The 119717-nt window shown below is 45.3% G+C and overlaps 1 protein-coding gene and 1 non-coding gene across 17 annotated transcripts; both read right to left on the reverse strand.

Annotated features, from left to right (window-relative positions):
- Positions 1-5949: 5949 nt before the first annotated feature.
- TRRAP (transformation/transcription domain associated protein) lies at positions 5950-117128 on the reverse strand. Of its 16 annotated transcripts, none has more exons than XM_049699245.1 (73): positions 116990-117128; positions 114697-114857; positions 114234-114283; positions 109966-110076; positions 108815-108919; positions 107762-107845; positions 106143-106199; positions 104675-104800; positions 103336-103413; positions 103046-103134; positions 102125-102221; positions 99789-99927; positions 97398-97476; positions 95636-95870; positions 94635-95001; positions 94449-94546; positions 93768-93962; positions 92772-92963; positions 90298-90463; positions 88440-88696; positions 86207-86407; positions 83446-83597; positions 79667-79866; positions 78162-78379; positions 77847-78044; positions 77020-77280; positions 76320-76481; positions 74060-74156; positions 72371-72492; positions 71875-72045; positions 68490-68558; positions 66066-66119; positions 65916-65936; positions 64140-64259; positions 63781-63900; positions 63231-63395; positions 62953-63134; positions 62527-62725; positions 61966-62094; positions 59956-60222; positions 58353-58559; positions 57153-57311; positions 56923-57057; positions 56449-56559; positions 55421-55567; positions 53539-53752; positions 52642-52767; positions 52059-52205; positions 51154-51353; positions 50476-50597; positions 49941-50154; positions 47843-48022; positions 45533-45679; positions 44211-44330; positions 43728-44015; positions 43442-43579; positions 42655-42767; positions 42088-42223; positions 38862-39053; positions 33399-33627; positions 32524-32789; positions 31850-31950; positions 30420-30621; positions 29022-29186; positions 27519-27609; positions 25446-25645; positions 24374-24635; positions 21600-21825; positions 20539-20756; positions 19045-19229; positions 9003-9206; positions 8723-8917; positions 5950-6966 (listed from the first exon to the last, which is right to left on the reverse strand). In XM_049699245.1, the coding sequence occupies exons 2-73, from the start codon at positions 114794-114796 to the stop codon at positions 6682-6684; spliced, it is 11658 nt and encodes a 3885-aa protein (XP_049555202.1). In that variant the 5' UTR covers positions 114797-114857; positions 116990-117128; the 3' UTR covers positions 5950-6681. The 16 variants fall into 16 exon arrangements, with proteins under 16 accessions (XP_049555202.1, XP_049555203.1, XP_049555204.1 ...); XM_049699246.1 differs by lacking the exon at positions 116990-117128 and adding an exon at positions 116482-116967; XM_049699247.1 differs by lacking the exon at positions 116990-117128 and adding an exon at positions 115709-116967 and having other exon boundaries at positions 94449-94543.
- Positions 114369-114568, reverse strand: LOC125961557 (small nucleolar RNA ZL1). The gene has a single exon (XR_007472433.1). It is a non-coding gene; the product is annotated as a small nucleolar RNA ZL1 (small nucleolar RNA).
- Positions 117129-119717: the final 2589 nt, after the last annotated feature.

Genomic DNA, 119717 nt, shown 5'->3' on the forward strand with positions numbered 1-119717 from the left:
CAAACTTTTGTGCCACAACTGCCGAGCCTGTGCCCCACAACTACTGAAGCCCTCATGCCTAGAGCCCATGCTCCGCAACAAGAGAAGCCACCGCAATGAGACGCCCGCGCACTGCAACGAAGAGGAGACCCCACTCGCCACAACTAGAGAAAGCCTGCACACAGCAACGAAGACCCAATGCAGCCAAAAATAAAATTAAAAAATAAAAAAGAATGCATAGTCTAGTGCAAAAGTAATAATGATGTATTGTGGAGTTAATATCATATGTAGAAATAAAACATGTAACAACAGCACCAAGGATGAGGGGTAGAAATGGAAGTCTACAGTTGTAAGATTCTTACATTATAGGTGAAATAGAATATTTGAAGGTAGACAGGTAGGTTCAAGATGAATATAGTAACTAGATAATTCACTAAAAAGAATACATGTTATGCAAAAATATAAAAAAGAATAACATAACTAGGTTGTGTTGCACACAACTGTTTTATCATATTACAATTATGAGGCATAGGGGTAAAAACAGTCCTGAATTTTATTTGGTGGTGTTTTATTTAAGCTTTTTTATCTATACATATACATGATATAGGCCCACACTTTTTTTGGGGGGGACTCTTCATTAGATTTTGGAATTAAATATAAGCTACAGGTGAAAAATATCTTACACTATTTTAGTGATAAGGAATCTCTTATAGCCATGAGATGTTTAGACTAGTATTTCCCAAACTTTTCTGTTTTATAGACCAGTAAAATATACTTACCAGATAAAAATCATCTGTATCACCAACATTTCATTTTAAAAGGACATTTAACATCAAAACTTTTCACAATGAAAGACTATTGTTTTGGTCGTCTTTTATGAAGACCTCACTTTGGTGCACTGATTTTTCTAATGATGGGTGAAAACTTCAGCACCAGCTCACAGTGGCTCATAATCCAGTGTTCGTTACCCGTGGTTCTGACCTTCTCCTCTCCCCTCCATCCCAGTTAGCTGGTTCATTAGCCAGAGGTGGCCCAGGTGCCCATCGAAATACTCCCTGGTCCCTCCTGAAGTATCCACCACCTGTGCAGACTGTCTCCTGGTTCGCTCCTGTCTTTTTCCATGTTTCTCAAGTCCCACCTTTTCCTCAAGACCCAACTTATGTCTTTTATTCTGTCCCCCCCGTCATGATCCTCTTTTTAAGTGAAGCATTTCAGGGAGCTCTTACTTGGTTCTTATCATTCCTTCAAGAAACTAGACCGGGGCTTCCCTGGTGGCGCAGGGTTGAGAGTCTGCCTGCCGATGCAGGGGTTCGTGCCCCGGTCCGGGAAGATCCCACATGCCACGGAGCGGCTAGGCCCGTGAGCCATGGCCGCTGAGCCTGCGTGTCCGGAGCCTGTGCTCCGCAACGGGCGAGGCCACAACAGTGAGAGGCCCGCGTACCGCAAAAAAAAAAAAAAAAAAGAAACTAGACTGAAGCTTATCTTTTCATACTTTTTACCACGTTCATCCAACAACTAAAATGGTTTTTTTCCAAAGAAAATTTTTGCCAACACTATTTTAAAATAAATGGTTTTCTTCCTGATTAAAAACAAACCAAAAAACTGCTAACACTAAAAAATGAATTTAGCAAAGTTGCAAGATAGAAAATCAACAAACAAAAACCAACTGTTTCTGTAATGCTAACAATGAACAATCTGAAAAAGAAATTAAGAAAACAATTCCATTTATAGTAGCATCAAAAAGAATAAAATAGGAATAAACTTAACCAAGGAAATAAAAGACTTGTACACTGAAACTATAAAACTATAGGGGCTTCCATGGTGGCGCAGTGGTTGAGAATCTGCCTGCTAATGCAGGGGACACGGGTTCGAGCCCTGGTGTGGGAGAATCCCACATGCTGCGAAGCAACTAGGCCCGTGAGCCACAACTACTGAGCCTGTGCGTCTGCAGCCTGTGCTCTGCAATAGGAGAGGCCGTGATAGTGAGAGGCCTGCGCACCATGATGAAGAGTGGACCCCGCTTGCCACAACTAGAGAAAACCCTCGCACAGAAACAAAGACCCAACACAGCAAAAATTAAATAAATAAATAATAATAAAAATTTTTTTTTTAAAAAAACCTATAAAGTGAAAGAAAGGAGACACAAATAAATGGAAAGACACTCTGGGATCATGAGTAAGAAGACTTACTAATGTTAAGACATCATTACCACCCAAAATGATCTACAGATTCAAACACAAACCTATATAAAAATCCCAACAACGCTTTTGCAGAAAGAGAAAAATCCACCCTAAAACTCACATGGAATGACAGCGGTCCCCAACTGGCCAAGACAATCTTAAAAAGAACAATTTGGTGGGTGGTCTCACACTTCCTGATTTCAAAATTTACTGCAAAGCTACAGTAATAAACATGGTATGACGCTGCCAAAAAGGCAGACATACAGACCAATGGAATAGAATAGATAACCCAGAAATAAACCCTCATATGTGGCCAAATGACTTTTGACAAGGGTGCCGAGATTACTCAATGGGAAAGGACAGTCTTTCAACAAATGTTGCCAGACATCCACATGCGAAAGAATGAAGCTTACCTCACACCATGTATAAAAATTAACTCAAAATGGATCAAAGACATAAATGTAAGAACTAAAACTATAAAACTCTTAGCAGAAACACTTTGTAAAGCTTCATGACATTGGATTTGGCAATGATTCCTTGGATATGAAAAGAGAAAGCACAGGCAACAAAAGAAAAACTAGATAAATTGAACTTAAGAAACATTTAAAACTTGGGCAAGAAAGGACCCTACCAACAGAATGAAAGGGCAACCCAAAGAGTGGGAGAAAATATCTGTTAAGTCATGTATCTGATAAGAGCTTAATATCCAGAATATATAAAGAACTCCTACAACTTAAAAAAAACAATGAACAATGGATATGAATTTCTCCAAATAAGATACAAATGGTCAACAAGCTCATGAAAATATGCTCAACACCACTAATAATGAGGGAAATGCAAACCAGTCCCACAATGAGACAGATACTGCTTCACACCCATTAGGATGGTTCTTATAAAAAAAAAAAAAGGGTTTTTTTTTTTTTTTTTTTAAATCAGAAAACAAGTGTTGGCAAGGATGTGGAGAAATTGGAACGCTTGTGCACTGCTGGTGGGGATGTAAAATGGTGCAGTCACTCTGGAAATCTATATGGAGGTTCTTCAAAAAATTAAAAATACAACTACCTTATGTAATCCAGAAATTCCACTTCTGTATATATTCCCCAAAGAATTGAAAGTTGGGAGCTGAACAGGTATTTCGACTCCCCCCAAAACAGCCACGTTCATTCCAGCATTATTCACAATAGCCGAACGATGAAAGCAATCCAAGTGCCCATCAATGGATGAATGGGTAAAGAAAACGTGATATATATACACAATGCAACATTATTCAGCCTTAAAGAGGAAGGAAATTCTGTCACATGCTACAACATTATGCCAAGTGAAATAAGCCTGTCACCAAAGAACAAATATCCTGTGATTCTTATGTAAGATTACCAGAGTAGTCAAATTCATAGAGACAGAAAGGAGAGGGGTGTTTGCCTGCGGCTGCGGGGAGGACGGGGAGACAGTGTTTAGTGGGAACAGAGTTTTTGTTTGGGATGATAAAAAACAGTTCTGGAGAGAGATGGAAGGTGGTGATGGTTGCACGATGATGTGAATGTACTCAATGCCACTGCACCGTACACATAAAAATGGTTACAATGGTAAATTCTGTTATGTAATATTTTACAGTTAAAAAGAAGTCTAATAATCGTACTAACTTGGAAACAGTGATTGGAGAATCAGAGGCACCCATGTGTGGTTCCCCACACCACCTCTTTCTCTGACCTTCCTTGGCTCCTGAGGACCCAGGTCCCAGCAGTGCCACATCTGGGGAAGAATGCAGAGGCTCCTGGTCACTGAAGCACTGGCTCAGGACTCCCAACTCCGACTTACAGGCAGCACTCAGGAGATGCTGGGTCTCCAGTGGGGAACTCTCTCCTGCCCTGGCTCTTCAGAGGCTGGTTTTCCTAGGAACCAGGGTCAGTGCCTGGGACAGTGTGGGCGAGCCTGGCATGGGACCCAGGCCCTTCTCACCAGGATACCGACTCCAGACTCCCAACTATCGAGGCTAAGAAACAAATGTTCCCTTCACCCAACTGCCATCCACACATCTACACAACCACCAGGCTCCACGCCAACTCTCCAAGCGCACAAGGGCAACTCAGTGGCTTGTTTCAAATGAGTCCTGACCCCGGCTTGCGAGACCCTGTTACACAGTGAGGACTGTCAGACAGATGGGCGTCTTCCCCGTCCAGCCTGACGGCACGATGACACCTGTCATTTTAGATACAGGCTCCTGTCATTCTGCAATCCAAGATGCTTTCTCACAAAAACAGCCAAGTATTTGTAAAATAACTCATAATTAGCTCCAAAGAAAGAATGGGAGAGGGACTTCCCTGGTGGCGCAGCGCTTAAGAATCCGCCTGCCAATGCAGGGGACACAGGTTCGAGCCCTGGTCTGGGAGGATCCCACATGCTGCGGAGCAACTAAGCCCGTGCGCCACAACTACTGAGCCTGCGCTCTAGAGCCTGCGAGCCACAACTACTGAGCCTGCGCTCTAGAGCCCGTGAGCCACAACTACTGAGCCTGTGTGCCGCAACTACTGAAGCCCGTGCACCTAGAGCCCGTGCTCCACAACAAGAGAAGCCACCGCAGTGAGAAGCCCGCGCACTGCAACAAAGAGTAGCCCCCACTCACTGCAACTAGAGAAAGCCCGCGCGCGGCAACAAAAACCCGACACAGACAAAAAAATAAATAAAGTTATGAAGAAAAAAAAAAAGAAAGAATGGGAGAGTCCAGTCAATTGGGCAAAACCCGGCCCCTCAGCCTCCATCCATGCTCTAGGGTGTAGCCTCGGGGGCCAGAGTCCAGCTGGATGAGGTTTAGGCCATTCCTCCACGACTGGCTCTGGGACTCTGGACCGTGGAGGAGCTGCTCACCCTGAGCTGCACCTCTCTGTGCAGTGGAGTGGCTGTGGGCCCACCTGTTTCCCAGGACTGGAGACCAGCACGGTGACCTCAAGTTGTAGCCATCGGTCCCACCCACCCCAAATGCGCTGGCACCCCAGTCCTAACCCAGCGCCACCACAGTCTCAAGCTTTCGCTGCTTCTAGCACGTTTGTTTACGCCCCCTGGACTGGACTTGTGGTGAGGTTTGGGTGAACTCAGCTGCAGGCTTCACCCTGTGCTAGCCTGGGACACTGGGGTACAGGGCAGGCCTCGGGGTCAAGGGCCCCGACCCCGAGGGGGCCTTGCTGTCTGGGCCCTGAGCTGTTCAGAGGCTGTCCTCCTCACTGCACATGTGGTACACTTCCCAAAGGGGCGAGTCCTTCTAAATTCAGAATCGTAATTTTAAAGTCACAACCCCTTCCTCCGTCCTGCCTCAGTTTCTCCTCCTGCTGACAGCACGGCCTGTGCTGGGGAACCGTCCCTCCAGTGTTTTCCAGGGCAGGGCTCTGCTGCTTGGTTCACTCCGTACCTGAGGTGCCGGTGGAGGGGCTGAAGGCCAACGAGCTGGTGGAGCTGAGGCGAGGGGTGGGGCTCCAGGCACCGGGAACAGCTCCGCCAGGGACGCAGGTCCAGGATGAGGCCTCTGGGCGTCTCCCCTTCGCACACAGGTTACACAGCAGCAGCCCTGAAACACGTGAACACAGCTGAAGGGACCAGATCCCTGGGCATCTCTGACGCCATCAGTCGGGACCAGCACTTCTGGTCAGCATCACAGCACACGCCGAGTGGTTCAGACCCAAGTCCCAGCCGAGACCCTGCCTGGACGCACGTGACCGTCACCGTGGAGCCACACTGGGGCACAGGCCGCGCTGGCCTGGGGCCCTGAGGGGCAGAGGGAACACCTCACGGAAACAACTCATCCTTTTATAAAATATTTATTCTAAAAAAAATCACACTGTACAAATTCATATAGAACATTCTCAAGGCTCATATTTATAAAAATGTGAACATAACAGACTGGAGTTAACGAACAAAACTTCGTTGCTTCTTTCTAAATTAAGAAGGAAAAAGTGTTCCTTTTTTCCAAGTACAGTGACAGCAATGTCTAGAAGACATCCAGAGAGCCAGCCTGTAGAGCAAGGTTCTCCGCCAGCCCTGCAGTGCTGTCTCCCCAGAGGAATCCGACTCTGAACGCAGGGGAAGTGGGCGGCCCTTGGGGCCCCGGGCCTCGTCCATCCAGTCGGCTGCTCAGTGAGGCTCCCGAGGCTGGTTACGTACAGCGTAAAAGTTTGTGCTCAGAGAAAATCCAACACAGTTCGTTCGTAATTTCCTGTTCTCCAACTAAGTGGGTTTTCTGTACACTTGTTACGAAGTTCTGTACAAAAGCACGAAGCTCCTGGGAGGTGTAACTTCTGAAAGTTAAAAATGACGACACAGAAGCGTTTTCTACAGTTCAATCTGTACATTCACACGGAGGGAGGAACTCAGTAAAAAAGAATTCATAAATTCTGCACGAGGGAACCCTGGCGTCTTTACTTGAAAAGCTGGGGGTAAGTCTCAGCTCCCCCCTCGAACGGCCTCACCTTCCTGATGCTCGTCCCCCTCCAACTGTCAGGCGAGCAACCGCCCTCCCGGCCAGCCGCGGCCGCGCTCACAGCCAGGGGTGCCAGGCGGGGTCCATACGGCACAGATTGTCCAGGCTGTTGGCGGCGGCCACCAGGGTGTTCACTTTGCTCTCCCCGCCCTCGAACTGGGCAAGGTTGTGCAGGCGGGTCATGATGGCCGTGACAGCCTTCTGGACGAGGGAAACCAGCTGCTGGCTGTCCATGTTCTCGGGCTGCCCGGCAGCTGACAGAGGAGATGACGTGTCCTCCTGCGTCTTTTTGTGCCAAGCGATGATCTCGTCCCGAAGCACGGTTTTCAGGATGCCGTCCACCTGGGTGGGGAGAGAACAGAACGGTCCGCGCTTAACCAACAACAGCCCCGAGGGCAGCTCCCCAAGTGAGGGGCTCAGCCATAGCGGCCGACGGGCCATCAGCCTCAGCAACCGGGGCCAGGTGCCACAGGCACGCTGGTGGGGCCACCGCAGCCAGACACGCGTGATGGCACCCCGTGGATTCTAAGCTGAAGAAAGAGGGAGGGAGGGGGAGGGAGGGAGGGGCCAGCGGCTGCCGCTTCCCCTGGGGTCAGGGAACTGTGGGAACTGGGTCCACAGGGTGGGGAGGTGGTGGCTGCAGCAGGAAGGTGAGAAGCACCCGGGGGAGGGGACTAGAGAAGGGCCGGGGACCCAGAGGCCAGCGGTGGCACTGACATCACCGACAAGATGGCGTTCCCACGACGGGCACACCGTGCACAGGTCCTCCTGAACCACAACATGGGACCTCAGCCCATTGTCACCATCAAAGGACGCGGGAGCTTCGTGAGGCACCAGGGCTGCTTTAAAGTAACTTCGACTGACATGCTGAGGGTTTTATTCTGTGTTACTTGGCCCCAACAGAATGTGTTTTTAAAGGAGCTTCCCACACAGCATGGTCTCTATATTAGCCTAACGTAAAGGCAGTCACTACGTTTGGGCCCAGAGTTTGGAGAAGGCCCAGTTCCCTCCCGTCTACACCAGCTCAGACTGTGCAGAGTAACTCCCAGTGTTTTTCCAAGTCGTAACAGGTCTTTAATATATGGAGGGCTTTCTTCACTCTTCCTAAAGTTTTCAATTAAATGCCACTCTAAGAATTACCTGATTGCATAGAAACAATTGTTCTGGAAACAAACGAGAAGCTCATATTTCAAGCCGTAAGCCAAAGTGGATAGAAGTGCACTGCTGTTCCCTGCATCAGAGCAGACTCCTTTCTCAAGAAGGAACCGTGGGCTCTTTGTTCTCACTCATGTTCATAACAGCTCATCACTATATCCCACAGCAGCACCCCACACTGATGGGCATGTGCAACCGAAGATTAAAAAGAGCACAAAGTTCTGGTTCACAGTTAAGAGATTATTCCATAATGTAAAACCTGTTCTATGTAAGGGTTCTGCAAAAGCAACTGGTGTCTGCAGCCTTCTCTAAACACAAACTGCTTATCTGGGAAAACAACAAACAAACCAATAGTAATACAGCTGGTCTCAGAAATTAAAAGAAAAAATAAATTGTGTTCCGTCCCCAACTGTGGAGAGACAGGATCAGGGTGAGAATGAACTGGATTTGAATCCCTGTCTGTCCTCCCCGAGCACAGTGCCAGGCGCAGAGTGTCACAGCCCTGGCGTGGCCAAGGGCATCTGCCACGTGGCATCTCATGGGGGTTCACTATTTGCCTCACAAGTCATGTCTGTTTAGGGCCCGTCACCGTAGCCCCAGTAAGACAGGAGCCATCCAACACGGACACACCTGCCCTCTTAAGCAGAAAGGTTTGCAAAATGAGAAACTGAAGGTAGCTATAAAATGGAGTAAACAAAACTGACACACAGAGGTAGTAGCTGGGGAAATTATCCAATAGAGGCTTCTAGATTGCTCTTTGTAAACTGGGTTCAGCATCCTAAACACTCATGGATAGCGAACATTTTAAACCCCTTTTCCCCAGTGAATGTGCTGTGAATGCTCTTCCCTCCTCCTGCCTTGTCTGCAGATCAGGGGCTCCTGTGAGCCCACCACGTGCAGAGTTACCCAGTCTGTGCTCCTCACAAGACGACCCCTTACCTACCTTGAAGTTGGGCTGGGCAAAGCACCGGGCGACGGCGATCATGGATGCGGTCAACGGGCCAGAGACACCGATGGTGGTCAGAAACTCAGATATGTTGGGTGTGAGGCGAAAAGGGACAGGACGGTTGGCATCTAAGTCTCCAGTTGCATCGTTTATATCAAATCGAAAGTAGGCCACGTTCAGTTTGCCGGTGTCCTAAAGTTCAGAAGGAGACGCTTCAGAAACTTAAAACAGTAGGACGCAGATTCTACAGGAGGGCTGGCCGCTCACATCAGGTTACCTGAGCGATCTGCAGCATCTCGGGGTTGAGTCTATTGAGATGCAAGACGAACTCCGCAAAGCCGATGAGTGCAAGCTGGATGGTGAACATCTTCCGGAAGGTCCAGTAGTCGGTGGCGTTGGGGAAGGTGTGCAGAGCCCACTCCTTAAGCATGCTGCGTGGCACCATGTTGCTCTGAACTTCCTTGAGGATGTCTCGAAGGACCTGAAATGACACATCACTCCATGACTCTTCCATCAAATTCACTTATTTTTTTCCTTCAAAAAGAAAACTCTGATATTGTAATTTCTTTCTTGCTTAGCACCACTTGAGTGAACTTTGCTGACAAATGCATACGCAGTGTCATTTGACCAATCATGAGGATGCACAAAATTGGTCAATTTCCCTCCAAGGTTCCACGTCTTATGCCCGAAGCAACAATGGAGCTCTGCGAATAAAAGCCTCAGCTGCATGGTGTGTAATGATCTGTTTCACCAAGAGTTTAGGTAATTAGCTGAATACTATAACTCACCAACCACAGAATATACCAGGCCGATGAACAGAAGATCAAAAGAATAGCTGGATACTTCGTAACCAAGAATATTAAAGACAAAAGTTTTATAAACTGAAGGAGCTAGTCTTAAAATGAGATTAGATGTTACACAACACTTTAAACTGAATTCTACACTGGAAGACTCACGATACTGTTTCAAACATCACATACTTAGAGATGGTCTCAAAAAAGAGCTTGTTGAGTTAAGCTGGCTCCCGTTAGACCAGCTGGTAAAGGATACAGGTCTCTTCTGGGCTAAGCCACACCCATGTGCTCTGGAAAACCACTAGTATGCAGGCCGTGAGCAACCAAGAACCACGCAGACTTCCAATCACGCGTTGTTTCTGTTCACTTCATCAGCAAAATGGAAAGAAGCCCTTCTGAGATAGCAGAGTGAGGACTTCCAAAATCTACTGCTCCGTAAATGCAATGAGAACACTGCCAAAACCCATCAAAACAAACTTTTCCACAACTCTGGAAATGAAAGGCTTGCGACAATCTGAGCAACTTTTATTCAAGAAAGAGAAGGCTGAATCTTGGTGAGAACAGTGAGCTTCGTGGCAGTTTAATTGTCCTATTCCCATCCCTTCCTCCCCAGCTCCACAGTGGCCCTGAAAACCAACAGCCTTGTATCCTCGGCAGCTGTAAAAACAAGCAGGCTAACAGCCACTGGAGTGGGCAGAATCGGTGTGGTGACCCCAGAAAGGCCTGATCCCCAGAGGACGGTCACTGGTGACCTGTCGGCAGCCTCTGCAAAAAAAACTCCCATTTACTGGGCTTGTCTGTTTGAACTCAGAGCACACAAGAGGGCGGCCAGACCAGGGACAAGCTGGGGAGTGAGACAACGTGGGGGCTTTGAAAAGCTCCACCACATTCCTGGGAACCCTGAAGGCCAGCCTCATGCTCATGAGAAACCTCAGAAGGCCCACGCTCTCACTTCTGGTTGACGGCGAGATTCTGCACAAGCAGGCGGTGAAGGCTACAGCGGGGTTGTGAGCTACCCCCCATACACACACACAGACACACACACACAGGGGCCCTCAAAAAAGGCCCAAAACTTATTGATTCAAGGCATTTAAGAAAATCTCTGTATGTGATTGGTTCAAGATGGCAGAGTAGAAGGACGTGCTCTCACTCCCTCTTGTGAGAGCACCAGAATCACAACTAACTGCTGAACGATCACCGACAGGAAGACACTGGAACTCACCAGAAAAGATACCCCACGTCCAAAGACAAAGGAGAAGCCACAATGAGACGGTAGGAGGGGTGCAATCACAGTAAAATCAAATCTCATAACTGCTGGGTGGGTGACTCACAGACTGGAGAACACTTATACCACAGAAGTCCACCCACTGGAGTGAAGGTTCTGAGCCCCACGGCAGGCTTCCCAACCTGGGGGTCTGACAACGGGAGGGAGAATTCCTAGCGAATCAGACTTTGAAGGCTAGCGGGATTTGATTGCAGGACTTCGACACGTCTGGGGGAAACAGAGACTCCACTCTTGGAGGGCACACACAAAGCAATGTGTGCACTGGGACCCAGGGAAGGAGCAGTGACCCCATAGGAGACTGAACCAGACCTACCTGCTAGTGTTGGAGGGTCTCCTGCAGAGGTGGGGGGGTGACTGTGTCTCACCTTGAGGACAAGGACACTGGCAGCAGAAGTTTTGGGAAGTACTCCTTGGCATGAGCCCTCCCAGAGTCTGTCATTAGCCCCACGAAAGAGTCCAGGTAGGCTCCAGTACTGGGTCGCCTCAGGCCAAACAACCAACAGGGAGGGAACACAGCCCCACCCATCAGCAGACAAGGGGATTAAAGTTTTATTGAGCTCTGCCCACCAGAGCAACAGCCAGCTCTACCCACCACCAGTCCCTCCCATCAGGAAACTTGCACAAGTCTCTTAGATAGCCTCATCCACCAGAGGTCAGACAGCAGAAGCAAGAACTACAGTCCTGCAGCCTGTGGAACAAAAACCACATTCACAGAAAGATAAAAAAGATGAAAAGGCAGAGGGCTATGTACCAGATGAAGGAACAAGATAAAACCCCAGAAAAACAACTAAATGAAGTGGAGATAGGCAGTCTTCCAGAAAAAGAATTCAGAATAACGATAGTGAAAATGATTCAGGACCTCGGAAAAAGAATGGAGGCAAAGATCGAGAAGATGCAAGAAATGTATAACAAAGACGTAGAAGAATTTAGAACAAACAAACAGAGATGAACAATACAGTAACTGAAATGAAAACTACACTAGAAGGAATCAATAGCAGAATAACTGAGGTAGAAGAACGGATAAGTGACCTGGAAGACAGAATGGTGGAATTCACTGCTGCGGAACAGAATAAAGAAAAAAGAATGAAGACAGCCTAAGAGACCTCTGGGACAACATTAAACCCAACAATATTCGCATTACAGGGGTCCCAGAAGGAGAAGAGAGAGATAAAGGACCCGAGAAAATATTTGAAGAGATTATAGTCGAAAACTTCCCTAGGATGGGAAAGGAAATAGCCACCCAAGTCCAGGAAGGGCAGAGATCCCATACAGGATAAACCCAAGGAGAAACACGCCAAGACACATAGTAATCAAATTGGCAAAAATTAAAGACAATGAATAACTATTGAAAGCAGCAAGGGAAAAACGACAAATAACATACAGGGGAACTCCCATAAGGTTAACAGCTGATTTCTCAGCAGAAACTCTACAAGCCAGAAGGGAGTGGTAAGACATATTTAAAGTGATGAAAGGGAAGAACCTACAACCAAGACTACTCTACCCGGCAAGGATCTCATTCAGATTCGATGGAGACATCAAAAGCTTTACAGACAAGCAAAAGCTAAGAGAATTCAGCACCACCAAACCAGCTCTACAACAAATGCTAAAGGAACTTCTCTAAGTGGGAAACACAAGAGAAGAAAAGGACCTACAAAAGTAACCCAAAACAATTAAGAAAATGGTAACAGGAACATACATATTGATAATTACCTTAAACGTGAATGGATTAAATGCTCCAACCAAAAGACACAGGCTTGCTGAAAGGATACAAAAACAAGACCCATATATGCTGTCTACAAGAGACCCACTTCAGACCTAGGGACACATTCAGACTGAAAGTGAGGGGATGGAAAAAGATATTCCATGCAAATGGAAATCAAAAGAAAGCTGGAGTAGCAATACTCATATCAGATAAAATAGACTTTAAAATAAAGAATGTGACAAGAGACAAGGAAGGACACTACATAATGATCAAGGGATCAATCCAAGAAGAAGATATAGCAATTATAAATATATATGCACCCAACATAGGAACACCTCAATACATAAGGCAACTGCTAACAGCTATAAAAGAGGAAATCGACAGTAACACAATAATAGTGGGGGACTTTAATACCTCACTTACACCAATGGACAGATCATCCAAACAGAAAATAAATAAGGAAACACAAGCTTCAAATGACACAATAAACCAGACAGATTTAATTGATATTTATAGGACATTCCATCCAAAAACAGATTACACTTTCTTCTCAAGTGCACATGGAACATTCTCCAGGATAGATCACATCTTAGGTCACAAATCAAGACTCAGTAAATTTAAGAAAACTGAAATCATATCAAGCATCTTTTCTGACCACAACACTATGAGATTAGAAATGAATTACAAGGAAAAAAACGTAAAAAACACAAACACATGGAGGCTAAACAATACGTTACTAAATAACCAAGAGATCACTGAAGAAATCAAAAAATACCTACAGACAAATGACAATGAAAACACGATGATCCAACACCTATGGGATGCAGCAAAAGCAGCTCTAAGAGCGAAGTTTATAGCTATACAAGCCTACCTCAAGTAACAAGAAAAATCCCAAATAAACAATCTAACCTTACACCTGAAGAACTAGAGAAAGAACAAACAAAACCCAAAGTTAGCAGAAGGAAAGAAATCATAAAGATCAGAGCAGAAATAAATGAAATAGAAACAAAGAAAACATTAGCAAAGATCAATAAAACTAAAAGCTGGTTCTTTGAGAAGATAAACAAAACAAAATTGATAAACCATTAGCCAGACTCATCAAGAAAAAGAGGGAGAGGACTCAAATCAATAAAATTAGAAATGAAAAGGAGAAGTTACAACAGACACCACAGAAATACAAAGCATCCTAAGAGACTACTACAAGCAACTCTATGCCAATAAAATGGACAACCTGGAAGAAATGGACAAATTCTTAGAAAGGTACAACCTTCCAAGACTGAACCAGGAAGAAACAGAAAATAGGAACAGACCAATCACAAGTAATGAAATTGAAACTGTGATTAAAAATCTTCCAACAAACAAAAGTCCAGGACCAGATGGCTTCACAGGTGAATTCTATCAAACATTTAGAGAAGAGCTAACACCCATCCTTCTGAAACTCTTCCAAAAAATTGCAGAGGAAGGAACACTCCCAAACTCAGTCTACGAGGCCACCATCCCCCTGATACCAAAACCAGACAAAGACACTACAAAAAAAGAAAATTGCAGACCAATATCACTGATGAATATAGATGCAAAAATCCTCAATAAAATACTAGCAAACAGAATCCAACAACACATTAAAAGGATCACACACCATGATCAAGTGGGATTTATCCCAGGGATGCAAGGATTCTTCAATTTACGCAAATCAATCAACGTGATACAAACCATATGATCATCTCAATAGATGCAGAAAAAGCTTTTGACAAAATTCAATACCCATTTATGATAAAAACTCTCTAGAAAGTGGGCATAGAGGGAACCTACCTCAACATAATAAAGGCCATATACAACAAACCCACAGCAAACATCATTCTCAATGGTGAAAAACGGAAAGCATTTCCGCTAAGATCAGGAACAAGACAAAGATGTCCACTCTCACCACTATTATTCAACATAGTTTTGGAGGTCCTAGCCACAGCAATCAGAGAAGAAAAAGAAATAAAAGGAATACAAATTGGAAAAGAAGTAAAACTGTCACCGTTTGCAGATGACATGATACTATACGTAGAGAATCCTAAAGATGCCACCAAAAAACTACTAGAGCTAATCAATGAAGTTGGTAAAGTTGCAGGATACAAAATTAATGCACAGAAATCTCTTGCATTCCTGTATACTAATGATGAAAAATCTGAAAGAGAAATTAAGGAAACACTCCCATTTACCATTGCAACAAAAAGAATAAAATACCCACGAATAAACCTACCTAGGGAGACAAAAGACCTATATGCAGAAAACTATAAGACACTGATGAAAGAAATTAAAGATGATACCAACAGATGGAGAGATATACCATGTTCTTGGATTGGAAGAATCAATATTACAAAAATGACTATACTACCCAAAGCAATCTACAGGTTCAAAGCACTCCCTATCAAATTACCAATGGCAGTTTTTACAGAACTAGGACAAAAAATCTTAAAATTTGTATGGAGACACAAAAGACCCTGAATAGCCAAAGCAGTCTTGAGGGAAAAAAGTGGAGCTGGAGGAATTAAGACTCCCTCACTTCAGACTATACTACAAAGCTACAGTAATCAAGACAATATGGAACTGGCACAAAAACAGAAATATAGATCAATGGAACAAGATAGAAAGCCCACGCACCTACGGTCAACTAATCTATGAGAAAGGAGGCAACGATATACAATGGAGAAAAGACAGCCTCTTCAATAAGTGGTGCTGGGAAAATTGGACAGCTACATGTAAAAGAATGAAATTAGAACACTCCCTAACGTCACACACAAAAATAAACTCAGAATGGATTACAGACCTAAATGTAATACTGGACACTATAAAACTCTTAGAGGAAAACATAGAACAAACACTCTTTGACATAAATCACAGCAAGATCTTTTTTGATCCACCTCCTAGAGTAATGGAAATAAAACCAAAAATAAACAAATGGGACCTAATGAAACTTAAAAGCTTTTGCACAGCAAAGGAAACCACAAACAAGACGAAAAGACAACCCTCAGAATGAGAGAGAATAGTTGCAAACAAATCAATGGACAAAGGATTAATCTCCAAAGTATATAAACAGCTCATGCAGCTCAATATTAGAAAAAACAAACAACCCAATCCAAAAATGGGCAGAAGACCTAAATAGACATTTCTCCAAAGAAGACATACAGATGGCCAAGAAGCACATGAAAAGCTGCTCAACATCACTAATTATTAGAGAAATGTAAATCAAAACTACAATAAGTTATCACCTCACACCAGTTAGAATGGGCATCATCAGAAAATCTACAAACAACAAATGTTGGAGAGGGTGTGGAGAAAAGGGAACCCTCTTGCACTGCTGGTGGGAATGTAAATTGATACAGCCACTACGGAGAACAGTATGGACGTTCCTTAAAAAACTAAACATAGAATTACCATATGACCCAGCAATCCCACTACTGGGCATATACCCAGAGAAAACCATAATTCAAAAAGACACATGCACCCCAATGTTCACTGCAGCACTATTTACAATAGCCAGGCCATGGAAGCAACCTAAATGACCATTGACAGATGAATGGATAAAGAAGATGTGGTACATACATACAATGGAATATTACTCAGCCATAAAAAGGAACGAAATTGGGTCATTTGTAGAGATGTGGATGAATCTAGAGACTGTCATCCAGAGTGAAGAAAGTCAGAAAGAGAAAAACAAATATCGTATATTAACACATATATGTGGAACCTAGAAAAATGGTACAGATGAACCGGTTTGCAGGGCAGAAACAGAGACACAGATGTAGAGAACAAATGTATGGACACCGAGGGTGGAAAATGGTGGGGGTGGGGGTGTGATGAATTGGGAGATTGGGATTGACATATATACACTAATATATATATATAATGGATAACTAATAAGAACCTGCTGTATAAAAAAATAAATAAAATTCAAAAATTCAAAAAAAAAAGAATATCTCTGTAAATCACTGGCTGGCCGCTGGGCTAACTGAGAAGACACCTCAGTGGCTGCACTTGTGTGAGGAGTGGTCACGTCCTCTAAGGAGAGTTGGTGAGTTTGGTTTTGGATATTCCTCAATGGCATCCTGGAGAGAATCAGCCCAGGAAAGTCACTAAAACAAACAGCAACAACAACGAACCTTGGGGGGAAGGATGTGATTTCTAGAGTTGCCACATTATATTATCCAAAACATCAGTTTTCAATAGAAAGTTATGAGGCATGAAAAGAAGCAGGACAACATGGCCGATACACAGCCAAGAAGGTGATGTCACCTGTACCAAGTCACTTACACCCAGAACATATGAAGAATTCTTAGAATCAACAATAAAAAGACAAATCACCCAATTTAAAAACAAGCAAAGGACCTGAACAGAGTTTTCTCCAAAGAAAATATGCAAACAGCCAATTAGCAAATGAAAAAATACTCAGCATCACTGGTTATCAAACCAAAATGAGCTAGCACTTCACACCCACTAGGATGGCTATAATCAAAAAGACAAAAAGACAATACTAAGCACTGTTAAGAATGTGGAGAAATTAGAACCCTCATATATTGCGGTCACTTTGGAAAACAGTTTGGCAGTTCATCAGAATGTTAAACATAAGAGTTACCATGTAACCCAGCAATTCTACTCCTAGGTATATATCCAAGAGAAATGAAAACACAGGCCCGCACAAAAACAGGTACACAAATGTTCACAGCAGCATTAATCATAACAGTATAAACAAGCTAAAGTCTATCAACTCATGAACAGATAAATTAAATGTGTTATATTTATACAAGGGAATAATCAGCAATAAAAGAAACTACTGACACATGCTACAACACAGATAACCTTGAGAACACGCTCAATGAAAGAAGCCAGACATTGAAGATCACATGTTGTATGATTCCGATCCCATGATGCACCCAGAATAAGCAAATTCACAGAGACAGAAAGATCTGTGGTCACCAGGGGTGGGGACAGAGAAGAATAGGGAGTGACTAGGAACAGGTATGAAGTTTTTTTCGGGTGATGAAATGTTTTAAAGATAGATAGTGGTGATGACTAACTCTGTGAATACTGAAAACATTAAATTGTACACCTTTTTTTTTTTTTTTTTTTGCGGTACGCCGGCCTCTCACTGTTGTGGCCTCTCCCGTTGCGGAGCACAGGCTCCAGACACGCAGGCCCAGCGGCCATGGCTCATGGGCCCAGCCGCTCCGCGGCATGTGGGATCTTCCTGGACCGGGGCACAAACCTGTGTCCCCTGCATCAGCAGGCAGACTCTCAACCACTGCGCCACCAGGGAAGCCCCTAAATCGTACATCTTAAAGGGGAAATTTTATGGCATGTGAATAATATCCCAATTATAATACCCAAAGGTGTTATAAAAAACTGCAAAGGATGAAGCAGCAGAGTTAATAACAAAACAAACTAGGGGACAAAGACTAAGAAGAGGGAACCAAGCTGGGATTATTTGTATTGTCAGCATCTCCAGCTGGCCCAGCAGGACCCTAGCACTGTTTCTACGCTGGACCAGTCATCAGCTCCATCTTTACAAAGCGATAGGGCATTCTGAGGTAGCCATGTATTTGCAGACAGGACTTGATGGCTTCCACACTGTGAAAAGGTACATGCAGCCTGAAGAATCCAATCCATTCATCTCCCACAAACACCCCAAAACTGCCCATGCTCCACAGAGGCCAACCAGAACAGAGGAATCCCACCTGCTTTACCGGCAAGAAGGTGGAGGCTTACACAAGACCCTGTGCCCTGAGCACTGCCGCAGTGGGTGAAACGAGCACCTGTGGGCTCCATCCTCCTAAACCAAGTCCTCTGGGACCCAGATTAATGTAGACCAGTCCCCGGGAGAACAGAGGCAAGTCACAGCTTCCAGCTCTAGGGTGTCTCTCCTAGAAACCATGAGGCCCTCTCGGGAAACACAGGAAGGACGCCAGAGGCATCCAGAGAATGGCCCGAAGAGATGCCTTTTGGTGACGCAGACAATTCTGGATAAAACTTTCTCATCCAGGGGCCACCCCTGTCCTGCTATCCATCAAGGGCAGGAACCTGCAGATGGAGAGGGACCTTCGTCCACCTGACGGGTGCAGCCGAGAGCCGTCCAGGACTCGGTGGGGGGCACTGTGCTGCCACCCTAGGCGACAAAAACAGCCGGCCCGACGTGTTTCAGGGTTCCCCACTTTCTGTATTTTAGAATGTACATGTGGTACAGAGACTGTGTGGCACCTTAAGGCCCTGCAGCAAACCAGACAAACGTGAACACTACATGGGGAGACAGCCTCCCATCACCTACACCTGGTTTGTTGGCCAAATGAACCTGCCATGAAGTTACTCTTAAAATTCTGACATCTGGGCCTCTCTGCAAGTGCAGGTAAAGGACTATGAGGCTCTGCAAGGTTGAAACGTACCTCTCTGTCCTGTTACAACAAATGGTCTGCGGCAAAGGCCCCTTCACCAAGGCCCACGGCCACTTCACCAGTCCAACTGGACCCCCTGCCCGGCCCCGGCCCCGGTGCCCCCGCACCTGGTGGCTGGCCTGCGTCCCGCGCGCCTGCACGGTGGCCAGGCGGTCATAGTAGCGGGAGATGGGGTTGTCGTGCTCGATGCCCTTCTTGGCACAGCGCTGCTTGTAGATCTCCACCAGGGAGAGTGAGGATGGGTTGTCCTCCACCAGGCGCATCTGCGGGGACACGGCCACCACGCGCGGGACTGAGGAGAGAGGGGAGAGACAGGCAGATGAGAGCGGGGCTCACAGCCCAGCGCTGGGGCAGAGGCGCGGGTGAAGCCGGGAGAGCGCGGTCACATGGCGCGGTGGCCTCAGCCCACGGCCTGAGGCTCCGTCTAGCAGGGCCGGAGCCCAAGCCGCCCGTGACCTGCGTTTAAGGCACAGGTGACCAGGAAGGCCTCACTAGGCAACCTCACGAGAAGAACAAGGAGGCTGTGCCGCCAAGTGCTCTGGAGCTGAGCGGCACAGCTCTGAGCCAAGTCTGCCAGCCTGCGGGGGGGTGTTGGGCACACGATGCCTCTGACTTCTAATTGAGAGTTGATTCAGTCTAACGCCAGTTAAAGCTTGGCTACTGGCCCGTTGCCATGGCTTCAACCCATGAAGAAATTCCTACAGGACTCCAGGGGACGTACACGGACCACCACCTGGAGCTAACCAGGAGCTTGTTTCTTTGGAAGCAGCAAAGAACAACCAACTAGCACAGCTGGGACCAACACGGTAGATCACGTTACATTCATGTGAAAATGCACACAGCTTTCTACAGACCTGTTTTTTTTTTTTAAATGTACTTCTTATTTTGGGGATGTTGAACTTAAGGGCAAGAGATTTTAGGTCAGAATAGGCTGGATCACAACTTAGCTGGCAGAAGAAAGTTCCGTACAGGACCAGATAATACGCGTTGCAATGGGCTCCTAAACTGGGGATTCATGCTGAAGTGTAACAACAGCTCCCGCCTCTGGGTGGGATTACAGGCAGCTCAGCTACACCTCTTACTACAGACTCACAATTCACCCACGACAACTTGGTTCTGGGAAGACCTCACTCAAGGTTGCTGGTTGCTGCCTGCCTGAGATTTCTGTGGCCTGCCCGGGGCTCCTTGACTCCCAGGCAGCACCTCAGGCGGTGCCCACACACTGCAGGCTGTGTCCCGGAGCAGATCTGAGACTGCACTTAAAAACTGCCACGTGCCGTGAGCACACGCCCAACAAGCCCTCTACTCGGCCGGGCATCGCCAGAGCCTGGGAAGATTCCTGGGGAAGTGAGGAGGGCCGTGTGCACGGGCCCAGGGCCTCCTTCTCCAGACAAGTCCTCATTGGGCGCCCGTCCTGCGGGGAGGAGCCTCAGGCCCCAGGGGTGGAGGTGTCCCCTCCCTCCAGGAGCAGGGCCCCTGCAGGCACCAGCCCTCAGCCTACCGCCTGCCCCCACCTGGCGGGGCTCAGAGACTCGCAGCTGCTGACACAGACGGCACAGGCTGCCGGGTGTCGCTGTGCAGCCCCTGGGCCGTGCTGGTACCTGTGAAGAATAAGTGCCTCTTGGTGGTTTCCTTCCTCTTTTCCAAGCAGGGGTTGAGCAGGCGGAGCAGCTGCAGCACGCGCTCCTCCCGCCGCGACTCCGTCAGGCAGGCGTCGTTCATGACCAGGTATGGGTAGATCTTTCCGTTGTGCCCGCGGATGTACAGCCTCCTGGCTGCCGTGTTGTGCTTCTGCACAATCTCCACCCGGGGCATAAACCTGCCGGGAGGAGTGGACAATCAGACACCAACGCCCCGAGCCGCAACTTCCAAGCCTTTCCTTGGAGAAGAAAATGGAGCTCTACAGAAGCGGCTGTCAGAACCGTCCTGGAAAACAGACCGTACGACAGCGGCGGTTTGTCATTTACACCCCACCTCACTGCGACAAGGCAGTCGTGCCACAGTATCGGAGGGAAAACGAGAGGAGGAAGAGAAGGCGAAGCTGGAAGTTTCAAACAGGCACGCCGAGGGTCCAGCCTCAGCAGCCAGAGACGGGCGCTAACCGGCCCAGAGGAGTCCAGCAGCCACGACGGCACGGGCCCCACTGGCTGGCGCTGGGGCAGAGGACCAGGTGCCCGAGGAGCGAGCGTGGGCCGTGGGCCTGAGCACGCTGACGGCAGGAGGGGGAGGGGGCGGCCAGGACGGGTCAGGTTTGGAGGAAACACCTGACCATTAAGGGTCGCCCCTTCACAGCTCACTTTACATTTTAAATGAGATGCAACTTGCTTCGCTCTGGTAAATTTGACCATTGTCTGATTCTTTTGAATCCTGTGCTTTGAGTTTACAGAAGACTGCGAAACTATACTTTGTCAAGTTCCATGGGGATTCAGAAAGGGTTCTTTTGAGAGCAAACAAAAGCTTGACTCAAACAAGACACTGAACCCAGTGGTTAGACCAGACCCTTTAAAGGTACTCATATCCTAGAGCAACACTGTGTCCTCTCCCGTTTTGGGGGAAGGAGTGCAGAGGGGAGGGAATTACAGTGTGACCCGCTGGCCAGCTCTGCCTGGGGGGTCTGCTGGGGAAGGTTTTGGTGATCCCGGGCCAGGTCGGGCTCACTCACCGGGCGATCTTGATGTAGTAATGTGTCGGCTTTGGCATCAGAAATTCCCCAGGAATTTCTACCTCAGCTGTCTGTGCTGAGAAATTGCTCAAAAACCGGCACTTTTCTTCTATGAGGAAGAATTTTGGAAGTTGCTTGGTTTTAGCCTCCAGAATTTTGATCCACTTTTTCAGTTTAGAAATAAGATTATGAAGCTTCATGGAACCTGGAACACTGAAGTCAAAATCTGTAAAATAAAATATGATTAGAAACATTTTTAGTCATTTGGGCTATTTCTAATTCACTACAAAAACCACAGCTCAAGCACCTCCCAGGCAGGAAACAGACACATCTCACGTCTAGTCTGCAGCAAAGCACTGTAAGTCACAGGACAGATATAAATAGCATGGACCCTCAAGGATTAAGTTAAACAAGGTAGCACGCATTAAGGCCCTCAGCACAGCACCCCGCTACTCCAGCAGTTCTAATCATCACGCCCACGCGTGACCTCAATTGTGTACAGGGTCATCAGTTTTATGAAAGTCAATGTACTTTTAAAAAAAATTACATTATTTATTTTTGGCTGCGTTGGGTCTTCGTTGCTGCATACAGGCTTTCTCTAGTTGCGGCAAGCGGGGGCTACTCTTCGTCGCAGTGCACGGGTTTCTCATAGTGGTGGCTTCTCTTGTGGTGGAGCATAGGCTCCAGACGCACGGGCTTCAGTACTTGTGGCACACAGGCTCAGTAGTTGTGGTGCACGGGCTTAGTTGCTCCGCAGCATGTGGGATCTTCTTGGACCAGGGCTCGAACCCGTGTCCCCTGCATTGGCAGGTGGATTCTTAACCACTGTGCCACCAGGGAAGCCCCTGAAAGTCAATGCACTTTTACTGTGTGGGGTTTTTTTCACAGCATTTCTCTGGTTTCCCTTTAACTCTAGCATGACTTCACACAAGCGGGTGGCTGGAGAGGTCCCCATGCACCAACACGAGGAGGCAGGTTTCCACCCAGGCTCCCCGGCAGAGCTACGGCAGAGGCCACCCAGCCAGGACGCAGGCAGCTGCACACAGGGGCTGCTCCTTCTCAGCTCTGGATCAGGAAGGTGTTACCAAGCTCAGGCCTGACATTCATGTAATGGATTTTTGTTCGTTACTTTTCGTTAACTTTTATTTTGAAATGAATATAGATTCACAGGAGTGCAAAGAAATGTACAGGGAGGGCCACACACCCCTTTCCGAAACCAAGGCTTTGGCATAACCCCCAGGGCTGATTCAAATACGTGTCCTGTGTGTGCGCGCGTGCACGTGTGTCTCCGTGAGATGCCATGTAGGGAGCGCCAAACCAGCACCGTGACCAAGATGCTCACCGTCCATCACCAAGGACGCCCAAAGCCTCTCAGAGCCACAGCCACCTCCCCCCCCGCATCCCTGACGCCTGGCTCCCACTACTCTGGCCTCCATCTTGATTATTACGCTATCTCACAAGTGTCTCATACTTAAGCAGCGTGCAGCAGGAATCCTTTTGAGGCTGGCTTTCTGCATCCAGCATAATTTCTTCGAAGTCCACCTAAGCTGCTGTTAACTCCTCTTTATTTGCTTTACATGAGTATGGAAATACCACACGTTGTGTATCCATTCTCCTTAGAGGGGCATTTGGGTGGACTTCAGTTTGGAGCTATTACAAATAAAGCGGCTATCAACACTTGGGTATAAGTTTTTGCTTGTAAATAAGTCTTCTCTGAGATAAATTTAATGTACTGTTTTGAACTCCCTTCTACCTCCTTAAAGACTTGGAGCTAGTACCCAATGCATGCAATGTTGCTGGAGATGAAGGAACAACTCTCCTCCACTTTCTAGACCAGAACACAGTGCTAAAACCCAGAGACGGTCCTCCCTGGGGGCACATGACAAGAGGCGTTGGACAGCTCTTGATTTAAGTATCTGAAACTCGCTACACGTTGTGGTTGGTCAGAGCCTCATAGCTGTCCTTCTTTCAAGTTTCAGTGTTTGTCATTTTTTTCACATCAGAATCCGGATGATTTGTTCCACTTCTAATTCTCTATTTCAGACCACATTTGATTTAATGATCTGGACATTTTAAAATAAAGATACACTAAATATCACTTCTTTTAAGTAATATATGATGGTTTCCATGAAACTTTCATCTCAGACTCTTCCTTTTTCAGAGGATGACAGACCACACAAGCACAAGCTCCAGGGGATGCAGCTGTGCCTGTGTGTACACTGGGGGGACGAGGGTCCCTACGACAGATGAGGGTTTGGGCTGAGGGAGACTGGACCGTTCACCTCAGATCATGCAGAAAGAGGTGGGGTTCCTGTGGGTCTAGGGAAATGCATGAACCTGAACTGGGGACAGGATCAGAAACACAACTTCCTTATCATCTTGCCACCAGAATCCACTACAGGTCTGAACCTTACCTGTCACCTCGGGCCCTGCACCGTTGGGTCTTACTGCCTCACCTTACCCTGTTGCGTTTTCCCATGAAAACCAAGCAGAAGGAGAGACGGGGGAGCAGAAGCAGGTCTGTCCTAAAACCCTGTGTCTAACCTGACAGGGAGCCCGGTGCTCTGGCCCTGAAACCTTGACCTTTCACAGGAGGGAAGGACGTGCAGTCCCAGGCGGGGAATGTCAGTTTCCTTGTGATCCAGTCTGTATTTTAAACACAGTCTAACCAGCTCGCCCGGTACTGTGCTCATGAAAACGAACGGATGTGGTTAACTTAGATGCTAAGACGGAGGAAAAACGTTGAGTGGGAGCTCCCTTGGATCAGGACTCACCGGTTGTGAACTGGCCCTTCAGCTTCTGGAAGACAGGGTCCTGTGCGGTGGCCTGTGCGCGCCGGGCCAAGGACTCGGAGGCCGCGCTGGAGAACATGGTCGAGACGTTGGACACGTTCTCCAGACCCACCCCGAACGTGCTCACCAGCTTCTTGACGAAGTTGAGAGTATGGGGCGTAATCTTGGCATCTGACACTGCTCCGCTTTTCTCAAATGCGACAGAGTAGCACTTCGCCAGGCCCTGCTGGAGCTGCCTGAGAACCTGGGGGAAAGAGACCCGAGGCAGCTTGCACAACAGAGCTCTCCATTCAAGCAACCCACCCACCAACCAAAAAGGACCTGCCCCGCCCACCCGGCCCCACCACTGACAAAGCTCTTCTCGGCACCTGGCGCACAGCAGGCGTCAGCACCAGACTGTGCAGAACCAGGGGGCCGCCCGGACACTCATGCCATGAGCTGTGTTCTTAACAATGAGAAGCAACTGTCCTGAACATTTTAAGAAAAAAAAAAAAAAGACCCAAGACCCCACTTTTTGCATCATACACATACCTTTCTGTTGAGCAACCAAGGAAAAAAACCTATTTTCAGATCACTTCAGTGTACTCTGCACACACACAAAATAACACAGTACTAACGAGGGGGCTTGTGGCCAACCAGACAAATATCTGGGCAACAAAGCCTGATTATTCTATCACCGCCACTAAGGTTGTGGCCTGAGAACCAGCTCCCAGCTCCTGGAGACGAGCGGCCAGTGAGTGAGCCCTGCCCACACCATCGCTGCTCCCTGGTCAGTGGTGGCATTTCAGTGATTAAGCTCATACACGCGAACAAAGTAAGCATTTTAAGGCCAGAAATGGCTTTCTCAATCTCATCTCCTTTTGAAGTCTTCTGCTTCCAATATTAAGGCAGCGCTAGCGTGCAGACCTGAAGTATTTGCTGTTCCACCGTTCAATCCAACAACAAACATACACGCAACCAGGCAGGTAGTCTCAAGAGAACACGGCCATGAAAGCATTCCAAACGATCCATCCCCTCCGCAGGATGCCAGCACCCCCGAGACCACATCACATACCTCCTCGTGCCAGTTTTCCCGGAACCAGACCATCTGATCGACGATGCCTTCCAGGGAAGACAGCAGGGTCGGGTGCAGCTCCCGCTGCATGTGCATGATTCGGCTGCAGCGCCACATGGGGGCCGTGGCTCTTATGGGCCCTGGATCTGATGCAGAATGGGACTGGTTACCCACTGAACTTGGCTGCTGCTGTCCAGAATCTGAGAGCAACACACACAACGCCAATGTCAGCGCCAAAATGACCGATGGGAGAGTCGGTGCTCTAAGGACCCACCGGCCAAAGGAACGCTGGTTCCTGCCGGCGTGGGACACATCCCGGGGCGCTTCCCAGGGGCTGTGTGGGAGGCGCCCTGGCTCTAAGGAGAGGGCGCTGCGGAGAGCGCAGCCCCTACAACTGGGCTTCCAGTGGTTCCAGAAGGCGTATGTGTTGAGAGAGAAAGCAGGTATGGCAGCACGTAACTGGTGGGTCTGGGTGAGGGTGTGCAGGCTTCACTGGACTCTCTAACTTCAGTGGAAGTTTGAATATTTTTTTAAATGTCTGGCAGAACATTTCAAAATTCATTCCTTGTATTAGAGCTCAGAGAATCTAGAAGTAGTTAACAAGTCAGCCTACATGTTCTCATCTAGGTAAACCAAACCACATGTATAAAATGCCATCTTTGAAAAATACAGTCACTCGGGCTTCCCTGGTGGCGCAGTGGTTGAGAGTCCGCCTGCGGATGCAGGGGACACGGGTTCGTGCCCCGGTCTGGGAAGATCCCACATGCCGCGGAGCGGCTAGGCCCGTGAGCCATGGCCACTGAGCCTGCGGTCCGGAGCCTGTGCTCCGCAACGGGAGAGGCCACAACAGTGAGAGGCCCGCGTACCGCAAAAAAAAAAAAAAAAAAAAAAAAAATACAGTCACTCACTATATAAGAAATATGTTGTAGGGACTTCCCTGGTGGTGCAGTGGTTGAGAATCCACCTGCCAATGCAGAGGACACGCGTTTGAGCCCTGGTCCGGCAAGATCCCACATGCCGCGGGAAGATCCCACATGCCGCGGGAAGATCCCACAAGCCACGGAGCCCGTGCGCCACAACTACTGAGCCTGTGCTCTAGAGACCGTGAGCCACAACTACTGAGCCTGTGTGTGCCACAACTACTGAAGCCCACATGCCTAGAGCCCGTGTTCCTCAACAAGAGAAGCACTGCAATGAGAAGACTGCATACTGCAAAGAAGAGTAGCCCCCACTCGCCGCAACTAGAAAAGGCCCGCACGTAGCAATGAAGACCCAAGGCAGCCAAAAATAAATAAATAAATATTTTAAAAAAGGGAAAAAGAAATATGTTGTAGAACCTCCTTTGCTCATTCTTTTAGCTTCAGCTCTCTTAGAATAAAAAAATCTTAACTTTCAAATGACCAAAACACGAATCTACCCAGGTACCCAGGAGGTTGGAGCTAGCACGCTGTGCAGTCCTCACCCACCCGGCACAGGACCAGAAGATGCTGCCACTGTCCAGTGGATGGAGTCACCTTCCTAGCCAGACTCTGGCCTCGCAGCATAAATGTCTACATATTAAAAACGTGGTAAAGCAAGTAAACGTGGTGTTTACAAAGCACCATGCTTAGTGGGTAACTGAAACCATTAAATTATTTCTTTATGCACCAGAACTATTCAATATAGATTATAAACCTCTATTTCGAGTACATTTTTACATTTGGTGAGATTGATTTCTATGCTGATCCCCTGACAGCTGAAGATATTCCTTATAACACCGTAACTAACATTTATAATGTTTACCAGGATGCATTTATAACTAATGAGGCAAGTTCAACTTTATAATTATCTATACCTAAAAATTTCATATATTTTTTTCTACTTAGGGATCGAATCACTCAGGTAGATGAACACCCTATTACGCTGTGGCGAAGGAGAACCAGAAACTTCACTGGGAGATCAGGTTTTATCTTCCAGACCCACTGTCCTCTCAGGGACTAAACACAAGACCAGCCCACATGCTGGAAAGGAGCTGCAAGCGAGCATGTGTCCGCGGCAGTGGGGACCTGGCCACTGCACCCCCCAGAGACGTACCGCTCTTGTAGCGCTCCCGCTGCTCTATCTTCAGGGTCAGGTACAGGGTCCGGATGGGAAAGTAGACGGCTTGGGGATACACTCGTCCAACCTGCTCTGAGACAGTCAATCATGAGTGGGATGCTGGCCTGCACTTGGCCACACCACCGACCTAATACACACGAGGCCGGATTAAACAGCAAGTCAAACATCTAGTTTAGCTTTAAAATATCCAAGAAAGAGCAACATGGTGTACTTCATCAGTTCTGCCCCAGGACTACTGATGACAGAGGGAAACCACACTTTCATTTGATTCAGTTAATATGAGGATGACAAACACTCAAGTCCCTGGATCTCACTCGGGCAAATGACAGGAAAACACAAAATGACACCAGTCTTTATTCACCAGGAACTGTGAGCTGATTCTAACTGACAACAAGGCTCACTAGCGAGTAACTTTACTCTGCGTAACTGCAGGAAGGAGGAGACTGAACTTTTTCTCTTTAAGGTAAGACATGCCAGTTTTACCAAATTGGGGTTATATGGCTCCTTCAAAAGAGCTGAGCAGACATTACCCAGCTCTGCCACAGGGTGGCTGGCTAACGTACATTAAGAGATATTCAATGAATGACAACACCAAATAAAGGGAGTCTGCACCTTGACAGATCAACTCCAAGCGAAATAACAGTCAGTACCCAGGATCATAGCTGCAAGCGCTCAAGGGAAAAATAAAACCACTTCTGGGTACCGTGTAGATGATGCACCACATGTGAAGAACAGACAGAACGATGAACAAGGAGCATGTCCCCAAATGCTCGGTTATGACGCTGTTCACATGTGAAAATTACATATATGACTGTAATTTTATAAGCAGCAGCACAGTCAAAGGCACTCGATCCCAGACCGACTGTATCCAAATCTCTATTGTTCAGGCCCTTCCCCTCTCGGTCTTTTTGCAGGAGAGGGACAATCTGGAGCCACTCTCAAAATAAGGGTAATGAGAGCCCTTCTACAGGACCCCGGGCCCCGGTCTGTCCGACTCCCCAAGCCCACCCAGGGCACACAACTTGCAGCCTCGACAGCTGCGGCTGAGCAACTAACTGTACAAAGGGCAATAAATACCATAGCTGGGCTGAGCTTTCTTCCGGAGGGAAGCTCTGAAGAGCAACTAGCACACGATGGGATTTCAGCCATAAAGTATCAACCAGATACACACTCACTGTGAGTAACTGAGTACTCACTAGTGACCTTACATTTTAAGAGAATGTTTATTTTACGTGTATCTTATGTGGCAACACGTTCAAGGAAAGAAATGACCATTTTAACACTGTAACTCTAGCAGATTATTCCACGCCAACCCTGATATATTCTTCAGTCACTTTCAATTGTGCTTTATATCAACTGATATCTAATTGTGTACGTCTTCCCATCTCTCTTTGAGCATGCGCATTTCCTTTCTGGAAAAAAAAAGGATGTGAAATGAAGACAATTTTTTTGTGATCAAAGATGCCTTGCTATTCCCACCTGGCTAATCAGGTTCAAAAGCAGTTTTCCCTCGGAGCCAACCAGACAGGTGAGCAGCTGTGGGATCCAGGCCAGCCACTGGATGGGTGGCACACCGATGCAGTACTTGTCGACAGCATCTGCCAAAGTATTTTTGTCATCATCAAAACTCAAGAGCCACAGCACCTAAGACAGAAGGGAAAATTCTAGAGTTGAATGAAAATTCTAAGGCTCTGATCAAGTGACCTTTCCTCCCACATTAAAATACCATATAGAGTAACTTCACTGGCATTGTGGGAAAATATCTATAAAAGGCCCAACAATATTGCTAAACCTAAACGTAAATCTTATGAATAAAACTGAAAATTTCAATATAGCTTTCATCCAGATTTAGCTTTAATGCCCACTAGTAACTGACCCAGTCGGCTGGCTAGTGGTGGCCAGTGTGACCCCAAGGGGTTTCAGCCTGCTACTCCACACTTGCAATCTCCCCAGAACAAAATGGGCTTCTGCTAAAGATCTCAGGTGACAACCACCCTAGTATCAGGTAGGCCCTGTGTTGGCAGCCTGGTGTCCAGGGACGTCTGAAACAATTACATCTAAAAACAAGCAAACCTGGAGTCAAGACAGTGAGGTGGTTTCCTGGTGTGACTACAGTCAGTCTGTTTCTATAGTCGGCTTTAACTACTAGGTGCTGATGTTCAATCCAAATTTTGATGTTAAACCAAGGAATTCTAAAAACTCCTAACCTTTAATGGATAAAACATAAAAGCAGAAAGTATTCTTAAGTTTCTGCAAGAATGGAGTCTGAGTTGTATTGATGTCTTTCCCGGGAGGGCTGAGAAGGCTCAATACTGGGGAGGACACTTGGGCTCAAGCGGCCCCCCACTGGGCCCAGGTCAATACCGGCCTTGTGCCCGGCACTGTACTGGGGGCCCCGCGGATGACAATGCAGGTGACTGAGACCTCACCCTGCAGTGTGTGCAGAAACCAGGGGATTCAACGTCACCTGTGACTAGAGCTGACCGGCTCTGTGACTGTGTGCATGGTCCCTGCAGGTGAGAGATCAGAATCTAACAGGTGTCTAGCAGGTAAGCTCTCTGGGCAGACCCCTCAGCAGTCTGCAGGAATCTTTGTCCAATGTGAGGTCCCACAGCAAACACTGGACTTGAGTCCTAAGACCCAGACTCTAGGTTCAGTTTTGCTGCTTAGAAGACCTTTGATTCCAAGTATGTCCAGGCCTCCATTTTTCAGCTTGAAGTAGAACTGTGGACTATACTTCAAAAGGTGAAGGGAAATGAGAGGTAAGGCATGAAGAAATGCCTCATGCCCAGCACAGATCAGTAAGTTGCTGAATTTTCATCTAAACTTAAAGGCTACCGGGTGGTCTTTGGTCAAAGCTAATTCTTTCAGTCTCACCTTGGCTAAGTATTTTCTTGACTTGCTCTCATTCTGATGCCGGCACGCATGCAGGTAACAGGTAATGGCAGACACTCCAAGATGCAGCTGCCGCTCCTTCACAAAGATGTTTTCCAGGTAATCGCCCCACATGGCCCAAGCTTTCACCAGCACATCGTGCATCTGCACAGCTGCAGAAAAGGCTTTGTTTGCTTCCTCAGACCTGTGAAGACACAAAATCAAAACAAATTTTTTTAGGTGAACATCATTTAGCATAAAATCACCATTTTAAAGTAAATAGTTCCATGGCATTTGGTACCTTTAAAATGTTGTGCAACTGCCACCTCTATGTAGGCCACAAACATTTTCATCACCCCAGAAAACCTCGACCCATGAAGCAGTCACTCTCCATTCCCCCAACCTCCAGCCCTGGTGACCACTGACCTGCTTTCTGTCTCTATGGATTTATCTACTCTGCACATTTTTTATTAATGGAATCACACTGTGATTTTTTTGTCTGGATTCTTTCAATCGGCATTGTGTTTCTGAGGTTCATCCACGCTATAGCACATGTTAACACTTCCTTCCTCCTTATGCTGAATAATATTCCAGTGTTTGTATACACCACATCTTGTTTATCCATTCACTTGAGTTGTTTCGATATTCTGACTATAGTAAACAGTGCTGCTGTGAACCTTCACGAACAACTACCCACTTGAGTTCCTGTTTTCAACATTTTTGGGTAAATACCTAGGAGTGGAATTGCTGGGCCATATAATAATTTTTTGTTTAGTTTTCTGAGGACCTGCCATACTGTTTTCCAGTTGACTGACCCCTGCTCTAAAGCAAGAATCATCTCCATAAAAGCAATCAACTCTGGGGGCTTCCCTCGTGGCACAGTGGTTAGGAATCCGCCTGCCCATGCAGGGGACACGGGTTCGAGCCCTGGTCTAGGAGGATCCCACACGCCTGTGCACCTAGAGCCTGTGCTGCGCAACAAGAGGCCACCACAATGAGAAGCCCACGCACCACAATGAAGAGTAGCCCCTGCTTGTCGCAAATAGAGAAAAACCCACACACAGCAACCCAATGCAGACCAAAATAAATGAAATAAAATAAATTTATTTAAAAAAAAAAAAAAAAAAGGAATCAACTCTGTTCCAAAATGGCATGCTGAGAAACTGGGGCAACGAATCCATGTAATCAGCAGTTCTCTGTTCAAGCAATTCATGTTTAAAAAGTTTTTTAAGTACTACACTCAAGCTGGCCCGTCAATTTGCTGCAAATTATTACCTTCCTAGAGGTACAATATTTGAAATATCATCCCTGACAACTGTCACTAAGTCATATCAATTTCTAGCTTGATCTTCACATTGGCTTCAAGTTATAAATAACTATTTAAATAATCTGATGAGTCTTTCTCTTATCCTCCATCTATATAACATACATACTTGTTGATCTGAGCCAAGAACATTCCCTTCAGTGCATAAAATTCAGCCGTCATCTCTTTTGTGAAGTATTTTAAGTTTGTAGATTCAATAACTTCAAGGCCCTGTTTATTAAAAACAGAAAAAAAGTTCTTGAATTTTCTAGACAATAATATAAAAACTTCATTAAAATATTGATCTATGTAGCAACTCCGAAAGGTCATTGACAAATATACTTTAAATTGACAACAGGCTTGCCCACCGTGAATATTTGCTGACTAACAAGTAGTATTTAAACTCAATCACTAAATGCAAATTCAGTTCTAGACACCGTAATGGTATTATTTTCTCCAAAGCTTTACCATATCTAGTCAGTTTCATTGTTTTTATTAATATTCCTCTGAACATAGCCCAAATCTACCATATACCCTCATAGTTCTGCAGTTTTTAATTTTCTTTCCTTAACTACATTAACCAAGTAGAATAGAGACCATCACATATAATTCATTCAAATACTCAAGCGGCTTCCTGTCCCTTTCTTGTTTTGGCAGGACTGTTCCCCAAGACCAGAGCTGTGTTTGTAAAGTTCTAGCCTCTTTCCCTGTTGTCTGAACCAGGCGTTTCCACATGGACCCTTCATTCCTCCCCAGACCTCCTGGGCGTGGGCGGGCAGGCACAGGGTCCGGCTGGCACTCTACCTGCATACACTCGTTCTTCCCCATGACGCCTGCCAGTTGCAGGTAGCATTTGACTTGCTGCCGAATCTTCTGGAAGCAATCCACGATAGGGACGGTTGGAATAGTATGAATACGACTTAATATATCCAGAGCTACATTGACCAGTCCCTGTTTTCGGGCAATTTTTCCATACTGGATGATTGCTGAAGCCGACGCGTGAACCCCAAGCATAGCATTGTTTGAACTTGGATCATGCTGAGAACTATTCTCATAGGCAGTTACAATAGCTAGAGAGCAAAGAAATGAGTTTTCAGTCCATGTCAAACATTTTTCAAAGTGTTCCACAATAAGGCTTAAATAAAAAATGAAAAACAAACACACATGGCTTATGCAATGGGAAGCTCTGTGATAAACCCTCATTACTTTTCCTCGTATTCTGTATCAAAAGGAAGATCTAAGAAGCACTAACTCTTGAGTTGGGTGTTACCGTCTTGGCTAACTAAACCATGAAGGTCGCTCTGAACAAACAGATGCCTGGCAGGTTGAGGGGAAGAGCAGAGGGGACCAGGGCAGGTGAAAGAGGCTACACGCTGCCACCTGAGCGCAGCTCTTCCTCAGGGGGCTTCAAAAAACAGAGGGCCACAATCCAGGCTGTGATCCCACTGGCCTGTGCCCCTGCTGCAACAGTGTCCAGCAGCACGTCTGTTTTAGCTGGAAAAAGGGAACAGGTAGGGGGAAATTCTTCCCATCTTTCACCACCTTCATCTTTACCCTGTCATAACAACCACCATCTACCATGCCAAAAAAAGGAAAATCCGGTAAAAGAAAAAAAAAAACAAAACAACAAAACATAACCAAGACATGAAACCAGAACAGTGGGGTGTCTGGAAAATTACATGATGAATGCATGCCGGACCAGGTAGGTTTACCCTGGTAATGATGCTGCCGCCACATGAAGACGCTGCTCCAGTGGGACAAATCGTCAGACACGATGGGCAGCCGGTTCCTCCAGGTCTTCACCACTGTCTTCATGTCATGCAGGCTGTTGTTCCTTCCCAGGTTGGTGGGCTGTAAGCCTGCGTTAATTTGAGCGGCTTCCTGAAGTTCAATGATTTGTTGGGCTGCCTAAAAGGGACCAGCGTTAAGAGATTCCACAGTGAGCATTAAGATTGCAGGAGGATAACAAACCAGAGTCAGTCAGGAATCCTCACTGTGAAGAGCTCACGATTCAATTACCAAAGGAAGCGCTGTGCCTCAGATGCCACGTTTAACTTACTCCATACCTCAAACGCTACTCTCGTGGTCCCTGTCCCCATCCCCCATTTTAACGCCTCTGCTCTGTGGCTGCTGTGACACTGGGGCCTGGAGAACACCGACTCCCCCCGCCCCCCCATAACTATCCTTTTTCTGTTCCCTTTGCCACCAGCTAAGTGTGGCTCTTTGTCTACCGACGCCTAAGACCAGAACAGCCTGGTCCCCCTGCCCTCAAGCTTTACTTCCATGAACATTTGAAGCCCGGAGCCACGTCAAGGCATCTCAGAACACGGTTCTAATGATCTCTTTGGGCTGATACATGCATTTGCATCACATCCCTATAAATCTGTCCAGGTCACTACCCTTTAAACCCCAGATGTGTTGCTGGCTCCAAATTTATGGTGCCCTCTCCTTACGGGGAGGCCTTGGCCACAATTCCGAGCCTATTCAAACTCTATCTGTCAAGCTTCACCTGCTCTCCCACAGGGACTTTTCCCTTCTCTAAATCCTTGTATTTATTTTCTGTCCTACCACATGGCACTAAATCATAGACTCCCTCTTAAAATTTTGTTTCTTATGGATATGTCACCTCCCTCCAGCCTAATTCTCTTTTGAGGCAGAAAGTTTTAAATTGTTTGAATCCCCAAACACAGCACCAAGTTCAGTACTCAGTATCCTTCTGTTTCATCTTAATTTTAAAAATTTAGGAATTTATGTTTTCCATCTATACTTCATTACATTTAAGTTTAATTCATTACATTCCAGTTTCTGAAACCTTTATCTCAACCTTCCACCAAAAGCTTACCGAAAATAGAACAATGGGATATTTGTTTTATAAGAGCTTTACTGAGGTATAATTGAAACATCATCGAAATCACCTTTTAAAGTGTACAGTTCAGTAGTTTTTAGGACAGATCTTCCTCAACTTACCATGGGGTTATGTTCCAATAAACTCATCCTAAGTGGAAAATACCTGAAGTTGAGAATGCATTTAACACACCCAACCTACCAGACATCCTAGCTTAGCCCAGCCAACTTGAATGTGCTTTAAAACATTCACACTATCTAACCCAAAGTCTATTTAATAATAAAGTGTTGACCTTCTCTTATAATTTAGTAACAACTGTACTGAAAGTGAAAAACAGAATGGTTGTATGGGTTCAGAATAGCTGTAAGCATGTGCTTGTTGACCCTCGTGACTGCATGGCCGACCAGGAGCTGAAGCTTGGTACCACTACCCAGCACCACGTGAGTATCATACCACATACGCTGGTCTGGTCAAAATTCAGTGTTCAAAGTATGGTTTCTACTGAATATAGATTGTATATATATATTTTTTCACGCCATCATAAAGTCAAAAAATTGTAACTCAGCAACCATGTATATTTTTCCTAGAGCTATATGACCATCAACCCTATCTAGTTATAGAAAGAAGCCCACAGGGTAGCCTCTCTCCACTCTTCCTCCCCTAGAAGGTGACAACCACTAATCTACTGTTTATCTCTATGGATTTGCCTATTCTAGACATTTCATATAAATGGAATCATACAATATGTGGCCTTCTGTGTCTTGCTTCTTCACTTAGCACACTTTCAAGGTTTACCCACGCTGTAACACACACTGGTACTTCATTCCTTTCTACTGCTGAGTAATACTCCATTGCATGAATATACCATTTTAATTTATTCATTCATCAGCTGATGGTCATTTGGAGTATTTCCACATTTTGACTATTATGACTATTAACACTATAGACATTTGTGTGCAGGTTTTTGTGGAAAGTTTTAATTTCTCTTAGATTTACACCTATGGGTGAAATTATTGAGCCTATGGTAATTCCATGTTTAATATTTTGAGAAACTGTCAGACTGTTTCCAAAGAGCAAGCACTATTTTACCATCCTACAAGCAACATACGAGGATTCCATTTTTCTCCACATCCTCACCAATACTTGCTATTACCTTTTTCATTCTAGCTATGCTAATGTGTATAAAGTGGTATCTCATTGTGGTTATGATTTGCATTTGCCTAATGACTAATGATGTTGAGCATTTTTTTCATGTGCTTATAGGTCAGATAAAACTTTTTCAAATATTCCTGAACTGGGCTTCCCTGGTGGTGCAGTGGTTGAGAGTCCGCCTGCCGATGCAGGGGACGCAGGTTCGTGCCCCGGTCCGGGAAGATCCCACATGCCGTGGAGCAGCCGGGCCCATGAGCCATGGCCGCTGAGCCTGCGCGTCCGCAGCCTGTGCTCCGCAACGGGAGAGGCCACAACGGTGAGAGGCCCGCGTACCGCAAAAAAAAAAAAAAAAAAAAAAAAATTTTGAACTACTTCTATAAAGTCTGTGGTCTTTGTAGAATGTAACCACTAGAGTCTCTGCTCAGTTAGCTTACTGGTCAGCAAATGATTAGACAGAGATTTCCGTAAAGACCTGAAATGATAAGGCTCTGTGTGCCTTTTGCGGCATGCCCTCATCCCTCAGCCAGGCAACCTTCAATTCTGCCTCAGCCTTTACTTCCCACTTATACAGAGCCCCAAGGTCAGCCAGAGGTGAAAGCTTAGGATCTTCTCAAGTCTCTCCTGAGCATGTGTGCACAGGATGTATGTGTATGTGGTCTTCTACATTCCCAGGAATACGTTAAAGCTTTTCACAATGATATAGACAACTCATTTTCTAATCTTCGCTTTCCTGGGACTGGTGTTGCTACCTCAGGCAGCTGTGATATTAAACAACTGCCAGGGACTATTTCTGACAAACGCTCTCACATATGACTTTCTCTACTGAGCGAGCTCTGAGTCAGGTCAAATAGAGACAAACCCTGTGAATAGGGTTTTTCTAAGAGCTGTAGTGCTGGTTAAACAGTGCCAGCATTCTGGGGCTGGGTTCTTTTTGGGGGGTCTCTAAATCTGTACTGTCTTCCACTGGTGGCTGCTAGGCTGGTTTTCACAGCTACTATGGTTGGAAGCCGTTGGCTTTCAAGGCAGAGCTGGGGAGAGGGGTAATGGAAATAGGACAATTAAATGCCACAAACCTTGCTATTCTTACTGAAATACAGCCGTTTTTCCTTAAATGCTCCCTGGATTACTGCAAATCTTTAAATTTCAGAGTTGTGAAAGGTTGGTTTTAACAATTTCCCCCGTTGTGCCCATTGCTGCTATGAAGAAGTAAAACTTCAGAGGCCCTTATGCTGCTCTTCTGGACAACATGACAGCAGAGTCACTCCCTCTGCAACAGCGCTCAGACTCTGTGTTTCTTCCTGACTAGTGGCTGATCCAGGAGCCCAGTACTGATGTTTTCAGTAGGCCAAAGGGGTAGACACACCATCTAAAATCCCTATCATAAGTCTGGGGTCCTAGAGTCAGTTAGACAGGAATGTTGCTGTGCAAAAGCACCAAAACTTTTCCCCTCAGTGATTTTTTTTGAGGGGTGGTAGTTGAGGAGGAGGGGGGACAGACACAAGCTGTAGTTCGAAATACATTATAACTTATTAAAACACGATAAATATTTCAAAAAATTAGGCATTGTTTTAACGTTTATAGGTTTTGAAAAAAGGTACTTATATTTAATTTTTTTAAAATAAACACTTCTCTGAGCTCATCCTTTCTACCTCCTCAAACTCCTCAGACCCTAAAATTAATAGTTACTGAATGATCAAACTGAATCGTTTCCATAAAATCATTCTTATGTCTTTGTTTTCTATAAGATTTCTCAGCTATGCTGGTTGATAGTGCTACTTGGGGGAGGAAGTCATCTCTCTAAATGCAGTCAGCTTTGTAACCAAACTAATCAACAAATAACTGAGTATCAACTGTGACCACAGCAGTGGAAGAGAAACTGCCTTTAATTTCACTTCCAAAATTCCTGAATCAGGATTGTCTGAAATACTGCATTTTATACTCTGTACTTTGAATATATAACCACACAATAATTTCTATTTATTCACAACTGTGTTATTCATAGCAATACTTAGTCATTCATCCATAATAATACTCAGTCATTCTCAATATTTCTTGCATTGACAACTTTTTCCTATGTTCATGCAATAACTTTTTTCCTAACAGCTACGACATGCAACCCATCTTTGCCCTTTTAGAGGATGTGGAAGAAAAAGTCCACTTTAAATAAAGGCTTTAGAATATCTTAATAAACTAGATTAGAGATGTTATATACCTGCAAAATAACACTACCTTAGTGCACACCTTGAGAAAAAACCAAAAATAATAGATACAAAAAGGAAAAATATCAAAACAAAGCGATTAATTGCTTCAATGAACTTCTGGTTCACTATGACAATGACAAAATAATCTAAGTATATTAATAAATAACTATATCATTTAAAAAATCTATAAAAAACTACACTATAAAAATCAATATAGCAGTTTAAGTCTCAAAACTACTCTTTCAAGAGGAAAAAAGTATGACCATTCTGCCTATAGTTTTACTCATTCAATAACACTGGGAGCTGCTCCATGCCAGGTGCCAGATAAAAGAGGACAAGAGCTGACACAGCCCTTCGTGTGTGTGTGTGTGTGTGTGTGTGTGTGTGTGTGTGTGTGTGTGTGTGTGTGTGTGTGTGTGTGTGTACACGCATTGGGGCTGGGAGGATGGGAAGAGGCATGTTCCATGGAGAAGGGCAGTGTGCACAAGGCGCTGTGGGGAGAGACCCTTTAGATCTGAGCCACTGAATGGTGGCTAGTGTGGCTGAACAAATTGTCAGAAATACTGAAGACGATACACAAAGGAAGAAGCCAAGGCACAGCCTATTTAACTGCAGTCTTAAGAGTCTCAAGAGGAGGAGAGACCTTTTCAGACTGAACAGTGGCATCACACTGATGGTGGTAAAGTGGGCATTAAAGAATATTCCTAAAGCAAAAATGAAAATCATCAAGATCACTCCTGTGGGACGGCTTCTGTCACTTAAATCCCTTGGAAGCACCAAAAATGAGACGCAACATTTTAGTCCTCTCTGTTTTGACTCTGGCCTTCCTTTCACCGAGGGTGAGTTTAAATGGGAAACAACAAGTGGAAGGAGTTTCCTCTCCCGTCCAGCTCAGCTTATGGACCTAAGCCTGGACAGGAGGAGCTCTGCTATGAGGGACCCACCTGAAGAAGAGGTGTGTGCACGTGGGACACCACATGGGGCAGCCGCCGCCACTCGCGGATGGCCAAGCTGCTGGCCATTTCCACCAGGCGCTCGATGAAGCTGAGCTGCTGCTCCTCAGGGTGGCAGATAGCCAGGTATCCACGGTACATGTTGACTTTCCACGCCATCTCCTTTGGACAACTTACTTCTACCTGGTTATGGAAGAATATCACATAGGAAACAATGGGTATACTTCCTCTCAGTGGAAAGAGTCAAAAAGTAAAGTCAATTTTTTGGTAGCCAGTTTGCAAAGCGATAAACAGAAATTAAGCTATAAATAGATACTCATTTTCTTTAGAGATGTCATCATGCTTTAGATTTTTTCTGGACACTCTCCTCTGCCGAATACCAATGAGTGGCCAATCTCTCTAACTATGGAGGTGCCACAGGCTCCTTGCTTTAAGGTCACTAGTAGTTCCAGAAAGGGGAAGCTGATCAACACCATTATGACGGACCAGATGAATAACGTACAAAGTCAGCCAGTGAATTTTCAAAGGATTAAATATGTGCTCATCTCCTCTCTGATAAATATCAGTAAAATTTTGAATTGTTTCCAATTCACACTGTTATCCTGGGAAATTCATCTAACTTGTTCCACATTATGTAAGGAAGCTGAAGGCAGCGATTCAGGTTTATAAGAATATGAGTGAACATTCATAAATTTTACTGTCATTTAAAAGCCGCACTTTATTATCTACTATAAAGTTTCCCCCAGATTTCTCATATCTTGGTTATCAGTTCTGATGAAGTGGACAGAGCCCAGAGCCATCACATTTCCTCCCACTGGCCCTAAGCCCAGGTAGAGGCTCCAGGTGTGCCCGGGAAAGCACCTGTGTTTGCCCACCACTTTCTAAAGAAGGCATTAGAACTCATTGCATTTTATCAGCCTTTTACAGAGCATTTTTAAAAATGTAAATTAAAAAATTAAACTCTTTTCAAAAATAATCTCTGTGTATAAAAAAATGAAAGAACATAGAGATATTCTTAAAAGAATTTTATAGGACTTGCTGTAACAAGATCAATGAGACATTCATTGTGAAGCACCTTTGGGAAATAACAATAGAAATTACACACATCTTAGTCCCATGCTGCTCTCTGCACAAATGATGTAAGAGCAGTGATGGTAATAATAATGCGCTGACATAACACCTGGCCTTGCTTTCTGACATCTGACTTTTTCACAGCAGAGTCACATCGATGGCCCCTCTTAGTTCTCAGTAATCCAGTGATGAAGAAATTCAGGGAGACAACCTTGTAAACACATCTGCTTCCTACATGATCCTCTAAAATTACACCTAAAATCTTACATTTTCTGGACTTAAACACTATTTAAGACAGACTTTTGTCAATCACACCTGCCCTCTGTAACATTAAGAACAAAGGCCTGTCTTCTAATTTCTCCTCCACTGAAAAAAATTACCCCATTTATTAAGAACTACTACAAGCAGCCCCATCATCGCAAGACCCAGGAGGAAAAAGAAAGGTAATTTGATTTTTTTTCTTTTAAATACTGGTAAATGAGTAAATAAGTTAGTACTATCAAGACCATTTGAAATTAATTTACTGCAGATTACCCAGAGTGCTTATTAATATACTTTGAGCTTTTTCTAACCAGTAAGTGCTTTAAAATTTTGGGAAAGTAATCAAGAATTTGTGAAAGAAGAAGATCATTTGTCAGACCTATGGACAGTATGATACTGCACATATCCTGCTAAGTGAAATCTTGGAAAGGAGAAAAAGAAACCATTAGAGTGAGCTATAAATACTTATTTATAATATAAATATTTTTACACTGAGATAAAATAAAGGAGAATGTTTATCAGAATAAAGAACAATCAACTGTAAATGCAACCTGTCAGCAAGCTATTTATTTCTGTTTACCTACATAAGTGATTGGTTATTTCTCAGAGTAACACCAGCTCCCTGCATCAGGTGAGCCATCTCCCGGGTCCCACCCTGAAAGCCCAGACCCTGGGCTCTGTGACCACTCTGTAGTTAACAGCTTGTGACTACTTCAGTTCTTCGATCTTTTGCATTTTGTTTAAAAGCAGCAGAAGTAACAAAATAAGCATGGTATCCACAATACAAGTTAAAATTTTAGGTTAATCCTTTCAAACAAAGTGGCCTACAATCTCAATGTGCTTTTGAATCTCCATATTAAGGAAGGAGAATCATTGGTGTGACTGTAAATAAACCCTTACTAGGTAAAGGGGGAAGGTGAGAACAGGACAGTAGTGTAAACCCCCTAAACCCCATAACACTGACACCACATAGAAAAGGTCAAAAACTGAGCAGCAGCAGCAAAGAAAAGGGGTCAAGGGAGAAAATCACAGAAGGGTACAGATGCAGGAAAAAATAAAGAGCAACAAGAATAGCTGCTTTCACAGACCACCCAAGGCTTTGATGATGGTGGTGACAGTGATGATGATGATGATGATGATGATGATGATGATGATGATGATGACGACGACGACGACGATGACGACGACGATGACGACGACGTGGGGTTCAGACAACACAGCTGCACTGTCTGACACCATAACTTCTGATGCCCTGACACAGGCTTCCCAGTGTGAGAAAGAAAACTGCACCTCTGTGCCTGCTCTCCCATCATGCACTGAATTCCTCTGGATGGAGTTTAATTTTTGAAAATGTAGCGCTCAACCACGTTAATGGCTCAAGTTCACTTACACTGCACAATTACCACTTCTGTAATGCAAGACATGCTTTGAATGTGATACTGTTTTCATGTAACAAACTTACTAACAGCAGCTACTGTGCCAGGCCCTGGGCTTGTACAATTCACCTTTAATATACTCACTGCTGCAGAGCTTCTGCCAACCAAGTCCACCAGTACAATTGCCTCTGTTTTTCCAAATTTCTCCAGACATTACTGTTTTCTCAGAGAATCCAAGGTCTCCACCTGATACTTTTTACTGTAACTCAATAATGAACTAATACTTAAGTTATAATTTAAGTGAAGCTCAGGAAAGATGTTAGTGATAACCCAAAATAACTCTTGCTTTCCAAGCGCTCTCTTTCATCTGTCAAAATGCCCAGCTTGCTGTGAGTGAAGGGAAATCTCCAGAGACTCACAGCTTTGGCAACAGGGCCCCACTCAGCTGTGGAGACTGTGACCTGAGCATGGATGAGTCACGGGATGGGCAGGGAGGGGTGGGGTCTCACCTGCACCAGCGCCTCCTTCATGGCGGTCCAGTTGGACACCCGCCAAGCACACTCCAGGACCAGGTAAGGGTTAATGTGACCTTTGGACTGGCCGTACTCCGTCAAGGCTTCCCACTGGTTCAGCTCCTTGGAGCACCTAGAGACCAGGGATCCAGGGCCAAAGCTCAGTGACCACACCCACAGATGGGATTTTAAGTCATTTCCATTCCACCGAAAGGAAAAAGTATCTCCCCCACACAGAGAAGGGTGGGCTTCTGCAGGATGCTGAGGTGCCCCAGGGCAGGTAAACTATGTGTGCCCCTGGAGCAGCAAGAACCGCAGCCCCTGCAGCAGAGAGCTCAGAGCTCCGGAGCCTGTGGAGAGCAGGAGTCATTCACTGTTTCTCCAACACACTCTCAATTACTCAAGACTTTAAAAGCTGTTTATAGGTTTTTGTTTGTTCTTTTCTTCACGGGGCCATAAAGAAAGCAGCAAAGTTCCCTCTTAAAAACACTCATTATGAGAAAATTTCAGAGATTCTCACTGGTTTCCTTAACTGATTCTTGAACACGTCACTGTTCAGCTTACCGAATCCAGTGGTCCTCCCAAAGCTGGTATTCTGGGAAAATAGCAGGGGATGCATTACTCCTCTCATGTTCTTTCTTGGCTTTATCCATTGCCTTTTCATATGATTCTTGTGCCTAAAAAAGTTAAACTGCTTTCAAACTGCGGTTTAACTAGAAACTTTTACATGACCATTGCTCAATTATTTAAGGCAAGTTGCATCACAGACCCAGGGGTGTCTCGTTGTTCTTCTCTAAGGTCACCCAACACCCAGAATTCTCCATTCAGAGAATAGAAGAGAGTGGAGGAGAAGGTGCATAATTCCCCACATACAACGGAAGGAGCGGGAGGGAGACTGCCCAGACCCCGGGTTCATTTTTCCATCCGTCAGAGATGAGAGCAGGGGCCACAGCCCGTGCCTCTGCCTCTGGAGTTTCTGTGGCTCAGTGTCCTACACGCGGCTGTGACCCACACTACAGTGAAAGGACGGGCACGAGGATTAAAATCTCACACTGATCACAATCTACCTACTACTTCCAACAGGATCAATGACTGTAGATAAGAAGCATCCACATTAGCAACTAACAGTAAATGAGGCAGGACTGAGCTTTAAAAGTGTTCACGTCCCATACGTATGTTTCTCTGAAATTGAGACTTTAATCTAAGAGTCTTTATGTGGATAAATAAATGCTTCAAAGAAAAACAGTAAATTTCTTATTTAGACACGAACTGACTGGAGGACACACTAAAGAACCACTATAAACGCCTTTCACCACCCATGTGACCTGGACGTCCCGCCCGACGGCACTACCTGCTCGAAGAACCCGTGCTGCTCATAGGCGATGGCCGTCGCTGTCTCCGAGTACTTGCAACGCTTCTGCCACAAGCCCGCCCACATGTCTTCCTCTTGTAACAGAGAGTAAAGCTCAGCGAGGGAATCCAGAATCTCCTGAAACACAGGTCGCAGTTTCTGAGTGCTCATGACAACTGCCTTCCCCCTGCCCCAACAAAGCAACTTCACGGTACCTAATTTAAAATCACTGGGGAGATGTTTGCTGGGACCACGAAGCCACCAGCAAAGCAAGGCGGGGCCTCACCTGCTGAGGCGGAGTGATGCTCTCCTGCTCGTAAAACTCGGCTGTTTGCTTGGGCTTAATCTGCAGGCTCAGCCCTTTCTCAAAGGCCTGGTGCTCGAGCATCAAGGTGGAGCGGAACCAGAGGTTGTGGGTCTTCCCCAGGTACTTGAGCACGCAGGGCCGGATGGGGATGGGAGGGACACACTGGGACATGGCCTCCACAAAGCAGTTGAGAGCGCTGGGCTGGCAGTCCCGCTGCACCTGGTGGCTGCCGCTGCACAGGAATGGGCTGATCTCGCCAGCCAGAGCCTGAAACCCAAGAGCAGGTTGACCTGGGTCTCATGCAAAAATCAGCCCGTCTTTACCCTCTCACTCAGCATCTGGGATATTTTTGATAATTCACTCTTGGATAATACTAGTTTCCTCAGCCATTGAAACTTAATCAAATACTTATCAAAAGCTAAAACTACATTTTTCAAAAGAGGACTTAAAAAACAGACTCACATGCTGCTGTCTGTCAGACAGGATTTTCCACAACCTGGGGAAAAGCTGGACCCACGTCTTTTCGGCCAGCGTGGTGGAGATGTGGCACAGCTGGACGAAAGCGCTGAGCAGGGCTCCAGTCTGCAGAGAGGAAAGACCGGTGTAGCGGGCAAGGGCTGGTGCTGAAACCCCTGCCATGCGGCTGCCCCACGCGTCCCTCCCTGGTCAGGAAACGTTACTGCCCCACCTTACCACACGCTCCTCCACTTCCAAACTTTCAAAGACCTGAACAAACGTCATGCCACAGTGAAACACAGATTCTGAGCACCACAGACCCCCAGTGTGCTTAGCAGCTGAGCCAGGACCTGGGTAAGGGGCTCACCAGTGACACACCTACATTTTTAACTTTCAAGGGCATTTCGTATTACTGATTCCACCAGGCCCGAGAAGTACGAACTCAATGCTGATGCTGAAAGTGCAAACGAGAGGCACACAGGCACCATCAAAGCAGAGGCTACTGAAGACATGAAGAGGAAACAGGAGAAGCATACACATACTAGCTAAGCTATTTGCCAACAGGTGTAATTCTGAAGAACAAATCAAGAACCATGAAAGTTCAGAGTCTCTGCAATTGACAGCAGGCAAGAGTTGGAGAGGTGCCTGGAATGCACAGGGCTGAACCAGAACACCCCACAAATGGGGTCGGAGTTGGAAACCAGGGGCCCGGAGTGTATATCAAATCCACAGATGCGTTTGATTTTGTCCACAGCTCCGTGGTTTTTGAAGTATGAATTTCTTATAAACAGCCACGTTTCTGGCTGCTTGAAGCCCAGCTCCCCATGTGGCATCAAGAAGCCGGCGCTGAGGGGCTCAGGCACACACTTGCCGTCCCTCCATGGGCCCTGCTGCCCAAGACGGAGACACACACGTCACAATCATGTTGTCCTTTTTACCCAACAACAGGGAATTCACTCTCATACCCACATCTCTATTAAAAATGCAAAACCCAAGGATACAAATATTCCAAGGAAAATGGAAGAAAACATTTAAGTGGAAAATACTCCTACTTGCTACTCAGGCTGCCCAGTGAGGAAGGCCATGAGGAAACGAGCCTGGCTGACCTCATGTGGCTGCTCCCCTCACCCCGGTCAGGGCGTCAGGGGCCTCCTTGCTCCAAGTCAGTGGCAGAGGCCAAAGTACTCAATGGCCACGAGTATCCACAGACCTGGCTATAGAAACGCTCACCTCGAGCAGTGAATGGGGGAGTCCATGGGTTCATGGACTGTTCAAAATGTTCAGGGGCAGGGGGAGAACCACAACTATCCCCCCAAATTTGCACAGACCTTCACTTCCCGGAGCGTATCAAGAAATTTGTCGTGTCTGTTGGTTAACATATGCAGCTGGTTTCCAATGTCCTTTTCCGAAAGTTCTTTGGTTTTGGGCGTGCTGGTCTGATCTCCAGGAGCTAGTTCAATATCTATCTCCACATCCTAAAAAACAGAAACAAACATGTAAAACCAAAAGGTCAATTGAAGAAAATCAACAATCACAACTCCTGTAAACTTCTTGTTACACTTTTCGTAAATAAAATTTTAGTTTCTTGGAAGTTTATGATTAAATAATCTTGAATTCTAAAATAAAAAACAAGCAGATTAAACTAGACCTGACCTAGCTCTCTTTCTTACATGACACTATAAAAATGTCACCATTTTGCTTTCATATGTGGATTATGGAAAGCAAAGTTAAAAAGAAATTACAACTTTAGGGATTTCCCTGGTGGCGCAGTGGTTAAGAATCCATCTGCCAATTCAGGGGACATGGGTTCGAGCCCTGGTCCGGGAAGATCCCACATGCCGCGGAGCAACTAAGCCCGTGCGCCACAACTACTGAGCCTGCGCTCTAGAGCCCACGAGCCACAACTACTGAAGCCCACACACCTAGAGCCTGTGCTCCACAGCAAGAGAAGCCACCGCAGTGAGAAGCCTGCGCCCCGCAACAAAGAGTAGCCCCCACTCGCTGCAACTAGAGAAAGCCTGCGCGCAGCAACAAAGACCCAATGCAGCCAAAAATAAATAAATAAAATAAATAAAATGCAACATAGCTGCCTGGCTGTCTTGCTCATTCAGATTAATAATACTGTCAGGCCAATGCACAGAACCTTGCTGGCATGGTGTTTTACACAACTCATCCCCCAAAAAGAATGAACCTTATTTCTCTCTGAATTTTCTGGGAAGTCACAGTCAAAATCCAATCATCGGACTAGGCTCTAAGTCACGCTAGTGGCCATTTGGTGTGCGCCCTGAAAATGCAGAAGAATCACTTCAAAGCTGGTAATTTACTTCACACGGGAGGACGACAGAAAGAGAAAAAGATTCTATCACCAAATGACCTAGTGCTTAGCAACTAAGTGAAGAAAATTTTTATTTGTAAATAAAATAAGTGGATGTCTCACATACAGAAGAGGGTACCAACTACCCCTTTTAAAGCAAAGAGGGTACCCTCCTCCTTCAACACTGATTGGCTGTCTTCTAACACCCAACACTCCAGGCAGACTGAGCTTCCAAGGGCCAACACCCTAAAGGAAACAGCTTACAGACCAACACCCTGCGTGGTGTCAGCCACTCCACACGGGGTACTGACAGTCAGCAGCACCAAGGCTCTGCCCTGCCGGTCGGGTCTGGGCGCCACAGCCGCCCCTGCCAGGACTGGGTAGAGACACAGGAGGTTCACAGTAGGTGGACCGCGGAGCCAGCTAGAGCCACAGTTCCTTCATGATAGCGTCACTTCCTGGAGCAGTGCTTTGTAATACAACACGGGCTACCCCTGACTTGGGGAGAACAATCACCAAAGAGTAAAATACCCTTTGCTCAGCAGCACAGCCCATGACAAAGTGATCTCTCTCAAAATTTAACGATGAGACAAGGTGCTTATCGATTCTGCCTTTAAAAACATCTAACTGAATGGAAATAACCCAGTGTCCATCAACAGATGAATGGATATTATTCAGTCATAAAAATGAATGAAACCTTGCCATTTGCGACAACATGGATAGGCCTTGAGGGCATTATGCTAACTGAAATCAATCGTATGATTTCAATTTTATGTGTAGAATCTAAATACACACACACAAGCTCCTAAATACAGAGAACAGACTGGAGGCTGCCAAAGGCAGAGGGTGGCAGGCAGGTGGAATGGGTCAAGGAGTCAAAAGGTACGAACTTCCAGTTATAAGATAAAGAAGTCCTGGGGATGTAACGTACAGCATGGGGACTGCAGTTAACAATGCTGTACTGCGTATTTGAAAGTTGCCCAGAGAGTAGGTCTTAAAATTCTCCTCACAAGGAAACACTTCTGTAACTACGTGTGGCGATGGATGTTGACCAGACTCACTGTGATGATCGTTTCGCAGTATATACAAATACCAAATCACTACACTGTACACCTGAGACTAACAGGATGTACGTCAATTATACCTCCACATTAAAGAAAGGAAAATATAAGTATTGAACACAGTACCACGTTCAGAGCTTTCAGGCAGAGACAGGTCTTAACACATTGCTCTTGCCCTAAAAATATTCTAAGGCTGATACAAAATTCTCCAACAGGGATGGGAGCCCTGCGGTGGAACGGTGGCACTGTGCGCTGGGCGTTACCTCCTCCTTGGACTCGCTGTTCTCCCGCTCCCGGGGCTCCTGCTTGACGTGTGTGACCATGGCGAAGGCCGCGCGGTCGTGGCTATCGGCCAGGTTGATGACGTTGGTGATGGATGGGAGCATGGCGCCCTGGCAGCTGGTCCCGATGGGCGTGCTCTTCTCACACACGGCCAAGAGGAGCTGGAGGGGGTTTGCGGGAGAGAAGACAAACCTGGGATGCACGCCTGGTGCTCCGGTGTGTGGACCCCATTAACCCCGAGTTGCCTCGACCAGCACATGCTGATGACCCCAGTCCCCAGCTCGCTCTACACCCTCCAGCTTCGAAAGGAGTCTGGCCCTCTCTCCCAGCGGCCCCACTCAGGTACCCCTGACTCCGTGTCGAGGCGTAAACTGGGCATCTCTCTCCCTACCAGACAGGACTCCTCCCCTGTCCTCTCAGAGGCGTCTCCCAGGCAGGAGTGCAGCTGCTGTTGCTCCATCCGCCCATTTTCCCGTCTCTCTCGTCTCCCACTCACCTCACCGGGTCCTGCCGGTATCACCTCCTGAACAGCCAGGCAGCCGTCACCTCCTGCCCAGACACAGCTTCCTAACTCATCTCGACTTACTCTTCTCAAACTCATCTTATTCCACAAGCTGACATCGGCACCCCCTCCCGACACCCCCAGGGGCTTCGCACAGTCCGCAGGGGATGGTGTGAGCTCCCTAGCGGGGCACCCATGAGGTAACAGTCCCCACGTGCACGCGACACCCCCGAGACTATTCCCCGAAGCCCCGACCCGGCTCACACCACCCCCGACCCAGCCACTCTTGCATTCTTACTGAACACCCACTATGTACTGTGTGAGGCCCTGGAGATTCGTTTGTCAACTTCACAGAGACAGTGCCCCCGCCCGGTGAGGCTGGAGTGTCAGAGGGAAGGACAAGACCAACATCAACACATAACACACACACGCTCATCGTGATGATGCAGCCCAGGGAATGGGCAGGCGACAGAGGATACAAGAGCGCCTGCTTCAGTTCAGCGTGGGTGTCAGGAACGTGGCATGTGTGAGAACCCGGGAGGCCAGTGAGGCTGGAGACTAACGAGCGGGGGCAGAGGGGCAGCACAGGGCTGGAGAGGGGCCAGCGAGTCGGTATCCTGGAGGTGGGGTCTTGTGCTGGGTACAAAGGCAAGGAGCGACACAGTTTGCTTTACTCTATCAGAACAAGTTTGCAACAGTAAGAACTGTGGCGGGCAGGAGAGAAGGTGGGTGAACACTAAGGACACCATTCCTGTCATCTTCGTGAGCCAGAGAGGGGAGGGAGAAAAGCGAGTGGCCTTGAACTGGTAACACCTGGCGATGGACCAGACACACAGGACGAAGGAGGCAGGACAGCAGGTTCCTAGCTGCGCCCTTCAGCCTGCCTTGTCCTCTACATGGTCCAATGTCTTTTTCGTCTTTGTCACTTCCTACCCCAGGGCTTGGCACCTAATGGCAATCGGTAAGTCTCATGAAAGAATGAAGAATAAATCAGGGAACTCTGCCCACTGTGTTGCCATTTGTGAAGTTCCGGATACTGCTATTTACAACACTAAGAAAACGTATACTCAGCACCAAAGGAAACATGCCAACAAGCTCTCACTGAAACCCAGTGCCACAATTCCCTTCTTTTCCCTCAAAGAGAATTTCACAACCTTGTCTCACTAGACAAAGTGGTCTGGTAACCTATTTGCACAGCATCGGTAACCTGCTTTGGAAAACTTAGGTGGCCTGATGCAGTATGTTTGTTGGTGATTAATCCAAAGAATGAAGCCAGAAGTTTGACTACAATCCCGTGAACAACATCAGAGACCATCTGAACTGCTGTCCCCTGAAACAGCCTGACCGTTCACACAGGGCCTCATCTCCAGCACCCTGGCCTCTTGCACTAAGGGGTCAGAGCCCATAGCGTTGTCAGGCTGGTCTGGCCTGGCTGCTCTACCCTTCCTGCTTTAAGTCTTTTCCCTTCCTACTAGAGATTAAAGCGGTCTTGTGGTAGAGATGTCTGATCTGTCTTTGCGTGTGTAGACACCCGGCCCCAGGCCCCCCACACGGACCATGAGCTGGGTCCGTCCTACCTCAATGCACTGCTTGATCCAGAAGTGGCTCCCCATGGCCTCCCAGTTCTGGGAGCAGGTCACGTAGAGCAGGCGCTCGTACACGCGACGCTTCATAGAGTTGTCGAAAACCTCGAAAAACTTGGCCCTGATGAGCGGCTGGGCGCAGCGCAGCCCAGAGAGAAAGGCAGGCTCAAGTTTCGCAGTCAGCTCGCTGCCAGAAAGCGTCTCATCCCTGCAATCCAAGGAATGACACCGAGATAGCAGAGCTACGCAGGACGGGGGACCCTCAGGCCGTAAGCAAACGAGCAGTGAACAAGTGGACACCAGCTTTCCGAAAAGCCTCCATGAAGGCCAAGAGTGTGTTCCAAATCGTCCTGGGCTGATGCAGCATTTGAGCAAAAAGGCTCATTAATGATGCCAAAGTATGTTATGTGATTTAAATGAACATTTAAAATTTAGATATAATGAGAAGATTAAAAAGTCACATTACTGGCTAGTCAGAGAGCACGCCAGGGACTGACACGAGCAACATTTGATTAATTGCTGTGATTACCTGTAGACGTAGTTAACAAGGTCTAAAAACTGTGCATTTAGTTCAAGGTCTTCTGGAAAACGCTTTTCGATGTAGGTCATCATTTTCACAAGCAAAATGGACTTCTCCCGGAGTGTAGGTGTCTGTACAAATTTGTTTTTTAAAAGAAAAGGTCAATTATTTCTGTTTGAAAAAAGACATGCTCCCAAGTATTTCAGCCATATGCTCTATCAATTTTTAAGCTCTTACGATCTTGTCAGGTAAAATAAGACAAGGCTGTTTCTAAATGGTTCTTCGGATGCTCAAGATCAAGACAGGTGCCAACATAAAAGCAACTAAACTAAAAAACAAATCAGAAGTTTGAAAGCATCTTACTAAATCGAATAATAACCCCTCATCATTATTATTTTTGGCTTAACTTCACCACCACAGAAGACTAACAAGTAAGGTTCATTTAACGTTTTAACAGAAGTAAAACCTTATAAGATAAGTGACCAGTTATTCCAAATTTCTGTTTAAAATCTGTTAAGCACAGTGAGAAAAATCCACCGTAAGGGAAGATTCGGTGAACGCAAACCCTGGAGAAAAAAATGTTTTGTTTGAGAACTTGCAGAAGAGCTTAGAATGCGACGCCTGAATTTCCTTTTACACACACAGGAAGATCACCTGGCCAGAGCACAGCCCCTCTTCGCAGCTCACCTGATTGGCTGCCATCGGGGAATTATTTTTAACCCATTCTTCCACAATTTTAACCACGGCCCGGAGCATTTTGGCATCGGGGGATTTCTCAATGAGGGAGGTCAGGATGGCCTGGATGAAGTTCTTCCTCATCTCCATGCTCATCACAGCTAGGCGCGTCTTCACCAGCTCCAGACTCAGCATCACCAGCTCACTGGTTCCTGCTCAAGCGGAGAAAGAGCCCAACGATCTCTACCAACTTGCCTCAGCAGGCAACCAACCACCCGCACTGCATGGCACTCTGGATTCTGCCCATTGCCTCCCCAAAATATCTTCTCCTGCAACTAGAGCTCTGGGATTTGAAGTGCCTCACGGCTTTCTGACTACTCCGCCTTGCCAGGGGGGCCCTATAAGAGCCTCCTCACAGGGGAAGGGATGATGGAGCTGGTGGGACCACTGCAGGAAACCCCGCATACAGCCAAGCCCTGAAGTCACATGCATGGCACTGGTGCTCCGAGGGGCAACTGGAAGAGTGACAACCGCAGCTCCCTGCCACACACCAACATATCGCCGATTCCTGAAGCTCACAGCTCAGGTCTGGAACCAGTGACTTAATTCTTCTTCAGAAATAATAGTTCTGATAATAGCAACCTCTGTTTTATAGCAAAATTGTTAGATAACTCTCATCTAGTGATGAATGTTGCTCAAATTTCTTCATTCTTACATTCACAATCTTTAAATCAGTTCATTTTAAAAGTGAGTCTTTTTATGGTTGTAAATGAAATGCTCAGAACCTCTTTGTGAAGAGCAAATGATACTGAACTGCATAAAAACAACAGACATTCGTGTTGGCTTTAGAATCTAATCACAGCCGGCACGTTTAGGTGTTGAAGCCTCAGGGAAGAACACGGGGCCGAGCCTGTCACCTGAGGTTGCTTCCGTGCTGCCCGAGGTGGCCTGCGGGCTCAGGTGCTCTCGGACCATCTTCTGCAGGGAGCGCATGAAGACCGAGATCAGCCTGTCGATGTAGCTTGGGTTGTTGCTGCAGGCAGACTTGAGGATCATCAGGGTCCCTGAAAGGTAGAGAGTGACAGGTGTTTTTTGAGAAAGGTCTTAAAAAATTGAGTAATTCACAAAAATGTACTACTTAAAACATTAAAAAATGTGCTAGACAAAAATGTGCCATTTCTGACAGAAGTACAGGTTAATCCCAAATGTCAACATTACAGGTGACCCTTAAACAACACAGGTTTGAACTGCATGAGTCCACTTACGCATAGCTTTTTTTCACTAGTAAATACTACAGTGCTACACGATCCGGGGTCAGCTGAATCTGTGTACAAGGGGCTGCGGACACGAAGGAACCATGTAAAATATACAGAGAGCCGACTGTAACTCCTAAGAAGATTTTCGCCTGCAAGGGGCCAGCGCCCCTCGGCCCCAGAAGGAAAAGCTTATCCAGTGCACAGCTGGACCACGCTGGGAAAACCACGATGGACACACGCTCACCAAAGAGCTGGGAGGGGTTGGCGCTGGTGGCCTTCTCGTAGTTGGTGAGTCCCTCATAGATGACTTTGCCCACCGCCGCGTAGAGGCACTCCAGCTCCTCGTACTTGGAGGCCACGCTCGAAGTGCCTGAAACGGTAGTGGGAACCTGGGCTCTGGGGTCCGGCTCGCGGGCCCGGCCAGGCTCTGGGACGCTAACTCTCCTCAGGCTAGCATTGAGCTTGGCTGTCTGGGACCTGCTGTGACTGACACAGGCACCTCTCACCGCAGGACGCGTGGTTCCCAGTTTACAGAGCTCAGTAACCACCTTTCATGCCAGCAAGCCTCGCCTGAATACCCTAAATACACTTACATATGAGACGCCAAAATTCTACCTTGTAAGCTGTTCAGCAACTGACAACATATTTTAACCTAGCTTCCTTTAAATACCATATGGAAATGGTATGTTCAGCTGATGGAGAAAACTATTTCCAAAGCAGACACAAAACTGCTAATGCAGACTGCTACCATGAAGTTTTTACGTCAACTTCTTTTTTTTTTTTTTTTTTTTTGTGGTATGTGGGCCTCTCACTGTTGCAGCCTCTCCCGCCGCAGAGCACAGGCTCCGGACGCGCAGGCTCAGTGGCCATGGCTCACGGGCCCATCCGCTCCGCGGCATGTGGGATCCTCCCGGACCGGGGCACAAACCCGCGTCCCCTGCATCAGTAGGCAGACTCCCAACCACTGCGCCACCAGGGAAGCCCTCAACTTCTTTTAAAGAAAGTTTAAAGGTACAAAGAAAAGCAGAATAATAAAATGCTCACTATAGTAACAGGAGGATGAGCATTCTCAGCTAACAAGCTCTGTGCCCACCCATCCACTCGGAAAGAAAGAAAGGCACCAACAGCAAAGGTCACATACTTGGCTCCGTTGGGAAAATACTCATGAGGCGTGAAAGAAGGCTGTGGACGGCTCGTAACACTTTGGTGTTTCCGCACGTCATACAGGCTGCGATTCCACGCTGCAGGGGTTTGAAGCTGCTCAGGATGGCTGGGGACTGCAGCACTGTCAGCAAGAAGCTCAGCACTTCCAATCCTGTGCATATGTTTCCATAGTTCACTTGATTGGGCTGCTCCTGGAACGGAGAACACAGGCCACACACAGATGAGATAAACAGTACAGCGAATTACAAACAGAAACCAAGCGAAATTAAAACTACACGTGTCAATAAGTACTTGGAAATGAAATAAACAACCACTGAAGAATAAACACATTAGATACATAAACGACCACCATATTTTATTAACACAGTAGGATTTCGTAATCTTCCTTTTAATAAATTTGCTTTAAATATTTAGTCAAACTTCCCTTAAGCTCATGAAAGATATTAATATTCAATATTTAGTACTAAAATTTTGAAAAATCACTAAAATCTGGTTTAAAAAGGCAACTGTTGCAATGAATTTTGCTTTTTTCTCACGTTTTTAGTTAAAATACACATATCCTTCCAAAAGGAAGTATCTTTGAAACTGTGTATCATGAAATCAATCGAAGAGATTGTCAGCATTAAAAAAGAAAGAAAGGGCTTCCCTGGTGGCGCAGTGGTTGAGAGTCCGCCTGCCGATGCAGGGGCTGCGGGTTCGTGCCCCGGTCCGGGAAGATCCCACATGCCGTGGAGCGGCTGGGCCCGTGAGCCATGGCCGCTGAGCCTGTGTGTCCGGAGCCTGTGCTCCACAACGGGAGAGGCCACAACAGTGAGAGGCCCGCGTACAGCAAAAAAAAAAAAAAAAAAAAAAAAAAAAAAAAAAAAAAAAGAAAGAAAGAAAAAAAAACCAAGAGAATAAAATAGAAAATAGAGTACAAGTTTTACAGTAAGGACTTAAGTTTGGCCTCACAACACGTGTCTGTGGCTGACGCACACACATGCCCTGCAGGTGCACCGTGTGTGTGCACTGCTGTGAGGCAGATCATGGGGAAAGGCAGGAAGTCAGTGTGAACAGACCCATCGCCCTCAGAAAACGTCAGCCTGTGAAGGGGCTGAACTTGATTCAATGGTGACTACATTTGATAGGAAAATAATTTGACCTTTCAAAGAGAAAAAGAGGAAAGAAATCTGCAAATAAGTTAAGCAGCAAGCATGTGCCGCAGACTCAGGGGGCCTATTACTCTGTTTCCATAACACAGGTTAACCTGTGTAGCCTTTCAAAAAACTTGAGCAATGATACTAATCTTTGCAGCACAAAATAACAAATGCTTACAGTAGGTATGATCATCCTGAGACCAAAAGCTTTCAAATTTCACCACAGAACTAGATAAACTGAACTGTATCCTGGTAATGACATGGATAAGGCAAGAGAACAGCTTCTGCAACCTCCAGAAAATTACAGAATCGTGGTTTTTACAGAAACAAAAACAACCAAAAAATCCAACAAATAATCAGCCATCTGGGGCTATCTCTAGTTACCTGACTATACAGTGCTATGTCCATCATTCAATCTATTTTAAAAATTCAACTTTACTTTAAAGGTGGTTGCATAAGTCAACTAAAAATGTTTATTCCATGCCAGCGGGTAGGTGGGTTTAAGAAATTAATCTGTGAAAGGCAAGAGAACTATTCTGTTTTCAAAACTCCCATCTCTCCCTGGGGTGGAGGTGAGAGCTGAAGATTTAGAGCCATTTTCAGCGAATGACACTCCCTCCTCATTAGCCAGCGGCCACAGGAAGAGGCGAAAGGGGCCATGACCAGCCGCGGGCAAGGAGATTGGGGTTGGTGGCCCGCCCGTGCCTGGGCCCTCGCACCTACCACGCTCATTAGCAGCTTGTCGAACCACTGGAGTTTGAGCTCCGACTTGGACCACATGTCTGGTCGCAAGGCTGTCTTCAGGAGAGTGACACACCGGCGGGACAGCACCTCCCCAGGAGACCCCGCAGTGCTGGTGTTGTCGTTAACCTGGAAGTTCACTCACGTTCAAGCCCGAGTTTCCCAGCACACGTGTTCACAGGCCTCTCACCAGCTGCTGCCCCGCGCCCTCCCACCCCAGCGCTCCACCTCCTCTCCTGTCTGACTCAACCTTGCCTCAACCCAGCTGTCTCTGCTCCCCCTGGGGACACTCCCTCCTCCCTCACAGTGGGTCAGTGGTGATCTGCACTCATTTGTGTGATTAATCCATCAGCTGGGCCTCCCAGGCCGTGCCCAGCACGCTGCAGCACACAGGAAAGGATCGGTTGAAGAGTTTAGAAGACTGTTTTCAGTACTTGGAGATCCTCAATAGTGTTGCAAGATATACTATTTTTTAATAATTATAAAAACTACTTTGTAAGGGAAATTTCAGTTACAAGCTTTTTTGAAATATAAAAATGAAGTTTCAGGAATTGATTCCCAACAACTCCATGAAAATATATTACTGATTTGAATGATAAATGCAAGTTATAAAGCAGCTGAACTACTAATGTTGTCCATAACTTATGTAGGTTGGGTCATCCCAACACCTTTATGACACAGATAACTCGAAAGTCAAGTGATCTGCCCAAGATCACTGAACTGCCATGTTTCCCCAACACCAAGATGCTATTATAAGCTATACCATTACTTCATCACCACTGAAAAAAAAATGTTTTTTTAAATCGTATTATAAAACACAGGCAGATTTCAGATATTAGCAAGTCACAAAATAAACGGAATTTGGTATGAAAGGGACAAAACTAGCTCTCAGACCCTGGTTTGTCTATTTCTTTTTTGACCAAACCATCACAGACAATCAAACTCACTGGAGCCTATCAAGCAGCCTTTGTTCAGAAGGATCCCTAACCTGAGACACACAGATACCACACCTGACAGGCCACGCGGATGAGGAAGTTCACCACGGTGTCCGTGTGCTGCTTGTCAATGGGCTTGGCAAGGAGGGAGTCCGCACCTGGCAGAGACTGGCTCCGCCCAAACACCTGGAGACAGAGGGAAGAGAGTTCTCAACAGCGCAGCCCACTAACTGCACGCGGCCCTCCTCCCCGGGGCAGACCCCATCCTGGACGTCAGGGACACCACTGGCGGGCATGGTCTCCACAGAAGGACAAGCAAAGGAGCCGTGGAGAAAGTATGGGGTAGCCATGGAGAAAGTATGGGGAGAAAGTATGGTGACCAAGGTCCAGGAAGCCAGCAATGTGGGACATCGTGGGGTTTCTAGCTGTGGGCGCAGCCTTTCCCAGCTGTCCTGCTGGCATGGCGCCGGGCACTCGGCCCACATTCAAAGTTTGTTGGATAAATGAACCATAAAAGGCGGCACTCGCAGCCTGTGCACGTGCTCTTACTGCGCTGATGGCTCCCGTCGCCGTCCTGAAGCGCTTCACTTCCTGTGCAGAGTCCACCGACAGGCCTCTTTTAATGGAAGATGAGACAGAGTTGACTCCTTCTCCACTTGTATTTGGGTCCATGTCTGCATCCGGCTTAAAGAAACACACACACACTTGACCTTCCTGACTGTTGTCCAGGGAGAGGCATAAAGAACAGTCAGGGAAGACTCGAGGGGCTGACGCCCTACCTGCTGGTCCTTGATCCTCTGCAGCTCCCACTTGATGACGACTTCGGACAGGTCCACGGCCAGCCGCCTCTGCTCGATGGTGACGCTGGGTGTGAAGCCCAGCCTTTGCATGGCGCTGACCATGTGCTGCACCAGGTGGTGCCGCACCGGGTAGTACACCTGCGGGCGCGGGCCAGGTCACGCCAGGGACACTGCGTGCCGCCCCGCACGCACGCCCACGTAACCCACCTCGGCCCCAACACACACAGCCCAACCTCCTGCCCAAGAATTCTGAACCATAACTTTAGCAAAGAAATTCTCATCACCTTTTGTATGTGTGTTTACCACTCCCCCTCCCCCCTACTGAGTCCCAACATAAGAGCGTGTTTCAGCCTTTTAGGACCATCTTTAAAAAATGCTGAACACCGAATTATCTTTAGGTAGGCAAGTCTAGTCACGTGTGTTAAACTTCAGACTTGATGTCATACAAATTAGCCATGCCAAGAGGCAAATTCCCAACTCTAAAAGAGCTGGCTGTAAAAGAATTAGCTTTTAACTCAATCCTTTCTCCTTTACCCAAACATCTACAAGGAATATCTACATATAAATAAATCCAACAAAGGGGGTGATCTGGTTATAGAGAAGGAGGTGCCAGCGACACCTTCAAGCCAAGTTACCAAAATCTAGAGTTAATGACAACTACCTCCCACCTTAGAGCAACAACTCATCTGTATTCGTGGACAACTGAGTACAGCTGACCCTTGAACAACACAGGGGTCAGTGGTGCCCACCCCTGACAGAGTCACAAACGCAAGCATAAACTTTACAGTCGGCCCTCTCCATCCGTAGTCCCACATCTACAGATTCAACCAAGCACAGAACATGTAATACCGTAGTACGTTTATTGAAAAATATCTGCATGTAAGTAGACCCACACAGTTCAAACCCTTGTTGTTCAAAGGTCAACTGTACTTACAAGAAAAATGCCATCTTAGCAAAAAGCTTGTACCAAGGACACATTCTCTAAACTACAGCAATTTCCATGTTGATAAGGCCATACACATACCCATACTAACCAATGGATCAGAATTACCTTTACTGAAAGATGTATGACCACCTTATTATTGCAGAAAACGAAGACAGGTGAAACTTCAAAGCAAATGCCTGACAGGGTATTTGCTCTGAAGCAATTGACATCAATGTACAGTATTTCCTACACACCTTGAAGTGCTGCACTATCAAATGCAAAATATGAACCAGCTGGGGGACAGTGTGCCCCTCCTCCACGATGATCTTCCTCGTCCAGTGGGTCAGCATCTGGTGCCCGTCCTCCATTCGGGCAGGCACCGCTGGAGTCAAAATAGCCATCGCCTGCCTGACAATTGCTCGGGCTTCCATTGCATGGGCCTTGAGAAGACTGTGAAAAACCTAAGACAGGACAGAAATACTGATAGAATGAAGGTTTTAAAAAACAAGATAAAAACAATCACTTAGAACTAAGGCATGATATTTCTGCAAAACACTTTAAAGAAATTCCTTAGGGCTCTCTTATTAGGAAAGACCGCAGTAGTTACGTTCTCTTTTCATTCGGTTTTGATGAACATGCTTGCTCTAACATTTTCTGAGCACCTACTATGTGCCCGTGCTGAACTAGGGTGGAGCATACAAAGACGAGCAGGACCCAGCTCCTCTGGCGTAACCAGTGGGAAGTCGGTTGAGGGATACAGATCATTTTACTCCAGCCCCAGGGTAGAAAATGGAGTGAAAGGGGCCACTCTCAGAGACAGTGCTGAATTAGTTCACGTGAAGGTCTGATGGAAGTGAGGTCATGGGAACACAGACCAGCCGACTGGCACTGTGGGTGGAGGGGACAGGATGGGGGCTGGAAACAACAGAACTTGCTGAGCCTGCATGCCTGGGAGAATGACAGGGTGTCACAGATGCCCCTGGGGTCTCTGGTCCAGAGAAGTTCCCAAGAGGGAGTGGTCAGAGGAAACAATCAAGAGTGACTCACAGGACAGGACGAGAGCCAGCACTTACCAGGTGCTTAATGGGACAGACAGGCTGAGTGCTCAAGTGCATGATTACATTTAACTCTTACACAGGGACAGTGACGAACTCAGTCAGAGTCACGGAACTCAGGAGTGGAAGAAACAAAACTCAAACTCAGCCTGCCTGACATCAAAGCCTAACCCACTGAGCAATGCAAGGAACAAGTGCTTCAGGTCGTCAACCCAAAGAGGGGTTAGGAGACAAGGGTTCAAGAGTGCCTACTGTCTGTCTTTAGCTAAGGCGTGGGCCGGGGCCCTTGACTGACACATTTTCACGGAACAGGTAGAGAAGCATGAGGCGGACAAGGCAGACACTGTCTTATTTCAAAAGCAAGGCTGCAGAGGAAGGAGCGGGCAGAGCAAGAACAGGGAGGAAGGGTGAGAATGAATCGTCGTGGACGTTTCACAGTCACAAAAAGACGGCAGAGAGGAGCATTTTTTTTTTTTTTTTTTTTGCGGTACGCGGGCCTCTCACTGCTGTGGCCTCTCCCGTTGCGGAGCACAGGCTCCGGATGCGCAGGCTCAGCGGCCATGGCTCACGGGCCCAGCCGCTCCGCGGCATGTGGGATCTTCCCGGACCGGGGCACGAACCTGCGTCCCCTGCATCGGCAGGCGGACTCTCAACCAGTGTGCCACCAGGGAAGCCCAGAGAGGAGCATTTTTAAATGTACTGGGAAGGACAATAAATAGGGAAGCAGGCTGCGCTTGCGCTCGTCCGCGGAAGCAGCATGTGCGCGTGGTGTCGGGTGGACGGCAGGGAGCCCGCTGAGTACCTGCAGGACTATCTTCTTGTGTATCGCAAACTTGGCGATAATGTGGGCCAGCAGCAAGTGGCCGCTGTACTTGCAGGCGGGGTCCACGCAGGCCTTGGAGAGCAGGCAGGGCCACGCGAAGGTCATGAGGCGGCGCAGCTTGCTGTTGCGGTTCTTGTTGTTGTCGTGGACGTGGTGGGGTGCGTGCTCCACCAGCAGCGTGGCAAACTGCAGCAGGTAGATGCGCAGCGAGTCCAGCATGTCCGCCTGCTTCTCCGGGTCCAGGACCTGCGAGAGCACGAGCACAGGATGCACTTCTGGTCTGCTACCTCTGAAAGGTCACTCGACAAGTCTAAGCCTTGAAACACACAAACTCTCTCTCTCTCTCTCTCTCCCCCCGCACAAAATATTAAGCTCCACCGTGATGGACTCAACGACGTCACATCAATTTTCCTTTATTACATACAGATGACAAACTCGATACATTTATTTTAATGCTGAAAAAAGGGGCAGGCTTAGAAGTCAGAATGCAGTGGGCAAAGGGGCTTGAGGTAGAAAAGGAATACTAGCTCTTCAATGTAAGGTGATTCAGGACTGAGTTTCTTAATTTCCAAGTAATTGAGAATCTTTTTCGAGTCAACCATTAATTACCTTGTCCTTACTTTTTAGTATTATCAGAAAATGTTACCTACCAAAAAATCTGTTTTTTAAAAAACTGTTATGCTTTCCTATGCAATCAAGTATGTGACAGATTTTTCCATGTGTTTCATGAATATAAGAAGAAAATGCGCACTCTGAGGAACATGTTACACGTCCCTAGTGAGTCAAGCATACTGACTGCACCATCCAGTAAATACCCTAACCACCTTCCGCCTCTCAGAGGACCTGCCAGAATAAAGTCTTCCACAATAACTGTGTTTTCACCAGGGCGCCCTCTCCCCTGGATGTGCTGCCTCACGGCAGCCCCTCCCAGGGCGCCAGCCTGCCCCGCACCATTTACCCCCATCGACGCTTGAGATCCCAGCTCCTCACTTGTGCCGAGTCGGCAGCGTCTGGCCCCAAGGACACAGCCTAGAGAAGGCAGTAAACGGGAGGGGCCGAGTCCAGGTCACCATCTCCCCACAGCTGCCCAGAACAAGGCAAATATCAGTATGTGGACCAAAGATAATTCCTTGGGCTCAGCTCTCACTTCCACAGGAGGGTGGGCGTGGGGTCAAAACTGCAGGAAGGAGGGCCGTCCTAAGGGACAAAGACTACAGGAGGCCCAGCGACCTGTCCATGTGAACAGCACTCCCTCTGCCTGGACCCCAGGACGGAGCAGTGAGGAAACCACTGTGTCCTCTCCGAGGGCAGTGACTCACCGGTGGCACACTACAGGCGGGAATGCCCACGGCTCACAGCGCTCCACCACCAACCGTGCACAAACACTCAGTGCAACAACCTCAAGGCACACTCGGCATCTGCCGGTGAAGTTCAATAGCCTAATGGCAGAGGACAGCCGAGGCACCATGGGAAACACAGCACAGGCATTCCTCAAGCAGACACTTGATTCCAAAAGCCTCACTAGTGCAAACTGGAAACACTATTGTAAAAGTGCTGAGACCCAAGCTAACTTCAGACACCCTAGTGCCACAACGACGTTCATGAACTTGGCAGCAAAGGGGTACAGCGGCAACTGGATCCAGTCTAATATTCTCACTGGCTTCTAGGGGATTCTTTTGCAAAGCTAAAGATGTAAACAGATCTTGAAAACTCTACTGACCAGCAATAGAGGTTTCTACAAAACAAATGTGACATCTGAATTTTTCACTGAGATATATGCTGTTTCTCACTGGAATCTATTAATGTGGAAAAGATAATTCATTCCAAATGGAGGCTGCCTTAATAAATTCACTAGTAAGAATTATAATGTTCTGCTATAAATTAACGCAATCATGAAAAATAAAAGCCTTAGGGAAATAAGCTTATTTCCTTGAACCTGTCACATCTCCCAAGTTACTTTTCAGGCCAATGCATGGTTAGTGATGTCACCTTGGTTATAAACACACTGGTGATGCTCTCCGGGTTATCGCCTTCTGGATTGGGAGGTCCTAAGAGCTGCTCTCCTTCCCCCTTCTCAAAGCTGTATAAGAAAGCAGGATTCAAGATATGCTGCAGAACCTACAAAAAAATTTTACAATGAAGGAGAAGGAAAACAAAGCCATGCTCTCTATCTCTTTCACTAGGTGGCAGGACCACCAGCTTGGTTATGCTGCACCATCAAGTTAGACTTCAATCAAGGGTGCAGCTAATAATCCTGTCTTTTATTACAATGGCAACTGTAAAGGTAGGTTAAAAACTTGAGGGAAAGAGACATTGGCCTGGTTCACTCTTCTCACCTCAAACAAGTTGTTTTATAAAAACAAGGGAACTAACAAACTACTCGTCAACACTGGTTCACGGGTGGACCTGCCTTATGTTTCCCAACAATGAAATTTTCCTCATAAACGGCCCAGACGAGGAAAGGCACAGCAGAACACAAGCAGTGCCCTTGGCTCCCTAGAAAACGAGCTCAAACGCCGTGGCTTCTCCCGCAGTAACAGTGGGACCCACCTTGGCTTTCAGTTCATCTCCGAAGTTGGGGTCGTTGAAGTCCACAAAGCGAAAAAACAGGGCACGTTTTTGAGCAATGCTGTAATTTTTGGGAATCTCCTCCTCCGTATACTCTTTTAAGAACGTCATGTTGCAGAGGAAACGACCAGTGAAGGCCCGGAGCAGCTGGAACAGCAATTCTATGTCTCCGTAATTCCTTCTGAAGGGTCAAAATAAGAAGGCAGGTTAAATTATGGCAAATTTCATAACTATGTTTGATGCCCGACTTGCTTTTGAGCAGCTCAAAGTTACAGCCCGTCCTCTACAACAAATGCGATGACACACATGCAGTGAGCCAGCTATGCAGAGCTCAGGGAGGAGCAGCTCAGGGAGGAGGCTTATCGGGGAGAGCAGGCCACTTGGTGCAGAGCGCCCAGGTGCACCCACTTGCAGTAATTCAGTAGACAGTAGGCCAGCAGCTTGGGCTCCTTCCAGTTGGTGGCAGCCATGTTCTCCTTCCGGTGTCTTTCTTGGAAGGTTTCGCTGACCCACACACGTCTCAGCTGGCTCACCAGAGAGTGCTGATTGGCCAGCCAGGAGTCATCGTTTTTAACTATAATACTAATGATCTGTCAAAGAAGAGACAATGAGGATGCTGACAGGGTTCTCCCTGAGTCTTGACTAAACGTCTAAGACGTCGGGTGCCTGAGAGAGAGCCGTGCTACCTTGATGGCCTGGAACTGCAGGTCCAGGCGCAGGGTGCTGGTACTGGGTGAGCCAGGGCGCACGGCAGTCTGGGTGCCGCCGGGCAGCAGCAGCGTGATGAACCGGTTGGGGTTAGCTGCCAGCACGTCTCGAAGAGGTCTGGCATCTTTGTGCTTTAAAAAACTCTGAAAACAAAGCAGAATAAACAGCTGTTTTAAGTTAATCAAAACCCACAAAATGTTCAAATGATATAAACTCTAAGGTTCTTCCTAAATCTCTCAAGGCAGGCAAAAAAAAAATAAAATCACTGTAAGCACCCTCTTTAAAAAGTGCTTTTTATACAATAATCACACCCTGAGTTTCATAATCCTAGCAGCTCATTCGTTCATTACCACCACCAAAATCCTACAGAGAGGGATTCCTGGACTTGAGCTTTTCACATACACAACAATGTTTCTAATACTCAAATACATTAGAGAAAAATAAAGCCAGGACACTGAACAGCGATATATAAATTCCAGACTGTCGAGCATGGTGGCAGGGACCCCGACCCCAGCCCCGGGCTCCCACCATGAACATCCTGCTCCACTGGGGGTCGTTCAGCGTGGCTTCCATCATGAACAGCTCCACCGTCTGCGAGGGATGGCGGGTCAGGAACTTGATCAGAGGCTCTCTGAACGGACTGCCGGCCTAGAAAACATGTGGTGAAAACTGGACCTTCTGGGGGTTTGAGGCTCTTCTGTTCTAGCAACCTCACACGGTTCCAATGTGCATTTCTCCCCCTTGTAACTGGAGTGCACCCACCGTAAGCAAATATTAACACCCAGTATCTTTATACTGTTAGATTAACACATCTAAAATATGACAGTGAAAACATTACAAGCAATAGATGGAGGAAGAATTAGAATTAGCCCGTGTTTGACCATTACCTCGATCAACATAGCACGTTCTGTTTTCATTACGACCTCTAACAAAGGCTTGACCAGAGTTTGAGGTGCAGCTGGGATCAGATGAAAAAGGTTTATGATTGCCGAACAAATTTTCATTTCCTAATGAAGAAGACCAGAAATTATAAAATAGGCCAATTAATTTTGCCAGCGAGAGATACCAACATCACTACAGACCCTGCTAGGCTCTAGCTACATTTGCAAGGTTAGCCAACAGAAGCAGAGTTAACATGTATCAATAGAAAGCCACAACTCGCCAATCTCAGATTACAGCTGTGGCCTAAGGAAACTACCTGCCCTTGGCCTTCAGATTTCATCTGTCAGTGGAGGGGAGAGGGAGCTGACTGTGCACCTCGGTGATGGTGCTGTCTTTGCTTTCACGCACACTGACAAGTGTTGAAGTGACCTTTCGGGCTGCCAAGGTGAGCCCAGCAGGGGCGGGGGGTCATGCCCATGGCCATGAGCATTAGGATTCCCTCACGTTGCCATGACATCACGGGGTCTTCCCAATGCACTAAGTTCTGAGGGCACAGACTTCTTTTACCCTCAAAACTTAGCACAAAGTCCTCAAAAAAAATACTTGAAGTATTTACCCTGGAAATTAATTATCAGCGTAAATAAATAACTGACTGTGGTTCTAAAAATTTATCAACCAGGCCTGAAAATAAAGCTGACAAACTGCTTTACGGAATCATATGCAAAACGTGGAATGCCAAGAATTTTGCATTTTTTAACGTGCTAACAGCTCAGCGGCCAATTACTGAGTGTCATTCCGACTTTCCATTCACAGTGTCAGTTCCCACGGTTTTGTGTCCGCCATTCAGGCCATGGGGAAGGGAAGACTCCCTGATGTCCCATCCTGGGTGGCGGGTAATAGGATACCCGTGACTCTAAACCAGTAAAATGGGGATGATAAACGCCAGTCAGGAGGGACCACGTCCCGGCAGCACTGGAGATACTTCTCAAAATGTCTCTTTAAGCCAAAAGGCAAAACAGTGCGACGGGTAAGAAATGAGAAAAATCAGCTCAGCGTTGCTCCCATGCCTCCTCTAGAGTTCTCTTCTACAGTGTTTCCAAGTTTTCAGGCAGATTAAGTTCTACACTGAAATTAGAATAACCTTCTAACAATGGTACTTTCATCTTAAGGGTTTTCGTTTTCAAAGCACTGTCATGAAATCACTTCTGGCCTTCACGTCACCACCGGAAGGCAGGAATGACAGGTATTACCATCCCCATTTTACAGAAGAGGGAACGCTCAGGGCTAGGCTGTTCAAAGTCAGTGTCGTGACCACCACAGTGTGGTATGCGTGAGAGACATACACAGGGGCCTGGGTGCAGGGGGAGCAAGGAGGTTTCAGTTTGAGGCAGCTGGCCAGTCAGAGGAAATAGAACTCCTCCCTATTTCTAGCAGGTCTAATGTATTCTTTGTGGCATTTCCTCTCAAGAGGTTGTTAGATGCATGAGTTCATACAAACATTATGAGAGCAAAACCCGGCTGGATCAGAAATATTGAGATATTGCAATTCTAGCATGTAGAAAACCAGAGAACTTAGAATCTTGCTTAAAGACGTCCTAATAGAAAACATGCGTGGCACCCGGACAGTTCACGGCAATGGTACTAATACAACTCTGCCACAGACAGACAGTACAGCTCACTGCACTCAAAGGCACGACACACTCTGTCCACCACAGAACCACAAGTCACAGCAAAACCAAGTACAACAACGACCCCTCCTGCACTTCCACTGAGATTCTCACCTCTACCCCTTCCACGGCAGGCTGAACCAAAACAAAAATTACAGCATGAAGAAAGGCAACGGAAAGGTGAAAAGAAAAGAAAAGAAAAGAAAATATAAACTGTTCTTCACATTGCAAGTCATAAACTGACTTTTAATAGGTTGTTCTCACCTCAAACTGACAGAATGGAGACAAGGAACATCTCCCGCACTCTGAAATGCTTTCCTGAGGATGGGGAGGAAAATCATCTTTTTTTCTATTTATGTTATTTACACAGAACTTCCCATATACTCAATACACAGTAAGGATTATTGGGGTAAACAAGACAGTAAAGACACAATTATCAGAAAGCACATAATAATTAACAAATGCTCAACAGCAAAAAATACACCTTCCACCCTTCAGATGTCAAAACAGCCCTTCTGATGGTGTCACATGGAGTGTATTCTTCCCTAAATCAAATTTTAAAAAAAGGAGTTTTGGAATTCTTGTCTAGGGGGAGAAACTGTAAGACCCTGTTGTATGCAAATACATTAAAAAAAACTGTTTTGTTTAGAGTGAGTAATTCAAGATTATACGTGAAGTGCTGATATTTAAAAAAACCTCTTTCCCAGCTGGAGTTGGAAGAGGACCGGGGGTTTAATCCCCATCAATTAGGCATGTTTGAGGCCAGAAGAACCCAGAGGCCGTGATGCCACTCACTGGATACTTAGGCTATCCTGAGAAGGGTGTGTGTGTGTGTGTCTGTACACATAGTGTAACAGGTGGTCATGAGTTTTCCCCTGTAAGTTCAATGCCAAACAGGTAAACCTTCCTAAACGTGATGACAATGCAAAACCCTGATCATCAGGGGTACCCGATGTTATGGGGAGCTTTTATTTATTTTTATTCAACTTTTAACATGTCATTGGTTATAGTTTCTCAACTGGGCAATGTTATTTGGGGATCTGACCAAATAAACTACTTTCCAAGACCCATTCCTAATCTGTGGAGCATTCATAAAAACTATCAGAGCTCAAGGGCAGAAAGGAGGCTTGGCCCTGAGCTGAGGTCATGAAGCTGTGGCCACACTGCCTTGGACCCCAAACACCATAGCCCCTGAGCTGAGAGCCGCGGCCTTCCTCAGCAGTGGGACGTTCCCAGGCTCTCGGGGTCATGCTCATATGTTGATCGACAGGCTTCAGCAGGAAGGGGCTCAGGGACCTCCCAGTGCCCACGGCCCCACCCCCTATGCAACTGACCCCCCATCCCACATGAGCTGCAGTAAAAGTTTATCTTTTTGATCGAATGGAAGTCATTCATCTACCCATTAGGGTTTAAATGTTTATTCTAGAACTGGCTATATGTTTCAGAGAATTAACAACTAACTGTAAAAACAAATAATAAATTTAGAGCAAAAATACCTAACAGATGAGAGATGGGGAGGGAAAGTACAGAGGCACTTGCACCTACGCCCAGGAGCTCAGGCTTTTAAAATACACTCTGCTGTCCCCCATGAAGATTTCCTGATTTTTTCCCTATATATATAAAAATAACAAACCTTCAGAGAGGTCATGGATGGTTTAACACGCCTAAAAAAAGTTCAAGATCCTGTTTTAGTTTTGCTTGTTGGCTGTTTAGAAGCAGCAGGAAACAAGACTCACATAAACAAAACACCTTGACATAGAATGGTCAAAACAAAGCATAATAAAGCCAAAATAAATAAATAAAATACAAGACGGGATGAAACACAGCATCCAACAAATAGGCACAGGAGGACAAAAAGCCACATTAATTATGCCTCTGAAGAGCTCAAGGAATCCCCTCATTAGGTACTGCTGTACAATTCACTGGGCGTAACAGGAGCTTGTGGAAAACACAGTCCCACTGAGAGGACAGTCATCAAGTTTAAAAACATCTTAAAAGAATATTAACATATACAAATAAGATTAAAAACAGCAAGAACCATTCATTTTTAAGAGACAAAGTCTTTAGTGACCAACATCGGATACTTAAAAAGATTTAACTAAAGCGGTTTTCCCTCAAAACCGTAAAAAAAATGTGTTTTGAAGTACTGGCCATTTGGACTTTCAGCAAACAACTGGGGTGGGGGATTTGGACCCAGAAAACATACATGCCAATATTTATGTGATGCTTTATTACATCCTCCTTAATGCTTTTATGAAGTCCTAAAACCTCTACTTGGTTTATGAGGCAATGATGACGGAAAGCAATGGAAAACAGCAGCTGAGGACTGTAGCCTGTGCAAACAAGAGCTGCCAGAACAGTCTAGAAAGTACACTTTACTCACTTTCAAGAAAAACTAATAAAACTGAAATACATTTCAAGCTTCCCAGAATTCTCATCAACAAAAACATCATGTTAAAGTGAACAAAAGGGCGATTTTAAAGAAACATAAAAAGGAATGTTCAACAATTAAGAGAAATAAAAGCAAAATGTAAGCTAACAAAATATGTTTAACAATTTACATGGACCATAGTCACATAAAACTAGATTTCTGACCGGAATTTTAATTAAAAGCACCACTCCGACATTAGCATTGGTAACGGCAGTGCACAGTGGGGCTGCCCTCCCAGAAACACACAAGTCACTCACGTTTCCGTCGCTCCTCTGGCCCCCTTTGTGGGTGAGGACCACCACCTCCATCCACTTTCGCAGATGTTGCTGTGAAAAAATACATCCTTAGCCATTTTTTCTTGACAACAGGAGCATCTCAACTTCAAAATGCAGCTCTTAGGTGAAAACTCATATGTAATCATTACTTTCCATGCTATTTAACGTGAGAATGGCAGTGATTCTATTACTGAAATAGCGCAGCCACCGAACCAGTGATGCGAGTAACTGGCATTTGTTTATGTTCTATAAATAGAAATTTACCCTGAATTTACCTGAATTTACCCTGATACAACAACAGAAAATGTCCTGCAACCCGGCCATTCCAATACCAGGACTTTTACTCCTGTTACTCTGTGCTGCAGCTGTTCCGGGAGTGCTGCCCTGAGCCAGCATCAAGCTAGCTGTCGGGGCAGAGACGTGAACAAGCAGACATCATCCCTGTCCCTGTGGTGCTCCAGTGACAGCGGGGGAACAAGGTAAAACACAGGTGCCTGCTGTGTAACAGAAGAGCAGGAACCAGCTACAGATGAGGGCCGAGGAGTCCGGGAGGGCCCTGCAGAGGCAGACAGGCCAGAAGCACAAGGAAGGGCACTCCAGGCAGAGAAAAGGAGGGAGGCCAGAAACGGAAAGGGTGGCCACTGTGGCCGAGGGTGAGTGGGCACAGGGGGAACCCTGGGGGAGGGACTGGTGAGATGAGCACGGACCCCACAGTGCATGCGGGTAGCAATTCCCTTCCACGCGAATGAGGGCGCTCGTTCTGTGAAAAGACTGTGCTGCTGCAGGAGCAGAAGAGCGACCCCCAGGCCACAGCAACTCAGGCTGACCCAGCCTGTGGCAGCCAGGCTCCCGCCCTCAACGGGGTCCAGCAAAACCCAGCAACAAGTGCTCAGAGCCCAAGCTAAACCACACAGGGGCATCCAAACAACAGCTTCATGATTCTACACTGTCCAAACCTGTTCTTCAAAATACTGCCCTGCAGGAAGTTAACAAGCTACTTTAAATCGGACTCCTCAGTCACAAACAGGCTCAGGGACAGATGGTTCAAATACATCCACTTTTCTCTGAGCCTTTAATGTCCACAGACCTTGTAAAACTTCAAGAGGGGAACACAGTTAAGTGGTGCTTCCCAAACTTACTTAGTTACTTACTGTTTTTCACAGAAACCCTATATCTTCTAAAGCCAGTGTTCCAAGGAACACACATTGAGAAACATTAAAATAATATACATTTCTTCAAAGAAACTAAATACACTCACAAGATTTTACCAGTAAAATTCCTTGAAGGATACCATCAGAATATATATTCATAAAACCTCTATTTTACTAGAATAGCTATTTATGCCAAAGATATGAGAGTAACAAAATTAAAGGTACAGAAAATGGCCAGCTGCTTTCGGATTTCCCAAAGGAAAAAAATAACACTGATTGGTATATAAAGCTCACTTTTAGTTCAATAAGGAGATTTCCAAAACAACTAACCATATAAGAAACTTCAAGATCAAATGTCAAGCAGTTGAAATTATAAGAAAGGAAAATGTTCAGGGGTGTCTTTACGAATGCCCACCCTAGACAGTAAGGTGTCCTATCTCTTAAACTTATGCTGAAGGCTTGAGCTGTTCACCCCAAAAGTGTATCAAATGAGGGAAAACAGAGGCTGATGACTGAGCCCAGTTCTGAAGAACACGGCTCAGTAAGGACGAACGTGGCAGACCACAGGGTCCATGCGCAAGGCCAGCACCACAAACGCAGAAGCACCATAGCACAGGACCTGGCTGGACTTGGGCGAGATGGCTGGACAAACAGAAGCCTCAGTTATTCTGTATCCAAGTACATCAGCACTCTCTGCTTTCAGAGGCATTCAACCACTCAGAACATGGCTAGAATGTCAGAGAAGGAAAAAAAAAATCCCCTCAACAAACCAGAAACAAAAAACCCACGTACTTTAAGGAAGAAGACTCTTGGCCTTAGTCAGAAACTACAGATGTGATACAGTTCTGTTCTTTTTTTTTTTTTTGGCCGTGCTGCACGTCTTGCAGGATCTTAGTTCCCCGACCAGGGATTGAATCCGCACCCCCGGCAGTGAAAGTTCAGAGTCCTAACCACTGGACCACCAGGGAATTCCCTGTTTACTCCGTTCTAAAAAAAATCTGGAGAACAATGTTTACTGAATGAATTCCCAGCTCACAGATCTAACAGGTTAGACTGGAGTGAAAAAAAAAAAACACACAAAAAGAAAGTTGTTTCAGGCAGGCATGCAAAGGCAGCAAGAAATGACAGCCAACAGAGGGTAGAGAGAGACCAGTTTTAAAAGGAGACAAACATAAAAACACTAGGAGATTAGAACACATGCACAGATCTCATACATGAAAGAACCAAAGGTCATAAGATGAGGTAAGATGTGTGTATTTGATGTGCTCTGACTGGGAAGTGATATAATTTCATTTACTTTAACCATGATTATGAATGTTTGTATGCATGTAAATTGATAGGTACGTATGTGTATTACACATGGAAGCTTAAAGGGAAAGAGCCTTTCAATTTGGAAAATTACACTCTACTACTAGGGCATCACTTAAAAGTTTTAGGACCAATCATAATACTATCAATTCCCACTTAGGTATTTGGGCCATTGTTCATTTCTTAGGCGTCTGTAGACACGAAGAAACCAGCATGTGAGGTTAAAAAGCTGCATAAAAAACACATGCATGTTTGTAGTAACGTACCATGAAATTAAGTTAATAAATTACTTACAAATGTTTATTTACAGAATGCAAAATAAAGTTAATACTTGAAACCCTCTTTCATCTGTTTACACCTCTCGTTTAAACACTGTCAGATCTTTTCTTTGTGTAATTATTTCCTTGATAACTGTAAAAACTCAAAGGACTTCTAATGCTCTTACAAGTTTTTCACTGCATCACTGTCTATAAAGGCCAATGACTGGGAAAAAGCTAGATGTTCACCAAGTGGGGAATGATTCAGTACACTCTGGCATGTTCCCATCATGAAATATCAGGTAGCCATAGACAGAATGAAGAAACGCTTTATGTACTGATATGAAATGATGGGATGGTAAATGGAAAAAGTAAGATGTATGTATATATTATACTTCCCTTTGTGGGAACTAAGAGGCATATGTCCCACTACAAATGGGAAACATCTCTAGAAGGACACACAGGAAACTTGAACACTGGTGGTCCCCCAGAAGAGGAACTGGGTGGCTGGAGGATGGGGGTGGGAGGGAGGCTTTTCACAGACACCCTTTTACACCTTCTGAGTTTTAAATCATGTAAATGAATTACTCATTTAAAAAAAATAATTTAATTTTTCAGGTTTATCATAGAATTTGTATGCATTTGGCTTACCATCATCTGATCACAAAATTTATCATTGAAGGAGTTTGGGAAGAGCCTGGTCACCGAGGTCAGACGATTCACGACGTTCAGTGTCAAGCTCCGATAATCTCCCAGCATCATCAACAAAGGTCTCATATGAGTATGGATTTGATCTACTTCTATGGTAGCACCTTCTAAAAACTATTTTAAAAAAAGGTTACAAAGAAAAACAGATATCAGAGTATACTTCATAACAGAATGGAACTCATATTCAACTCTAGCAGCAAGTTTTTGCTTTGCTTGGGAAAATGGAGTATTAAACCGTATATATTCCAGAAGTTTATGATGAAATGAGGAAGACTAGTCATTACTGTTTACTTTTTAAAGGGCTCAGGATGACTATGAAACAGATAGAGACACTATTACAATCTGGTATGTTATTAACCACAGGCCGACTCCCAGGATACAGACAAGGTCAACAGGAAGAACTCAATGCAGAACTCACACCCGCCCAGCCCTCGCTCACCTTTCTCATACAGGCTTCCCCGGCCTCCTGGAGCTCACTGTTGGTTGAATTAAGGGCTTTGAAGAGGGCAGCAATGATCTTCTCTCTGGACTGAGGAAGGTAATTGCAGGCAGCAAGCGCATCTTTAGGGAGAGAAATCAATATAATTTTCATCGTTAGCCTGAAAAACGTACAATTTCCTAGTCTAAAGGCTCTTACCAACCAACAAATACATGAGTCACTAAACTTCTTTCCTAGTATCTGGCCTCTTGAAAGACAAAAGAATGCACGGCCTTCTACTCACAGGCTCACTATTATCTAAGAGTGAACACTATTACCTAAGAAGGCAACAGCCTGCCAGAAAGTCCATCATAAATCTTACTGCCCAGATAAGATGAAGAAGGGCTGAAGGAGAGAAACAATGGGAAAACAAGGGCTGAAGGGGGTCCCCAATGCACCCATGCCCCCAAGACATCCTCACAGGTGAGAGCACGGCTGAGCTGTGGGTGGACGCATGCTGAATTAGCCGAGGGTAGAGCCTCAGACTCTGGTGATGAAGGAAATAGACACACACAGCCCAGCGTCTCTCCACTATCCAAGTCTAATCAGGTGGTCTCCTCCCAACTTGGGGGGTTAAAGGCTTTGAAAATGCAAATATCCTTAGGCAACACGACATGCCTCCAGCCTCTATGTTAAAGGTTAGTTAAGGGGTAACACTGTAGCAAGAGCAATGCCCATCCCGGCTGACAGGAACGCCTGAGAGGCACCCACCAGGAAACGTGAGAAGCTCCCAACGCCACACCCACCCCAACTCTGGCTAGCTTGTCTTGAGCCCCATCCTCAAGCCCAAGTATTATGGTCTGCCTCTCAGCTCCTCTACCTCTAATTCAAGGAGGATTCGGGTAATATTTTATTAAGTGTATAAAAGTCAACAAGAGACAAAGTCAACTAAGCAACTTGTATTGGGTATTTATCAAAAAAGGGGGAAATGACTGTTTCTAAGCATGAGGGTGAGTACTGATCTAGTATACGTTCCTAAACTATGTACAATCCCTGTGCTAAACAATGATAACACATTCTTAATGAAAGCCTAGAGACAGCAGGAGTCTCAAATGCTTCTGAATCATTAAAAAGTTTAAAAAGGTCTAAATACTCCAATTCAGATGAAAATGGCAAGATAGGAATGGTATGACAACTCTCTTAAACCAGAATATTAGAGAGATACATACTTTAGAGATATATATAGTTCCCATAAGACAGCTATAAAGAGCTTACTATAGAGTAAAATCCAGTTTATTAGAGTAAAAACAATTATTTAAATCCTATATAATCCATTGACATCTCACTATGTAGTTTGATAAATATACAAACAGAACTTTTTTTTCCACCTTAAAAAGACCACAAAAAGTCAGAAAAATTAGACAACAAAAAAATGCCACTGTCTCCCTTCACTTTTTTTTTTTTTTTTGCAGTACGCGGGCCTCTCACTGTTGTGGCCTCTCCCGTTGCGGAGCACAGGCTCCGGACGCGCAGGCTCAGTGGCCATGGCTCACGGGTCCAGCCGCTCCGCGGCATGTGGGATCCTCCCGGACCGGGGCACGAACCCGCGTCCCCTGCATCGGCAGGGGGACTCTCAACCACTGCCCCACCAGGGAAGCCCTCCCTTCACTTCTGTATCCCATAACTTGTCTCATATTTACATGAACTTACTTAAGGCTGCAATTCGTAGAGGTACGAGTGACGGAAGGCTTTTATAACAGGGCAGTTTTGTTAAAGCTGAATCTTCAGCCTCGCACAAATTCAAGAGCTGCAAAAGACAGAACTTAATTTAGCCTGCTCTCACTGTGAAGACACAATAACCTTGCAAGTAACAGAACACAGCGATCTGCCACACACAACATGATTAACAAACTAAACCCAAATCCCAAACCATTTAAGTATAGAAATGTGCTTGAGCTTCCTTATTCTAAAGCAAAACTCAGTCAACCTCTGTGACACTTTCTGACCCACTCTGATACCATAATGCTTTTTCTTTACATAGAGGATCACTTTATCTAAATGCAAATTCCAAGATGGCGGGTACAACTCCTCCTCGTTCAGAGCTGCTTCCCAATGCCTTGGGCCAGTGCCCAAGAAACATACATGTTATAATTCCAGAGTTTGAGCAGCAATCCTTTTTCTTTTTTCTTTCTTTTCAAGTACAGAGTGGAATAAGCAGGAAGTGTTTCACTGGAAATACCATAACGCAGATACTCCAGTGGCTAGCCTTCCAGACACTTTAACAGACCAGTACACATTTATATATCTAATATCTAAAATACTATATATGGTGTTCTATTACTACTTTCCCCTTCTGTTGACATCCTGGAAAATCGTACCGTTTTTTCCCTTAAAGATTCCTACCTAGTAAAATATTTAAAACAGTAGAGGAGGATGTATAGAGAAAAGCATTTCAACCACCCACCCTATTCCACTCCCCAGAGGAAACCTTCAGTAACACTCTCCTCATATACAACATATTTGTATACACACACATATATAGATCCCTCTATCTATATCTAGAGAGAGAGAGCATCAGAAACTAAATTAGAAAGCCAGACTTCCAAACGTGGCCACACCAAAATCACCTGGGAACTTTTTAGGCAGTAGATTCCCAGGTCTGACCCCAAATCTACTGAACCTAAATCTTCGGGAAGAGGACTCAAGAGTTTCTATTTTCCGAAAGATCCTCACATGTTTTGATGCAGCTGGTATCCTGATAAACACTTTCAAAACCAGTTTAGATTCCCGAAATTTAAACACTCACTACCAGTTTCTGGTCTCCAGCTCCATGAGGAATTTTCCCCATAGGTTACAACACATCTGCCTCTGAAGCCCCCAAAGGAAGCTCCCCTCCCATTCTCCAGGGGCTCTCCTGGACCCTCCATCAAATCTTATGAGTGATTTTATACAAGGGACATAACAAGGTATAAATGATTTCAGCTAGAACACATGATCAATGACCTTATGTCCAAGCAAAAACATAGGACTTTAAGAATCAAGAGGTAAATTTTTCATAATCAGAAATTCAGACTTAGCGTGGATAAGGAAGGATTTGCTTCCTTACGACTTTTGCCTCAGTTCTCTGACAATGCCTCCAGAAGTATGATTCATGTCTCATAAAAATTTCAGATTGGGACTAATCAACAGCCCATTACAGAGTCTAAGAATTAATGCTTATAATTAGACTGTATTTATAGTTTAATTTCTATTTATCACTGTCTAATTTCATCCCACACTGTAATATTTACGGTGACAAACACTTATAAAGTGCCACCCACCACCGCCTGTTACCTTGGGTCAAGGGGCAAGTCAAGTCCACTAAACAAGAGCCCAGCAGGACAGCGGAATGATTAGAAACCAGGCTCTAAAACAACCGTGGTGGTTCCACCCTAAGCTCTCCAGCTCACCTGCTCTGTAGTTTTAGGTGTCTAACAAACCCTAAGGCTCAGATTCTGTATCTTCAAAATAAGAATCATCGGTATCTGTACTTCATGGGGTGCTGCCAGAACTAGGTAAGGGCACTCACGTGAAGTGAGTTCTCAACTGCAAATGGCACATTCAAGTGATTGATAAATTCAGTAACCTGGGCACCTACTGATACAAGAGTGATTAAGGTAGATGCTACAGTCTTATCTCTAGAATACAAATTCAAGGTCCTGAAGAGCAAGGCTCCCTGTGGAGGGCTAAGAGAGCTTGACAGACTCAGAAACCCCCCACATTCTACCGGACATCTCTAGTCACCATGCCTACCTCCTCGCCAATCCCGGACGTAACATACCTGTGCCAGGGCCTGAGCCAGGCGATGGCCAGTTACTATGGTCACCACCCATGCCTTCTGAGTGCTGCCTGACCAGTCTTCGTGCACAAAGACAGGTTACCAGACACACGTCATCACCATCCACACCACGCCGTACCACCACCCCCCTACCTCTGTGTAGAACACCTTATGCTCCACCACGTTAAGGTCCATTGTGAAGAGCCTGGGCTGCAACGTGGTACAGAACGTGTTCCCCTCCATCAGGCCAATCTGCGCGTTGGCAGGCTGGTGTCGGAGCAAATGCTTCTTAGGTGGGACCATATCCTGGAGAACCTGGGAGAGGCAGGGAGGAAGCATCACTGACCAGCCGCCCCTCAGAAAGCAAACACCTCTCATCACAATGTTCTAAGCCAATTAGCAATTTGAAAACCATAAATGAGATCAAAAGTTATCACAGACGTCCTTTAGTTAGGAAAGGGAGGCTCTGTTTCATATGCTGACACTGGGTCATGGAAAGATGCACGTCAGATACGTTTAATTCCTACGGGTCCAGAGTAACCTCTCTCACAACCACCACCACCAAAACAAGAACAGCACCATCAGGTTGTGCTCTACAGGCCCAGGAAACCAGCACTCTACTCCCTTGACACTCACAATTACTGATACAGACATAAACATAAGCATGTTGCTGTCTGCATGCTCTCAAAAAGAGCATATGTAATAGCACTCTGTACTGGACACAAAATTACAAATTCCATATCATCTACAAGTCAAATTTGAAGGAAAAAAAAAAAGTCTTCAAAGGTTTCAAACTAGGTTTCAAACTTCAAACTAGGTTCCAATAACACTAGTTTGGTGACAGACGTCTCACCTCCTTATGGGGTTCCATTATCACGGTCACGCTTTTCCCGGTGACCTGGGCCAGCACCTGCAGGGAGTGCATAGCCTGCTTCCTCACGGTTGAGTTTGGAGACGTGACTTCCCGAACCAGGTCATGGGTCACGTGGTGGAAGGACTTCTCCTGGGCCGCCATGATCTCCTCAGCCCTCTCCTCGTCCTTCAGGGGCGTCGCACACCTCATCAGAAGCTGCTCCAGGGTGGTCTTGGCCATGGCGACTGCCCCATTGGAAACCTGCAGGCCAGGGACTCCTTAGCACGAAAGGGGGCGATGCTGCCCACAGCACCCACGTCTCCTGCACACACTACCCCCAACAAACGCTGTCACTGGGGACGCACGGCCCTCACGCCAGCTAATGTATCAAGTCTGCTTCATTAACGTCTGCAAGGTATTCCGGTAGCTAACTCTCCTGCTCATAGGTAATTTCTGTCTGTCATTCAGAAAAGAAAATGCGGATCTAGACTTGATCCTTGTGTTTACCGAATGGATTTAAGCAGGCAATGCCCACCATCTTCTATTTGTTTGTATCTGCACAGAGGTTCATAAAGAACGCGACTCCTATAGAAACTTCTGGCCAGTTAAGTACTCTGGCCAGGGGCTGTTCATCAAGACAGACAAGTATTTAGATCCTCAAAGAAAGAGAACCTGAGGGCTCTGATCTGTCCTTTCATTAAAGATGCTGTAATGTTTTCTAAGCTTCTAGGAGAGCATATTTGCAGAACTGTCTGAAACCAACTGTGCTCCAGGCAAAGCAGCATCTTGAACCAGGATGGTTAGGTCTGGGGTCACCCATCACCTACCTCTCCAGTCAAGTCCATCATGACAAAGAGAAGAGCTTTGAGGAAGGTTTGTTGGTTCTGCAGAACCCAAGTGAGAGGCAGCCGCTCCATGAGGAACTTAATGGACACCACACCCCCCAGCTTTGCGTACCAGGCCTGCTCGTAGCAGCACGCGCACAAGCGTTCCACGATATAAGAGAAGAGGGGCAGCTGGCACGCCTGGAGAAAAACGCACACAACCCGTACGGTGTTACTCAGTTCTTACACTGTGAGTGATTTCCAGAACGACCACCCTCAAGCACAAACACGCCCACACAGACCTCAGTCCTTCCTTACCCTCTCCTTTGAGCCTAGGATGATACTCGCAACATCAAATATCACAGCAAGGGCCACCTCCCCGATCTTGCAAAGTTCCTTTTCTTCATACGCCATACAAATAGCTATCGCATCAATGAGGACCAAGGGGTCCATTCCTTTCGACCCGTTCTCTTCACTGTGAAACATGGCTGTGCTGGGCTGGCTGCCCACCTGGTAGCAGGGGAGCAAGAAGGGACCTGAAAGGAGATGCAGAGGGCACGAGGGAAAGCCGGGTTTAGCTCCACATTCTCGTCCCTCAAATTGCAAAACTACCTCGTGTTTTTCCTTGAGGTTAGGAATTTAATAAAAGCCCAACCCTGGTACTCCAGACCAACTGCTGGTAAACTGCAGTTATTTATAAACTAAGTGATCTGACTTGCACTCAGGCTATTTTTCTGAATGTTTTCCATTACACACTGATATCTTCACCCTTTCTCAATCCCAATTCAAAGATGTATTAGTTTACGATGAGAACCACAATCGGGTATCTTCTTTAAAAAAATCATTAGCGAGGCCAAGAGGTACAATACGGGAATGACCATGGGTTATGCTCTGGACACTCCTGACATACAAGTAACAGTAAACAGCAACAACATCCACCTGCAAAACCTAACCACACAGAGAACAGTCTGCCAGCAACCGTTCATTCATACCTGGCAGGCACCCAGCATGAGGCAAGATGGGAGTTACTAAGAAGCGTACAGGTCTGCTGGAAACACTGAGAAACAACCTAAGTGTTAAACTGTACAGCACTGACTGTCCAGGTAGGAAGAGTTAAAAAAAAGGAGGGGAAGTTCTGTGTTCTGCAGTGTCTGGAGAAAACTACTTGTCGATCGAGGGTGAGGGGCTCCAAGGACCCAAAGTGCTACTCAAGTGTGCGTGCCCACTGACCAGCACTGAGATCAAGGTGAGATTAAGTGTTCAGAAACTTAGCAATTGGCGGTGTGGTGACATTTTTACTGTCTTTTCCAAAATCACCAGTCTGCAGAGACAAACAAAATGGGTCCTTCACCACCCAGAGCCTGAGAACCCGGAGCAGAGGTGAGGAGTGCCCAGGCAGGACGACGCCAGGGGCCCCAGGAGCAGAGCCTGGAGACCGAGGAGCGGCCAGCGGGTGATGCGGCAGAGCGGACGTTGAGCCTTGGAAACACCGCCAAGGACGGGGACCAGCAAGGGGTGCGACCACGAACTGTCCCTGTTCTACACACAGAGGGTCCAAAAGTACTCAGCCCCCAGGATGAAAAACAAAGGGCCAAAATGTTAAACTCGGTGTATTTTATAGGTAAAACTTGGTGACAATTTTCAAGTGAATACAGCACCCACCGCTGATATAGCAACTATCTCTGTCAATAGAATGAGTGGAAAACTATGAAACAAAAGCCAAAAACCAATTAGCCAAACTCAGCTTCTCTGAAACACAGCGTCTGACCGAGTTTTTGAAGCTCCCCGAAGGCCTCAACCCACCACTTCTCTGTCCCACTCACCGCACTGCTGGGCAACTGCCACCATTGTGTAGTGGCGAATCAAGCTGGCTACAAAGGGCAGGGCACTGGGCCGGAGGTCTTTAATGACAGCGGACATGAACGCCCCGGTCAGAGCCTGCTCAAACGTCTTCCGAGCTGGAGTGTCTTGAGCTTTGTAGCGATGTGATATGATGACATTGGGTATGGTCTTTTCTGTAAAGCTGCAAGACAACAATTAAATCCATCATCACAACACTCAAGTCCTGAGCCAATGATTCCACTACAACTTACTTATTTTCAACCTGCCCACTTTCCTCTTGTGCAGATAGGCCTGAGTGAATTAATTTCTCTGCTTTAATTTCAGCAACACTTTGGAATCAAACATGATGAATTTCATGATGAATGTTTATAGCCAATGGTTCAAGAAACACCAAATACGTTCTACCTAATATGAGCACAGGTAATGAATCAGAGGTAAATTACAAAAGGACAGCACATTCAATATTTTTGTAATTATTTTCTATTTTAAGAAATTTGATGTTTGATGTTAATCTTTTACAATTAAATAAGCCAAATTGTAAGAAGTATCAATGATCAAAGAGAGATGAAAAAAAGCTATGACTTAAAGGCAACTATATACCTTTTATATGTTGAAAAGTCACACCACTAGGTACAGAATCAAATGGGGCTATGGGTCTAAATGGATAAAGGATTTACTGCCAATTATATGAGATTAACTAAAACCCAAGAAAGCAGAGTCAGGGAAGCACACATTAAACACAAGGATAAGAAATGGTCATCAATATTTTAAAAATTTTTAGTTTCTTCCAACCATGAACTGGTCCAAGTAACAGATTTCTTTCTGTGACCAGAGTCTGCCTCTAATATTTGCCCACTCACTCTCTGGTTCTTCCCCCAAAACTAATAAAATACACAGGCCCTTCATTTCCTCGTGCAACATCTTCAAACAGAGGGAAGAGTGGTGGTCACACTCCCCACCCCACACCTGAACGTCTTTTCCAGATTGTAATCATGCTCTTTAAAAGGCCACTGGGTCCAACTAACCCAAACAGACATCTGAGTCCCACCATCCCCCCGGCCTGCTCTTCCACACTGTTCCTGACACCCCAGTACATGCTCCTCCGGCTTAAGCCAAGACAACCTGCGGTCCGCCAGAGTAAGTCATAGCCTTTCATCCACTTCCTGTGAAACATAGGGCGAAATCTAAAGTCTTCTTGGTGTTCCCCTGAGGCCCTAACTCAGCCCCATCCCACCCCACACTCCCTCCCACCCAGCGCACTACTTAGCCTGCAATGCATAGTAGCACTTATCACTAGCTGAAATACTATGCATTTGTTTCTTTCTGCTGTTGTCCGTCTACCCCACTAGAATACAAATTCCTTGAAGGCAAGAATGCAGTCTTACACACAAACCTTGAACAGAGCCTGGTTCTAGAAGGTACTCAATCTGTGAATGCAGAGATGGAGAACAAACAGTCTTTATAAATAAGTGGGTCCTGAATATCCAAAGGGCAAAATATAAACATGGACCCCTACTCCACTCCATTCACAAAAGTTAATTCTAGAGGATAAAGATCAAACTGCAAAGGACAGAACTACAGAGCTTTTAGAAGATAATACAAGAGTATCTTCACAATGAGGATGCAGAAAATGATTTCTTACAAACAATATAATAAAAAGCATAAAACAAAAGGAAAAATTTATCACCTTGACCACAGTAATATCATGAACTTCTGCTTATCAAAAACTTAGGCGGAAAGGCTTAGAAACAATGAGCACACCTAGCAGAGAGACCTTGGTCTGTGTCCATTTCTTCAGGAGCCCTCATTCCTTTGAAAGGGAATGGTGACTCCAGGGCTGGGGGAGAGAGGGCACGAGGTGAGCCAGAAACATCCTGCTGAGCTACAAAGGATGCTCAGAAACTGATGGGGACATGACACAGGAATACAGGAGCCAGCCAGGAGGGGCTCTCAGTGACTCAATCTAGACAATCTGGTCACCAAATTAATGGACTGTCACCCTTTAAATAAATTAAGAATCCATGAGTCCATACTACTATAAACAAATATGAAAGGAGACAGAAAAAGCTCTTCCTTTGTAAAAAAAAGAGCACATGGAGGTAGAAAATCACCATTTTATATCCATACAAGAGAATATGATTCGGCAATGAAAAGGAGCAAACTACAAATTTTGCATCATGGATGAGTTTCAAAAGCATTATGCTGGGACTTCCCTGGTGGCGCAGTGGTTAAGAATCCACCTGCCAATGCAGGGGACACAGGTTCAATCCCTGGGCCGGGAATATCCCACATGCTGCAGAGAAACTAAGCCCATGTGCCACAACTACTGAGCCTGTGCTCTAGAGCCCACGAGCCTCAACTACTGAGCCTGCGTGCTGCAACTACTGAAGCCTGTGTGCCTAGAGCCGGTGCTCTGCAACAAGAGAAGCCACTTCAACGAGAAGCCCGCACACCGCAATGAAGAGTAGCCCCTGCTCACCACAACTAGAGAGAAAAGCCCGCACGCAGCAACAAAGACCCAACGCAGCCAAAAAATAAAATTTTTTTTTCCAAAATTATATTTAAAAAAAAGGAACCGTACAATATGCAGCCCTGGGTTTGGCTTCTTTCCCTTAGCCTGGTGTTGGAAATGATCTATTCATCTTGGAACACGAGTCCTTGTTACTGCTGAGATTTCGTTGTATCCACGCACCACGGATGACAGACATCTGGACTGTTTCCAGTCTATTATGATTCTTAAGGCTACAAGTTTCCCTCAAAATATAGCCTTAGCTGTACCCCAATTACATCTGACCACATATTGCCCTTTTCTTTGCTGTTCATTCCTGTGGGACTTCAAGCAACTATGCCACTTCACACTATTCTACATGTCTCTTAAATCTTTTTAAAATTTTTCATCTTTTTCTCTCTCTGCACACATTCTGGATAATTTCTTTTGACTTATCTCTTATCTAAAGATTCTCTTTCTCCTTTCTTTTCTTTAATCTGCTTGGGCAATTTTTATAAGGTTTGTAATTTCTTGGAATGTTTTCAAGTTTGTCTTTCATTTATTTTAAACACAGCAGAAGCATAGTTATAACCTAGCTGTGGAGATCCTCATATCTTCAGTCTGAGCAGATCTCTTTCTGCTGATTCTGTGGGCTCTTATTCATGCTGCCTTATTTCCTTGTGCACTTGGCTATTGCTCACTGCTCTCTCTCCAATGCTCTTTCGACAACTGAGCACCTACTATATATCTGGCATTATCTTTGATGCTGTGAGAAACGTAAAAATACAAAGGAAAAACCTCTTCCCTGAAACCTGTAACACAGAAAGATGACAAACATACATCACCACAAAAGATCATTATATAAAGGTCACAGCCTTAAGTGATATGAGCGAAATAAAAATGTCACACAAAAGGATCACTCTGGATTGGAAAAGCAAAAGATCCCCTGAACACCTATCATGTGCAGGTGCTGCAAATGTAACGGTGAGCCGAAGGGAGAGAGGACTGACCCTTGATTCCTGAAGCTTGTGCCCTACTGGAGGAGGCAATACTAAAGGAGGATTACAGCTGAGAGAAATTCTAACTCGCAAGTGCCCAAGGTTCTTCCCATTTTCTCTAAAAAGCAAGAGAAGCATTGCTGAGCAAACAACATGGCATTTTCCTGAACTGAAGGAACATACTTAAAACACTAAGAGATCTGGGAGGTCCTTCCATCCCTAATTTTCTGAAACAAATTATGTCCCAGCACAGAGAATTAAATCATCAGCATACTTAGGGTGTGCCAGGAGCTGGTAGAGTGCGTGTTTATTGTCCTCCAGACTCATCATTGCCACCAGGAAGCACCTGATCACTTCCCACGCCTGTCTCCGGTAGTAGGGCTCCGTGTTGGCGCTCTTCAGGCAGTCCAGAGCCGTTTCAATGGCCTACAGCAAAGAAACGCAAAAACTGTAGTCTGTGCTGAAATGACGTGACTCTGAAAAGCTTGCACGGAAAGCACGTGCACCACGCAGAAGAACCTGAATGCATGCTTGCTCCTGAAGAGAGCACAGGGGGCCTGCAGACAGGCTAGCAGGTGTTCTCCAAATGAAACCTCCAGAGAAGGTGACAGAAGTATTATGACATCAAGAGCTGCCATGGTTCAAACTGAAATGGGACGTGGAGTTCACTAATTTCATGCTTAAGTAGCCAATGGGAGATTCCAGAAATTAAGTGAGCTCAGAAGGCCTCTTGTGGTAAATTTGCTGGATTAAACTACCATCTGAGTCATCTCAGTTCAAAACTAAAAGATGGCTTTCCTAAGCTTTTACTAAATTCTCTCTTTAAAAGAGGGTTTACTTCATTTTTGCAGAAAACCTACATAGCTACATACACATTTTAGCCTTTTCATTAGGTTGACCAGGAAGGCAGGGAAGGAACAATCACACACAAAAAAACACTTGGAGTCTTTAACAGCTAAGATATTAATGCTAAAGATACTTATATACCTAGAAATCAAAGCCCCAATCTGTGTTGAAGTTTAAAGATTTATCCTGGCCACGTGTGAGGAACCAGAGCTGACACGGACAGGGGCCCCACCCTCCAGACGCAGCCAGGCGACACAGCACAGAGGGTGACAAGGGCCCCTCACTGCATCACTCCCAGCTTGCGTGTCCGAGCTCTTCTGGGGCACCACAGAAGTGCCCTTTCTCCTGCTGCCTCTGACCTGCTCAGGGTTATGTAATAAATCAGGCAAGGACAGTCTGAGAAGTGTTATTTTTAAGAATCAACATAACCTACGAGCCAATTACCTGTCCCTTCCCTGCCAAAAAAGGGATTGTAAAGTATGCCAAAAGCAGAACTTCTGTCATGTAAATGCACTGGCACTTGCCCTGCTGGTCATCCCCTTCCCTGCTGGTTCCTTCAGCCTTGCAGGGTGTGCCACGGCCCTCAGGATGCTACCTGCTGGGAAAAGGGCTCCGAGAGCACCACAGAGCCCCTGGGAGGGTCCAGGAGGGCCATGGAAGCTTGTCTTCAAAACCTGGTTTCTTCCATGCTTTAGATGCTTTGGGGAAGAACTACTTCTACAGGGATTTTCTTGCTCTGCTTAATCTATGCAGAGGTCAAGTAAAAGTCAGATGTCTTAGTTTTCATTCTAATACCAACCCTGCCACTGATGGGGCTAAAGCAAATAGAATCCTAACTTAAGGAAACGACCTAAAACGTGGCAACGGGCTAGATTCACAATATGTTCACTGTGGTAATTTTCAAGGTAAAGACAGAATTTTAGTTGTATTTTCTTACAGGGAAACTAGTGTTTATTTGGCAAGTATTTAGATAAAGGTTTGGATGAGAAGCTAAGACTGGAAAGCGACACCGTTCTATGGGGTGGGGCTGGGAGTGGGGTGGACACAATTTGTGTGCTTGAGAAACTTGGGGGGAAAAGGTGTGTGTGTGTAGGGGGGACAGGTGGACTGAGAGACGACGACAGGAAACGACTCCAGACTGACATTACCCATGATGGGTACCCTTCCTCACAAATGTTCAGTAAAGTCTGGCTTAAAAAAAAGAATTACAGAAATCACTACTGTGTGTAAACTCCTTATACAGAAAGGTAAACAAGCTGAGTTCTACAATACAATGCATCAGGACAGAATAGAGTGCGCCTGAGCAAAAGGAGGGCTTTGAGTGGTTCCAGGCCACAGGATGCTGTTAAGACCAGGCCTGCAAGGAGTTCAAGAATCCCAGCCAGCATGTGGCTCACTGAAATGGCTGAGTCACTCAGATACACGTGAAAGGCTTCTATAAAACCCTTTCCAAAAATGCACATTATATTAACAGCTAGATAAGTGTTCTGAAAAGACATGGTAACAATAGCTGTAACGCAGGCGGGAAGGCTGGTCATATAATAAAAAGGGGAAAGTCGAATGTGACAACGTAGATTGTAATAAATACAACCTTAGCTGTGTGACAAAGGACCAGGAGGGGTCAGTAAGGTGAAGGGGCGGTGTTCAGTAAGGATCATGCAGAAGCGGCTGAGTGCTCTACAACACGCTGGGGACAGTCTGCTGATTTTTATACATGGGCAGAGGCGTTCTAAAGGGCACACAGAGAGAAACCAAAGAGCTGTCCGTGGTGGGCTAAGGAGCCATGTCTGGATAGAGACTGGGAGAGAAGCAGGTACTCAGGAGTGACGGGAATGAGACAGGAACGGGACTAACCTGGGTTCTAAATGACACAATGTAAAACCTATTGGACATCAAAACAGACTAAGTGCAAGGGTGGGGTGGGCTGGGCGACACCTCCTGGTCCATCAAGAAGGACAGTCCTGCCCAAGGGTCCAACGTCCTCAGGGGCAACACCACCCACTGGCCTCCTGGAATGATGGAAGCTCCAACCGACCAAAGTGGGCCCCAATAAATCTTCATCTCCTTTGAGTTAGAAATTCCCACCCCAAAAGTATATGTTCTATTTCCATGTTTTCAAATAGAAATTAAATGTCTTAAAATGAAACTTACAGTATCTTTAAGAAACTCCCAGAGACTCCAAAATTTACCTTCTCCATCGGGAGCTGAAGAGATGCTTTACAGTCAGAAAACTCCACTGTGATACTGGGGCCTTGAACTTCAGTCACGACGTAGTGCAGCTTCTGGGACTCCTTCAACATCTTCCTGTTACTGCCACCAAATTTACCAAGGACACGATAGGCCACATGCGAAATGCTGTCTGCAGGGTTGCGTAAAGTGCGCCACAAAGCCTGAAAGTCAGTACGCTTTCATTAACCCTCCGAGGCAATGCAGTCCCACGGTCCCCCAATCCCAACTCAAAAGTTATTAAAGACTACATGGCAAAAACGCCTCCTCCCACCTCCGTCCCCCAAACACACAGTTCCCTTCTGGAAACCAACGATGTTAGTCAGGTGTGTCCTTCCAGAGAAATCGTATGACTTTACAGAAAATGCACATATAAATATGTTCTTCCATGCTCCTACAGTACAAATGGTAGCATGTCATAAACAGTGCAGAGCTCAAAGGCAAGAAAACTGAACAACACATTGTTTGGGCAGATATACAAAATGGGATAGGGGAGCAGAGAGGAAAACACAATTTGCTGCCACAGTTCTTGATCTTGGGTTAGATGGTGCCTTCTCAGGTTTTTACTTCTATTATTAGGCTTTATAACTTACAAACATGATATATAAACTACCTTTTACATTTCAAATCTGATATTACAAAGGACAGTGAAGAGGGAAAACAGTGATCATAAAGGGACCTGCATTACGGGAAAAATGAGTTACTGTGTACCTTGTACTCACAATTAGTATAAGGAACAGAGACGTACTCAATTGTTCCAAAACATTCTGTCAGTTTTCCCACACCTTTTCACCTAAATTATCATAAGCCCTGAAAATCACCATAGCTCACTATTTAAACCTATTTTCTTAGACCACCTTCTGTAACAATGCCAGGTATCAGTGTCCAACGACAGTCAACATAAAATCTTGGAACTCTTCTTAAAAGCAAAATTCCAATTTCTCTTACATTCCTGTAGGTCCAAAGAGGCTTCCCTTCATGACTGTCGAGAGATGTAGTCTAAGACTCCTTACCCTCCACCTGGCCCACCCAAAGCTCAGGTATCCTCAGGAGAGGGGTCTTCTGCTTACCTCCCCAGGAGGGGGTGGCACTGGGAACGGGAGGGTTCAATCTCCCAGCACTCGCACAGGTTCGTAGCGGGTTGACGGTACTCTGCCAGTTGTCCAGCAGGTAGGGTAACTGTGCCTCCGAAAGCAAGCAGCAGCCCTGACCCAATTCTCCCTGGGGCTGTCTGCCTCACATAAGGGCAAGAGGCCCAAGAACCCATCCTTGCCTCCTCTTCCCACAGGAAGCTCACCCAGGCTTGGGTCAGGCCCACGGTCTGCCTTCCAGAACCAACGGTCCTGTTCTCCGCTCAGGCTCGAGAGTCAGTCAAGCCTCCAAATGACTGGACTTGGACCTGGAGGCTCCAACCCAACCTCTAGGCCATGCTCTCCTGCCTAGATGGAGCCCACGATCTAAATTTCAGGACTGGCAGGCGAGTCCTGGTTGCACCTCCAACCTACTGTCCAGAGACTCCTGTACTTGAGTTACTGCCCATCACAGAAAGCTGGCATTTGGACTACCTACTTGGGGCCAAATACTCTACACCAAAGGGGCAGGTGAGTAAGCAACAGGCAGCCTGAATCTCGAACAATTACCAACCACATTACAAATCATTACCATCAGCAAAACATGAAGGAATAACCTGATATCTGACACTGAGCTCTAATGACCAAAAATATAAAATGGCTTCAAAACTGCCTCCTTTCTTATCTGCTGTTTCCTTTGGGGGTGGCCAGACAGCTCTACTTCCTTTACAAGTTTGCATCTCTACTGTGTAACTCAACATCTCTCCTGGATAAAGAGAGGATCTCCCTGGAAGAAACAGCAGCCATTTAACACCTGCCTTCCCAAGTCATCAACTTCACGAGAACATGACACTGTGAAAACCCTCTGAAAGGGGAGCAATACTGCAAAACAAATATTCACTCAATACCTGCAATATTTCTTGACATCGTTTCGTAAGCCAGAAGACTCACACAGCAAGCTGAAGGCTACACCAGTAGCCCACCAGAGAGCAGGGAGCCCACCACTCCTCACGGCGACCTCAACAGTGGCCAGTCACTTCTGAAACTGACAGCCTAAAATCCTCAGTGAGAACTAGATACGTAAGTCCTGGCACCCTCTGCTGGCGGCACGGAAACGCAGACTTACCTGCATGAGCTCTGCGCGCACCGGCTGGATGTGGTCATAGAGGAAGTCGGGCTGCAGGTTGTCCACACACAACTCCAGAGTCCTCAGGCCTTGGCTGACCAACGTCTGCGACCCGTTGAGAGCCGACACCAAGGGGTCCATCAACATGGGCAGATAGGGCAGGAGCGAGCTCAGCCGCACGGGCACCGTGAGACACAACTCCACGAAGAGGTCCTTCATGTGCTGCTTGTGCAGGCCACTCTGCAGCATGTTCAGCCCTAAACACAGGGTGTGAGGCCGTCAGGGGGAAGTTACTTCCCAGACACATGCCCAAGTTAACTGTACAGAGTAAGTGACCCACCTTTTCACATAAACATCAACCCGATAATAGGAAGGCTTTTTACGCCTTATAATTTCTGTATTAGCTAAATCTATTCTGTAACTGTACCCTGTGACCTCTTCCGTCTACTTTATTCGTGGTGACAACAGCAGGCTGCACATAGTTTCAGTTACAATTAATACTATTTAATATTGATTAAATTAATATTAAGGACTAATAAATATTATACATCAAACTTTTAAAAATCATGTCATGCTATGAATAAGCCCAGTCTAAAGAAACAGACTCCAATATGACGTGTCCATATCAAGCTTGATGTTTATAACCTTACGTGTTTTTTCAGATTTCCAGTAAACCACAGTTGATGTCTATGCTCTAAAGTAAACATTAAAAAAAAAAAATCCACTTTCGGTTTTTATAAATGGGAGGAGCTTCCTGCTCATAAACACAACCCCCCAACTTTTCACGAGGGTAACCAAGTATTCACTGAGCCCCTTCCTAAGACATGTCAGATCAGCACCTGCCCACAGAACCTTAAAGACAAGTGGAAAGAGAAAAGCAAGTAACAGTGGCCGCAAAGGCACGTCCCAGGCAGCTGAGGCTGAAGAAAGAGGAGCTATCAGGGAAGGCCAAGGCATCACACAGCAGCCACACCAGATTCAGAATCCAAAGGAGAAGGTGGGTGAGGAGAGGGCACAGCTAAGTTCCCAAGGAGGGGATGTACTTGAACAAAACCAGGTGGGGAGAAGTAAGGCTGGGAAGAGCGCAGGAGGGAAAATCAGACTGATCAGAGCAGAGGGCGCAGGCTGGGGAAGACTGGGGACGGGGTCAAACACGGACGACAGAGCCTGACTACGGGCCTCTTTAAGCACCTGGCCTGGGGGACATAGGGCCATGTTACATTCATCATTTTCAAGGATTTCCCAGTAGTGAAGATTCAATCCCTTGCCAAGCGCTCACCCTTACAAAAAAAAAAAATTCCTAGGATAGTGTTTCTAGTCAGTTCATACCTGTAAACATTCACTGGACCCAATATCCCTTTTAGTTATATATACCTTGAAAGCATTCCTAACACACAGGAATAAAAGAATTCTGTCTATGCAAGTTAGCAACTAGATAAAAATATAAACATATTTTTATGTATTTTATATAAAGCTTATATCAGCTTTGTAACTTGTTTTTTTCCCTTCTTGTTCTGATTCTCTTTCAATCTAGGGATCCCTGATCTTACTAAACTACTTTCTAGAACTGCTTATCAAACGCTACAAAAATGTAACAAAGTCCTAACCGGGGTAACTAAGACCTTCCAACTCCCATTCAACTCTGAGCAGGGAGAAAAACCCATCCCTTTAAAGATGCACTGCCTTTAAAGAGAGGACACAGGGATGGACACACACATACACACACTGCAGGGGACATGTACATACATCCCCTCACCATGACCTTCACCAGGTGCAGAGCAGGAACCCCAGCAACCAAGGGAAGCAAGACCCATGCACGCGCACAAGACTAAAAGGCAACCAACATCACTGCGCTGACCTTGCAGTAGGTTTGGAAGGAGAGGCAAAAATTCCTGATACAGGAGATCATGGCTACCTCCCCCGATGGAGCGGAACAAGGCTCGAAGCAGCAGGAAATAGTTATAGGGTTCTTTGGCAGTCTGGGCGAGCTCCATTGAGCTGTTCACAATCTTGTGCAGGTGAGGCTGCAGGATGGAGAAAAGGCAGGTTAACAAGCTCTAAATGAGGAGGGTTCACTGCAAAAAGATAGGAACGGAAGGTAATTTTGATGAATTTATTCTAAAAGGAAAAACAAAATAAAAATTTTCCAACTTTTATTTGACTCAAATTAATTTCTTTTAAAACATATGTAGGCTTCCACCAGTTTGGCTGTGAAAGCAGCATTTACTAGGTTCCCATCTTACTATGTAGGTACATGATGCTGAGCAGACACTTTGCAACAGGAACTGGAGGGCCTGTGAGCTCTACTGTTCTTGTGAACAGTCCTTCGTGAGACCAAATAATCAAACAAGATGAGGGACTTCCCTGGTAGCACAGTAGTTAAGAATCCGCCTGCCAATGCAGGGGACACGGGTTCAATCCCTGGTCCGGGAAGATCCCACATGCTACAGAGCAACTAAGCCCGTGAGCCACAACTACTGAGCCTGAGCTCTAGAGCCCACGAGCCACAACTACTGAGCCCGTGTGCCACAACTGCTGAAGCCCGTGCACCTAGAGCCCACGCTCTGCAACAAGAGAAGCCACCGCAATGAGAAGCCCACACACCACAATGAAGACTAGCCCCTGCTCGCCGCAACTAGAGTAAGCCCGCACGTTGCAATGAAGACCTAATGCCGCCAAAAATAAATAAATAAATAAATTTATAAAATAAAATAAACTTTAAAAAAAAAAATCAAACAAAATGAAAGAAGCCTGTTCCTTAACTATCAGAATGCAAAATGCAACCTAAAGGAACTGAAACTTCACTACCAAATACCATACATGCAAAGTTTGGAAGAACCTCAAAAGACATATGAGACGGTAACATTTTAGAAGACTTAATCGAAAAATGTGTTCATGAGCATTTTATTAGCTTATAGTAAGTTTAATCAACATTTTAAGACAGATTAGTTTTTTATCTTGTACTTCAAATCCTAGTTTTGACATGTGACAGGTTAAGTTTGATGTGAATTTTTTTGCAGGTGTATTTAAAGTGAACTGTGAACTGTAAACTACCTGTATAGTCAGTGATACAATTACAAGTCTGTTACTGTATATGGCAAGATATATTTCTTTTATGGATAAATCACATATATTAGTCTCATGACAAAACGTTCTATGAAATTATTCTTTGAACATCTTTCTTGAACAATATTCCAAAACCCCATCATTAGACTTGTCTAATCTATTAGGTTTTATTCTCTTTTTTGTTGGTTTTTGTTCTACATATTGTCCCAGATATCGGCAAAAATGGAATTATTTGAAGATACCAAATTATGTGGACAAAGACTATTAAATATTTTATATCTTTCTAAAAATTTGAATATTTTCTTTTTATACTAACACAGAAGTAATGTCAAGGTTGTTGACAACTGATTACTATATAACTGAAAAAATGGAGGAAACTGTCACATAAAAGCACAAATTACTGGTGCTTTATCACCACCTATATATTTACTTCAGAAAAAAATAGATCTTTTCCCCTATGGGAAAACATCTCTCTTCAGACAGAACTGATGATAATATTCAACCTTCTACAGAAATTAAGTGGAAGAGAATTTTGATAAGGTTTTTGTTCCATCTGCTGCCTTTAGTGGATGATGTAACCATGCATTGGTTTCTGCCATTTGCTAGAGTCAAATAACTGATGAGATAAAATTACACGTATAGGATTAGTCATCTATAAAAATGTGTTATGAGACACATCCCTCCCAGATGGTCTTAATAAAGGACACAAATTGGCTAGAGCTCTTGATTCAGAGGGGAAAAATGAACAAATAGCCCTGAAATGGGATGTTTATGTGCTGCCACAGAAAATATGAACACAGAGATGTGCTGTGGAAGATGGGTATGTGATGAGAACTGTTACACAACCAACCATTTCCCATTGGATCTGAGAGGTAAGATGTTTTTTCCTCTTATATTCTTCTGCATCACTCAATTTAAAAAAAAAAAAAAAAAAGCACAGTGTGCTCCTACACTACTTGTGTGGTCCACACAAGAAATGAGTTTAAAAAAGAAAATCAGGGTGCCAAGACTAATGACAACCCCTGCCTACCACGAGAGCTCTGAAGTGTTCATTTTGGATTAGGAGACAAATAGATTAAGCTCTGCTTTAGAAACACATGAAATGTTTTCTACACTTGGCCCTGATTCGTTGTAAACATTTATTAATTCAATATTACAATATTTATAAATATAAAGAGCAAAGCCAGTTTCTGTTCAAAATGAAGAAAATTAAAAAGCAACAACAAAAAAACCCAAACACAATGCACAGCTTGGATCTGAGTTTACCTTCAGCATTTGTTCGTTTTCAGCTGCGAAGAGGGAGACGGAGCCAAAGACCAACTTGAACAGTTTGAGGTACAGGTTGGAGAGCTCCACATTGGAGCCCATTTCTGGCAGGCGGTCCAGGAGATATTCCACCAGAATTGTAGCAAACAGAGCAGAGGTAGTAGGATTTGCCAAGAAGGAATTGGCAACAATCTGTCAAAACAAGAAACACATGTGACAAAAATCATTACTTCCAAAAAAAAATCCCACAAGGACTCAGGGGCAAAAAATATACACATCAATTTTCACTGCAAAGTAAAGGAGCTGTTACAGTGGAGGATTCCTGGACTGAATGTCAATATTATGACATAGTGTGAGTGTGTTTCATGTTTGGTAACTGCAACATTGTTGCTTTTGTTGTGGTCATCCATTTACAATGCTTGGTGTCAGTTTATTTATCTCTTGTAAAAATAGAATACAGTGTGTGTGTGTGAGTTGTGAAAAAAAAAAAAGAAAAGAAAACTACCATATGGCAATTGTATCAGTTACCTATTACTTTGTAACAAATTACCCTAAAGTGCAATGGCTTAAAACAACACACATTATTTCAGTTAAAAAATAAAAAAATCATTACTTCTCCAAAGCGGATTCAAGAAAAAATAATGAACTTTCCAAAATTACAAAATCAAATCTGTATCAGACACTTCAAGAAATGAATTATCCACCAAAAGAAAAAAAACAAAACCGATTTGAGCACTGAGTGGAGTTCACTTAAGTACTTAATCTGTCATTTTATTGTCACCATCAAGGACCAAGAGCCTACATCTAACACGTATTTAATTTCTACTATGAAAGGAAGTGGTCCAAAGCATCTTAAACTTTTGAAATTTTTCTTTTACTACAGCCTAATAGTTCTCTAAATTTTGCTCTACAGCACTATCCTTAGGCACATCACTTACAAAATAAAAGGAACACCAAGTATTCGACACATGTTGAAAGAACATAAGAGTGTCATACCTGAAGAGCGTAATTTTTTGAGATTCTTTCCACCATATAAGGGACTGTAGTCTGAAAGATTTCTTTAAACGTTAATGGGTTCATCATCGTGAAGACGCCGGCAAAGTGCTCCAATACCTCCTTCTCTTCCTTCATTCTAACAGTTTGGCAGTTTGCTACTCGAATGTATGTCTGTCCATTTCCTGCTATCTGGACCTAGCACAGGAAAAAAAAAACACACGGGAATTAAAACTGAATATCTCTGAATATATTCCAATACACAATCAGATCAACTGAATACTTAAAACAGAGTATTTGAATTAGATAACAAATCTCCGCCACCTCCCCCCTCCCAAATCTTTTAAATTCTCTATTTTCACCTTAAATTTGCGGGGGGGGGGAAGACCTCAGAAAACAAAAACCTTCATTAGGTGTTTAAAACAGTAAGAAATTTAGTAAAATTAAATATCGTTTCTATTGCATTCCCTTTACACCATCTGCCCCTCAAAATACACAGACACAGGAATTCTCACCATAAATGCAACCCTATGCTACAGAACAAAAGCAAACCTCGGTATATGAATACTCTAGACCATCCAAATAGTAACAGATTTCTGAGACCCCTTCCATCACTAGCACCTCTAATTCTAAGAGGCATTTTCCACACTCAGGAGCCTGGTTTGAGGGCACTCACTGCCTTACCTGATAAATATCTAAAGCCTGCATTGCATATTTCACAAGTTTTATGTAAATCTGAGTCTCTTTGGGCTGCAACTGCTTGTTGGGAATGAACTGAGCTTCTGGAAAAGAGAGCACAATAAGTTAATGTGAATAAAACCCACTCTATGAAAAACATCATTTGTCGAAATGATTCAAGAGCACAATTACCACCAGGCGCTTTGCACGACGTTATGCCCCACGTGATTGTCTTGACGCCACAGACCAAGGTTTTTACCAAACTCCGGCAGTCCGTAACTTGGAATGTCTGCTTGTCTTCCTTGTCCTTTTCTCCTTGCTTCTCAAAGGGAGGCACGGGGGCTGGCATCACAGGGGTGGCAGGGGTGGGGGGTGGGGGTGGGGCCGGGGCTGGGGCGGGCACGGGGGCTGGGGAAGGGGCAGGGCCGGGAGCTGCGGGGGCCGCAGGCACCCCCGGCAGAGCTGCTTCCACGGCTCCGAGTTCCGACTGAGGCTTGCACTTCTTAAAAATGGCAGAGAGCTGGTACCTCGCAATGGTGTGGAATTTGAGAACAAAAACCTGTCAGGAAGAGAAAGTGGAGGGGAGACAAAAATCATTCCTCTTCAATAGGCCAACAACCCTTCCAGAAGACAGAAAAAAACTCTCTCTGAAACCACCTGCTGAAGTTGGTGCTTTTCCCCCACAGGTACTACAGCAAGTGTCACCATCTCCACTTCACCCGTGGAGAAGCAGCTCAGGAGAGCTGGGTGACTGGCCTGATGAGCAGGGCCTGGATGTGACCGGGGACTGCTCCGGGATCCACACTATCTACCCCTGACCCAGGCACCCTGGGTATCTCTCCAGAGAAGTTCACAGATAAGGTAGCACTTGGCTAGGCGGTGTCCCAGAAAACACCTCTCCTGATTACTCGCCAGGAACTGTGCTAAGAGCTCACGCGCTGCCCTACTCATCTCAAACAACCCTAGGAAGCAGACACTGTGACTGTCCCTGGTTAGAAGACAGGCAGACCAGCATCTGGCAGGTCAAGCATCTCGCCCAAGGATCCTTGGCTAGTTGATGGGGTAGTGGGGGTTTGAACCCACGTGGTCTAAACACCCAGGACCAAGCTGGCAACTGGGCGGCCCGTGAACTGCCAGCAAAGCGCTCATGTGAGTGGAACGCCGTGCGGTGAAGACGCGGAGGGAACCGGTACCTCCAGCATCCGCATCAGCACGTCCCGCCCATTGCCGCTCTCCTGCTCGCTCTTGGAGCGGATGCAGTCCACCAGGTTGAGCAGGAGCTTGCAGGACATGGTCTGGATGCTGCTGGGCAGGGACTCATCATCAATATTCTTGGCGAAGAGCTGGACAGCGAGGGAGAGGTCACTGAGGGGCAGGTGCTGACGGACGTGGTGCACAAGGTCGGCCAGCGTGCTGTAGGCGAGGGGCCTGCGGGCAGAGACCTCTGCTAGTTTGCATCTCAGCGGCCCCACCCGCCTCGGCTGTGGGCCACCATCTCCACCACTACCTGCGCCGCAGGAACACCCCCAGTGGGATGGCTCATCTGAGGCACGCTTTATAGGGTCCCAGTTTCCCCCCTGTTACTTCCTCCCAGCTACATGATTAGAAGGCTCAGGCCTTGTCTTTTTGCTTAAATCTTTACTTTCTAAATTAAAAAGGTTAACTTTGTGCGCATCATGTTTATACCAGCACATCTAGTTAATCTGAGCAGAAGTAACTACCAGCTTGATTGTGCACTAAATGGGTTCTGCTGCTCAAAGCTGAACAGCCTCTGTCAAATAACACCTTATATACCATATATTTTATTGAGCCGCAACAGTAGTGTTCAGGCCACCCAGCACTTTCACTCACTGAACGTCTGGACACCTGCCATGTGCCGGACACTGAGCCCAGCACCAGGGATGCCAGTGACCCCAGTAAATAGAGCTCCTGTCCTCAGGAAGCTTGTTTCCGGGGCGGGGGGGAACACACGAGTAAAGAAATCAACTGTGCAAGTTGCTAAGTGCTGCAGGAGATGTGAAAAGGCACCAGGAGAAAAACTGGTGGGGGCCAGAGAAAGCCCCTCCGAGGTGACATCGGCTCTGTGACCTCAGCCAGGGACATTTCCATCTTGAGGAAACTGGCAGGTCAAGGCCCTGATTGGGAACTGCCTGGGGGAGCCGAGGAGCCACAGAGGCCCGCGTGGCCGCAGCAGGTCAGGCAGAGAGAGCAGAGTCAAACCCCGCGGGGGCCACATGCCATGGTCAAGAGTCTGGGTTTTGTCTAAGGGCGACCGACAGAAACCACTGGAGGGTTTCAATCTAACATCCATTCAGGCGGGTTCAACCCCAAGTTATAAAGAATGTCTTACTCGATATTTTACAACAGTGTTTTATATAGAAAACACAGTGAACCGTCTACACCATATTCAGAATATTCTGCAAACTTTTCATACGATCAATCACACCTCCCTTGTTAGAACCAAAAAATGACTAATGTTGATCCATTTTACATTGTGAAAGATGATTAAATGTTAATTCTTTCCTTTAGAAATAATAAGCATGATCACAACTATATTTATTTTATAAAATGCATGAGAAATAAAGACTAGGAGGAAACAGTTCAAAATATTACCCACGTTAGTTGATCTCCTTATGGAGAGCCAAAGTTTTCTCTCCTTTCTTCTTAGTAGGTTATCAAATACTTTTTTTAATAAAAAGGTGCATTTACTACTTAGAAAGCAAAACAACTAACACTAGTCAGATAGTTCTACCTACAATTTAAATCAAGACAACTACTCTGATTAAGCCAAGGCACTAGAAGCAAACTAAGGCGTTTCCGAAACTTCCCGCAATTCTAAATCCAATGGGAGAGGAAAAGGCCCAACAGTCCACGCTCATTGAAATGCTAAGGAAGTGTCAGGATCCACGGTCCCTGGCACTGAATAGACCAGATATCACGGGTTCAACATCATACCTGAGAGTCTCTCGAGCAGTATATCCTGAGCCAATTAGTATGGATTCATCAAACAGCTTGTCCATGCAAGGAATGAACTCTGGAACACAAACATCCATTGCATACATCACCAACCAAACCAGGTGTGTGTAAGTCACTTAATAGTACTTTCACAGGAGCCAGCCTGTACCAACGAGCAATCCAGATGTGGGGCGGCGTGGGGAACATGAAGGCACACGAGCTACTTTAGTCTAAGATGCTGGCTGTGCTGGGCCACACCAGCCATGTGTCACAGAGACGCGGTCAGGATCACATTCAGTGTCAGAGAATAAACTAAGAAACCGTGAGCCTCGTATCGCTGGAGGGGAACTCGCCCCCAATGCTTCAAGGGAGGTGCTGTCCACTGCCCTTAAAAGCTGGCATGATCCACCCAAGGGGACAGTATTCCCTAAAGACCCCTTTATTCACTGCCCTGAAGTCGTCCTTCTTCAAGACTGTAAGGTTAGTCATTATGGAGAAATAAGGATACTTCTCCATAGGAATTACAAAGGTCTAGGACATCCTAGTGTTCTCACAGGCATGGGTCCCAAGTTAGGGGTCCCAGGCAGAGCCACCACCAAACCTCCCCCCGCTCCTCTGCAGGCTGAGGCCCTCTCGGGGTGGAACAGCTGGTCCCCACTCAGGGACAACTGGCGTTTCTGAGGTTGCGCACACAGGGTGGCAAACAGTAGAGCAAACAGTACATTCTTTGCCAGCAAATAGCTACTGAGGATCAAAGATACAAGACACATGCACACTGGAGAGATGCCTCCTACAGCCAGGCAGCACAGGAAGAAAAACGAGAGAAGCCACAAGTAGTCCCTGAGGTCGGAGGAGGGGACATGCCCCGCTACCCATGGCGAGGTGGCCAGGAGGAAGGAGGCACAAAGGAAAGATGCAAAGGGCTGAGACCCCACATGCCGGAGGGCCGGCTGCGGGGATGAGTGATGTGTGCAGAGAAGAAATTAAGTTGCATGGCACTGGCTTCCAGATCACATTCAAGACCCAGAATCAGGGGCTTCCTTGGTGGCGCAGTGGTTGAGGGTCCGCCTGCCGATGCAGGGGACGCAGGTTTGTGACCCGGTCCGGGGGGATCCCACATGCCGCGGAGCGGCTGGGCCCGTGAGCCATGGCCGCGGAGCCTGCACGTCCAGAGCCTGTGCTCCGCAACAGGAGAGGCCACAACAGTGAGGGGCCCGCGCAAAAAAAAAAAAAAAAAAAGACCCAGAATCAGATTTTCTAGGGAAACAGATAAATCTGTTAAACAGTCAGGTGTTTCCAAACTACTGCTCCTCAGGATTAGCACAAATGGGTGACCGTCTGATATCATTTTGGATGCCAACCAAGGAATGTTTTCACTAACATTTGGTAGTGGATGTGTAAATTTTAAATATATGCATGCATGTTTTGTATTTATAATATGGCTAACATTTAACATGATTCTTTATAGGTTTCTTTCAATGAAAATTTGAGATGTCATGATGTTACCTGTTTAAGTCTGGGAACCACTACGGGCTTCAAAATAAAGTATCTTGTTTAGAAAAAAAAAAAAAGCAACAGCAGCCTTTAAAAGCTGAATTCAACCAGCCTAACACGATCTAACCTTGGAGAGTAGCATCTTGGATATCTGTCAATCTTTGTAGCGTTAACAAGACTGAAACCAAGCTTTATGGTCTCAAAAGAGGGCCTGGTCGTGTGTGACGGATCAGAGGTTATCTGATAACCATGAGAAGGGTTTTTAATCTGTCAGCACTTCAACAAGGAGAAACCTCCTGCTCCGTGGCTCCCCAATGCACCTCCAAAGTTCTTATTATTCCAATGGCAGGAATACCGAAAATTAATCTGACAATGGTGCTCCAGACACAACTCAGTCACTTCAGTAAATAGATTTTAAAACATCCCATTTAAAACTCTTCCATCATTTTCACAACATGGAGAAAGAAAACACTGTTTTCTTCTCACCTTTTAAAGATTGCTGGCTGTGAGTCAGAAAGCAAATGGCTATTTGCAATGTCAAAAGACAGGCAGTCAGAAGGCAGAGAAGTACTAAGAGATACCCAGACCATAAACTGTGCTAAGGAAATTATCACATTAATTATGAAACTGTTGAGAAGACAAAGGGAGAACCCTGGTGGCAGGCAAAAAAGATGGGCAGAGAGAAAGAGAGAGAGAGAAGGAAGGAGGGATGGGCAGGCAGAGAGAGGGGGAGGTAGAGAGGCAGATAAAGGAGAAAAAATACACCTAAAATAGCAATAAAGAAAGGACACACAGAGCCAAAATACTGAGCGAGCTGCAGGCTCAGCACACAATGGACCGCCAGCAGCAGGCCCACATTCACAGACAGGCGAGTGGCCAGAGGCAAGACAGACGTACGGTTTCGCAGCTCGGTAGTGAGGATGTGCTTCGCAGCAATCAGAAGCTCCTTTCTGAGGTGCGCAGTTTCTGCTGGACAATTTGAAAGTAGCTGTAACATTCCTTTTACCATTTGCTGAGAGTACTTAGTCACCAACTCCTGTAAAAAAAAAAAAAAAAAGGAAAACAACACAGTTATACTGATAGGCAGTTGTTAAGAAAAACCCAAGTTTTATAAACTTTTAAAAAATTCAGTAAGAGTAAGCTTGGCTCAAAGGACCCTCAGAAAGTAATAGGCCTAACACACAAGTACTATCCAAAAAGTCTTAGCAGTTTGTGTGCACAATGCCACCCCGGAAGGAGGGGCAGCCACATGGAGCAGTTTCTTTTACATCATGGGATCATGGAGGCCTTCCTGTATTTTCTGTATTTTCCCAACTTTCAACAGTGAATATGTATTGCTTCCCTGTTAGAGGGAAGGAGGAAGAAATAAATATTGAAGTTAAAAAACAAAACTATTTACTGAGTCGTCCCATTGATGTAAGTTGTGAATGACACCAAAGACACCTTTAATCAGCTCAGAATGCGCTCCAGTCACAACTGCCTTTTGAGGTGTTTCAGGAAGCTATTCACAATAACTCAAGCTGACTAAAATATCAAGGGGTATCTAATCCAGATTTTTCTTTTTTTTTTTTACAAATGTTCCATTTTCTTAGTGTAAGTTATCATTATCGAGATAAACACATTAAAAAGGGAGGGGGGAGAAGGCTACAAATGTTTTCAAAGGTAGTTTAGAATAAAAACAATTTGACACACACATTTTCATTTTTACTTTCCTGAAATAAAATCTTTAAAAAAATGATCAATTATAATACAATTCCATTGCTCTAGAACAGATCAGGACTAAATTTATTCCATACTTTAGAATAACCACCTCTATACAAGAGTTTTATTCAAAAAAACTGTAAGACTAATGAGAGATAAGGTATCAATTTTTTCCTTCAAGTTCTTATGATTTAAGTAAGAAGAGACCACAGCTCCAAGTGGGAAAAACAAAAATAAAACTACTCTACAGGTTCCTCAAAAAAGCCTCCAAAACCTCTTTATCAGTTTTACTTGATAATGCCATTTTTTGAAGTTCCAATCTCTCCCACATAATTTGCTATAACACACAACTTCCAATAACAGCAAAAGTCAATAAACCTCATACATCCACATAAAAATCTGTGTGCAAATATTTATATGGCTTTATTAAGCCAAAAATGAAACAGGCAAGTCTATAAAGACAGGAAATACTTTAGTGGTTGCCAGGGGCTGGTGGGTCAGAGAAGAATGGAAGTCACTGCTCATTGGTACGGATTTCTTTTTCGGGAGAAAAAATTGTTCTAAAATTGAATAGTGATTATGGTTGTACAAATCTGTGAATAAACTAAAAACCATTGAACTGTACACTTTAAAAGGGTGAATTTTATGGTATATGAATTATATCTTGATAAAATGCTTTAAAAAAATTGGAAATGATCCAAATGTTCATCATCAGAATGGATAAACACCATGATTACACCCATACAACAGAATACACCACTATGGCCTGAACTGTGTATCCCCCCCAAATTTCATATGTTGAAGCCCTAACCCCCATTGTGACTGTATCTGGAGATGAGTCTTTAGGAGGTAATTCAGGTTGAATGAGATCATAGGTGGGGCTCTTGTCCAGTAGGACTGTGGCCTTATAAAAGAAGAGAAGGAGATCTCTCTGTCCGCCTCACCACCATGGGAGGACACAGGGAGCAAGCAGGTGGCCACCTTCAACCCAGGAAGAAAGGCCTCCCCAGAAACCAAACCCTGCTGGAACCTTGATCTTGGATTTTCCAGGCTCCAGAACTGTGAGAAAATAAATTCTGGCTGTTTACACCTAGTCTATGGTATTTTGTTATGGCAGCCTGAGCAGACTAAGACAACTAACCACGAATAAAAAGTAACAAGTCACCAATAAAATAAGGATGAATCTCAGCATTACTGCTAAGTGAAAGAAGCCAGACTCAAAAGGTTACAAATACTGTCCACCAAGTGATTAATCTCTATGACATTCTGGAAAAGGCAAAACTATGGAGACAGAAAACAAACCAGTGCTTGCCAGGGACTGGAGGCGGGAGGAGGAAATTGACTACAAACATATAAAAGGAATTTTTTGGACGATGGAAATGTTCTGTATTTTGATGTACTGGTGGTTAGGTATGCATTTGTACTGTACACATTTGTCAATCAGCGAACTGTACACCTACAAAAGGTGAATTTTACTGCATGTAAATTATATCTCAGTAAACCTGACTTAAAACAAAAGTCAATGAACTTACCTGGTAAATTCTGATGATATAAGCTAAAAATGACAACGTTTTGATCTGAGCAGCAATGAAATCAGCATATAACTCCTTGTTGTAAAGCTTATGTTGCCTAATGAGATATGAACAAAATTAACAATATTAGCTCTCAACTCTTTCGGTCATGTTACTATTAATTAAAAGCCTATAGTAATTACTAACCCCAAAAGGTTGATTTCTACACAGCAGCAACAGTAAACACGCCTACACTTTTATGCAGTTCCGACTAACTTAAAGGCCTTAAAGGCATGAAGCAGGCAGATCTCCAGGCCGCTGGGCAGCAGCCACAATCTGAATCCCCACAGCAAAGGCGAGACTGACCTGCTTCCCCAGAAGACAGCACGAGGGCACCTGTCTGACCAGTGGAAGACCCCTGCTGTGGCCACAGAGGCTGTTAGGGCTGATTCACCCTCAGCTCTTGCTCTCAAGTGACTTAGAGCCAGATAGGCTGCAAGTCAAGAGAGCAAGTGACAAAGATCTTAGGAGGAATGCTGTGAGGCTGGAGAAAAAGCTTCACTGGGAGGCTTCAAGGATGAACGAGTCAGTGATTAAGGGTGATGGGTGAGGAAGAACGAAGCGGGTAAAGAGCTTCCTAGCCCTCGTGCTGAGAGGAACAGCAAGAACAAAGGCTTGAAGGTGAGAGAGCCTGGAATATCCCAAAGCTGTAATTGAGGACAGTAATGCCTAATGATAGTTCTAAATTTACAAGACACCAAAGACTGAGACATGTCACCCATCATCGAAATACAACTTCAGAAAGCCAAAAATACATATAAGTTTAACCAAAATTTTATCACTCAAAATTTTCTTGTCTTACAAATGACGACAGCAAGTACATTTTTACTTGGATTAAAGAACTATGGTAATCAGCTACATCACTGACCAAAGAAATCTCACCTGGCTTGTGCAGATACCTGAATTGCAATGGTATTCATGATCAAGGGCACAAATTCAGCAACAACATTGTGGATATTCAGTTTGTAGAGCTAAAAGCAAACATATCAGATTGTCATGCTTTGACACTCTGCTTATAGCAAAATAATTTGGCATACCAAAGAAACTGTGATGAGATTCATTAGTTAGCACATGTGTATCATACACATCTATTTGCCACAGAAAATTAGGTGTAAACTTTGTTGTAAAATAGGAAGCCCAAAACCCAAGAAGCTACTAAGCAATATGCATACCTGATACATTAAAACAACAATAATGGGCAATTCTGCCAACACTTTCAAAGAAAGAGATCCTCTTGGAATGATGGAATGCTGCAAGAGAGGAACAGGAGGACTGAGGTTATCCCCGTGGCACTTAGAATAGCCCTAATCAGTGTGCCACTACTGCACATCACCCCACTGAAATAAAGGCAAGGGAAAATACTGACACGTCTTCATAATTATCTGTGGTGAAATAAACTATTTTGAAAACAAAGTACATAGAACTGTTATTTAATATAAAGGTTTTCATATTTTACAATGTCACACCTGTAGTAAAAACCTCAGGAAAATTTGTCAAAACTTAAGAGATTCAAATCACAGGAGAAATTAAAAAAAATTTTTATATCTATTATCTTGCTTACTTGCAAGAACAACAGCAAGAAGTACAAGTTTACCTAGTTTTATTCATAGGTATTTATAAACAGGAAAAATGCTTACAATAAATATAAGAAAAAAATAGTCTTAATATATAAAAACTCAAGTAAGGAAAATGTCAGACTCAAAATAAAAATGGGTGATAAATGGATAGGAACAGACAAGCAAAAAAAGAAACACAAAGACTGATAAACAGAAAACAACTTTCTAATTCAGGAAGAACAAAGGAATGAAAGCTTCATTCAAAATGTAATTTCCTGTTTATCCTAGCTCAAAGTGAAACATTCTGCAAAACCATTTCAGTAAAACAAATACAGATGATAGTCTTGATTCAATCATAAAAATACAGTCATGGTAAATGCTCATACATGTTCCCTACGTGGCAAATACTACAAATCTAATGCATCAGCTGCAGATAGTACCAGCGTTACCTTCACAAAACTCCACGAGACTGATTTTTCAGATGAGAGGGAAAATAAGGTCAGAACAACGGTTCGTGAACTTTCCTACAGTCAAAAAATGCAAGTGGTAGAGCTGTAACATCATCCCAGAACTTCTGTCTGCAGAGCCCACACCGTCAGGCACTGAACTACAAATTTATATGTAGCTTAAAGGGACTTCACTAATGTTGAAGCTAAGGACAGAACGGAGGCCCCCTTGCCGGGTCAGCTGCTCTTTCTGGTTCTGGATTCCACCACGATGTTATCTTTGTACATTTGGTGAGCAACAGCTCACATGCATACCTGCAGAGCACAATCAGCAACACTCTCTCGCACGCGCACACACGTTTGTTTGCTTATTCTAAATCCCTCCATGTGTTTAAGAAAAAAACAAAAAACTTAAGTGGTCTAAAAAGTCAATACCTCATTTTTCCTCTACCAAGGGCAGGAGATGTGGATAAAAGCAAAGCAAAAAGCAAAACAACGGAAACGCTTACTGTTCTCGTCTCACTGTCCTCACGCTCAGGATTGACTTTCACAGCAATCGTTGTGATCATTCCAACCATTTCTGGGGGGGGGACTGTGTTCTCGGGGATCACCTGAGGGTTCTCAAAGTAGCGGTTCTACAGAAAAAAAAAAAAACAGAAGTCATTTACAGCTGACGTGTGGTGAAGAAATCGAATGTCCTACCCTTTTATACTGCACCAACCCCACAGTACTTGGTGTTCCTTTTTTCCAGGACTATGAAGATAACATGACAGATACACCCGCCACCTCCAACAACAGAAAACAAACTTGCCTGCTGTATTTTCTATTTTTTCCTGGCTGATAAAAGATGAAATGTATGTCATGTTATATTACCACCTCAGTGAGGCGGGGAGGATGTAACCCATCTCTCCAGTGATAAGAAACTAGGAGCTGAACCCTACTGAATTAACTTTCCACACAGTCTCCTAAATAGAGGTCAAGTATGGAACAGAAACAAAGTACAGAAAACATTTTAAAAGGCCAGGACCTCACTGGCATCCTTAGTTCTCAATGAAATTTGGGCTTCATGTTAAAAAAGACAGCTTCGTATGAAAAGCAGCTCTTCTTTGATCAAAATGGTAGTTGACACGATGATAACTCGATAACTCAGAACGCAACTTAAGTTTTATACACTATTAGCAGGTTAAAATCCTTAAAAAACCAAAAAGTCAATTTTACCATGTGTGAATTTAAAAAAAAATTTAAGCTTAAAAAAAAACTGAAAATAGAAACTCTGAAACATAAACACATTTATGCACAATGATTTTTACCGAAGCATTATTTGTGACAGTAATGAATTGAAAATGGGGGAAACCAGCAATAGGGAGATGGTCAAGGTACATGCATATGACAGAAAATTATCGGTCGCTAAAAATTATGACTGCCACAGAAGAGTCTTGAAGGACGTTCCCTTCTGTAACAGTGATTCCTTCCAGTAAATGAGAGCATGGTAGGGAGGAGCCTTTCCTCCTCCACTCCACACACTTTTATATGGGTGGCACTGCTTGGAAACAGTTTTTTCAATACAGGAAAAAATTTTCAAGATACAGAAAAATGCTTAAAGTATACACCACTCCCCCAAAAAGCTTCAAGAATATGAGGGCAACCATCTCTACAAAGCACAAAGTTAAACTCGAAACAAAACTCCAACGTCAATGGTTGCTTATAAGTGAAAGAATAATTATGGATGATTTTCCTTTTTTGCAAAATTTCTACAATAAGAATATATTGCTTTTACGTCAAAAATACAGTATCTAAACAATGAAACGAAAAGAACTCTTTTTCTAAGGGCTAATTTATGAACCTAGATTTTAACCATCACTAAATATTCCCCATTGTAAAATTAGCATCCCTCCAATTATTCCTTCAACCGTTTGGAATGAGGAAGTAATAAATAAATATAAACAGTAAATTCAAATAATATTAAAAACAGCATACCACTACTTTTGGAAGCTCCTTGTAAATCTGTTTCACAAAATCCAAAAAATGATGAATCTAAAAAAGAAATAGACAGTATTAGGAAGATATTTATAAACAGAAAATGCTTACAATAAATAAGAAAAACATCAATAGTTTCCATATGTAAGAACTCACAAAACAGGTAAGAAAAATGTCAGACTCAAGATACCAATAGGCAATGAATGTGAACACACACACACAAAAAGACTGATAAACAGAAAACAAGTGTTCTAATTCAGGAAGAGCAATGGAATGAAAATGATAATAAATGTCACTTTTTGCCTTTCAAAAAGTAATAGCACACCATGCTGGAGGGAGTGCAAATAAGGAGACACCCCTCCCCAACCATACTATACTATACTACTAAGGGAAGCTTAAACTGCTGAAGCCTTTCTGGAAACCAATGTAACAATATGTATCAGAAGCATTAAACATTAACACCTTTGATCTGGTAATTCTACTTCTATAAACCCAGTCTACAAAATAATTTGAATTGTAAACAGATATTCAGTTTTAGTCATGAAATAAAAATTTTGAAATACCCTAAATATCCAAGAATATGAAAGAATATTATATATCCATTAAAAATTAACTTTACAAAACATTTTTTATCATTGGGAAAACGCTTACATATAATGTGAAGGGAAACAATCAGGATATAAAATGTCATCCACAGTAGTATTGTGATTATGTAAACATACAAATACATAAGGTGGGAAAAAGGAAAAGAAATCACCAAGACATTAAATATTGTTTTCCAGATGGAAGGAATTCTATTTCGTCTTTCAATTTCCAAATAATCTACAACAGGCATTTACCAAGGTTATCATCAGAAAAGATAGTATCTTAATTATGGCTAACAGACTGTTTAATGCTGACTCTGCAGATGCCAATCACTGTGCTAAGAACTTTTTTTTTTTCTTTTTTTTGCAGTACGCAGGCCTCTCACTGCTGTGGCCTCTCCCATTGCAGAGCACAGGCTCCGGACTTGCAGGCTCAGCGGCCATGGCTCACGGGCCCAGCTGCTCTGCGGCATGTGGGATCTTCCCGGACCGGGGCACGAACCCATGTCCCCTGCATCGGCAGGCGGACTCTCAACCACTGAGCCACCAGGGAAGCCCAAGAACTTTAACTTTTATATTTAATTATCTAAGCAATCTTTGAGGATATACTGTGATTGTCCCCATTTTACAGAAAAGGCTCCAAAAGGCTCAAAGCTTACCCACTGTCACACAGCTACTCAACTGCACACTGAGATTCAAACCCAGCTCTGACTTCAGAACCCACATCTGAACCCTTGTATAAAAGCCATTGGAGCCTTGGGGCATCTCAGACTTGTAAGTACCAGAACCACCCAAAGAGCCCTGCCAATTTGGTTGGTTAACACATTTCAAATACTGAACAAATTCAGCAAAATATTCATGTACACATTCAGAAAAAAGTCACTGTTTAACCCACAAAGAATTTCCCCCAACTTAGGCGATATTTTTTATGACTGAAAGCAGCATATGTTCTGTCAACTCTAAAAGAGGGTAAAAAATTCACACAGAAGCAATTTGTCAGCACAGTTTATAAATGCTATCAAGATAAACACTTACTTCCTGGGTGATGGGTGGCCTGAACTGTTTGTGTAGTTCAATAATTATTCTTAGACAAATAAGAACATTCTCTTCATTTTCCGTCTTAAAAAAAAAGCATTTAAAAAGAGTTATACTTCTGAAAACTTATTTTAATCTAAAGACTATTTTCTAAGCATTTTCTGCATATACACCCTCCATCAACCAACTTAGATTTGGTTTGTAGAAAATTCATAAACCCACAGAACACAGCTGTCCCAGAGAGGAAGCTTTTGCAGTCTTTGGTGGACTGTCTGAAGTATAGCCCGCCAGTAGGTCCTGTGAGAGTAACACTCAGACAAATGAGTAACTGGCAATTAAGGCAAGTCACACTACGAAGCAAGGTCTTAATGGCCCAGCAGACACATTTCATTGTTTGAAAATATTGCCAAAAGAGCAATGAGTGAGCAGCCACCATGCACTGGGCCCTGTGCTAACACTTTACACTGTCTGCATGGGGGTGCCTTCCACATCTTACTACGAGGAAGCGAAGGCTTGGGGCAGGAAAGAATGGGGCTGACATGACAGAGCTAATACATGGCAGAGCCAGGATCTGAACTCAACTCAGTCCCCCTACAGAGCTCATCTTTCCAAGGGGCCCAGAAACATGACAGAATTCTAAACACACCAAGACTAAGGACAACAAGAAAACAATTTCAGAGGTTAGCTTAACAGGTACCAAATGGATTAACCCCAAGAATTTGAGGAACTCTTCGACTACTATGCATCTACTGCGCCTGACACACAAACAGAGGCACAAAGCCAATGACCCCTGTACTTGGAGTCTGTTGACCACCACCCACTTTCAGATTCCCACTATGTCTAGTCAATCCCTCAGTGACTCAAAAAAAAAGATTTTCATTTAATAATCTTTCTTAGTAATCTGGTTGGCAAAGTGGAAGAAAATGGACATTAAAAAAATTTCTACTCATGTGAATCAGAACTTTAGTGAAAAAGTTGTATAATGCAGGATTTTACAGTAAGAAAATCATTAAAAGTTTTGAATGCGGCTAGATAAAAATTCTCAAAAGTTACCTCCAGAAAGCGAAACATAACAGACAAAACATTTTTTGTATGAGGACGAAGATGTTCATTGGTTGGTATTCTATGAATTATTTCAAGAACGAGCTTCCGCAGTTGCTGTTGAAGAGAAACAAAAATGTAAATATGAAATCCTTCCAAGAGTTCCAAGGTAATTATTTGGCATCCTAGAAGTGTCACACAGCTGTACCCAGCACTGGTAACCACCATACAATAAGATGGAGCCCATTTTAGAAATGGTTCTGTAAATTATTTAAATGTAATCCAAAGCATGTATTGCAAACCAGTATTTTCAGTATTTCTAAAATTGTGTACCAAATCAAGTAAGCCAAATTTTCCTCTTTTACACCTTATCAGTATTCCCAGGAGGAGGACACTAATGTGTGCATGTGGGGTGAATTTAAGATGAAAAGAGCAAAACACCAAGTGAACTTCATTTGCAGTCTCCCTTCATAAGCTCTGTTTAGCTCCTCTGACGCGCTCTCCAATTACCTTGGGCCTAAGGACTGATTACATCATAAGCTGTGCTAAGCTTTCATGATTTTGTCTATAGAACTGACAACTTAAAAAGTAGGTCAAATAGGTAGATCTTGAACTGGTACCACATTAAAGTGCTTTGTTTAGCAATTAACTTTCACTAGTACTATGGTAATTTTTAAAGTTATTTTTAAGGGATACATGCTGAAATATTTATGGAAAAAAAGTTATGATGGGACTGTTTTAAAATAATCAAGGTGAAGAGGGGGGAGGCGAAGAGTGGGTAGGGGTATAGATAAAACAAAACTGGCCAGAGTTACAAGAACTGAAAATAGTAAGACCAGAGCTGGGCAACAGGTATGGGAAGGGTCATGAAACTGTTGCTCCCTCCTATATATACACATGAATTTGGCTATAATACATAGCATATGCACACGTCACTGGTCAGCAAATGTGAAGAATTTAAATTGTGAAAGAGATGGCTATGAGGAAATAAAACCAAGATATTTAGCTGAGGAGGCAATGGCCTTGGACAAAGTTATCCTTATATGACAAAATTTCTTTTGTTTTTAAGGGGAACCATAAGTTTTTTGAGTTGTTTTCATTCTTAAGTGCTTGCACTCCTACAGCAGGACATTTTTTTCTCATTATATTTTTGAACAGGTTACCTGGGCTGGTTTCTCCTGAAGGAACTGAACTTCTCCATCTTGAAGAAATGTAAGAAATCGAGGGATGATGTGCTCCAGGAACGTAGAATATTGAGGAGATGAAGTGACATTCTAATTATGCAAAAATAAAAGAAAACCCCATAAAGGTTTGTGTACATATTCAAATTCACATATTATAATAACCTCAAAAGGAAAAAATTGTAGCAGAGCTGATAGTAATTTTTAATACCTTCAGATGCTTTAGTGATAACATAGTTTTAAAGAAGTTAAGATGATTGCTGCTTCTGATATCCAATTAGAGAGAACTAAACGCTAAAATTTACTGGTAAACCTAGAAATACTCGCACTGTGGAGAATGTTCACCTAACTAAGGGAACTGAACAATGGGGCATGACTGACTGGATGGAACCAATAGCAGAGACCACCTTCCCGAAGAAGTGATGCTGACACTAAAACCTAAAAGGCCAGCAGGAGTTAACCACGGGAGAAAGTGGGAAAGGTTCTAAGGAAAGCACATGCAAAGGCACAAAATGACGAGAAAGGCTGAGTGTAAAAGGTACATATTGAACTTTTTCTAGTTCAATATGAACTAGAAATTTTTTCTAGTTCAATATGGCAGGGATGGGAGTATAAGAGGAAGGAATTTATACTTTTATTATCTTGAGTCTGAGAAGCTGGTGAGTCAAGGCATCTGGGCAGCTAAATGTGTCTGGAGCTCCAGACACTGATCTGGGAGGAAGATAAAGACATGGGGCTGTCTATTACCTGAGGAGTCTATAAAGAAGGAAATACAGGCAAAAACCAGAAAAGAGTGCGCTGCCACAGGGGCAAAGAAAGAACCGCCATTCTTGGGATGCGCACCTGAGCACTGGTCTCCCACGGCCGACCCGGAGCTCAATTCCAGGGGCCCCGTGCCCACAGCACGCTGTGTGTCAAGAGGCACCCCTAGGAGCCAGACAGCACCTCACCAGCCCCTCCCCAAGCCGACTGCGAATCCACTGGGGACAAGAACTGTATTTGTCACCTTTCAACCCCAAAGTGTAAGACTTTTTACGAAACACCCACATTCAAGGATTGAAGGAAAAGAGGGATAAGAGTCATGATGGAACATTATCAAGGTTATCAAGAAATCAAGCTCATCTGCACGTCAGCCCATACCATCCAGATTCCACAGACTTCAAACATCTAAGTTTCAAATTTCTCCCATAGGAAAGATTCAACAAGGTGCCCAGTTATTCTGCCAGTATTTCAACTTAGCCCCTGGCTTTTTGATCCATACGAATGCTTCCTGTGACTTCTAACTTCAACATTTCTTTATTTTCTGCCCTGGGAAATGGCCCATGTGACATTTACTTAGCCTGGAATCTTATCCCAAAGTGGTTAATGAAATGAATTTCTAAGATTCCTTAAACCACTGGGAATTCTTAATTTCACTTAAATATTTTGTTCTGGGATAACAGTGGTGGTAATTTAGAATTACCTACTGGTGGTCATTCTAGTATTTCATTCGTCGAAGGACTCGGTCATCTGAATTTCATTTAAGGTAAATACCTATCAGATTTCAAAAGGCACTATTTGGAAAAGCCCCAAGTGTTATTACTTTGCTAACTTTTAATTCTGTTAATTTAATCAATGCATCTGAGACCAAAGCCAGGAACTAACTTGCTAACTGCCAGACCCTAAACAGGAGAGAAAGGGTTGAGACACTTAATTGAAAGAGCCCCACGCCCACACTCAGAGGATCACAGGCAGTGCCACAATTTCAGCCTCTCAAATAAACTTTAAGGGCTGTGGCTCTCTCCTAGCAGTTCTTCCAATAAAATGCAGAATGCAGGCCTTTCCTGTTCTACCGCCCACCTCTTTTTTTTAGCTTTATTTATTTATTTTTCAACAATTTGCACTAACAGCTTGGGTGGAAGAGAAAGCTCTTTAGCTCAATCTCTAAATATCTCAGGATTTTTTTCCACCTCAGTTCAAGGCAACAAATCCTGGAAAACATCTATTTAAATCAAAACAAAAAAAAACAAAAAATTCCCTCAGCAAACAAAAATACCATCCATTACTATAGAGAGTAGGGTATCTAATTCGATCCCACGAACATTTATTTAATGTTTAGTGATTCAAATGACCATGACAGAGGCTAGGAAACATTTTATCTATTGTTCTTAATCATATTAACTCTGAGAAAGGTTTTATCATAGCCACATTAAAAGAAAAGCGAGTTTCTCTTCGGCCTTTGAGACTAACTGGCACCAGACTAACCATAAAGTAGGACAAAATATGAGAGAACAGTTTCAGGTGCTGGACCAGAGGCAGTGCAAGACCATGATCTCTAGAAGAAGGGGAACTCACCAACTGTGCCCCACCTCGGCTCTCTGCCTGGGAACGGTTTCCCAACCAGGCTCAGCAGGCTGGAGCCCAAGGAAAGCATGATGGTCCTGCTGAGCTGAGGCGCAAATACCAGAGTTTGCAACAGCTGAAGTGGCCGGAATCTGCAGGGCAAAGCCCCAGAGAAAAAGGAACTACAGAAGGGGGTGTGGATGGTCTCCTGTGAGTCCTTGACTGAGGACTGGGCTGTACTTATAGGTAAGGGAAGGTAAGACTACCTGAGGCTTACCAGGGAGTGGGCACTTGAGGACTGAGAAATGAAGAAAGACATCAGAGGTTTAGCAATGTCAGAGGATGTTGGGGGTCCAGCCTCGACACAGTGCAAAGACCTTAACACCTTGATAGCACCTCATACATTCAGCTGAGGAAGGACCATGCCCCAGAGTAAGGCCTAGTTTAGCCCCATCCCAAAAAAATCTAAAATCAACCTCTGATGAGATCCACAGAAAGATGGGGTTTGGAGGTTGAATCCTACAAAGTCAGAGGGACTTGGGAAACCCCTTGGGATTCCCAGAGATCCTCTCTACCATGGCATAAAACCAAGCCTACGCAAGTTCAGTGAGATCAGCCAGCACCTGAACTGCTGACTATAGTGAAAATATCAACACTCTTCCAAGGGAGATAACAGAATCTAGGGTCCTTACATTTCACACACAATGTCTGGTGTACAATCAAAAACTACCAGACATGCAAGGAAGCCAGATAACATGACCTGTAGTCAATAAAAATCCACCTTTATAGAGGACTGTATTTAGCAAAGACTTCAAAGCAGTTATTAAAAATACGTTCAAAGAATTAAAGGAAAACATGGTCTCAATAAATGAAGATGGGGAATCTCTACAGAGAAGTGTCATCTAAAGAAGAACCAAATGGAAATTCTAGAACTGAAAGTACAATAACCAAAATTTTAAAACAAAAATACAAATAAACTGAAATTTAAAAATAACATCCCAGCAGATGCGGAGATGACAGAAAAACAGTGAATCTGAAGGCAGATCAGAGAACAAAGAGAAAAAAGACTGAAGAAAAATGAACAGAATCTGAGGGACCTATGGGTCAATATAAAATCGTAGAATGTAAGAGCCAGAAGAGAGAAACTGTTTGATCAAAGTTGCAGAAGTTATAAACAGGAGAGCCAAAACTGCCACCCAGCTCTCATTCCCATACCATCCATTACCTAGCATAACAAATCCACAACAAAAGTTTGAGTGTATCCTGAAAGCATATGCCTAAAAGGGCTACCATAGTTGAAAATGAAAAAAACGTCAAGGGGATCCCCTGGTGACGCAGTGGTTAAGGATCCACCTGCCAATGCAGGGGACATGGGTTCGAGCCCTGGTCCAGGAAGATCCCACATGTCGCAGAGCAGCTAAGCCCACGCGTCACAACTCCTGAGCCTGCGCTCTAGAGCCCGTGAGCCACAACTACTGAAGCCCGCGCACCTAGAGCCCATGCTCCGCAACGAGAAGCCACTGCAACGAGAAGCCTGCGCACCGCAATAAAGAGTAGCCCCTGCTCGCCACAACTAGAGAAAGCCCGCATGCAGCAACAAAGACCCAACGCAGCCAAAAATAAATAAATTAAAATAAATAAATTAAAAAAGAAAAGAAAAAAAGGTCAAATAACCAAAACAAAAGCAATATTCCTCAACACTGTTCAGGAGTCACTATCACCAGTGTGAAGAAACTGGACAACACTGTACAAATTTCAATTTTGAAATACAACAAATTACATTAACAAAGATAATTTTTAAGTTACTAGTAAAAAGACTGACAGGGAAGCTGTAGGAAAGCACATGTGAATACTTATCTCAAAATGAAAAGCTCATACCTCAAAATTTAGAACTTTATAAAATTTAAAATAAAATATAAAGCTCATACCTCAAAATTTTCACTAACTTCTTGCATCATTTTTAACTTTGTTTCATCAGCTGTAAATGGCAAAACAAACCATCAGATTAATTGAGAAATTATGTTAAGAATGTTCCTAAAATTACTGGATTTAATAATTTAAGAGAAGCAATCAGATCTTATCAGTTTGACTGTCATGGTCTAAAAGCAGGCACATAACTAGTTCCCTACAACCAGTCACACTCACTCGTACTCCCAAACATACACATGCATGCACAGACAAGGACACAGATACACACATACGCACACCCACACGCGTGCCTCTTTGGGGCTCCAGCCAGAAATGCTCATCACTTTGCTTCTCCACGAGGTAGAGAAAGGGGAAATTAAGATAAAAGTTAATGTGACTACTCATCTCAATGTGCACATCATTTGAACTGAGATGAAGGAGTCACATCAACACATTTCTTAATGACGAAAAGCATCAACTCACGTGTATTTACATCCGTGAGAGCTGCCACAAACTGAAGGTATTTTTTCATCAGAGTGGTTTGGTCAACCACCGTGGCCCCTTGTGTTGCAACAAACGCCATTTTTCTTTTGAGCTAGTTTGTTTCTCAAGAGAAAAGTATTATAACCATGAGTTTGCCCAGCCTACAAAAAGAAGCACATGATTAACCAACTTACTGAGGGCACAGGTTCATGATCGCTAGGAAAATCTTACCTAAATGCCTGTGTTAATCTAAATAGTTTTCCATTAATTCAGAAAACAACACTGCTCCCTCTGCTTTTTTGAAAATAAAAGTTACTTAACTCCATACTGTCTATTAATTTCTAAACAAGATTTTTATACACAGATGCTTTTCCTTCCTATGGTATGTCCGTCTTTCCCTAGGCTAGGGGCCAGCAAACTCTCTGTAAAAAGCCAGAGAGTAAATATTTCAGGCTCTGTGGTCTGTCCCAACTCCTGAGCTCTGCTGGAGGCACAAAATAGCCACAGACAACTTGTAAGCGAACGACCATGGCTGTAATCCATAAATCTTTATTTACAGACACTGAAATTTGAATTTCATTTGAGTTGTATCATGAAACATTATTCCTCTTTTGATTTTTTTTCCCCAACCGTTAAAAAAATGTAAAAACCATTCTTAGTTTTCGTGCTGTATAAAAACAGCCACCTGGCTGGATTTGGTCTGCTGACTGTAGTTGAACCACCTGTGCATTAGATGAGGGGTTCTCAAACTTCACTGTGCACTAAAATCAGGTGCCAAAGGTGGACTCCCAAGGACCATCCAGAGACCTCGGTTCAGGGAGGCGTCCAGGAAGCTGTAAATTTTGCTTGCATCTGACATACAATAGGCTAAATGCTTCAAAAAGTACCTCAGTGAATTGGAAACAGGTGTGGATGACCACAATTTGAGAACTGCAGCTCCAGGCTGAAAAACAGGAGACTTGGTTTCTATTTTAAGAGCCCTCTTAAGAGAACCTAGTGAAATTGCTCTTACCCATCCTCCCCGCGAATGTAACAGTCACATTTCACTCTACATTAAGGAGCAGTTTCATGACTTGCTTTTCTTCTTTCTTCAACAAACACACCATTAACTCTTCTGCAGGCCTTTCAACGGCCCTGCCTACCAGATACGCTCCCTTGCAGCTCACACTCCTGCCCCAAGCAATGGGGACACCCTGACGCCACAGATCCTCTTCCGCCCGCCCTCTCGAGACACCAAAAGCAGAGAGGGTGCCTGCCGCTGTTCCCGCGCAGCCCGCCGGCTCCGGGGGCAGGAAAAGTCACTAACGAAACCAACCGGAGGGATTCTGTCAGCCCCGCTGGATGACCCGACTTCTGCTTCCTCTTCACCTCCCATCACCGAGACCCAAGACTCAGGGTCACGGCCACTCCCTACCTAAGAAACTTCGGGTGAGTCGTGCCCAAACTTTTTAAAGGCTTGGATCCACTTCTTCACCGAAGGCGTCAACCCCCCATTTTCCGAGACCCCGAGAGGCCAGGCTCCGCTATCCGCTGGGCCGGGGGATTGGGGGCCCCGAGGGAAGACGTCCCATCCAGCCTCCAAGCTGGAGAGAAGCTCCAAGACCCCAGAAGCCAAGGGCCCGGGCCTGGCTTCGGTCCCGCCCCCGCGTCCCGGCCCAGGTTGTGGGGGCCGGAGCCGGTGCCCCGCCCGCTCCCGGCAAACGGCGCCGCCGCGCCGCCCCGCCCCGCCGCGCCAGGCCTGAGGCGGCGGCGCCGGGCCAGAGGGGGCGCTGTCGACGCCGGTACCTTCGCTCTGCGCGCCGGGCCAGGCGAGCCAGGTGCCTGCGTGGAGGCCGAGAGGGGCCAGGGCAACAGGAGGCGCCTCCGGGGGGACGGGGCCCCAACCCCACACTCTACCTCCCCGGCCTCAAACAGCCCTCGGCTTCCCTCCTTTTGTCACCCTCTCCGGACACCCAACGCCCGCCTCCTGGGCCGGGCTACGGCGGGCGCCGAGGGTCAATTCCCGCGCCACTAGCCTTCCGCCTCCCGGCGATCCCCGGCCAGCCCAGGCAGCAGCGGCGGCGGTTTGAGAGCCGCCGCCGGCCCCCGCCACCCGGACTGGGCCCCGATGGGGGGCGGAGGGACCCCGGGTTGCTCGGAGCCTCTCTCCATCGCTATGCGCTTCCCTCCATCGCTCCGCTGACCGCGGCGCCGCAGAGGCCTCCCGACGCCCGGGCCCCGCCGCACCCGTTGGGGCCGCCGCGCGCACCTCCCAAGGCCGTTCCGCCGCCGTACCGCGCCTGCCCACACTTACCCCGACATCGGCGGCCGCCTTCCTGCAGCCCCAGCCCGCGACCCCACCTAAGCCCTCTCAGCCGCCGCCGCTGTCGCGCCGCAGCACGCAGTCCCGCCCCCGCTTAAAGCGGCCGCGCCCGCCGCCGGAGGAATAGGCCCCGGCGCGCCGCCTCCAAGTGGGTGCGGCCTGGGCGGGCGGCGGGAGTGGGGAGAGGCGTCACGCCCGGGTGCGCCTGCCTGGCCCTTTAAACCTCTGTCCGCGTGGGCGGGGCCGCAGGCCGGGAGGGAGGGGCAGGCAGTGACAAGCGTCTTTGGTTCGGCTCTTTCTGCCCTAAGTATCCTCGCAGAAGCCAGGAGGCTGGAGAGGGACGCTTGAGGGCTGCTGCGGGGCGGTGGGCACCCGCAGGGCTTCCTTAGCAGACGGCGGACGGGCCCGGGAAGAGGCCACCCCTGAGCTGAACGTGGCATGCTGGGCGGGGTTTTCTCCCCAGCTTGAGGCCTGGGGTCCTTCTTAGCCCGGGGAGGGGGAGGAGGTAAGGAGGGTCTTTGGGAAGGCGAAGGCTGCAGACAGACGGAGACCCTGTACGCAAAGGAGAGCTCAGGTGTTCTGCCTGGAAGAGGCCGGCCTGGTCATTTGTTGCAGCTGCATCACTCCGAGGCTAGACCGCAGTGGACCGCTTTTCAGCGCCTACGCGACGGGGCAGGTGCCTTGGCTCAGAGCAATGATGAGAGGGAGGGGAAAGTGGCGCCCGGATGCCCAAATGAGGTGATGGCTGGACCAGGAGGCCCTGTCAGGCCTCACCTGCAGACTCCGTCTATGAGACTGGTTGAATGATGAGCTGTTCCTGGAAACACGTGGTAATCATGGTAAATGGACAGAGCATGAAAGTGATAACCTGACCTACCTCCAGCCCCTCCAGGACCTGGCTCCACCTCCTGCCCCTTCCTGACAGTACTTCCCCATTGCTCGCCCCGCACCGCCCCACTGCCACCCCATCATCACTAACTCACCAGAATCTTTGTTTTCCCTTCTCAGACAGATATATTTCACACCTGGTAATAAATAGAGCTTGCAATTCCTACAAGATACGTTCAGAGACATGCTCCTTGCTTTTGTTTAATGTTGCCACTCAAGAACAAGCCTCAGCTGAAGCGCTGAGATTGTAAGTGGATATATATAGTGCCACTTATTTCTGCCGCAGGAGAAATATAGTGGGTCAGAACACTCCTTCCCCCATGGAAGAAGTTGCGCACCTGCAAGGAAAATCCTCTTTGCTCCTACCACCGCCAACCCCAAAATTTAGGAGGTCCAAAATTGGGTAAAGTTGAAAAATCTAAGGGCTGGAACCAATGTGCCATCCGAGGTTATTTAATATTGTTGGGGGAGGGGTCGAGAAAAAAAGCAGCAGTACACAAATCCTTTGATAAGTTTCCGTTTAATTGCATGTGATAAAGACCTACAGTTGGGGGGACGGGGAGGTTAACATTGGTGAAATTCACATGCTTTCCCATGGCCTTAGCTTCTCCTACGAAAGTACCCATCATGCTGCTATGATTTTTGCCTGTTTTCTTGTCTATCTCCTGAATTAGATGTTGGGGACAGTGTCAACTTCATCTCTATCAGATAAATGAGATCATGCACCTCCTCTGCTTAAAACCCTCCAAAGGCTTTTCAACTTATCCTCAATCCCTGGGCCTGTGCACCTCCCAGCCTCATTTTTCATGTTCCAGCCACAATGGCCTTGCTGTGCCTCCTGCCCACCTAGGACCTTTGTAGCTAATTCTCCTGTCTGGAATGTTCTTCCCTGAGAGGCACAAAGCTGGCTCCTTGTCATCCTTGATGAGCTCAAATGTCACCTCCTCAGAGAGGCCTTTTTAAGGCCCAATATAAGAAAACCATTGCCTGCCACCCCCCCCCCCACTAGCTCTCATAATACTGGAATTTTCCTTAGAATCAGAAATTATATTTACTCATTTATCATCTTTTTCCCTCCTAGACAGAAAGCTCCTTTTCTTTCTTTTTTTTTTTTAATATTTATTTATTTGGCTGTGCCGGGTCTTAGTTGCAGCACGCTGTATCTTCGTTGCCGCGTGCGGGATCTTTAGTTGCAGCATGCAGGATCTAGTTCCCTGACCAGGGATTGAACCCGGGCCCCCTGCATTGGGAATGCAGAGTCTTAACCACTGGACCACCAGGGCAGTCCCTCTGTCTTTCTTTACCAATGTATTCCTTTTGCCCATTGGGTGTTGTCTTAGTCTGCTCAGGCTGCCATTATAAAGTACCACAGCCTGGGTGGCTTACCCAACAGAAATTTATTTCTCATAGTTCTGGAGACTGGGAAGTTCAAGATCGAGGTGCCACCAAGGTAGGTTTCATTCTGAGGCCTCTTCTCTTGGCTTATAGGTGGCATCATCTCACTATGCGCTCACATGACCTCTCTGTGCTCTCTCAAGAGAGAGATCTCTGGTATCTGTTCCTCTTCTTATAAGGACACCAGTCCTATTGGATTCGGGCCCCACCCTTATGACCTCATTTAGCCTTAATTACCCCTTTAGAGGTGCTGTCTCCAAATACAGTCACTTTGGGGATTATGCCTTAACATATGGATTTCTCAAGGGACACAATTCGGCCCATAAACAAATGTTTGGTAATCATACTGTATGAACCCATAGGATAGGAACAGCTGGAACACTAAAAAGAATACAGGGAGCCTCAAAATATTCACTCTGGTGGGCACGAGCAGTCT

The sequence above is a fragment of the Orcinus orca genome, chromosome 16, assembly GCF_937001465.1.
Source record: "Orcinus orca chromosome 16, mOrcOrc1.1, whole genome shotgun sequence".
Classification (NCBI taxonomy): Eukaryota; Metazoa; Chordata; class Mammalia; order Artiodactyla; family Delphinidae; genus Orcinus; species Orcinus orca.

Excerpts from the sequence above, each read along its gene's own strand:
- TRRAP (XM_049699245.1), bottom strand. The coding sequence starts at position 114,796 with ATGGCGTTTGTTGCAACACAAGGGGCCACGGTGGTTGACCAAACCACT. Across the intron at positions 107,846-108,814 it reads TTATGTTTCGCTTTCTGGAG|ACGGAAAATGAAGAGAATGT; the intron begins GTAACTTTTGAG and ends TTTTTTTTTAAG. Across the intron at positions 57,312-58,352 it reads TGATAGTGCAGCACTTCAAG|GTGTACTACCCGGTGCGGCA; the intron begins GTGTGTAGGAAA and ends CCGCGCCCGCAG.